Source organism: Marmota monax, unplaced genomic scaffold, assembly GCF_021218885.2.
Source record: "Marmota monax isolate L192 unplaced genomic scaffold, Marmota_monax_Labrador192_F-V1.1 WCK01_AAM20220418_F8-fsc00015, whole genome shotgun sequence".
In the NCBI taxonomy this organism is placed as follows: Eukaryota; Metazoa; Chordata; class Mammalia; order Rodentia; family Sciuridae; genus Marmota; species Marmota monax.
Genome location: NW_026692194.1, coordinates 22,202,032 through 22,346,210, shown reverse-complemented (window position 1 = coordinate 22,346,210; position 144,179 = coordinate 22,202,032). Strand labels below are relative to the sequence as shown.

Genomic DNA, 144,179 nt, shown 5'->3' with positions numbered 1-144,179 from the left:
GATATCCCATCTGCTTCCCTAGACTCCCACCTCTGTTAGAGGCTAGAGCCTTGACCAGTCCTTTCTAGTCTGCATTCCCAGGATGCTGTGGGCATAGCAAGTGTCCCATCTGGTCTCAGACTGGGTCTCAGAAGCACTTACGGAGATGGTGGAGTCACAAGAGATAAGCCTAAGAGTCCTGAATAACTAAATGGAGGAGAGTGTCACCAACCCTCCATAGACTGAGGAAGAAATAAAGTTTGGCTGTGTTAAGTCAGTATATTGTTTTACTAGGGCTGTCAAACAAAATAACACAAACTGGGTGGCTTAAACAATGAAATATATCTTCTTACTAGAAGAGAAGTCCAGGGGCTAGGGACATAGCTCAGCTGGTAGAGTGCCTGCCTCACATGAACAAGGCTCTGGGTTCAATCCCCAGTACCACAGGGAAAAAAAAAAGAAGTAGAAGAGAAGTCCAAGATCAAGGTGTCTGGCAGATCTGGTTTCTCTTCAGGCTTCTCTCTGACTTTCACAACCTTCTTTGCTGGGTTTAATTCACCCCCCAGCCCCCATCACCCCATCACCCCATCCTGTACTGGGGATTGAATCAAGGGGATAGTGAGCTATGTTCCTGTCCCTTTTTATTTGAGATAGGGTTTTGCTACGTTGCCCAGGCTGATTTGAATGCGCAATCTTCCTGCCTCAACCTCCCACCTAGCTGAGATGACAGGCGTGCACCAGGTACCCGCCTTGCTTGCTCTCACATTGCCTTTTCTCTGCATCTACAATCCTGTAGTCCCCTTCTCTTTTTAGAAACACCAGTCATATTGGATGAGGGGCCACCCTACTGACCTCATTTTAAATTATGTATCCTTTCAAAAAGGTTATCTTCTAATTCAGGTGCATTCTGAGGTACTGGAGTTTGGGAATTACACATGGGAATTTAAGAGATGGAGATATAATTCAGTCTATGACAGTCACTGAAACTTTGGGATTTATTTTGTTACCACAGCATGGCATGTTTATTTCATCATACAATTTTCATGGGAACAGAAATCAAGATATGTTTGTTTTAAATATATAAATTGTGTTTATATGTATGGGTGTATTTCTGTATGTGTGCATACATGTACACATGTGTGAAAAAAACACATGTCAGAATATTACTCCCTGTGAATGAGTTGCAAAATGCCAGGCTGTTGTTCTACTTGGGACAGGTGGATAGGACCTGGATGATGAGAGCTGTCAGTCTATTTAATCCAAGTGATGAACATCACCCCCATTCACCCATTGTTCTATATAATGGTTATTTTCTATGTATGCAATGGTTTAAAATGTTAAGACTTTTATTCACTGTGAATATTTTTATCATACATATTATATATGTGTATATATAATATATATACATATATATGAATTTCCTCTATTTTATAGAATGAAGGGAAAAGTCAATAAGTACTGAAGTGCCAAGCACTGTTATAAATATGTAAAACTCCAAGTTACATGTGTTAAACTCCCCCCCCCCCTTTTTTTTTTTAGTACTGGGGATTAAACTCAAGGGTGCTCTACTACTACATCCCCAGCCCTTTTCTTTCATTTTTTGTTTTATTTTTTGGTATTGGTGATTGAACCCAGGAATGCTTTTACAATGAGCCACACCTCCAGCCCCCACGCCATCCCTTTTTTTTAAAATAATCTTTTAGTTGTAGGTGGACACAATACCTTTATTTTATTTATTTATTTTTATGCAGTGCTGAGGATCAAACCTAGTGCTCACACATGCTAGACAAGCATTCTACCACTGAGCCACAACCCCAGCCCCTCCTGCCCTTTTATTTCTTATTTTGACACAGGGTCTCACTAAGTTGCTTAGGGCCTCACTAAATTGCTGAGACTGGCCTTGAACTTGAGATCCTCTTGTCTCAGCCTCTTGTCACTGGATTTAAAAGCGTGTGCCACTACACATGGCCCTCCCAGCCCTTTTATAATAATTTTAGTTTGAGACAGAGTTAAAACATTATGCTGAGGGAAGCCAGTCACAAAAGGCCACATACTGTACAATATCCCTCATAGGAAAGTCCAGAATAGGGAACACTATAAAGATAGAAAGTGGCCAGGTATGGTGGTGCACACCTCCAATCCCAGAGACACCAAAGGCACAGGAGGATCACATGTTCAAGACCAGCCTCGGCCACTGAGCAAGACCCTGTCTCAAAATTGAAAAATATAAGAAAGACTAGGAATGCGGCTCGGTGGTAGAGTGCTTGATTAGTGTGTGCAAGTACTGAGGGGGGGAATAAAGTAGTTTAAACTTACTTAGGGATGAGCCCCAAAGGGAAAAGGGAGGGATAGCTAAGGGTTAAGAAATTTCTTTTTCTTTCTGTTTTTGTTTGTTCATTTGGTTCTAGTGTTATGAATTAAACCCAGGGCCTACACACACATGCTAAGCAAATACTCTACCACTGAGCTACATCTCCAGAACCCAGGAATTTCTTTTTGAGATAATTAAAATGTTCTAAAATTGACAGTGGTGACAGCTGTACATATCTGAGAAAAATATTTTAAAACTTTGACTTGTATACTTTAAACAGGTAAATTTATGGTTATGTGACTTAAGTCCGTATACAGCTGTCAAAATGAATGCCATTATAAAAAAGATTTACGTTACAATTTTTTTAAATAATTTACATTATAAAAAAGATTAATCATGAAATATTTTGAGGTCTGGGATGATTTTGAGAAATCATTTTATAGATGGTGAGACTAACACCCCAGAGAGACAAGGGGACTGTCTTAAAATCACACAAAGCTGGGACAGAAACCCAGGCTTCTGGTTCCTGCAGTAGAGTTCATTTCATCCCCCAGAAAGGTAATACAATGTCCCTTTCACTTGGGAGGAGAAAATTCCAATGATCATACCAAATGCATTCAAACTGGAGTCATCCTAGAAGGTGAAAAGAAAGTATCTAAAAGAGAAGTACTCTATCTACAATTCTCCTCTGAACAATGTCACTCTTTGTGGGAAGAAATGGGAAACTACAGAAAAGCTGAGCAGAGAGGAGAAATAAGACTTTACCTTCTTGCTTTAAACACTACACCGTTTATGGGCAGGCTTGTAAATGTTGTCACGCCAGTTACACAGGCTTTTGCCAACTCCTTTTAAAATAGCTATTCATAAAAATAGTAGACAAAATACAGCACAAACCTTTTGTTAGGTCTACAAGGCTAGTCAGTATCCTACTCAATCATGGTCAAACATATAGGAGTGCTCAGGATGCTGCTTTTCTCACAAATGCTTTGGTGCCAATGCTGGTCAGTGCCAGACAGAACTATAGTAATACCCTTGATTTACGTCATACATTGAGTGCCAACCTGCTTTTACGTAGTGTCACGTCGGACACTCAAAACATCCCTGTGAAATCAATAGGGCAGGTATTATTAGCCCCATTTTGCAGATCGGAAACTATTTTTAGGGAAGTAGAACAAGGTATTATTACCATCCTCGTTTTATGAATGAGGAGACTTATTTTACACAAGCAGTGTGATATAAATAGACAGAGGAGAGAACTTAAGCCTCTAGCTGATGTATGAAATTTTGGAAACTATTTAAATCAGAAGAACAAGAGAATAGAATGTGCCACTGTGATGTTCATGGAAATAACAGGTTTTTTGCGGCATTATATTTATCACACTTTTTATAAACTGCTTTTAGGGAGAACAAACTCTGGATCTCCAAACCTTAGTATGCTAGAGAATGATTGGCAGGGTTGTCCCTTGCACAACCCCAGACAACGCCATTCACATGGTGGTGACGCCATCCCCCTAGCATTCTTTATGAGTGGCAGGTGTTCCTTGGAGTTGACAAAGCAATCTTGACTCTAAATCAGAGAAGCGAAGTAGATATCACAGACATGAATCAGACCAATCTCAAGACCCATCTCAAGTTGCATATTTTCCATGTAATCGTCTCCCTTTCTCCCGTTTCAATAGTTCTTTCTCTGCATCATATATTTTGGTATTTGTTTATATCCCATTTTAACTGTAATTTATCTTTTCACTTTATTCGTCTTTGCTTCACTTTTGTCTTTTGATGTATAGAAGTTTTGTCTCCTTGTTAACTCTTTGAGATACCATATTACTTCTTTATGCTTTGAACTTTCTTTTTCTTTTTCTTCTTTTTTTTTTAAGACTTTTTAGTTGTCAATGGACCTTTATTTTACTTATTTATATGTGGTGCTGAGAATCGAACCCAGTGCCTCATGCATGCTAGGCAAATGCTCTACCACTTAGCTACAACCCCAGGCCTGCTTTGAACTTTCTTATGCATAATTGTAGGTACAGCAGTTAAAATTTAATTAGTCAGTTTGCTTTCAACAACTCAAATCATTTGGTATAATTACAGTAAAAAAAAGTAAATCTAGAAATATATCAGTTATTCCATGAATAATATTTCCCTTTGAATTTACTTATTTACTTGTACTTCATGTATATAGCTTTCTAATTGTTCAGATTATTGCTTGAATCTTTGTGCCCTTATTTGATGAAGCACATGGACAAACCAATTTGAATTCTGTTTACTAAGGTTATTAAGTATCACGAGGCAACTACTGGCAGAACAAATATCCAATAATTCAAAGCAGTACCCTGATTGCATTTTCTTTTCTTTTTTAAAAACTTTTATTGATTTTATTTTTATTTTTTAAATACATGACAACAGTGGAATGCATTATAATTCTTATTACACATACAGAGCACAATTTTTCGTATCTCTGTATATAAAGTATGTTCACGCCAATTTATGCCATTATACATGTACTTTTTTTTGCATTACAATTCTTAATACACATACCACAATTTTTCATATCTCTGTTTGTATATAAGGTATGTTGACACCCAATTCTTCATACATGTACTTTGTATAATGATGAGCATCACATTCCACCATCCTTGCTAATCCCCTTTCCCCTCCCTTCCCCTCCCACCCCTCTTCCCTATCTAGAATTATCTAACCCTCCCAAGCTCTCCCTCCCTACCCCACTATGAGTCACCCCCCTTATATCAGAGAAAACATTCAGCATTTGTTTTTTTGAGATTGGCTAACTTCATTTAGCATTATCTTCTCCAATGCCATCCATTTATCTGTAAATGCCATGATTTTGTTCTTTTTTAATGTTGAGTAAAATTCCATTGTGTATATATGCCACATTTTTTTTTATCCATTCATCCACTGAAGAACTACCTAGGTTGGCTCCACAGTTTAGCTATTGTGAATTGTGCTGCTATAAACATTTATGTGACTGTGTCCCTGTAGTATGCTGTTTTTAAGTCTTTTGGGTATAGTCCGAAAAGAGGAATAGCTGGGTCAAATGGTGGTTCCATTCCCAGATTTCCAAGGAATCTCCATACTGCTTTCCAAATTGGCTGCACCAATTTGCAGTCCCACCAGCAATGTATGAGTGTACCTTTTCCCCCACATCCTCACCAACACTTGTTGTTGCTTGTCTTCATAATTGCTGCCATTCTGACTGGAGTGAGATGATATCTTAGAGTAGTTTTGATTTGCATTTCTCTGATTACTAGAGATGAGGAACATTTTTTCATATATTTGTTGATTGATTGTATATTCTCTTCTGAGAAGTGTCTGTTCAGGACCTTGGCCCATTCATTGATTTTTGTTGTTGTTGTTGTTCTTTATATACCCTAGAGTGATGTGTGAGGGGTAAAAATTTGTTCCCAGGATGTAGGCTCTCTGTTCACCTCACAGATTGTTTCTTTTGCTGAGAAAAAAACTTTTTAGTTTGAATCCATCCAATTTATTGATTCTTGGTTTTAATTCTTGTACTATAGGAGTCTTATTAAGGAAGTTGGGGACTACTGGATTGCATTTTCTAAGGGAGAAGGGATTAAATAGTTTATAGTTCCCAATAGTTTATCTAAAAATCAGGACTTAAAGGGAAAATCCAAGTTCATTTAAAACAAACAACTATTTTTTAAAGAGTGTATCGGAGGCAGTGGAGAATGATTTTTTTTTTTTTAATATTTATTTATTTATTTTTAGTTTTCGGCGGACACAACATCTTTGTTTGTATGTGGTGCTGAGGATCGAACCCGGGCCGCACGCATGCCAGGCGAGCGCGCTACCGCTTGAGCCACATCCCAGCCCGAGAATGATTTTAATTCCAGAGATTTGGTGGGGCTAAGGCAGAAAGATCCCAAGTTCAAGGCCAGCCTCAGCAATTTAGTGAGGCCCTCAGCAATTTAGCAAGACTCTGTTTCAAAATAAAAAAATTAAAAGGGCTGGGGGTGGCTGGGGATGTAGCTCCTCTGGACACTTCTTTCAATAGACTTCCACTTACATTTTAAATGCCACAACTGGATTACATAGTCACCCTTGGCTGCAAAGGTGACCAAGCAAGTGAGTGTTTTTAATTGGGTACTCTGACACTCTGAGCAAATCGTGTTTCCATCAAGAAAAAGAGAAGAGTAGACATGGAGTAGGCAAATATCCACAGAGAGAGGAAATGTAATTTTCAACATTGATTTTGAATTTCATGTTGACCACACAAATGTGCACTGTGAATCTAGAAGGCAAAAGAAACCCAAAGATAGAATTCTACATCCTTATAGGTAGTCTTGACTCCCTCGGGGCCCTCTAACTTCCTGAGAAATGATTGGCTTTAGTTTTAAGAATATCATAGATCCTAGAAAGTTTGTAGGGAAACTCTAAAGATTTTGGTGATAATTATGACGGGGAAGTGGAAATGAGGTCTCTAGTACCATAATCCAAAGGTTGTTGCCAAGAGGTTTCTGTTAGATCAAAGATGCATGATTGCATGATTCTTAATTTTCTGAAGTCTGTAAATTCATCTAAAATATGAATTAGTTTGAATCTAATCTTCCATAGCCCAAATCTCATAGATCTGATAAAACAAAAGTCTATATATAAATGTATAGTATGGTTTTGTCCCTGATCTAAAAGTGTTGTGTATGATTTTCTTACCAAGAAACAACTAACAGAGGACATCAGCCACCTCTGTCAAGGCTTCAAACAATTAGCATCAAATTATTTCTTTTCTTTGGAAAATTAAAAAGGAAATCACTAGCAAATGGTGTCCAATTACAGGATTTTTCTTTTTTTTTTTCATTTAATAGTGGTTTTACAAACACTACCGGTTCTTCTTTTCTGGTTAAACCAGCAGGAGTTTCACAATTTTAATTTCAATGGGAGATTTTCCAGCAAAAACAAAACCATTTGTTCATCTAATTTGACATTATCAAATCAGTGTCATGTGGTAACCTTAGCCTGTTTCATTTTTCTGTACTGAAAAAGAACTATGTATAAAATAAGAGCATGGTTTTCACCACGAATAATGAATACATTTACAGTATTATTGCTATAAAGACAAATACTCAAAAGAAAATTAGAAATTCAGTTTTAAAGGAGGTTTTCTTCATGTTGTTTTGTTTTTATTGTTTGGTTACCTTGTCTTTATTAATGTAATACTTATTTGATCTTGAGTTAAAATAAAAGTAGTATATCTAACTGAATAAATAAAAGTGTTATATCTAATTGTTAGAGTAATAAATGCAAACATTTCCTCCATTTTCTGGAGGGGTGTAGTTTTTATAAGCTCTGCAGAAGAGATCATTCAGATAAGGTCGCACCAAATAGAAGTTTCCCTCATTGGATTAAAAATAGATCAGCTCCGTGACTCAGCACGCAGCTTACTGCAGTTTGCCCACAGAGAACATCCTAATTCTTCCTCGTGCTGCATCACAGCGGAGTACTCATGTGGCTTTATGGGGATTAGCTTATTTAGCTATTAGAAATAAGATCACAGTATATCTAGGACATTCTGTGAGATACAACGACACAGAGTATTATGGGTCAAAGTCTAGTTAAGTATAGGTGAGCATGTATTCAACATACCCATTTAAGTTCCTTGTACTGAGAATATTACAGGTCAAATTCTGGCTAAGTATAAGTAAACCACATTCAAAATAATGACTTAAGTTTCTTCTAATAAATTTACAATAATATTATGGTTAAACTGAAAGTGAATGGTGGAATTAGGTTACAGAGATTTCTAGAGCAACCTGCTTTATTATTCCTACCTGACACTCCCTTCTATATGGGAAAGCTCATTGGAAGAGGGAGGCTTTAAAATCTCTTTTTTTCAAAACCAATGAAAGGGGTCAGACTGTGCTACCCCCAAATATGTCACTTTGGAGTGACATATTAAGGACTATTTTGAATTCAACCCAATTGAGAAACAACAAAAACAGGAGGAGCTCTTGGACCTGCCTAAAAATAGGACATAGGGGCTGGGGTTGTGGCTCAGTGGTAGAGCACTTGTCTGGCACATGTGAGGCACTGGGTTCCGTCCTCAGCACCACATAAAAATAAATAAATAAAATAAAGATATTGTGTCCATCTACAATAAAAAAAAAAAGATTTGAAAAACAAAATGGGACATACGTTTCTTTTGGGAGGGAAGGGGGTTATTTGGGATTGAACCCAGGAGCACTTATCACTGAGCTACATCCACAGACCTTTTTTTTTTTTTAATTTTTAATTGTGAGACAAGGTCTCACTAAATTGATAAAGCTGGCCTGGAACTTGAGATCCTCCTGACTAAGCCTCCTAAGTAACTGAGATTATAGGCAAGCACCACCCATGCCTAGCATGACATAACTTTCCATTTGTAAAAGTTTCCCGCTCCTCAATACCAGAAAAAAAGAGAATGACTACAGGTAACTCTTACCAAAAACAATTTGAGATGCATAAGAAAAGTTCCTGAACAACCTATCTACCATACTTTTCCTAGTGGCCTTCCCACAATTTACCTATAATTCTTACCACATTTTCCTTTGTCTAGTCACTGCTCTCCAATTTATCACCCTTTGTTAAAGTGGTATATAAGTCTCGGGTCTAATCACTTCTTTGGCTTTTGGCCTCTTTTGTTTTGCTTTTTGTCTTTGTTTTTGGAAGATAGAACCCAGGGACACTTTGCCACTAAGCTATACCCCCATCCTTTTAAATTTATTATTACTATTATTTTATTTTTTGGCACTGGGCATTGAATCCAAAGGCACTCAACCACTGAGCCACATCTCTAGCCCTTTTTATTTTTTATTTTGAGACAGAGTCTTGCTAAGTTGCTTAGGGCCTGGCTAAGTTGCTGAGGCTGGCCTTAAACCCTTGCAGTCCTCTTGCCTAGCCTCCCAAATTGGTGGGATTTCAGGTGTTTGCCACTGCACCCAGCTTGACTTATTTTCTGTGAAGCCTTTGCTCATAAAATAAAATATGTATGCTTTTTCTCTTTTTAATCTGTCTTTTATCAATTTAATTTGAATGAGAACTAAAAGAATTTTCTTCTCTACATTCACATCAGGTAATGACCAAGAAAAGTCATCTGTAGCTCCAGAACGATCAGGAATGATCTTACTCATAAATGGAATTTATAATTTTACTTAAAGGAGACATGAGGAATAGAAGGTGTTGTGGCTTGAATGCATCCCCCACAGGTCATGTATTGGAAACTTAATCCTCCATTCAACAGTATTTGGAGGTAGGGACTAATGAGATGGTCAGGTCATAAGGGATATGCCTTCACCAGTGGTTAATGTCATTATCATAGGAATATTTGTACCATTGTGAAAGTGGATTTATTAGAAAAGTAAGTTTGGCATGTCAAAATCTCTGCGACACTATGAAGGCAGTTCTAAGAGGAAAGTTCATTGTACTGAGCTCATTTATTAAAATAATAGAAAAGAGCAAAATAAATAACCTAACATTATGTCTCAAAGCCCTAGAAAAAGATGAACAGATCAATACCAAAAGCAGTAGAAGACAGGAAATAATTCAACTCAGAGCTGAAATCAATGAAATTGAAACAAAAGAACAATTCAAAAAATTAATAAAACAAAAAGAAGCTGGTTCTTTGAAAAAAATAAACAAAATTGATAAACCCTAAATGAAAAGAGAGAAAATTCAAATTACTAAAATTTGTGATGAAAAAGGAAATATCATGATGGACACTACTAAATTCAGACAATAATCAGAAACTATTTTGAAAATTTATACTCCAATAAAATACAAAATCTTGAAGATATTAATAAATTTCTAGAGACATAGGACCTACCTAAACTGAATCAGGAAGACATGCACAATTTAAACAGATCAATGTCAAGCACTGAAATAGACAACATCAAAAGCATTTCAACAACAACAACAAAAAAGCCCAGGACCAAAGGGATTCTCAGTCACATTCTACATGACCTTCAAAGAAGAATTAACACCAATATTCCTCAAATTATTTCATGAAATAGAAAAGAATGGAACCCTTCCAAATTCATTCTATGAAGCTAACATCACACTGAAACCAAAATCAAAGACACATCAAGGAAAGAAAACTTCAGACCAATATCCATGATGAACATAGATACAAAAATTCTCAATAAAATTCTGGCAAATCACATATAAAACATATTAAAAAGGCAGTGCACCACACTCAAATGAGGTTCATTCCAGGGATACAAGTTTGGTTCAACATACAGAAACCAATAATTGTAATTTATCACATCAACACTTAAAGACAAGACTCATATGATTATCTCAATATATGCAGAAAAAGAATTTGACAAAATACAACATTTCTCCATGTTCAAAACACTAAAAAAAAACTAGGGATAGTAAAAAATATACCTCAATATTATAAAAGCCATATATGCTAAACCAAAGGCCAACATCATTTTAAATGGAGAAAAAGTGAAAGCACTCCCTGTAAAAACAGGGACAAGAATGCCCTCTTCCACCACTTCTATTCCACATAGTCCTTGAAATTCTAGCCAGACAGAAGAAAGAAGCTTATGCAGTTCATGGTCCAAGAGCATCAAGCTAGCATTTTGTAAGGGTCTTTGTGCTGCATCATTCCAAACCAACTTTAAAAAAAATCATTTTCATTTGTTCTAATTAGTTATACATGATAATAGAAATGTACTTTGACATATTATACATATAAGGGGTATAATTTCTCATCCTTCTGGTTGTACATGATATAGAATTGCATTGGTCGACAAGGCATAGTTGAAAGAGCTCATCAAACTATTAAAATGTACTTATTAAAGCAAAAAGAGGGAATTGGGAAGGGGTATATATATTCCCCAAAGATAAACTTAAAATAACCCTTTTTACTCTAAACTTTTAAAATTTGGATTCATCAGGGCTTAGTGCTGCAGAAAGGCATATGTGTCCAAAAAATGTACAAAAGCCCAAGGTACTTTGGAAGGATATTCTAACAGGACAATGGAAAAGTCCTGACCCAGTGATTGTCTGGAGTCGGGGGTCTGTTTGTGTGTTTCCACAGGGAGAACAGCAGCCGATTTGGATTCCAGAGAGATTAACTAAAGCGATTTCTACAGACCAATAAGAAGATGATTTGGCTCAAATCCATAACAGCTGATATCCAAAACTCCAGTTTGACTATCCTTACATCTGCGACAGAACCAGGATGCTTTTTTCAATATCTATTTTATTATTATTACCTAGGTTAATGTTTTGCTGATCAGTTCTATTTTTTGACTATAGAGTTTTTAAACATTGCAATGGAGATTTCACCTGTAGAAAGTTATAAGGCCTTTACTATTATGTTATGTGTTGTATGTATTATGTGTGCACACTTGTGTTTTATGTTGTATGTTTGTATGTACGTATGTCCATATATCATATATGATGAGCGCTCATGAAAAAATGGATCCAAAATGTATATATTTTTTATTCACGTGATTTAAATGGTTTAATTTAAATTGAGTAAACAGCTGTTGAGGATTGTTTTAAAATGTGAACAAAAAAGGAGGTTAACAGATCTGTTTGTTTACTTTCACCTTTCCTTTTCATTATATTTAATAATTCTGTTCAAGATAATGTAAATTGTTAAGAAAATTGTTTTCTTTTAGTGCCTTCTGGAATGTTACATAATTTTTTCTTTAGCCATTATTGCCAGAATTCCTATCTTCATGCCAGTGCTGGTGAAGACAAAGATAATACCAATCTACAGCTTTTGCAATAGCCATCACTGAACTGCTTGCAGAACTTCCCTAGACTATGTATCACTTGTATGCATTGTGAACTCACTTTTATGCATTGTGAACTATCTGTTGGTGCAGCGACTTGTGGTAGTGTTGGGGTATTTTTGCTGATGGTGTCATCGGTGGTACAATTTTTCCAAAAGGAGCCGTCAATTGGCTTGGTGTATCTTCCTCCCTTCTGCTTGTCATGGTCGTTTAGCTAAAATTTGGGGGCCAACAGAGGTGAGGCAAAGAACCTCACCCCCTGCTGGTACAAAGACCTATCCACAGGTGTGGCTGTATGCTGAACCGGTAGTCAATAACGGGTAAGATCCAATTGCAATGGTACCAACCTAAGACAGGAGGCTGATGCCTTGAGGTCAGCTCATCCGATTACGGGTAAGGACCATATGTACTATTGGACAACCTAAGGCAGGCACGGTCCCTAAGCCATATGCTTGTTGTTTAAACAGAGAGGGGGAGATGTTGAGAGCCACAGCGGAAGGGGCCCCAGCAAACTTCCAGCTGCCAGCTGATGATTGGCTCACAGCGGCCCCAGCAAACTTCTAGCTGCCAACTGATTGGCTCCTCTGCGGTGATGCTCATTGGGCTGTTTCCCCGCCCTTTCAGACCACGGAGCTGCTCATTGGGGGACTTTTTTGGCTCCGCCCATGCGACCCAGCCAATCGGCCTCAAGAGCAGGAGGAGTGGGGGAGGTGGAGAGGCTTGTGGGAAGCCCGTGGTGGCAGTTGGGCTCTGAAGGTTTTCCTGAAGAGCTGTGTGGTTTGGTGTGTGTGGTTTTAAAAATAAAGTTCGTTTCTTTTGACAAGTGGCTCCTGAATTGTGCCCAGCCAGACTGCGGCATTAAATGTAATTCTATATCATGTACAACCAGAAGGATGAGAAGTTATACCCCTTATATGTATAATATGTCAAAGTACATTTCTATTATCATGTATAACTAATTAGAACAAATGAAAATAACTTTTTTTTTTAAGTTGGTTTGGCTCTTTTGCTTACTCTACCTTGCCCCTTCTACCTTCCATCATGGAATGATGCAGCACAAATACCCTTACAAAGTGCCAGCTTGATGCTCTTGGACCATGAACTGCATAAGCTTCTTTTCTTTATAAATTACCCAGTTGTGGTATTATGTTACTACAACACAAAACAGACTTAAGACGGAAGCCTATCTTCTCTCCAAAGCATCTCCCTCCAAATTTTTGGTTATCAATAGGGAAATGCTTTAAGCTTACTATCTTCTAGGAACACCTTACTATAACAATATATACTTAAAAAATCACTCTTTTATGGCCACCATATGTTAGGTGCTGAAGATACAAAGATGAATGAAACTGGGTGGCTTAATAAAAGTTTCATTTAGCTCCTGACTCATCAGATCCCAGTGGTGCTGTGAGGAAAAGGGTAAGTAGGAGGTTGAGGAGGTGGGAGGAGGCAGGTCCTCTATGGCCCTATAAGGCAGAGTCAGCTCTGGTCAGCCAGGGAGCAGGCCTGGGAGAAGGAGCAACTTGAAGGAGAAGAGCTCTGCAGGCTTTGAAGAGAGGGACTCTGAGAGTTGGGGCTCTGAGAGTTGCAGAAAATATCTTCATTCTCACAAAATGTGGCCGAGGGCCCCCTTGGAAGTGCTGCCTCTTACTTTGGGTCTTTAACAAAACAGAAATCTGGGCATAGTGGTGCACACTTGTGATCCCAGCAACTCTGGAGGCTAAGGCAGGAGGATGGCAAGGTCAAGGTCAACCTGGGCAACTTAGTGAACCCTGTCTCAATATAAAAAATAAAAGGGGTTGGGGATGTAGCTCAGTGGTAGAGCACAAGGACCAAGGTTTTGGTAACAGGAGGACCAAGTGAACAAAAGAGAGGCAGCTGAAATTTGTCTTGGGCAGGTAGTCTCTGTTTTCCTTTAAGGTGATTCTATTTCCTTCAGAATTGCTGGATTTACTTCAAGTTCCCCTACTTCTTGTCATATGTGGACTCTTCATCCCTGCTAATGTTTTTAGTTGATAGCAAAAAGTTAAGGAAGACCTCATAGATAAGTGCTTAAAGTGAATTCTCAGCTAGTAATATTTGCATTTTGACACAGGACGCTGGGAAGCTCTTAAAATTGCTCAAATGCTAAAATCTCACATTCTCAAACCAGCTTCTGTGTAGAAGATACAATACAGTGGCAGAGTGCTTGCCTGTTATACACAAGGCCCTGGGTTTCATCCCCATTACCACAAGAAAAGAAAAATAGGCTCAAACCAACCTCTGAGGGTAATGTATGAGATTATTCTTACTATCTCAAGTCTCCATCCTAGACCTCTGCTAAGGTTTGAATTTGTCTCCCACGGGGTTCATGCATTAGAGTTTGGTCCTCAGTAATAATGTTTGAAAGTGGTGAGACCTTTGAGAAGTGGGACCACGTACAGAGCCCTCATGACCTAGTTTCACCTTTTAAAGGCTCCTTCCAACATTGCATTGGGGTTGAACTTCCAAAACATTTGAAATATATATATATATATATATATATATATATATATATATATATATATATATTCTGTGTGTGTGTGTGTGTGTGTGTATGAATGCATATGTACCTGGAATGAAACCCAGGGCCTTGAACACACCAGGCAAGCATTCTACCACTGAGCTTCATCCCTAGAATTAACATTAAATATAAATAAATGGAGGGGGAAATAATGTACAAAATAGTTCTGAGACTATTGGCTGATATTTAATGCTAGAATAGTGGTAAGGGTAAAGAAAGACTTTCTCCCTATTGAAAATAAGGGAAGAAACTTTCCATTTCTGCCCCATTTCCTTCAGGGTTTCTTTCTCTGTCCTTTTCAAAAGGATATAAATCTTTTTAATGCATAAATAAACCTCTGGTCAGTCTCACAACTCAGGAATGTTTCCCCAAGGACCCGGGAGCCATCTATTTGAAATGTAATCATTAAGAAAGATAAAACTTCACCCTGCCCCACCCTTCTCTCCCTTTGCCTGGGAGTTGATGGGGCCTGTCTGCTTTGTCACCTGACTCCAAATTGCAAAACCTAGTTCAGTTTGCTTGGTTGTAGCCACGTAGCTATAAAAAAGGTCAGATTCTTTTCTGTCTTTGCAAACCCTTTATTGGGTCATCTATATTGTGCATCACATTCTGATTTCATGCTTATTCAATTAAAGAATTGTATTCCCTCTCCTACCTATGTGGAGAAGTTTTCTGGGTTGGAAGGAGATTTTGTTTTCTTTTCTTAGGTTGATAGTGAGATTGAACTCAGGGATGCTCTATCACTGAGCTATATCCCCAGCCTTTTTTATTATATTTTGAGACTGGGTCTTGCTAAATTGCCCAAGCTGGCCTTGAACTTGTGATCCATCTGCCTCAGCCTCCCAAATTGCTGGGATTATAGACGTGCACCACTGTGCCATGTTTCTTTGATTCTTTTTGTGTAAAAATATTTTCATATGTTTTTGGGATGTTTGTACTTATTCATGATATGCCTTTGTCTTCTGCTTTCCTCTCCTCTGTGATTTATTTATCTATTTCTTATTCATTTGTAGGATTCTTTTCTTTCTTTTTTTTTAGAGAGAGAGAGGGAGAGAGAGAATTTTTATTATTTATTTTTTATTTTTGGCGGACACAACATCTTTATTTGTATGTGGTGCTGAGGATTGAATCCAGGCCGCAAGCATGCCAGGCGAGCACACTACCACTTGAGCCACATCTCCAGCCCTCATTTGTAGGATTCTTGATATAGAACATCACTGTTGTATGCTCTGTGCTTTAGCTCTGTTTATGAGAATCATTAGTGCCCGAGTTTGTACTTGCTCTCATCTCCATAACTTTGCAATCTGCTTCTGTTTTCTATTCAGCTCTGTCCTCCAGTCTGGTTTTCTGACCTTCCTTAGGACTATCTGGGGCACTCCTTATGTGAATTTCTACTTTGTTGTTGTTGTTAGTGCTGGTGATTAAAGTCAGGGGTGCTCTACCTCTGAGCTACATCATCAGCCCTTTTATTTTTTTATTTTGAGACAAAGTCTCAAACTGGGAAACTTGCCAAGTTTCCCAGGCTGGCCTCAAATTGCCTCAGCCTCCAAAATTGCTGGGATTATAGGCTTGCACAACTGCATCCAGTATACCTTTTTTTTTTTTAAACCTAGGACCTCCAACTAGAACTCTACCTCTGAACTATACCACCCCCACCTGCCAAGACAAATAAAAATCTTTTTATTTTCAATTTGTTCATTTTAGTTATACATGATAGTAGAATGTGTTATATTCAAAATCAGGACCCCTAAAAGACCACCAGAGACCAAGATCATGTAAGCAGCAAAGAGGTGTTTATTGTGAGCTAGCTCGGTCCTCTGCATGCACACAGCACCTGGTGACACTGAAAGGCCCCGAGCCCAGGGTTTGCAGCAGTTTTATACATTCTTTGGGGAAGGCAGGGACTTCACATACATCATAGCATCTCTTAGCAAATCATCACACACCGAGGGGAAAATCATAAAACAACTCTAAAACATGATTAGCACATTCACTGGCGGGAACAAGTTGGGTAGGGGTGATTGATTAGTACAAGAGGGGGATTCGTTTGAACTGATTGGTTTAGGCCATGAGGGGAGTACATGCTGAACCACATGGTTTCCCAACATGTTATCAACCACCATAAACTCCTGGGAGGGTCATCTGGCATCCCAGGTATTTTCCCTGTCTCATGCTGATTGGTGGTTGCTAGGGGGTTGTGATGGGTCCTCACCTAGCCTGACTGAGTCAGGGACACCTGGCTTCTCAGATCTCTCCTGTTATTTGTAGATAAACAACTCAGCAGGGTGGGTATGTGCCTAGGAGTACTCTGTGGGTCTTTCCAAGGACAAGGGTCACGCCCCCTTCCTTGGACAGGCTTTGCTCTGAGGTAGAGGCTGGTTTCTCAAATGCATTTTTTAAAAAATGTGTATTTATTTATTTTTTTAGTTTTAAGTGGACACAATATCTTTATTTTATTTTTATGTGGTGCTGAGGATCGAACCCAGTGCCTCACGCATACCAGGCAAGCATGCCACCACTTGAGCCACACCCCGAGCCCCTCAAATGCATTTTGACATCTTATACATACATGGAATATAACTTCCCATCCTTGTCACTATGACAGCCTTTTTTTCCAGTTTTTAAAATTTGTTCTAATTATACATGACAGTAGAATGCACTTTGATACATCATACATAAAATGAGGTATAATTTCTCATTTTTTTGGTTGTACATGAAATTAGAATCATACTCATTGTATAGACATATAGGTGAATAAAAATATTAACTGAAAAATACCACAACAGAGTGCTAGCCTAAGAAGATTAGAGAAATGTGGAAAAGCCATTCATTTATTAATTTGACAAATATGAATTGAGACTCAGCTCAAAAAAGATGCTGAGGAGTTAAGAAACTACTTTCTCAGCTCCAGAATCATACCTCAACAATAATCTGGGGAACTGAGATCCAGAAACTGATGATCCCACAAACACAGCGTCTATGATTTAGAGCATCAGAAAGCTGCCTTCAGAGCCTGAAATAGATTCTGGGTCCATATTCAATGAATAAAATAGATGAAGATCTTATGAAACTTAATTTGTAATGAAGGAGCAAGACAGACACTAAACAGAAAAGAAAAAGTTTGTACTCGTTTGCTAGGCCCGCCATTATAATGTACTATGAACTGGATAGCTTAAACAGAAACGTCTCGCAATTTTTGCAGGGTACAATCCAAAATCAAGGTTATAACAGGGCTGGTTCCTTCTGAGGAGTGTGAGGGAAGGATCCGGTTTAGGCTGTCTCCTTGACTTTTAGATACTGTCTTCTCCCTTTACCCTTGAGCTACATCCCTAGTCCATTTTTTACTTTTTATTTTTTGAGACAGGGTCTTGCTAAGTGGCTGAGATACCTACTAAATTGCTGAGATGACCTCTAATTTGGAATCCTTCTTCCTTGGCCACTGAAGTCACCTTGATTATAAGCACAAACTACCACACCCAGAAAATTTCTCCTCTTTTTTTTTTTCTTTTTTTGGTACTGGTGATCGAACCCAGGGGCACTTAACCACTGAGCTACAACCCCCAGCCCTTTTAAAAATATTTTTATTAGAGACAGGGCCTCTCTAAATTGCTGAGGCTGGCTTTGAACTTGTGATTCTTCTGCCTCAGCCTCCTGAACCACTGGGATTACAGGAGTGTACCACCACTGCCTGCAAATTTCCCCTTCTTATAAGGCACCATCGTATTGGAATTGGGCATGAAGTTGTTTTAACTTAACTACCTCTGTAAAGATTCTATCTCAAAATAAGATCATATTCTGAGGTATATGGAATATAGGGAGTAACAGAAGGAAGTATGACTGATATGTGGGTTAGGGCCCTGTAGTGGGAAGACTTAAATGCTACATGGAGGGATTTGTGCATGGCTCTATAATGAACCACTAAAAGTTTATGATATATGCAAGTAACATGATCAGAAAAAAAAATTCAAGAAGATTAAATCAATAGAATGTCTGGATTGGTTGTAGGACCCCTTATAGACAAAAAGCTCTTTCTAAAAGAAAGCCATTTAGCTGAGGGTGTAGCTCAGTGGTAGAGCACTTGACTACCGGCGCAAGGCCCTGGGTTCTATCCCAGGACAACAAACTGTGGTAATCATTTGAGTTAGAGCTGTAGTTCTCAACTGGGGATCATTTTGCTTCTCAGGGGACATTTGGTAATGTCTGGAGACATACTTGATTTTCACAACAGTGGAGGATGCCACTAAAAAGTAGGTATGGGACAGGGATGCTGCTCAAAATCATCCAGTGCACAGGACACAGCCCCACTCCCAAAGGACTATGCTGCCCAAAATGTAGCTTACTTTAGCAATCCTGGGTTAGAGATAATTAGAATAAATAATAAACCGGACAGGTGGTGCATACCTATAATCCCAGCAGCTCAGGATGCTAAGGCAGGAAGATCTCAAAGCCAGCCTCAGCAACTCAGGGAGGCCCTAAGCAACTTAGCGAGACCCTGTCTCTAAATAAAATATAGAAGGGCTGGGGATGTGGTTCAGTGAACCCAGCACCCCTGGGTTCAATCCCTGGTACAAAAAAAAAAAAGGAGAAGAGGAAGAACAAGAAGAAATAACAAGAAGGGAAAAAAATCATCAGACCTGAGCTCCACTGTGAAAGTAGAACACATGGAATTGTGAAAACATATAGGCAAAGGAGAACTCAGGAGTCCAACAGAGCCATTAGGAGGGGGAGAGCAGATGCTGGAGAAGATGGTGGTGTCAATGAATTCATTCTGAATGTGAGATGTCAATTGGATCCCTCAGTGCAGTTCCAGAGGCAGCTGGAAAAAAATGTGTTTGTGGAAACTCACAAGAGAAATACCCCAGAAGCATTTCATCGGTTAAAAAAGGGGGAGCAGAAGAGAGTGCAGTAAGAGCAGAGAGGGAAGAAGAAGTTTGAGAGTCTGGGAGAGAAATGCAAAGGTCTACTTAGAAAAACATATATTATTATTTTTCAGAATATTTCTCCAATTTAGCAATCCACCAATTAATTAGACTACCTGGAAGTGAGTCTTTTCTAAACTCTAATTAAATCCATGTCAATGAGCCTCTTGTTGTTTTTAAATCATTGTTTTATTCAATCCTCAAATCCTCTTACAAATCTCCAACACATTCTGAAGCTTCCTTAGCACAGTGTTTGTAAACATTCTTTTTCTCTCATTCTGTGCTGTCTTCAGCATTTAAGAACTATCTAGAAATTGTTGTCAAGGTCAGCCCTCTGCAAAATCAGGAAGTAGGTTATTTTATTTCAGAGCATCTTAAGCCTGCGGCATTTCTCCTCTCCACAGAGGAAAGGAGGGTGTGCAAGGGAGTTTTGATCTTGGCTCTATCACTACTAAGCTGTGTGACCTTCGGTAATTTTCTTTCCCTTGTTTTTAAAACTTTTTATTGGATTTGGGCTGAGTGTTTAGCTCAGTGATAGAGTGCTTGCCTTAAATGTGTAAGGCACTGGGTTCCATCTCTAGCAGCACACACACAAACTGTATTATGCCACACCTACAAGAACTATAGTCAGAGACTAAATAAACATTTAACATGCTATTTAACATTTAATAGGTCTGTGCTTGCCCACGAATAATTCGTAATTGCAGAATAATTCATAATCCACAAATGCAGTATAAATTCCTAGGCACAATTCAGAAGCATTACAGATTAAAAAAAAAAATTCTGAAGTTTCTTTTTCTTTAGTTCTTTGGTTTGTTGGTGTTTGTTTGTGGTACTGTAGATGAACTCAGGGCTTGTGCATGCCAGACAAATGCTCTATAACTCAGTTACATCCCCAGGCTCATTATTTCCTAAAATCTTTATTTTGAAAGATATAAAACCTTATACAAATTTGGGGAAAAAGAATAATACAATGAACCACATACCCTTCACCTAGACTTACCTGTTGATTTAAATAGCTTTTTCACTGCTGTGACTAAAACACCTAACAAGAACAATTTTAAGGAGGAAAAGTTTGTTTGGGGGCTCATGGTTTCAGAGGTCTCAGTCCATAGACAGCCAGCTCCATTCCTCAGGGATCGAGGTGAGGCAGAACATCATGAAGGAAGAGTGTAGCAGAGAGAAGCAGCTCATAGGCTGATCAGACAGCAGAGAGACTAAGCTCAGCTCACCAAATACATACCCCAAAGCACACCTGCCAATGCCCACCTTCTCCAGCCACACTCTACCTGCCTTCAGTTACCACTCCGTTCATTTGTATCAGTGGATTAATGCACTGATTAGGATCAGGTTTCATAACACAGTCATTGCTCCTCTAAACCTTCTTGCATTGTTTCACACATGAGCTTTTTTGGGGACACTTACATTCAAATCATAACACTTGTTGTTAGTTCTACAACTTTTTGTTTCCTGTCTGCATTTATCTTTTCTCTTTTACTAAATTACTTAAAATGTCAATTATAGGTATCACCAATGTTATCTTTAAATATTTGAATGTATCTCCTAAGGAACAAAGACATTCCACTATATAACCAAATATTAACATCTCACACAAGAAATTTAAAATTGAGAAAGTAGTATTATCTAGTATGTTTTTTTTTTGTATTATACCTCAAATGACCTTTAAAACTGTTTCCCGTGCCTCAGTCTAGGTTTTAATCAAAGTTTGTGTCTTTCTAATCTTTCATTTAGAAATGCCCCCCCCCCTTGTTTTTTGTTTTTGACAACACTAATATTTTGGAAGCTTACATTATATTGTAGAATGTCCCACTACCTAGATTTGTCTGATTGTTTCTCTCTGATTACTTTCAGGTTAAATACTTACATATACTAAACAGATACAAAATCTTGAAGGAGGTTTTTATGAGCCAGGCTGAAAGTCCTGCCTGTCACTTAGGCCCACATTCCACATGTCAGAACCACCCCTTATCTGTAGGCAGGCTAGGAAATAAGGCCTGGGAACAACATGACACAGCTTTTGCCGAGTAGCCAATCATTCTCTCCCACAGAGGCTGTAAGAGGGTTGATAAAGCCCATTTGGGGCCACCTGTTTATACCCTGAGTGCCCTGAGTGACTAGATGGTAGCGAAGCTGCGGTCTCTCAACACCCCCAGCCTAAGGTTCTCTGTTGTCTTTGGCTGTGTTGGTTCCACTCTGTAAACATTCACTCATACTGAGTGTATGTTGAGGAGTGCTACAGTTCACAGTGACCCACACACCTCTGCAGGATTACTTCAATAACTTAGAAGTGTTCTTGGCAGCTTGAGGTGCGGTTCAGCAGTAGAACCCTTGCCTAGCATGTGCGACAACCAGGGTTTGATTCCCAACACTCCCAAAATAAATAAATAAATAAACAAACAAACAAATAAATAATAATGAAAAAAAAAAAAAGAAGAAAGAAAAAAAGAAGCATCCCCATATTCCCACTACTTTTTTTAATGCTCCTTTTCAAATGTTACAGCTTGTTGAAGAAGATGAGCTCAGCAATGTGCAAGTATGAAAGTAACCTTATTCATCATCATCAGCAGTTTCAGGTAAACCTCCCTGTTCATGTGAAAACTCAGACCTTATATCCAGTTACTCCCAGATAACCAAAAGTCCCCTGGATTCTTTCAAATAAGAAGGGCTCTAGTCCAGATTTCCTGAAACAAATGAACCTCGGAGGAAAGTGATAAAGGTTTGATGAGTAGCCAAAAAGTTGCAAGAGGTCTAGTAAACTCTCACTTGGGGTTTCACCTGCCATGTTTTCTGTTTTCGTTTCGGAGCTGGGGCTTCAACCCTGGGCATCACACGTTAGGCAAGTGCTCTTCCAGTGAACTATACCCCCAGCCCCTTCATATTCAAGGTTATAAAAAAAAAAGTTTTGAAATGTCTTACTGACTGGTATGTTCCAAGGAAAACTACTGAGGTCTAAAATGAAGTGAAAACAGGACTCCTGAGAGGTAAAATGAGCACCAGAGATGGCTTAGCCCTAAGATTTCTGAAGATCTCTTAGCAACATTGATTTTCCACTTCAGTGGTTACAGAGTTTGGGGAACAGGAAACAATACATAGGGCCTACCCAAGCAGAAAGTGTACTAGAGGAGCCCTATAAAGTTGGAACCTCCCCCTCCACTGCCAAAGATCCAAAGAGAAATAAACTTATCACTCAGAATTGGACAGCAGGAAATCTTTCTGTTTTGAACTTGAAACTGAGTAAGGAGAATAAAATGGAAAAATCTCCCCGGAGCATTTGTTACTACAAACTAGCCTCCAGGTTGATATTTGTTCCAAAAGCATGCTCCTTGTGAGATTTGAAGCCTCAAATGATCACATAATTCAAAGTAGTCCCAAGTTGGTAGTTCCCCTAGGCAAAACAGGCAAGAGGACTGCAGTTTCAACCTGGATCTCAAAGAAACCCCACAGATAAAATGCCAAAGCCAATGATTCAGCTCACAGTATTAAAAAAAAAAAAAATCTAACAACACATGGAAATAAGGCACTCAGGGCAAGAACTAGCAGAAACAAAACAATGGAATCAGATCTTCAAAGATTTTAGATATTGCAATTGTCAGACCCAACTATAAAATTACTTTGTTTAGGGCTAGAGATGTAGCTCAGCAGTACAGCTACATGCTAGCATATGCAGAACCCTTGGTTTGATCTCCAACACCTCAAAAACAAACAAAAAATTCCAAACTGTGTATCTATACTCTGTGTGCACATGTGTATGGACATTATTGGGAATTGAACCAGATCCCCATGTTTGTTAAGCAAGCATTCTACCAAGGAGCTATAACCACAACTTTTCTTTTCTTTTTTCTTTTAATTTTGAGACAGAATCTTACTCAATTGCCCAGGTTGGTCGGGAACTTGCTGTCCTCCTGCCTCAGCCTCCTGAGTAGCTGGGATTACAGGTGTGTGTCACTGCAATTCTGTATATTTAATATACTTAGAGAAATTAAAAACAGGTTTGAAAATGTGAGCAATGAATGAAAGACTATAAAGAAGGTTTAAAATATAACAAAGAGCCAAACATTATTTCTAGAGATTAAAAAACAATTTTAATGATTAGAATTGAAAACTCAATAGATGGATCAAGCATCATAACAGAACAGCAGAGGAGAGAATTTGTAGAGGGGTCCAGTCCAGGCTTATAATCACATTACTCCAGTCTTGTAGAAATTCCAAATGCGTGCAAAGCTAAGCCTTCTCTCTTCCCAGCCCAGGCCTGCTTCAGGCCTTGGAGCCTGAGCTGGGGGAGGCATCCTCCTCCTGCACACTCCTCCCCCAGGCCTCCCACTAGGCCTCCCACTAGGCCTCCCACTAGGCCTTCCCCTAGGCCTCCCGCTTGCTGATAGCTGTTTCCGACCTCTCCACCCGGTGCCAGGGGGAAAGAGAAACTGTCTTGTATGCCTGGTACAGCGTCATCTGGCATCGGTGCCCTCTGGGTATGGAGAACGTCCAAAGCTGTTTTTTTTTTTCTCCCTAGATTTTTTTTTCCTGAGTTTTCCTTCTCCTTTATACCCTTACTGCAGCTCCCCATATAGACAACACTTATGCTTGTCAGCTTTTTATGATTCTTATCCCAGCTTCTGGTGGTTCTTTTCAGATAATCTTAGGCTAGTACTTTGTGTGGACTCCCCTTTGTTCCCTGGGACATAGTCTCCTTTGCCCACTGTAAGTGAAAGTTCATTTGATTCCAAGATGACTGACTTCTACACCAGAAACTTCTGCCATATACACTTGGAGAGAATCAGAACTTAGTCCTTCCTAATTCAGCTCTAGGGGTCAAATTTGGGGGGGGGGCGGGTACTGGCTTTCCTTCCCCCATGTGAATGTTAGGGGGAGAAAAAAAAGCACTTTCCAGAGAAATCTTCAGTCTCTCAGTCTTTTCTGCTGCAACATCCTTTTACTTTCAAGGTCAATGTTGGTTTTTTTTTTTTTTTAGTGCTGGGCATTGAACCCAGGGCTTTGGACATGCTAGGCAAGCACTCTAGCATAGAGCTATATCCCCAGTCCCAATTTGGGGTTCTTGAAAGCCAAAAGTGTTTACATGCTCTTAGCAGGTCTGGAATGATTGGGAATACCTATTGTATTGTATTGGTTTCAGATATTTATTTATTTATTTATTTATTGGTACCAGGGACCAAACCCAGGGGCACTTTACCACTGAGTCACATCCCCAGCCTTTTAAAATTTTTATTTTGAGATAGGGTCTTGCTAAATTACTGAGGTTGGTCTTGAAAGTGTGATCTTCAGCCCCCCAGAGTTACTGGGATCACAGACATGTGCCTCTGCATCCAAGTTGGTTTCAGTTTTTGAGGTCAAAACAGACTAGTGCCATCTGAGTATCTTGTTTCATTGATTTTATCCTAAATAATTGAAATAACTGTCTTTAAAAGAAGCAGAAAGAACCAACATGGTGGTGCACACCTGTAATCCCAGCGACTGGAGAGGCTGAGGCAGTTGAATCACAAGTTTGAGGCCTGCCCCAGCAATTTACCGACACCCTTAGCAATTTAGCAGACCTTGATTCAAAAGAAAAAATAAATAGAGCTGGGGATATTGCTCTGTAGTTAAGTGCTCCTGGGTTCAATTTCCGGTACAAAAAAAAAAAAAAGAAGAAGCAGTAGCAGCAGTAGCAGAAAGTCCAGGGGAATGGCATATGCTTATAATCCCAGCCACTTTGGAGGCTGAGGCAAATTCCAGGTCAGCCTGGGCAGCTTAGTGAGACCTTCAGCGACTTAGCAAGATCCTGTCTCAAAAATAAAAGTAAATTAAAAGAACTGGGGGGCTGGGGTTGTAGCTTAGTGGCACAATACTTGTCTAGCATGTGTGAGGCACTGGGTTCAATCCTTAGCACCACATTAAAACAAATAAAATAAAGGCATTCTGTACATCTACAACTACAAAAAAAAAAAAAAGAAGTGGGAATGCAGCTTAGATGTAGAACGTCCCTAGGTTTGATCCCTAGTACCCAGCCCTCCCCCAAAAATAAAAGAAGCAGAAAAATGCAAACAAGTTATTACCGTTTCTTTCATGTCAAAAATTCAAGGCTTAAAATGGAAAATGTAAACCACAAAGGGGAAGAAGATACAATGCATATTATGAAGGGCTTATGTTTGGGCTGAGGCTGTAGTTCAATGGTAGAGCACTTGCTCTGCACATGTTAGGCACTGGGTTTGATCCTCAGCACCACATAAAAATAAATAAATAAATATATTGTGTCCATTTAAAAAATAAAGAAGAAATAAATAAGTAAAGGGCTTATGTTCAGAATACATGGGAATTCCTACAAACCAACAGAAAAATGGCCAAAATCTTGAACAGGCTTCTCATAAAAGAAGAAAAATTATAATTGGGCTGGGGTTGTAGCTCAATGATAGAGCACTTGCCTAACATGTGCAAGGCCCTGGGTTCTACTGCCAGCCCCCCAGCACCACAAAAAAATAAAATAAAATAGTGTTCAGTTGAAGCTCATTAGGTATCAGGGAAAAGCAAATTAAAACCACAATACGATATTTATTACATACTCACCAGAATAGCTAAAATTATAAACAGAAAGCACCAAATGCTGATGGAATTATGGAGCAGCTGGAGTTTTCTATATCAATGGGGTAACCATGTTGGAAAACTGCCTAGCAGTGGCCATTAAATTTGATCTTTTGAGCTGGGAGCATATGTCAGTGGCAGAACACTTGCTTAGCACGTGCAAGACTCTGGGTTCCATCCCCAGAACTGCAAAAGCAACAAACATACAACAAAACAAAACAAAAATCCCCTGAACTTTTGACCCAGCAGTTTCATTCCTGGGGTATTTATTCAGTAGAATGTATCTGTGGTACACTAAAAGATATATTCATGAATGCACATAGAAATATCATTCATTGTAGCCCCAAACAGAAAATAATCCAAATATCTATACATAATAGCCTGGAGACACAAATTATGGTATATTCATAAAAAGGAACGGTGTGTATAAGAGATATGAATATACTACTGTTATACACAACAATGGGGAGGAATCTTATATGAATAAAAGAATTTGAACACGACATGTCCACATTGTTTGATTCTAATCATAAAGTTTGAAAATAGAGAACTGGGGATGTAATTCAGTGGTAAAGCACTTGCCCAGCATGTGAGAGGCCCTGGGTTCAATTTCCAGCACTGAGGTAAAAAAAAAAAAAGTTTGATAACAGGCAAATCTATGGTATTAAACATTTAAAAAGTACTTTCCTTTGGATAAGAGTTAGGGAATGACACTAAATAAATCACTGGATCTCTTTGAGCCTCAGTTTCTTCATCTATGAAACAGAAATGATGTTGCAATACTTCCTTAGAGAATTATTATGAAGGTCATATGAAAGAATATGTATAAACATGCTTTGAAAAGAGTAACAAACATCCATTATAATAAATAAATATATTAAATGGCAAAAAATTCCAAAGCCAAATTTCTTTTATGAAATTATTGTCTTTCAAGAAATTATCCACCTTCCAACTGAGAGGCAGGAAATGGAGGACTCTCATACTATTTAATGCTAGTGAGTCATCAACAGATGTACTATATAGTCACATAGACATGAGTCTACAAGACAAATTTAGAAATTTTCATGGCAATGAAATATTGGCATCTTAATGTGACTTGTTTCAATGGGCAAGTATAGGAAGGCTCTCTTACTTTTAATCTGCCCGTCTCAGTTACAACTATTTTGGTTACAAATAGAAACCAACTCCAGTTAATTTAAGCAAAAAAGAATGTGGAGATATCTCACAGAACTCAAGGGCAGTAAATTGCTGGGCTTCTGGAACCAGAAACTACTCAGTGGTCAAGAACCAGAGTGTGCTTTCTTTTTATTCTTGCTCCTCTCAGAATTTCTGCTTCATTCTTCTCTCACAACAGATTGGCTCTCTCTCCTTCCCTGGGCACAGCATGGGGAACCTGGCTCTGAGACAGTTCTGAGTTTTGACAGTCTTTTCTCTCTAAAGACCAGTCCAGCCTGCTGGGCATTTTCTTGGCCTAAAATCAAATTTCCCAGTTTGGCCTCACTTGGGAAGAATGACCACCCTGGCCCTGTAAAATGTTAAGAAGAACAGTGTCATTTATTACCAATGTCTGTTGGAGGCACATCCCACTCGGTAAGCAGCAAATTTCTTAGAGAAAGTGGTTTCTGAGTTGAGAAAACATCCATATAAGCTTATATTAAAATTTTCTAGATTTAAATATCATTGTTTTTACTTGTTTGCTGTTTTGTTTTGGTTTGTTGTTGTTGTTGTTGTTTTAAATGGGTCTTTGTTGCCCAGGTTGACCTTGAACTCCTAGGCTTAAGCCATTCTCCTGCCTCAGCCTCCGGAGTAGTTGGGACTTCAGGGGATGTGATGCCTCGCCTGGCTTATTTCTGTAGGTTTTTTTTGTTTGTTTTTTTTCCTGGCGATGGTGCTGGGGATGGAACCAGGGCTTCATGCAAGGCAAGTACTCTACCACTGAGACATATCCCCAGCCCTTCCTATAGATTTTTAACTGTATCATTGCACCAATCAAGTTGCTTTTGCCTTCTGTGTCTTTTCTTTGAGAGTTGTTCACACAACTGTGTTCAGAATCTATGTCAAACCACATGATCCTTGATGTCCAGATGACAACTGATTGGGCCAGGGATCAATACCTAATCCATTAGAGTTCTATCATGTTTCTTCTGCCAGAAATTTGGAAATGGGATGTGAAGGCTGGGTCAAGTACCTGTGGAGTCCTAGGCCATGGAAGGGTGATGCTAGAGTAGCTTCACACAGACAAGAGAAACTTCCCTACATCAGCACAGTGAGATAGAAGCAGCTGAACAGAGAAATGGAGAAAAGAGAGACCATGACAGCTTTTAGAAAAAGAGAGAGTGGACTGGTTTCTGACTTTCCAATTCCCAGTTTCATTCCCACGCAGTCTTAATCACCAACCGTATTTGGATTCCATGAAATCCTCCTGTTTGCCTATTATAGATGCCTAATTAGCTAAACCTGCTTAAGTAGATTTATGTTCACTGTGACCTGATGATCAGAACAAACTTCAAAACAGCAGTGCCCACTGAGAGTCCTTTCTACTCCATATAGTCACGAAGTCATTTGCTTTGAGTTCTGACCACAGTTGTGCAAAATCAGTTGCTTTTTTTGAACATTGTTGTAAATAAGCAACAAGATCTGACAGTGCGTACAATGTTTAGCAGAAAAGCAATAAAGAAATATGACATACAATTCTAACCTCTAGGATTACAATCTAGTTGAGTAGAGAATACATAACATGCCTAAAACAAGTAGATGTTAGCATAAAACAGTGTAAAATTAAGCGTTAAATTGCTCAGCACGGAAATCACGCTGTAGTTTGGGAAAGAGAGCAACCTCCTTGAGGCTGCAAAGGGCCCTTTCACCAGAGGAAGGGGATTCCACATTGAGCAATCCAGCAGTTGGAGAAAAAGATTTGGGTTCCTAATTAGTAGGCAGTTTGCTTCAAAATGGTTCTCTTATTTCTGATTACTGTTCTAGTTGGTATTGAGTTCTGTTGTAATGTTGGGAAATAATAAAAGCACACTGCTTTAATTGAAGTTATTCTGTATAATCTAATAGCATTTTCAGTGCAGTCTGCTTTCACTGAGGTCAGCTTGATATTGGGGGATTCGGGTTCCCTGGAGCCAATCAGCTACTTGTTCTACTTAAAGTATTTTGAAACAAACATTAATAATCATGTCTAATATCTCATGTTGGTTATTCTACATTGCCCTGCATAATGGTGATTAATAATACAGTTGTGCAAATATGGACAAACATGCATATTTGCAAAGCAATTGAAATTCACAAAAGTGCTTAACTTTATGATATAATCACCTTATTCTAAATAAATAAAAACAATGCTATAAAGTTACAGCAAAAGAAAACTATTAGTGTAATTGTATATAATCTTCTAAAACACACAAAACTATAGCTAGGAGAAAGAAACAAAATAAATCCATACTTTTTTATGACTTAGTATTATGAAGTTATTATAATTCAAGAATTGACCTATGTAATTATGAACAATGACCTTTATTTAGTGTTATCTTGCCACAGAATATATGAATTTAGTGCTAACAAAAATCACCAAAATGACTATGCTTTGTGGATGTATGACTTGGATGATATAATTTGAAAGTTATTTTATTACTGATAAGCAATTATATAACAAAATAATACAATGAAAAGTCTACTTTAAAAGATAGCTATCCCCCCAGGGTGGGGATGTGGCTCAAGCGGTAGCGCACGCTCACAAGGCATGCGTGCAGCCCGGGTTCGATCCTCAGCACCACATACAAAACAAAGATGTCGTGTCTTCCGAAAACTAAAAAATAAATATTAAAATTCTCTCTCTCTCTCTCTCTCTCTCTCTCTCTCTCTCTTTAAAAAAAAAATTAAAAAAAAAGATAGCTATCCTCCCCACACACACACTCTGTAGTTATTTACTATGTCAAATTTAACCTTAAAGTTTAGTGATGAATAAAAGAGAAATCTAAGCAGAGAATTTTCACAACCCATCTAATCCATTTTGCATGCTTTTTAAAATGATGTTCTGGAAAGGATAATTTTCTTTTAATCTTTAGTGTCTTATTTGATCTTTTCACTTCAGAGATAATCAATTAGCTTTTAATTATTTTTTCAGAAAATTAGAATGTTATGTATATGTATCTCTTTAATTTCTTTTTAGAATTAATACACATCAAAGACTTATTTATTCATTAACAAGAGAACGAGCAAGACAGTACAGCTTGTCCAAAGTGCATCTCTTTAATTTTTAAAAGTAGTTTCATTAGGGCTGGGGATGTAGCTTAGGGATAAAGCAATGTGTGAAGCCATAGGTTTGATCCTCAGCACCATAAGGGGGAAAAAAAAAAAGCAGTTCTATTAGAACTAACCATACTTTTATTCTTTTTTAAATGCCATATTTTGAAGACTTAATACTAAATGTGCTTTGTATGCACAAGGTCCTGGGTTTAATTCCTATTTAAAAAAATTAATACTGGCAGAAATGTAATCACAGAAAACCTGAAATATTTAGATTGAATTAATTAAACTCTTTTTTTTGGTACTGGGGATTAAAACCAAGGGTGCTTAATTATTGAGCCACATCCCCAGCCCTTTTAATTTTATTTTTATTTTGAGACAGGTTTTGCTAAGTTGTTTAGGTCCTAGACAAGTTGCTGAGGCTGGCATTAAATTTGCAATCCTCCTGCCTCAGCCTTTTAAATCTCTGGGATTACAGGTGTGTATCTCTGCACCTGGCTTTTTTTTTTTTTTTTTTTTTAAGGTTGTTAGGGATTGAACCCAGGGGTTCACACACGAGTAGAGAGTAAGTTCCCCTCTTGTCAATTAACATGCTAGATTGTACCACTGAGCTATAAGCCCCCCAGCCTTTAAATTATTTTTAGAAGTGCTTTTCTGAAGTCATTTTAACGTAATACACTCAAACTGAAAATACACAGAAACTACTTTTAAAACACAACTTCAAAGCAAAGCAAGATAAAAAGTAATGTGGAACTGCAGTGTGGATTTTATCATGTTTCATAATTGAGTAAAAGACAACAAAATATTCAAAGAAAGCATCAAATTTGGAGAGTTTACCAGTCTTTCCTAGACAAAAGAAAATTGGGACCTAGGGGAAAGAAACCAGCATTTATTAGTTTTCTACTTTATGTAAGGCATTCATATATGACTGTTTCCAAGTTATCCTACTTACTCCACAAAGTATGTAAGGTCTCTCTACAATGTAGCAGAAAATAGCCTCATTGCAGCCAAATAACTTGCCTAGGGAATTGTAGCTAGTGAGCTTTGGGACCCACTTATTATCCTATAAATTCAAATTTCTCTTTCTACTCTTCAGTGAGGATTTTATTTGGAATCATATCATCTGATGATTAGGCTGAATTTCAATATCTCATAGAATCTCAGAACAAGAACTTCTTTCTGGGTGAAAAGGCAAATTGAAAAGCGTCTTTCCAATAGAGCTATTTAATAACGCCATTAAAACTGCTTCTACAGTCAGGCATAGTGGCACATGCCTTTAATCCCAGCTTTTCTGGAGACTGAGGCAGGAGGATTGCAAGTTCAAGTCCAGCCTGGGCAATTTAGCAAGACCCAAACTGAAAAAAAAAAAAAAAAAAGTCTGGGATGTAGCCCTGTGATAGAATATTCACTTAGCACGTATAAGAACCTGGGTTTAACCCCCAGTTACCGCAAAACGAAACAAAAACTTGGTTCTGCAATTTTCTGTTTCTTTATGATTATTTATTTAATTTGCAGAGCTGGGGATCAAATCCACAGCCTCAAAGTACATTAGATAAGCATTCTACAACTGAGCTAAACTCATGAGTGTACCCCTGCTTAAAAAAAAAAATACTAGCTGGGCTCAGTGGCAGTGATCTATGCCTGTAATTCAACCACTTGGGATGCTGAAGCAGGAGGATTGCAAATTTGAAGATAGCTTAAGCAATTTAGGGAGGCCTTCAGGTATTTAGCGAGACTCTGTCTCGAAAAATAAAAAGGGCTAGGGATGCAGCTCAATGGTAAAGTACCCCTGGTTCAATTCCCAGACCACCCCTCCCCTTTCCAAATATTGGAGGAGATAAGGAGTGTAGCTCAATGGTATATAAGTGGATATAGATACACACAATGGAATACTAGTTAGCCACCTCCCCCAGGCATGCTAAGCACACAGTCTATCACTGAGCTACACACACATGCACACCCTGTCTCTTGAATTTTTTTTTTTTTTTAATATTCACTTGTTTCACCGATTCACTTCCTGGCCTCTATAGGTAAATGAGTGTGGGATTTCTGAGATACTTACAGAGGCCCTGGCACAATTATGGAATGTTATATCCTGTATCATCATGTACAATCATTGTCACGCCACAGTCCTATAGAAAGGAAGGAAAGATAGAACAAGTTTCAGAACACTGCCCCTATGTTTTAAAGAAATTCCAACTAAGGTGATTTCTGTTCAAGTATAATTTCATTTGTTAAGTAATGGCATCATGCTCATTTAAAGATACATTGCTTTAGTGTTTCCCCAGCTATCCTCTGGAGTAGGATACTCATCCTCTACAGAGATGAGTAGAGAGTAAGTTCCCCTCTTGTCAATTAAACTTGTGTGGCATTGAACACCAGAGCCCCCTCCCTGCTTTTCTTTAATGTAGAGGACTGAACCCAGGGCCTCACCCATACTAATCAAGTGCTCACTCCGAGTCCTCTGATTTTTTTTTTCTTTTTTTGGTGGTGGTGCTGGGAATTGAACCCTTATGTATGCCAGGCAAGCACTCTACCAGTGAGGTACATACCCAGCCCCCTGATTCTTAACACATAGAAGCATACTGAAGGTTCTGAAAAGTCCTGAATAAACAGTTCAATGGTTCATCAAATAGGACAACTACATGGTAGAAGAAGATTTCTTTCTCTGAAAAGTTTTTCTCTGAAAAATCATTTGGAAAATGCCTCATCCTTCCATCCATACATTCATTTAACAAATTTGTTCTGAATGCCCACTATGTGCTAGGCTCTGTGAAAGAAGAAGAGGTGGCCATGATCAATATTTTCAAGTTATATGAACCCCTCATGTCTCATGTGGACAATTTCAGGGTATTGACTACACTGTTATTGTTTAGCCAGCAGTGGTAATTTTATTAATAGAAAGAAAAAATTAGAAGGAAACATTGGTAAAACTGACTGAAGAAAGGAAATATAGAGGAGGCTAAATAGGGACATTGCAATGTCTTGACAGAGGCAATAAACTTGAGTAACCTTTGAGGAGAAGAACTTTGGTTTGCGTCATGTGTTTCAATTTGGATGCTTTTGGGGTTGCAAGAAATTGAAAATTCGGGCTGGGGATGTGGCTCAAGCGGTAGCGCGCTCGCCTGGCATGCGTGCGGCCCGGGTTCGATCCTCAGCACCACATACAAACAAAGATGTTGTGTCCGCCGAAAACAAAAATAAATATTAAAAATTCTCTCTCTCTCTCTCTCTCCCTCCCTCTCTCACTCTATCTTTAAAAAAAAAAAAAAAAAAAAGAAATTGAAAATTCAACCAAAGAGACACAAAATCTGGGGCTGGATTTGTGGCTCAGTGGTAGAGCGCTTGCCTATGAGGCACTGGGTTCGATCCTCAGCATCACATAAAAATAAATAAATAAATAAATAAATAAATAAATAAATAAATAAAGGTATTGTGTCCATCTGCACAGAAGAAAATTATTATTTCACTTAATGGGAAATTCAGGAGGAGGGCAGTTCCTGAGTTGTTTAAATCAACAGCTTGATAACATGTGATTAAGGTCTTTTCCATATTTCCACTCTGTTATGAATAGTAACTTTGTCTTTGACCTCAAAGCTCATCTTTTCGTGGTCACTAGATGGCTGCCATAGCTACAATCATCACATCTTTACACAATAGTAATATTGACAGCTAAAAACTTGCATAGCACTTCTTTTTAAAGTTATAGTTGGACACAATACCTTTTTTAATTTTTATTTATTTTTATATGGTGTTGAGGATCGAACTCAGGGCCTCACATGTGCTAGGCACCCGCTCTACCACTGAGCCACAATCCCAGCACTTGCATAGCACTTCTGTTATACCAAACACTATTTTAAGCATTTTATTTTATTTTATTTTATTTTTTTCCACACTTTGATTCAAGTGGGTTATGAACTCCCACCTTCACCCCATACACAGATTGCAGATTCACATCAGTTAAGCATTTTACGTATGTTAATCTCTTTGGACCTTGTAGCAATCCTATAAGTTGATTAAATTATCCCCATTTTATGGATGAGGAAACTGAGGTACAGAGAATTTAGGTAACTTGTCCAGAGTCACTGACTAGTAAGTGGCATAACTGACATACCACTTCAGGAATCTGGCTTCAAGAGTGGAAACCTTTTACCTGTTCCTTTTTTTTTTTTTAATATTTTTTTATTTTTAGTTTTCAGCAGACACAACATCTTTGTTTGTATGTGGTGCTGAGGATCGAACCCGGGCCGCACGCATGCCAGGCGAGCACACTACCTCTTGAGCCACATCCGTAGCCCCTACCTGTTCCTTTTTTTTAAGAGCAAGGAAAATTTGTCAGAATCCTTCACTTGCAGCATATTTCCTATCAAGTGTAATTAGTCTGACTTGCATCACCTGCATATTCCCAAAGCAATTATCCAAAAGGGGGATGAAATGATCAGGGATAGATTAGGCTAATCAAGATTATCTCTGGGACTAGGGAGCAGCTCAGTTTACCCCAAAGCATATGCCCTTCCATATCTAGATTTATAGCCAGTCACGGTGATGCACACCTGTAATCCCAGAGGCTCAGAGGCTGAGGCAGGAGGATCTTGAATTCAAAACCAGTCCCAACAACTTAGTGAGGCCCTGAGCAACTCAGCAAGATCCTGTCTCTAAATAAGATAATTAAAAGGGCTGGGGATGTGGCTCAGTGGTTAAGCGCCTTTGGGTTCAATTTTCAGTAAAAAACAAACAAACAAAAAAAAACATACCTTGATTTAACTGATGTTCTATAATAAGACAGAAACTAAAGGTAGAGAAGCTTCCAAGGAGGTAACCAATGATGTATGCTATAGAATGAAATGCCATAGAATATTAAGATGGACAAATCCAGGAGGCAGCTGAGGACACACCAAGAAGATGGGGCTGGTGCTGCATGCATGAGCCACAGATGGACTGAGGCAGTAGTTGGAGTCGTGAGTAGGGAGAGCACATTTCCAAGAAAGATGACTTAGGAAAAAAAAAGAAAAAAGAAAGATGACTTAGAAATCAGAGGGCTAAAAGTGGAACCTAAGGAGCAGTGGCACATGCCTGTAATCCCAGCTGCTGGAAAGCCTGAAGGAGCCTCAGAAGTTCAAGGCCAACCTATGCATTTAAAGAGTCCCTGTCTCAAAATAAAAAATAAAAGGGCCTGGGGTAGAGTGGTGGAGTGCTTGGCTATCCTCAGTGAGGTCCTGGGTTCAATCCCTATTACCGCAAAGAAAAAAAAAAAAATTGGTGAGTGTTGATTGAACCATCATCAATCATTATGGTCCTTTCCACACTTCTCCTCAATCTCGAATAGTAACTTGGTCTTTGTCCTTGAGTTTATCTCTTCATGGTGACAAGATGGCTGTCATAGCTACAAGCATCACTATATATTTGTATGTTCCAAAAAAAAAGGTTGAGAATTGTTTAAAGTCTGTGATGGGTTTCTTACACAATTTCATTTTTTGAGTATTTGAAACTTTTCCTAATTAAAGTTTGAGCTGGATGTAGTAGTGCAAGCCTGTGATTCCATCTACTTGGGAGGCTGAGGCAGGAGGGCCATTTGAGTCCAGGAATTTGAGTCCAGCCTGGGCAACATAGCAAGACACTCCCCTCCCTGCACCCCCCCCCCCAAAAAAAAAATGTTTGAAACAAAACAAAAACAAAAACCAACCCTGGAGTCTTTAGAAACTCTCACTATCCAGGAGCTCACTCTCTTTGGTCTCTAACCCCTATGTAGCCTTGAAACTTAATTCTTATGTAAAGTTTGAATCCACACCCATACTTTGACAAGTGCTGGTTTCAGATAGGGAGGATGTGGGAAGCCCAAGCAACTCCCTCTCATTTTCTAGCCTTTCTTTCTTTCTAAGTGCATTTAATTAGCAGTTCACCCTAGCAGTAGTGTGTGTGTGTGTGTGTGTGTGTGTGTGTATGGAGGGCTGGTTCTGGGGACTGAACCCAGGTTTTTGTGCATGCTAGGCAAGCCCTCTGTCACTGAGCTACATCCCCAACCTTTTTCAGCCTTTCTGCTACTGGTATTATTTGGCTGATCTGCTGGTTTCTCAGGTTTCTGTCCCCATCACCATTTCTGCTTGGCCTCAAAGCCTGAATTTTTCAACGTAATCGCCAGTATTCCAGTGGCCAGAGCCTAAGAAGATTCCTGCCTCCAGACCAGTGATCTAACTGCTGAATCTCCAGTATTTGCCAGAAAACTTAGGCATTTAACTAAAGGACATTGACTGTGGACCTAATAATGAAACCCTTTTAAACTAATAGCACTCAAGTCCTGCATTTCCCTTTCACCATAAATTTTTCATTTGTTACTTTTCTTACAACCACTTTCCTGTATGCTTGTTTTTAGAAATAATCAAACTGTGATTTTTCTTCTGTGTTCATCTCCTTGATGTCTGCTCCATTCTTGAAGGGTGCTTAGATTCTTAAGATGAGTGCTCAAGCCCAGCTTCAATGGCAGAAGAAAAAGAGCTTTTAGACAAGTAAACAGGAAAAGAGTGCTTGCATATGTGGAAGGAAAATAAGGGGAAAATAATAAAATGTTTCTTTTAGGTTTTTGAAGCTTGAGCAAACCACCATATTGCAAGAGCAAGTAGCAGTGCTAAGAAGCAAAGGATGAAGACTTGGCTGAAATGTATGGTTTATTGTAAAAGGGAAACGGCACAAAACAAAGTGAGTGAATAATGTAAATGAACTTGGGCACAAATGTTAGATTGTTTACATAAATGGCTGTTGTTAGAGTTTTCCACTGCCAAGCATATTTAAACATTTTGTAGTTTGCAGCATTTAGAGTTGGGCCCATGTGAATAGTTTTTTTGATACCACCCATGGTGTTGTAATCATAATCTCAATCATCTCATGTGTATGACACTCACTTGTAAAAACACATAGGAATATCTGGCTCCAGGGCAGAAGTTTTGGGCTCCCTGGGTGTGTGGATTGCATGAGGATGGTAATAAATTGATCAACTTCCTGTCTTAGGAGGAAGTGGGGTTGGGAGGCAGGCCCAGCCTTTGGTGGTGGCACAGAGGAAAGGGAAAACATTCAACAGACTGTTTGAAATCCTCCAAATGAAATTCACTAAATACATATTGCGCATTTATTGTGTACCATACACCACTATGCCCAGCACAGAATTATGTTTTTAAATACGTAAAATAAAATCCTAAAATTACAAAGGAAACCAACTACTATTTAAATAGTTATCAAACCATTAAGCAAACAAGCTTGTGATACAGTAATATATACGCTTCTTTATTAATGCCTTAAGTAACAAGATCTAGTGGTGGATCTAATAAATCCCATAATTTCAAAATAGTGATAAGTTTAAGTGATAGTTCTAAATATCTATAACAACTCTGACATAATATGAAAATATCAGTAATTTCTCTTGGCAATAATGTCACAGGTACTGCTAGTGCTGATATGATTTGTTGTCTATATTGATAATTGAAAGAAAGGCTAAATGACAATTAAAGGTTAATAAAAATAAATATGCAATTTTCTTTACCATCCAAGTCTCAAAACCCTGAGTCCATTTCATAGATCTCTTTGAACTCTGAATCTCAGTGCACATGTGTGTGTTCAGGTGTGTGTATGCACGTGTGCTCATACATGTGCCAATCAAAGAAGCTTGGGGCAATAAAGTTACCTACTATTTAATATATGATGGGGCTGAGGGTGTAGCTCAGGGGTAAAGCACTTGCCTAGCATTCTAAAGGCTCTGGGTTGGATCTCAAGCCCTGCATAAATAAATAAATAAATAAATAAACAAGATGTAGCATAGGATAAAGGTTCTAGGAATGGAACAATAAAGTACTTACAGGAATTCAAGGAGGGCAAGGAGAGGAAATCAGAAAAAGAAATTAAAATGAGGTAAAGAGGAAGAAAACAGATTAGGGATAGGAAAGGAAGGCATCATACCTATAGGAAATTCTTTCCCACCTGCCATCCCTCTTTCTGCCTTGTTAAACTGACTAAAAAGCTGGCTTACCTTTGGAGTTAGTCTTGTGTGGTGTATAATTTTGAAAAGTTCTCAGTTTGCTATCTGAATCTCTTTGCTACTGGGATGACTCAGGGCCTCATGTGTGCTAGGCAAGTGCTCTATCACTAAGCTACATATACCCCAGACCTCCTTTCACATCTTACACTTTACTGAAGAAGTCATGGAGATTTTGTTTATGTGGATTATATTTATAAATATTTATTGTATTAAAATTAAGAAATACTTATTAGTTCATAATAATAACAATAATAAATCTATGAGGGTCCACGTAAACACTTTTTTTTTTTTTTTTGGTGAAACATACTGTTACAGTTAAAGCTTCGTCTCAGGGTTTCATAAACTGACTTCCAGACTACTCACGTATAATCGAATCAAGCCTTTATTGAAGCACACTGGTGGCGGCTGACTAGAACATAAAGCTATTCCCCTGAACAACCCCGAACAATTGCAAGGGCACTCCTTATAAGCCTGAAAACCGCAAAAGGGATGTTCGGGGGTCTAGCCAATGCAAGCAAGCCAGGTTACAGAAGCGGGACAGTGTAGTCAAGCGGAGGGAAGCCTAACCAATCGCAGCCCAGTCACCCCAGTTACAGAAACAGAGCCCCATTAGGTAGTTCCGTGTTCTTAAAGGTTTCTATAGCAAAAGGAAAAGAACATCTTGCCCCAGTCATGACCCTTCTACTTGGCAGGGTTGTTTTACAGGATGAAGTCATAAAACAAAATGGAGTCACATTTGCTCCTACTATCACAATACAAATATTTAAAGAATAAATGGTGAGAAAAAATACATTGTTTTCAGTTTTTGCAAATCTCCTTGATATTTGGCATAACAGTTATGGACACTTGGATTCTCATATCTGCTTTTGCATTCCTTATGTTTCACTAATGTGTTAGCTGCATTCCACACTGTACTTGTGAGAGAGTGAGAGTGAAACAGTTAAATATTATTTTAGTATTATTATTAGGTTTTGAGCTTCTGGAACCTCAGAGGTCCCCAGACAATATTTTGGGAACTATTGATTTAAGGTTTCCTTGTAAACATTTGTCTCCTTTGCTGTTAACATTTGACTTTTTTAAATACAGAAAAGACCAATTCTATAGGCTTAAAATTCAAACATGTATGTATTGAATACCTCTTGTCCCTACCAATATCCAGCTGCCCTTCCATCTTTCTTCATCTCACTCTGTGACCTACCCGTATTCGACTATCAGGAGGTTCCTCGGTCTTCTGAATCATTCCTTGATTCTGAGAAGCCCCGTCTAGAATTGGAGGTTCTAGAATTGGAGGTTCTAGAATTGGAGTATGATTTGGTCTCACACAGTACCAGTATAATATTTTTCACATAAATAACAAGAATGAAAATAGAATTCCTCTTCCTTGTATTAGGTACTATTGTGCATTATATTCCATTAAATCTTTGAATTAATTGTGTGGAGTTGGTAGCACTGGATTTCCTGTGGTCAGGTAAGGTCTTGGGACCAGCAAAAGTGGTTGGGGAAAGTAGTTAATCTCTGATGTCTTATTTTAAAAACAGCTATACTGTAGACAATATGGGAAAAATCAGAACCTTTTTCTACATTTAGTTTTATTTCAATTTTAGATTATATCTGGGTAGTGCTTTGCTTACTATAAGCATCTAAATCTCTTAATCTGGCTCTAGAGAAAGATGTTATGATTCCCATTTTACAGAACAATCCAGGGCTCAGAGAACTTAGTTACTAGCTCAGGTCACAAAGCTAGTTAGTTGCAAAGCTCATTATGATGGTACTCAATGTATATGACACATAAATATTTTTGATATATATCAGTTTCCCTTTTAAAGTTGTAAGTCTTGGGTTTTCTTTGATAGTGTACGGTCTTAATTTCAAATAAAGCATACAACAAAGTTAACCTAACAATGTTTTGGTGTCTGTTGTATTCTTAGTATCTAAAACAGTATTCAATACTTTTAAAAAAGTGATTGAAAATTTAATGAGATGCATCAGCCCAATTTAGTGATTGGACTTTAAATTAGTTTTGAGGTTAACCAGGAGAAAACTGAGAAGAAATCCAGGGCAAGATAACTGTTTTGGTGCCTAGATTCTCACAATACGGATCTACAGGTTTGGAAGCTGAGATCGCAGACTCCCTTCCCTTTATAAAAGATGTGTCAAGCAAAGGAATGCGATTTAAGGAAATATATTATAAGTCATTAAATAATACTTTTTGAGAGCTGGATGATCCTATACTGACGATAAAGAGGACAAAGGAAAGGTGAGATTTAAATGAGCATATGTCCTCTTCTTTATGCTGCCCCCTCCTCCAACTTGCAGAAATGGGAAAAGGGAATTTTAGTTTATGGCTGTTTCCATTACAGCGATTGGCAAATAGCATTAACTATGGAATGAACGAGTGAATGTCAGAGCTTAGGCCGGGAGTTTTAAAATACAATACCGACTGAAAAACAAAACACGGAAACGCCAAAGGCGGAATGCCCGGCACTGGGGGCAAAGAAAGAATAAAAATAATCCCCAACAGCACAGAACTCTCCTGAAGGGAGAACTTGTTCCATTTTCTGAACTCGTTTTCCCGCCTTTCCGGAAACCCGAATTTCTCGCCCACTCTCTCCCCTAGCGGAGACAGGTCAGGCAGGTATCCCTGCTCAGCGGCTCTGATTGGCCCGTGATGATTTCATTGTTAGGGAACATCCGGGCCTTTCCCCTCCCAGCAACACCTCCCCAGAGTCCTGTACGCCCAGGTTCCTACTCCCGCGTGCGCCCCACCCTTGGCTGAAGCAAAACAACCGCCTTTCCCCAGCCCGCTTCTTGTCCTTGTCCGCGCTATCCCTTCGCGTCTCTACGCCAGAGAGAGGCGTGTATTTTCTCTAATGAGTGCGTAGGGGGGACTTTGCTAGCCAATCAGTAGCCAATCCCCTGCAATTCCGGGTGGGACTAGGCCTCCACACCTATAACTGGACAGCCTGTTGGTTCCTTTATGGCGCTTGTTTTACGCGAGGCTTAGGGGTCAACAGTAAGGGAGTACGGTCCTCGTTGAACGGGAAGGATCAGCACAAATTTTCTGGGTTTGACCGTTTTTGAAGACTAGCCAGTCGCTTTTCGGATACTTCCCCGCTTTTTGCGCGTTCATTTAAAAAGAGCCGGTGTGACGGATTTGGAAATTGGTTCAGTGACGGACACGTAGAGAAAGCCAATGACAGAGGGTTCACACCACCATTTGGACCAATAAGACAAGGGAATCGCTGGAATCGCCTCTGCGAGGCGGAGCACAGGTGGGAGTAATTTGACTGACGGAGGTCTCTACTTATGGTTGGTTGCAGGGCTGGTCCCTGACGTCCGGGAGGTAGTGCCCTGCAGAGGCGGGACTCAATGAAGTAAATGGTAATGAAGGGTTGGGTCTCACTCAGTAGGAGGTGTTTGACGGATAGTTGACCTTGCCAATTGAAGGTGGTCACTGATGCCCAATGGGAAATTAGGAACTCAGAGGCGGGGTCGGGTGGGCGGGGAAAAGTAAGTACGGAGGCGCCAGGGGAGCCGAGCTGGGAGGGAGAAAAGAGATTGACAGGCGTACCAGCAAATAGGGGACCGCAAAAGGACGCGCGGCGTCCCAATGGGTGGGATGTGGGGGCGGGGCTCGACAAGGGGCGGGGAAAGACGGGGTGCGGGAGGGGGTTGCAGAAGGAGCCCAGCGGCTGCTGCTCAATGGCGGAAAAGCCGCCGGTGTTCTGACCGCCTGGTCCCCCTTACAGTTGTGGGGGAGTTTCCTGCCGGCGCGGCTGGAGTCTCTGTTTCTCAGGGTTCGGTGGCTGGAAGATGCTCCAGAGAGACGAGGCTGCGGCGGAGGAGGTGGCGGCGGCCGAATCGGCAGCGGCTGTAGGGTGGAGAGAAGGTGGTGGCGGCGGCGTGAGGGGCCGGGCGGTGTAAACAGCCCCCGAGGCAGCGGAGGCGGTGGCCGAGACCCGAGGGCAAAGCGGCGGCTGAGGCAGGGTCGCGCCTCCGGTGGAAGCCTGGGCTGAGTGCAGCGGGGGCTCTGCGGCGGGCGCCAGAGAGACGCCCTAGACCTCGCCTCCCTCGCCCCAGGTAAGGCCGCTGGGCGTCCGTCGGAGGGGAAAGGATCGGCTGTACCGCCGAGGCACCCGGACCGTTTTAGGGTTCCGCCAGGCTTCGGCCGAGGCCTCCGCCGCGGAGGTTGGGGAGCGGAACGCCAGGCCCGGCTTCTGGGTAGGCCCCTTCCCCGGCCGCCGCCTCCGCTCGCGGCTGAGGCTGGAAGAGGTGCGGTGAGGGAAGAGTTTGCTCCAACGCCTGGAAGTCAGCTGCTTTCCCTTCTGTGCTTCTGTCTACTAGCATCTCTCACGAGCGCACTAGGGCTTCCCGGGACTGGCTCTTCCCTTCTTAGTGCATGCCTTATTTGAAAACACTACCTTTCCCTATTTGTTTCCTCTTAAGCTTTTGCCCTGCTCTGCGCTCTGCTTCACTTCCTCCCTAAATCATTTTTTAACAGTGGAGTTCTTAATTGAAATTGCTATTGTCAGTACCCCGAATCAACCGAAGGCTCATTAAGAGTAGACCGACCAGCTTTATATGGTAGAACAGTTTTTTTTTTTAAATACTAAGTCTAACTTCCTTAAGAAAAGGATTGTATCATTAAGCGTAGAGTGTGAAAAATAGCACGAAAATAATTTTTTTAAATGAAGGGCTTAGTGAATGTTGGAAAATAGTTTTTTTCTTTCTTCCTTTTTTTAAGTTGCATGACCTCTAATGTCAGTTTTAGCAGATCTAGGACGTTTGCCCATCATATTTGGCAAAAATACTTCTTAAGCATTTGATAGCAGCCCAAATTCGTCAGTATTCAAGCCCTTCTGAAACAACTTGGAAATTAAAAAAAGAAAGACATGAACAACTAGGAAGCTGTTTTGATAAAGTCATAGTTAAAGAGCTTTTAAAATAGGCTCCACATGTTTAATGTATCAAAATAAAGTTGGCAGGAGTTTTGTAAAAGGATTATTTAGGAATTTGAGTAGTCATAGTGTTATGTAGCTATTTTGGGAAAAACATTCTTTTTCTGTTAACAAACGCTTACAACTACTGTGATGTGAGAATTACTGAGGTTTATTGTGGGATTAACACAGGAACTCTCTTTATTTGAGCTACTGCATGGATGGAGAAATGGTAAATTGTTCAGGAAAGACACTGTAAGTCACAGTATGTTCTAGGAGATGGGAGAGACATGCCATCAACACTGAATGTTATTAGATGTTATTTCATTTATTTTTTCTATTGTGCAATAGCATAGTTCCTATTGTTGGCCTACTTTTAAATAGAGCATTTCTAAATAGTTATTATTATAATAGGCTTTTCCAAGTGTATAGGCATATATATTCATATTCATATACATATACATAAATATGCACACACACATAAAGTTGAAGTAATAGTAACATGATAATTTTTAAAAAAATGTTTTGGGCGGCCTCCCAAATGGACAGTATGTTGTTACAGCAGAACTTTTAAAATTTAGTATTTAGGATAGATTTTTCTTTAAAGGAATAATTTTTGTTTTAAGCTTCTTTTTCTCACTGCCTTGTCTTTTTTCCCCCACCTCCGTTTTTTCTTTTGCACCCAGAAAGTCTTATAACTGTTTCTGCAGTAATTCTTATGTTGTGTTAGCATGGAGTAGTATCTTTTTATTTGTGCTATACCCATTAATATTTCTCCATTTTCTTGTACATTATCCTTTGGATTTGTCAATGTGGTGAATATTCTCTTAGAATTGACCAGCAGCGCTTTCAGCATCCGTATTCTTATACTGGGTGTCTGATTTCTACAAAGACACTAGAAATAGGTGAGAAAGCTTTTTCAGTTTGTCTGATAGTCATGTCAGTAAATACTGATGTAAGTAAGCCACTTATTAAAATTACTACATCCCTTAAGATTACATCATCTGAAGGAATGGTGTAGTGTCTAAATAGCTGTGCTTCTAAGAATGTTGATCGAAAAGTTGGTAAGATCAGAAAAAGTGCCTCTTATTGAAAGTTACAACATTTTCCTATAAGGTACATTTTTTTACGGAGTCTTTTGAATTAGACTGTGATGCTGATTGACAGTTTCTCCTCAGTCTTCAAAGAACAGAATTTGCCACGGTATTACTTGGTGATTATGGAAATTTATTAAAAACTGGCTGAGCTGATATGGAAGATTGCAAACATGCCCTTGTATATGGGTTGGTAAACATTTTTTTTTTTTTCTTCAGAGCTGAGCATTAAACCCAGGGCTTCAAACATTCTGGGTAGTCTTTGTACCACTGAACTCCCATCCCCAGCCCTAAACATGTTAATAAAAGATACTGGGAGTGAATGATACTTTTTTCCCACCCTAATTGGTGTTAGTTACACATATAATCTGTATTTTATGGATATTTGTATATTAGATGTATTTATTTTAAAGTATTATTTAACAAGGAAAGTAGTAAAATAATATTCTAACACCACTCCTTCATCAAATTCACTTCATAATAAAGTGGAAAAAAATTACCTTCTTAAAATGCAGCACATAATATTTTACATTTTCTGTAAAGTATACCTTTCATAATTCACTGATTTTTAAGGGAAATTAGTTGACAAACAACTGATTGTATCAGGGTAATAAAAATTTTTCTTTCTGTCTAGCATGGTGGTACACACCTGTGACCACACCTATGGATTACAAGTTCAAAGCCAGTGTGGGAAACTTAGTGAGACCTTGTCTCAAAATAAAAAATGACTGGGGCTGTAGTTCAGTGATAGAGCCTTTCCCAAGCATGCATGGGGCTGTGAGTTTGATCTACAGTACCAGGCACAGACACGCAAAAAGGAATTGGAGGCCAAAAAAAAAAAAAAAACCAAAGAAAAAGATTTTTTCAGTACAGGAAATGGAACCCAAGCTTCACACATGCTAGGCAGGTGCTCTACCACTGAACTATGACCCCAGCCCTTTTTATTTTATTTCTAGACTGAGTTTCCTTAAATTGCCCAGGCTGGCCTTGAACTTGTAATCCTCCTTGCCTTAGCCTCCCAAGTAGCTGAGATTCAGGTGTGCTTTATTGTGCCTGGCTTCCTTTATTAATTTCTTTTCTTTTTTTTTTTAAAGAGAGAGAAAGAGAGAATTTTAATATTTATTTTTTAGTTTTCAGTGTACACAACATCTTTGTATGTGGTGCTGAGGATTGAACCCGGGCCGCACGCATGCCAGGCGCTACCGCTTGAGCCACATCCCCAGCCCCCTTTATTAATTTCTTGATAATGTTATGACATTTTCTAAAAGTGTAATCTATATACTACACACAAACACACACATGCACACACACTACTTCTTTTTCAGACTAAAGATTTATTTTCTCATTTTGGGGATCAAACCTAGGACCACTTGCATACTGAACAAGTGTTCTACCACTGAGCTACAGCCACAGCCCCCCCCCCCCCCCCCCTTTTTTTTTTTTTTGGACTGGGATTGAACCCAGGGCCTGCCTCTTCATGTGTTTTACCACTGAATCATATCTCTCACCCCTTGGGACACTTTATTTTTCCTTTCAGTTTAATTATTGATAGACATAAATAAACACTTTGCTTCTAAATGATGATACAGAAGAATTCTCAAGTAAATATTTTTCTTTTACTACATCTAGTGTGGGACCACATCTGCAGTACCTTGTTATTGCTTGGCATGGTATATACTTTTTCTAATATATTCTTTGTGATAACTTATATAACTTCAAGAACTTAGTAGCTAAATCACCTGTAGTATTTTAGTGTGTTAGTTCCTATATTAGATCAACATTTAATACTTTTGTATTGTGTTGCTGGGGATCCAGCTCTTGGCCTTGCCCCCATGTGCTTTACCGCTGAGCTACATCCCCAGCCCCAACATGTCAAATAGTTAATATTAACTTGCTGAAAATAAGATGGGTTCAAAGTTTTCTTTTGGAGTGTATTGAAATATCAAGATTATATTTATTGACACCTTAATTCTTAAAAATTTAAATTTTGAAGTTGAGAAATACCACTACTTGGAAACTTAGTTTTACATCTTTGTAATGAAAGAAGATCCTGCCAAATATGCTTAGAGGAGAGAACATTGGAAGCTATCTATTGATTATAAGGAACTTATAGAGAAGGGACCAATTTTAGTGCTATTCAGGGAGAATAACATTTGTCTTTAGGATTATGTCATTTTTGTCTGCATAGAGTGTCCATTTCAGAATAGTTTGAAAGGTACATTGTATGATAGAAATAAGGAAAACTTTTTCTTTCATGGAAAACTATTAAAATGTGGTTAGGTAATCAGGTAAAATCAAATTTGTGGTATAAAATAAAACAAGTATATCAGTTGTGTTTGATAGGTGGTACATACCTGAGATGAAGCAGGTTTGGCAAAGGATATGTAGATTAATTAAGGGTCTGACAGATTTCAAAGCACTTTTTAAGTTTAAGAGTATTGTCATTGTTTTTTAAATCTAATTGCCTTATTTTCTTGATGGAGATATCAGGACCATTTCAAACACTTGAAAAGGGTGGTTAATAGATTTTTTTTTTTTTTTTTTTTAATATGGGTGATTGAATCCAGAGGTGCTTAACCACTGAGCCACATCCCCAGCCTTTTTATTTTTTTATTTTGAGACAAGGTCTCCCTATGTTATGTAGGGCCTAGCTAAATTGCTGAGACTGGCAATCTTCCTATTTTAGCCTCCCAAGTCACTGGGATTATAGGCATGTGTCACTGCACCCTGTAGATGTTCTTAATAGATGTTCTCATGCCAGGTGAAGTGCTACACACCTGTAATCCTAGCTCCTTTGGAGGATGAGGCAGGAGGGTTGCAAGTTCAAGGTCACCCTGGGCAACTTAGTGAGACCTTATTTTAAAATAGAAAGGGCTGAGGGTGTGTAGCTCAGTGGTAGAGTGAGGCTGGGTTCAATCCCTAGTACCAGGGGAAGGGGGAGTAGGTTCTTATGAGTAGGAGAATCTAGGAGTGTCGGTATTACTCATGGGTGCTTATCCTGGCAGTGTTTTCCCCCTCTTTTCTGACTAAAGCATTCACCTCTGAGGTAAAGAACTGGTATTATCTCTTAAACACAAGTGGCTCTTTGTAGTTCACTCAAAAGAGGAAATAGTTTAATTCAAAACAACTCCAAATGACAGAATATATAGATCAAGTTTAGATTTGGGAGGTTTTTTGTAACTCTTGTTTACTCCAAGCTTCAACCTACTGAGAAGTAAGAAATTCAGAACAGTCTAATAGTATTTATCCCCCAACTCCCCTTACTGTTGCATTCACTGTCTGTCTTTGGTATGCAAGGCACTATTTCAGGCTGAAATCTGAACAAAAGAGACAAAGTACTGTCCTCAAAGATCTTAAATTTTGGTTACCAACACTTCCCCAGTTTACATTACAGCTGAGTTCCCTTTGTGACTGGTTTAAAACGTTGAGTGGGAGTAGGTACATTTTGGAATGTATGTTTTCTACACTACATTTAAAGCTGTGATTCCTCCCCAGTAACTGGGACTCAGGTATGCCCTGCCACACCTTGCTGAACTTTACTCCTTTTAACAAAAGAAAAGGAAGAGGAATTTTTCTGTAATTGGGCAGGGGGTGAGGTGGGGGCACAAAGAAAAATCTAGAATATGTTAGGAAGAAAGGGTAAAATACTAATATATTTAAAGAAAGATATTTATTTCACATTAAAAGGGAGCCAAAATAGAGAAAAGCAGGCATGAGGCATTTGGAGGCTTCACATGTTTCTGTTGGTTTGTTTGGGGGGGGGGTTCCAGCACCTACTCCCATACCCTTAACTTAAGAACATTTCTTCCTTTATCAAGGAAGGTTGTCCTCTTCCACTGAATGTGTGGCTTCAGGAGGGACTCACATGGAGCTGTGAGGGAGGAAGGGGACACCCACCGAGAGAGCCAAATCAACCCTGGCAATCAGTGGGGTGACAGATGTTGCAGCCAATTGACCCTCACATCCTCTATCCAATCCTTGATAGATGAATATCTGGAAATGAGCATGAGATAAAAGGTGGGATAATGGGAGAAAGATGTAAAGAACTTACAGTAGATCTGGTTTAAATAACTTGGTGAGGAGGGTTGGGGTGTAGCTCAGTGGTAGAGAGTGTGAGGCCCTGAGTTCAAGCTCAAAACCAAAATAAGTAATGGTCTGGGATGTAAAATATATGTTGTCATTTGTGTTTGAAAAGATCCTGTTGTTTCTGTGAAATATTCTGTGAAAATAACTGAGAGATTAGTGATTGACCAATAGTATCTGGTAATACTGCTACTGACTTGTGACTGCTACTTTTGTTCTCCTGTTGTCAATTCTGATAAATGATGGTTGATCGAATCAATTTGTTTCTTGGTTTACTGTGCTCAGATTGTATATTTTTCACTGCTTCTCTGAATTCTAGAGCTGTGGTATATTACTCGAGGTTATGACTTTGATTTTCCTGTAAGTTTTTGCATGAGATAGTCTTGATGAACTTATTTTTGAAGCTAGTGCTTAGTTTCAGCTTTCTGAATGATAGTTTGGTAAAGATGTTTCTTTGAGTTTACACTAACACTGCACACTTAAATAAGCGTGAAGTCTTTGACCTTTTTTTTTTTTTTTAAAGGTGGTACTCAGATTGAACTCAGAGGCGCCTGAGCCACATCCCCAGCCCTTTTTATTTTTTACTTTGAGACAGGGTTTCCCCAAGTTGCTTAGGACCTCATTAAGTTGCTGAGGCTGGCTTTGAACTTGAAGTAGTCCTGCCTCAGCCTCCTGAACTGCTAGGATTACAAGTGCCTACCACTGTGTCCCGCTGATCTTTGTTTTAATTCTTGATAATCTTTTGCTTTCATTTGTTGAGAGTTTTATGTAATTCGATTGCTGCAGTGAATCAATTGGATTTTTTATTTTAAAGCAAATTGTTTTGTATTCATTGTAGTGCTCCAATATAAAAACTAACCTAAGTTCTAGTCATGATCTAAGAGTTTTCATTTATTGCCCAATAAGCCTTCCGATTACTAGTTACATTTTTTTATTTTTATTTTTGGTGCTGAGGATTGAACCAAGACCTTCCAGCATACTAAATGTGTACTGTAAGACTGAGCTACTCCCCTAACCCCATATAATTGATTTGGTTAATAGAATTTTGAAATTTTATTACAGTTTTGGTGTTTGATGATTCTACACTTGAGAAAACTAAGTTTATTTTTTTCTGTTCATCTATTCTGGAGTAGTTTGAATAAAAATATAAAAATGAAACAAATTTTGTAGCTTAATATGTAAATTTTCAGTTATAGTCTCTCCTTTTTTAGATTTTTGTTTTATTAACTAGTTTGTAAAGACAATATAGGTTTGGAAGATCAGAGATGATTTAGATTACATAATTCTGCTTACCATATATCTTGAATCTTTTTCTTAGAGACAGAGTTATGTTTTTGTTCTGGTTATTCTCTTGAGTTTTTGCTTTCTGTTGACTTTTCTGCCTCTGGCTTTGCTTACTTGATTTTTATTTAAGTACAGGGTTGTCATCAAATTTGGAAACAGATGGATACACAATAAATTGGTTATTGGTCTTATTATAGGATATATTAAAATAATACCTATGTTTTCAGATTTTATGATCAGCCTATTGAGGGTGAGTTTGTGTAGTTGGGTCTTTGTGTTTTTTTGTCCAATTTATAGTTCGTGGCCAAATGACCAAGTCAAGTACAAAGCATATTTTGAATACAAAGGAGTAAGAGATAAGTGGTTCTAGAGAGTGGCCTGGAATCACATTAACCCCAGATTTTTAAGGCAGATGAAAATGATCTAATAAGGTAAAAATAAATGTGATATTTAATTGGTTGTCAGGTGGACTGGCTAAAAAGTTTGGGAAATGCTGGATAATATTAGCTTCAGGAGTATACTTGAAAGATATTAAGAGGGGTTATTGTCTCATGAAGAATGTGCAATGAAGTATCTTAACAGATACTGGTAAAGTTTTCTTTATTTTGATAGTGGGGATTGAACCACTGCCTTATGTCCCAGTTCTATTTGTTGGGTCTCTTTCAAATTTTAATAGCTAATTAAAAAAAATCTTTCTTTTGGTAGAGATACATTATCTTTTAAAATGTTCTCTATTAAGAATTTTGTTTGTTTGAGATTTTGTTTAAAACTTACTCTGTAGGGCCAGGGATATGGCTCAGTGGTAGAGTCCTTTATGTAGCGAGCATGAGACCCTGGGTTCAATTTTCAGTACTGCAAAAAGAAAGAAAGAAAACTTAGTCTTTGCCTTCTGTAAACTGTTAAGATAATGTAATGACTATTAAATTCATGTTAAACTTTTTGGCTGCATATTTCATAGGTGGTGCTGCTTCATATTCCATTGCTGCAGGAAGCACAAAATACCTGACTTTGGCACTGTTAGCAGTGCTAAGTTTTGATCATTGGTTTACTTGTGGTGACTGCTGAATGTCTCCATTGAGAAGGAACATTTTCCCTTGTGATTACCAGGTAATCTGAGGCATATTTTGTTTCTATGTGAATCCATTCTCCCTTCAGACTTTGATTTAATGAATTACTGATTTCTTTCTGCAAATGGGTCTTGACAGGGGTCATCAAACTACATGCAACCCATTGGTTAAATTCAGCCTGTGCCTTCATGTACCTCTTCAGAACAGGGGATCAAATCCAGGGCCCTGTTCATGCTAGGCAAGCATTCTACTACCGAGCTACATCTCCTTCCTGGGTTTGTTTTGGTTTTTTTAAGATGTGGATAGACCTTTATTTATTTATTTATTTAGTTGGCAGTGGACTTTTAATTAATTAATTAATGTATTTATATGTGGTTCTGAGGATTGAACCCAATACCTTATACATGCTAGGCAAAGTACTCTGCCACTGAGCCACAACCCCAGCCCCCTCCTTCCTGATTTTTGATACTAGAATTATAGCCAGGAGTGCTTGACTCTGAGCTTTTTATTTTCTTTTGAGACAGTGTCTCATTAAGTTGCTCACTCCCACCCATTGCCTCACCAGTCAGTGGTGAAAATGGTATTTCATTTTGACCTAACTTTGCATTTTCCTATTACTTGTGAGGGCCAGTAACATTCTCTTATTGGTCACTTAAATTTCTCTTTCTGGATGTTTGTCATTGTTGTTTGCCTTATTTTCTTTTTTTTTTTTTATTTTTTAAAATTTTTATTGGTTGTTCAAAACATTACAAAAAAGCTCTTGACATATCATATTTCATATATTAGATTCAAGTGGGTTATGAACTCCCATTTTTAACCCAAATACAGATTGCAGAATCACATCGGTTACACATCCACATTTTTACATAATGCCCTATTAGTAACTGTTGTATTCTGCTACCTTTCCTATCCTCTACTATCCCCCCTTCCCTCCCCTCCCCTCCCATCTTCTCCCTCTACCCCACCTACTGTAATTCATTATGTTTGCCTTATTTTCAAACTTTTTTTTTTTTTTTTTTTAAAGATAGAGGAGAGAGAGAGAGACAGAATTTTTTTAATATTTATTTTTTAGTTTTCGGTGGACACAACATCTTTGTTTGTATGTGGTGCTGAGGATCGAACCCGGGCCGCACGCATGCCAGGCAAGCGCGCTACCGCTTGAGTCACATCCCCAGCCCTGCCTTATTTTCTATTTTCCTGATTTTTAAAAAATGACCAAATCTTACAGGCATAAATGTGAAATTACTTAGCCATTAGGTTGTATCCCTTCCTTCCTTCCTCCCTCCTTTTTTTCTTCCTCCTTTCATCTCTTTTTGTGTTACTGGGGATAGAACTCAGGGCCTGTAATTGGAGTAGGCCAACACTCTACCACTGAGTTATATCCATAGCCTTTTTTATTGTCTTGAGATAGGATCTTGCTAAATTGCCCAGATTGGCACTCAAAGTTCAGATTATTTGGCCTCAATCTCCTAAGTAGCTGAGACTAAAGGCTTGTGCCACCACACTCATGTATTTGTTCTTATTAATTGTGTTTATGAGTTTTTAGGAATTAGATTGTGTATCTATAAAGGTATGATACTAATTAAAGATTTTAACCTAAAGGCAATTCTAATCCCAAAATATTTACATTAAAGTGAATGTTTGAAAGGATAGTACCTGGATGGTAATATTTAGGGCTATGTGTGATTATGTTATATTTAAAAAATTCTTTGTGTTTATTTCTTTTCCTTTATAACTTCTTTAGTTTTTTCTGCTTAATCTTGCTGATCTTTTGTTCACTCCACGCCTCAATACTCCTGGGAAGAGCCAAGGCTGCATGAATTCTGGTCTAGAGTCATAGATGTTCTCAAAAAATGTTTCAGGGGTAGGCTAAGGGCATAAGAACTGCTTTATAATTAAGAAACAAATGGAGTGAAATAAATTCATTAGTGTGCCCTCTGTCTGCTCTAAATGGGTGTAGTTGGCTGGGTGCTTTAAATGTGAATCACTAAATGTAAAATTGCTGGAAATCAAGTACTTTTTGTATTTATTAAATGTTACAGTATATGATAGAGGTTAATCAGTGTTGCAATAGATCCTTAGATCTCTGCCAATTTATTATTTCTGGGAATGTTGGAATAGCTGACTAGGATATCCTTTTTTTTCGGGGGAGGAGTACCAGGGATTGAACCAGGGGGTACTGGACCACTGAGCCACATCCCAGCCCTATTTTGTATTTTATTTAGAGACAGGGTCTCACTGAGCTGCTTAGTGGCTTGCTGTTGCTGAGGTTGGCTTTGAACTCATGATCCTCCTGCCTCAGCCTCCTGAGCTGCTGGGATTACAGGTGTCTGCCACCTTGCCCAGCAGGGTATCCTTTCCTGAAGAAGTATCTTTTAAGTTAGCATGTATTATTCAGTACTTGCTAGGTGCCAAGGTCACAAGTTGGGGTTGGAGGGCATGAATGTTAAAAAGAATGTAAGTGATTGAATAGGAGCGGTGAAATGGTGAGATGAAGGGTTGGGAATTGTATGAAGGAGAAAGAAGTGTTTCATAGGCACCTTGAAAAATTGGGTCAGCTAAATTAAGACAAATTGACTATGAGGGTAGGAATGAGCATGATTTACTTGAACGAGGCAGGGCCTAGGTATTGCAGATGAGAGAGGAAGTTTCCTAATAAGTAAATACAGAGTAGATATTTTATATTTACTGTTTTGCAGGGATTGAAAAAGCCATTACATCTTGTTGGAACAGTGTGTTTTGGGGCAGTCAAGCTGGGGATAATCAGCAGGGTGAATTAGAGGAAGGAGAGATTAGTCAGGGAGACTAACTTGGTGGCAGGTAGATAATCAGTACATTAGGTGATGATGCTCGAAACTAGGAGGGTAGGATGAAACACTTTCAAGCAAGATTGATGGAACATGTTGACTTAATAAAGTGTTGGATTTATATCAGAAGAATTATGGTTTCTGCTCCAGATTACATGAATTGGAATGCTGTTAATACAAATTAGGGGTATTGGGATATGAAGATGGTTTGGATGCAAAGTTGAGATTTTTGGTTACATTATATTTGAAGAGATGTAGCATAACCAAACAATGTTTAGAATCTAGGCTAAAATTCATCCAAGAATTAATTATAAAAGTGATAGCTGAGGAAGTGATTGCAGAAGGCAGATAATATGTTTCAGGTTAAAGGTTAATTATTATATTATTTGGGGTCCGTGACCATCTTTAGAAAGAATCTGAAGGAAAAATGAACACAAATGATTGCAAATGTTATGAAAGTCAGCATGAGTAAAGAAAATTTCCTGAAGGGAGAGTTATTAATAGTTACAAATTATCTTATTTTGAGAAGTCTCCTTGTTTAAGACCATATTGATGTATGGGCTAATTGTACCAAGCAAGAGATCTGTGTTGTGTGTTTTGAGTTGTTGTCCCAGGAGATGCTACGTCTACATCAAGAGATGCTACATCTCTTCAAATACAATGTAACCAAAAATTGCAACTCTGCTCCCAAACCATCTTCATATCCCAATCCACCTAATTTTTATTAACATCATTCCAATTCATGTAATCTGGAGCAGAAACCATAATTCTTCTGATATTATTCTGTCCCAGGAATACTGGTGACTTGGGAACTGAAATGTCTATATAATTATGAGAACCATTCTTTTATGAAATATTCTAGACACATTTGACAACCATATTCCAGGACAAATTCTCTCCTGTGCATATTAGGACTGGGATATACATTAAGTCATATTCTGTTACATTCCATGAAATGCTTAAAAATAACAGCACTAAAATGGTTGGACAGTCAAGCCTATAAATAAAATTTCCTCTAGGAGCTTCTTAACCTTTGCTGACTGATTTTTCTTTTTCTTTCCCTTCCTAATTGACCTATTTGCAATCTAGGTCTGTTTATCTGGTGGGAGAAGAGGACAAAGAACATCTAGAAGTAAAACATGTAGCCCTGAACTTTTTCATTTTCATTCATAATTGAAAAACTACTGGGATAGGAAGAGCAGTTGTTTATTCCTGGGCTGCTTTGCTGACGTTAAAAAGGTGATTTCTCTCTGTGTTTGAAATCAATCTTGTAGAAAAATGACCAAGCATAAAATCATGATAAAGTCCCAGATATTTGTTTTATTATTCAGGTAGATAAATTGGAAACATGAACTCTCTCTGGTCTCAGCAACATTAGCTGAAAAAAATTTAGTGTTCTGGGCAAGGGCAGGAATTCTTTTACCTTATTAAACCTTTAATAGACATATGCTAGTAGCTGATGTGGTCTGTAGGCCTAAAACTACTTTCTTGAGGCTTTGTCCAAATCTATTAGACCCCAAAGTTTTAAAAAGCCATGAAAGCAATTAAAAAAAACCCAAAACCCTAATGATAAACACAACATGGATGGATGTCAAACATTATGCTAAGTGAAAGAAATCAGGCATAAAGGAGTATAATTATGATTTCATTTACATGAAGTTCTAGAAAAGGCAAAACTCCACTGGTAAGCAGAACAGTGATTGCCCTTAATCTAGAAGGGATAGGGAGGTTGACTTCAGATGTATAGGAATAGACTTTAGGAGTGAGGGAAATGTTCTGTATATTTGGTGATTACACAAGGTATATTTGTGAGAACTCAAATCATATACATAAAATGGACTGTGTAACGTTCAAAAAGCAAAACCAAACCCCAGGTATCTTCAAAAAATAGGGAGAAATTGGACAGCAAAATGGAGCTTTATGGATTATTCACATCCAGCAATCTGAGATTTTCATAGTGAACCTTTTTCTGAAAGTAAAACTGTCTAATGCTGATGAAACCCGTTTTATGTCTCTGACAGGGAGTATATATCAGAGAAGGTAATTCAGATAAATGCACTGATTTTACTAAATTTTAAATATAAGCAATCACATACCTGTGTGTGTGTGTGTGTGTGTGTAAAATCTGATCTAAATGTTTTGATAAAACCTAGTTAAGGGCTGGGGATGTGGCTGAAGCGGTAGCGCGCTCGCCTGGCATGCGTGCGGCCCGGGTTCAATCCTCACCACCACATACAAACAAAGATGTTGTGTCTGCCGAGAACTAAAATAAATAAATAAATAAATATTTAAAAAAAAAAAACCTAGTTAAGAGCTCGATGCTGGTGTACATCTGTAATTGAGAGCCTGAGATAGGAGGATATCAAGTTAGAGGTCAACCTCAGCCACTTAAGAAGACCCTCAGCAATTTATTGAGATCCTGTCTAAAAACAAAAACAAAACCTAGTTAGGTTTTTTTTCTCCCCTAATTTGATTTCAGAAATTAAAAGGATTTCAGAAATGAAAAAAAAAGTTTTTTTAAAAGAATATTTAAAAATGTTGAGCCTAATTGGAAAATCTTAACGGTTCAAGATGTTATTATTCATAGGATAATCTTTCTAAACATCAGATAATTTCTCATTCATGAATATATTTTGTTGTTTTACTTTTTTTGTGCTGGGGGTTAAACCCAAGCGCACTTTTACAATTGAGTTACACCCACAATTCTTTTTTTTTTTTTTTTTTTACTTTGAGACAGGATCTCACTATGTTGCCCTGGCTGATCTTGAACTTTCAGATCACCTGTGTCAACCTCCCAAATAGCTGGGATAAAGGTGTGTGCCACCTAGTCTGTGCCTGATGAAATTATTGGACTTTAAAAGAAGTAAAAAAGCAGGGTTTGGTGGTGCACACCTCTAATCCCAGCTACTTGGGCGAACGAGGCAGGAGGATTTCAAGTTCAAGGCAAGCCTGAGCAAAACCTGTCTTCAAATTTTAAAAATATACAAAAAGATCAGGAAATGTAGTTCAGTACCACATGTGTAAATAAATAAAGTCCAATTATTTACTTAGTATTGTCCTTTCTGGGTGAGTTTTTCCTCAATATATGATATGTCTGTTAATATATAGTTTCTGGTTTATTTCAGGGACATTTTCTTGTAGTGTTCAGTATTTGTTCTGTTACCTTGCTTTGCTTTTTTTTTTTTTTGTGAACTTTTATTGAATCTTTTCTCTTTTCTTTTTTTTTTTATACTGTGGATCGAACCTAGGGCCCTGTGCATGCTAGCTAAAAGCTCTACCACTGAGTTACACCCCAGTCCTTTTTATTTGATTTTGAGCTAGAGCTGTCCTTGAACTTTGAATCCTCCTGTCCCAGCCTCCTGAATAGCTACCATTATAGGCATGTGTGCTACTATGCCTGACTCTTTTTTTTTTTTTATTAGTTGCTCAAGACAATACAATGATCTTGACGTATCATACATTTGATTCAAATAGGGTATGAATTCTCATTTTTCCATGTGTACAAATTGCAGGATCACATTGGTTATACATCCATGTGTATACATACAGCAATCCTAGTGTCAGTTATATTATGCTGCCCTCCCCTCCCCTCCCCTCCCTTCCCCATTCTCTACTCATTCTATAAATTAACTATAAATTAACCCGACTCTTATTTTGATGTTTAACATTTGTTTTCTCTTTCTCATTAAACATTATCAGTTTATTTGCTATTTCTTGCATTCTCTTATTTTGTCTTTGTTTATGAAATCATTTAAGAATTTTTCTTTCCTAAGTTTTTTCCACTCAATTTTTCTTTATTGCCTACTTTTTAAAAGTTTTCTAATTTTGATGTTTTTATTTTATAACTTTTTTCATTTATTTTAGTATGTGTGTGTGTGTGTATATATATATATATGTATATATATGTGTGTATATATATATATATATATATATAATATTTATTTTTTAGTTTTTTTAGATGGACACTATATCTTTATTTTACATTTTTTTTATGTTGTGCTAAGGATCGAACCCAGTACCTCAAGCATGGTAGGCGAGCACTCTACCACTGATCCACAATCCCAGCCCCCTCTTTTACGATATTTTAACTGCTTTTTTTTTTCTTCCAGTGCTGGCGATCAAACCCAGGGCCTTGTGGATTCTAGTCAAGTGCTAACACTAAGCTATAAGTCCCCTCCCTTTTTAAAAAAATAATTGATTATAGCCAGACACAGTTGCACATGCCTGTAATCCCAGCAGTTTGGGAGGCTGAAGCAGGAGGATCATGAGTTCAAACCAGCCTCAGCAACTTAGTGAGGCCCCAAGCAACTTAGTATGGGACCTTGTCTCAAAATAAAATAAGGACATGACTTAGTGGTTAAGTGCCCCTGGGTTCATTCCCCCTGGTACCAAAATAAATAAATATCTGAAGTGTGTGTGTGTGTGTGTGTGTGTGTGTGTGTGTGTGTATATGGGGGGATGAGAAAGAGAATTTCTTATGATTGTATAGAACTGTATTATTATTATTATTATTATTATTATTATTATTATTATTTTAAATACTGGGGATTGAATCTAGGAATGCTTTGCCACAGAGCTTAATCCTCCAGCCCTTTTTATATATATATTTTTTAAATTTTGAGACAGGGTCTCACTAAGTTGTTTAGGGCCTTGCTGAGTTGCTGAGGTTGGCCTCAAATTTGCGATCCTGCCTCAGCCTCCCAAATCTCTGGAATTACAGGTGTGTACCACTTCGTGTGGTGGTAGACTGTAATAGATTTTGTCACTCATTTTTATGGAAAAATTTCTTGAACTTTTAGGAGGATAAAATAGGAATAATGTTTTGCAACTTGGATTCTTTTCTAGAGTTTCTCTTTCTGTGAAGGTTTGCTAACCACGGGAACTTTGTTTTTAGAGTTTATAGGACCCATATTACTTCAGACTTATTGTATTGTGGTCTTCTTATACTGTCTTACCTCTTGGGTCTTGCAGAATTCCCTCTCAGTTTTGGTTTGTTACTAGATTTTCATTAGTGTGTTGGAGTTTGTCTCATCTTGGGATCTTCAGAAACTTATTTGATTTCCTTCTGCTTCTCTAGCACAAATATTTAGACCACTCTTGTGTTAACAGAAGTTGATGGCTTATGGGGGGGAGTAATGGCTTTGTCACCTAGTTGTGGTAAATATTGTACATGGTTTGTCTGTTTAGGGGGGAGGATATTTTAAAATTATGCAATTGCTAACACTACCTTCTTAGAATTCTTACCTACTCCACTATACTTCCTGACAGAGAATATGAAATATGGCCATTTCAGTGAAGAATATCCACATTCTACCCATGAGTATTTTTCACATGTTGTTTTGGAAGCCATTACCTGCATAGGATAGGATAAGTAAAACAATAGTATTGGAGATTTGGCCTCCAGGTCAATTGCAGCTGGATATTGGGGTTATGTTTTACATAAGTTAGGTAGACCTCAGTGACCTAGAGCCTAAAGAAGGCAGAAGGTTTCTATACCACCATCCACTTAAGCCCCCAAAGCTTCTGCTTCACTTAAATACTATGAAGGGCATACTTGCCAGCCCAGGAGAAAGAGAATTATCTGGAGAGCTTTCAACTCAAGTATGAGAGTCAGAGGATGGTGGTTAAAAGATCTAACTTTGGAATTGGACTGCATGAGTTGATGTCCTAGTTTTGTGACTTTGGCGAGTTTCTTGACCTCTCTGTTTCCCCATTTGTAATGGGACTATAATAGTCCCTTTCTCATAGGATTGTTGTAAAAATTAAATGAGTTAATGCTTTTAAATATGTTAGAACAATGCCCAGCACACAGTAAAAATACAATAATTGTCTATTGCTCTAAGTTGTTCCATGGTGGTTCTATCTGATAGGATGCAGAACTATTAGCATTTGACACAGTTGACCACTTCCTCCTCTGAAAACACATTTTTCTTTTCAGGAGTTACTGTTCTCTTGGTTTTCCTCCCACAGCCCTGGTTTCTGATTCTCAGTAACCTTTAAAATTTCATCCTTTTCATCTCTTGACCTTTAAATATTGCAGAGCTCTAGACTTAATTCTTTAATTTCTAAATTCTCCTCCCCCCCCTCTCCCTCCCTCCCTCCCTCCCTCTCTCTCTCTCTCTCTCTCTCTCTCTCTTTCTCTCTCTCTCTCTCTCTCTCTCTCTCTCTCTCTCCAGTACTAGAGATTGACAAACCCATGGTTACTGAGCTACTCCCTTTCTCATCCCCAGTCTCTTGTTGAGGGTTTGTAGTGCTGGGAATAGAACCCAGGGCTTCATGCATGCTAGGCAAGAATTCTACCACTGAGCCACATCCCCAGTTCCCCCAGTTCTTTTTATATTGATTTTTATTTTGAGATAGCCTTGCCAGGTTGCTCAGTACTTCTGCCTTAGCCTGCAAGTCACTGGGATTACAGGTGTGCACCACCATGCCCAGGTAGTTTCTTTTTAATTCACACATTTTTTTTTTGTTCTCAGGAGCTTAATTATCATCTAAATGCACCCAGATATATATCTTCAGCCCTGATCCCACTCCTGAGCATCATATTCCTAAATCCAGCTGCCTAGAGTAACTCCACTTGGATATGTAATAGTCATTTCTAATGGAATGTGTTCAAAACTGACCACCTGATATATATGATGCCTCCCACTTAATCTTAAATTGCTCTAGTCAGATTAAATCTGGGCTTCTTAGGCCAGAGTTAGTTTCTTAAGCTTTCAAAGGCAGATAATATTTTCATTTTCATTAGTCTCCACTTAAAATTTAGTGTTTTCTTCAGTTACCAGTGTGACTAAATCACAGTAGTGTAGCAACACTTTTTGACTTTTCTTCATCATTATAGTTGTTGCAGGAATCTCAGAAGTACTGTTAAACTCATCACCTCTTCTGAGTTATGGTACTTTATTAGACCTGCCACTGAATGTTGTTGTTATGTTAATGAAGAAGACATACTTTGTTTGGGTTTCATAGTAATCCTAATTATTGTATGCGTTTTATGCTTTCCTGACTTCTAACCCCACGTTAGTTTTTATATTCTATTTAAATGGAATCGCACAGTATGTACTTCTCATGTCTAGTTTCTTTTCAGTATTTTTGAGATTCACCTATATTCCTGTCTACAGTTGTATCCTTGTGGTTTTATAATTATATGCTCATAATAAAAAGGATGTAGAGTTCAAAAAAGCACCACAGGTGACATTAAATCAGTTCCTCTTTTATATACTACCTTTCCTTATGTTGAAGTGTGCTAATTTGAAACTTATTAAATGGACATTTCATGTTTTTGTTACAGCCTGAATAACAGGCTATAACAGTTCAGAACTGCGTGTAGTCTGATTTTTAGAACACACTATTGGTATCCAAAGTGACAGATTTCCTTTTTTCCCAGATAAAAGCAAAAGCATAATACCACTGTCAGAGAGCTATGTTTTATTTTATTACTGATCTTTTTCCCTTATTGAAGGCTTGGAGAGGGAATCAGAATTGGTGCTATTTCCTGGCACAATGGCACATGCCTAATTCCAGGTATTTGGGAGACTGAGCTAGGAGGATCACAGGTTCAAGGCCAGCTTGGACAAATTAGTGAAACTCTCAAAATAAAAAGGGCTGGGAATGTAGTTCAGAGGTAGAGTGCCCCTGAGTTCATTTCCTAGTACTGTGCATGTGAGCGCGCGCACACATACCACACACACACACACACACACACACACACTATGTGTGCGCATGCCCCTTAATTTTGAAATTTCTGGACCAGTGGAAAAGCTCAGAGGTGGTAGCACTTGCCTGGCAGGCATGTGTTTCTAGGTCTGAACCCCAGCACTGGGAAAGAAAAAAAAAATTTCTAAGTATGTTTTTGAGTTAGGGGAAAAAAATCTAAAACTTACTCTCATACCTAATATCTCTTACATATAGATCAATTTCTCAAAATCCGTGATTTACTTAATTGATTTGTTTTCATAATCTCTCTCTCTCTCTCTCTTTTTCTTTTTAATATCAGGTATTGAACCCAGGGACACATAACCATTAGCCATATCCCCATCCCTTTTCATTTTTTATTTTGAGACAGGGCCTTGATAACTTCCTGAGGCTGGCTTTGAACTTGCTATTCTCCTGCCTCAGCCTCCCAAACCACTGGGATTAAAAGTATATGCCACCACGCCCAGCTCCATAATCTCATTTTTGAGGGATTCTGAAAACTTCCCAGCCTATTTATTCCTGTGAATAGCATTATTTTGCTATCAGAGTTGGGTGTCAGCAGTGCCTGAAAATCCAGCATCATAATGAAAATGGTAAAATATCAGTTTAACAATTATTTAACAACTATTCAGAACCTTTTGAACTTTTCATATCAATGATTATTTCAAAGATCTTAAACAAATGCCATTGATATTTGGAAGAATAGAGAACTTTTGATTCAGTTTTGAAAGCATTAAGTTTTGGAGAGGACTGTGGGGTACAGCTCAGTTGTTGAGTTCTTTCCTAGCATAAGCAAGGTCCTGGGATGAATCCCCAGCACTGCAACCCCCCAAAAAGTAAAGGATGAGAGCCAGATGTTCTGTTTCTGTGCTTATTAATGCTGGGGTAATGGGTGCTTTTTCTGTTCATTCAAGTAGGTATTTATAAATAAATAAATATCTGGTTTGCTCTTTGTAGTTTGTGATTTTTTTAAGCATCTCTTTGAGCTGATTTTATTACTACCATAATTTATTTAGCAATATTTTAATAATACAAACTTAATTTAGGCTCTGTCTTGCAGAGGCTGGGAGTGAAAAGTACTTGGCGAGATGAAAGAAACATTTTTTTATTTTTTATTTTTTTCAGTATTGAGGATTGAATCCCCAGGGATACTTTACCACTGAGCTATATCCCCAGTCCTTTTTTTGTTTATTTTGAGACAGGGTCTTGCTAAGTTGCCCAGGCTTGACCTCGAATTTGTAATACTCTTGCCTCAGCCTCTGAAATTGCTGGGATTACAAGTGTGTGACAACATTCCTAGCTACAAGCATTTCTTGATAACCCTTGGGGGATATGCGGCCTCAGTTAAATTTTTTAAATAGAAGCACTATTTTAAGTATTTCTTGTGTATGAGTTTTTAAATTCTCATGATTCTCTGAGAGTAGGTATTATTCCCCTTATTCTATAAAACAGTGAAGCATAGGAAAGACTGACTTGACTAATGTCACCTACCGTGTAGCTGGTATATCTAAATCCAAGATTCAAATCCAGACAGCTTGCCTCTAGAGTCCTTGCTTTTAAATGCAGATAAATAGAGTAGAATACATTGGGGAGATAAATTAAGAGATATTGGCTGAGAATCTTCCAGTCTTGAAACCTGGGTCATCTACCTCAGGAAGATCATTGAGTCTCAACCTCAAAATGTTTTAAAGTTTAAGGCATTTAACTAGGGATCTAGGGCTCGATGCTACTACATAAAATTAATCAAATTTTTTATGCTGTTTCTGCTGTCAAATTATATATATATTTTAAAATATCTATTTATTTTTATGTGGTGCTGAGGATTGAACCCAGTGCCTCACTTGTGCTAGGCAAGCTCTCTACCACTGAACCACAGCCCCTCTCCTCAAATTATATATTTTTGATATTCTGGTTAGTTTGAACATTGCATATCAATATTACCATTTTGAATTCCATAATTACTATCTGTTATTGCATGCATGCTTCCTTTAAATTTATTTTGTGTTAGCTTTCTAAGTGCCATTTTATTACCATTAGACTTTTTTTTTTTTTTTAATTGATAGGGCTAAGCACATGCTAAGCACACACTGTACCTCTGAGCTATGTCCCCAGTCCTGTTAACCATTTTAAGTGTATAATTAGTTTGCTACTGTTAAATATATTCACCATGTTGTGCAACGGAACTCCAGAACTTTCATTTTGCAAAATTGTCCTCTTTGTCCATTCAAATAATCCCAGCCAGGTATAGTGCTTGGAATTACAGTGACTCAAGAGACTGAGAGCAGGAGGATCTCAAGTTCAAGGCCAGCCTCAGCAATGTAGTGAGACCTGTCTCAAAATTTAAAAAATTTTAAAAAGAATTGGGGATATAGCTCAGTGGTAAAGTTCCCCTAGGTTCCATCCCTAGTATCCCTCTCCACCTGCTCCCCCTCCATTTTCAGATGCTGAATTTGCTTGGAAAGGACTTTAGTGCAGGGCCAACTTTGTGCTATCAATCTTCTTAGGACACTTAGGGTCTGCCTATGCCAGGCAGATTGATTGATGGCAAATTTGCCATCATTCTCAAGGAACTCATGTGTTGACTGAATGTTTATGTACATGGCTTTCTCAGTGGGCTGAGGATGTAGCTTAGTGGTAAAGCACCCCTGAATTAATATATAAACTCCCTTTCTCCCAATCCCCTGATAACTATCATTCTCCTTTCTGTTTTGATGAATTTAACTACTTCACATATCTCATGTACATGGAATAATGTAGTTTGTCCCTTTGTTACTGGCTTATTTCACTTAGCAGAGTCTTCAAGGTTAATCTTTATTGTAGCATGTGACAGGATTTTATTCCTTTTTTTTCTTTTTCTTTTGGTACTAGGGATTAAACCCAAGAGCAGTCTACCACTGAGCTACATTTCTAGTCCTTCACATTTTTTATTTTGAGCCAGGGTCTCACTAAATTGCTGAGGCTGGCTTCAAACTTGCAGTCCTCCTGTTTCAGCATTTCAAGAGCTGGGATTATAGTCCCTGCCTCTGGCGATTTTCTTTCTGTTTAAGGCTGAGTAATATCCCTCCATATATATATATATATATATATATTTTCATATATATATATATATATATATATATTTTTTTTTTTTTTTTCATTCATCCCTCATTGGACATTTGGGCTGTTTGTATCTCTTGGCTGTTATGAATAATGCTGCTGTAAATGTGGGTATGCCAATATAAATGTCTCTTGGAGGCCCTACTTTCAGTTCCTTTGGATATATGCTCAGAAGTATGACTGCTGAATCATGGTAGTTCTTTTTAATTTTTTTTTAGGAACCGCCATATTATTCCCCCAGAGTTCTTTTAATTTTGGGTCATCTGAAAGTTCACAATGATAATGTCTAGTTCACTTCTCCCCAAGTAGTGGACTTTGATTGTATTTCTATCTTTCCTTAGCTCTGAGAAATTGTTGTATTTGTTTCTTTGATTTTTTTTTTTTTTTCCGTTTTGTTTCTAGAATACTACTTTTTTAAATTTTTTGGTACTGGGGGTTGAACCTAGCTGCACTTTACCACTGAGCCACACCCCCAGCCCCTTTTATTTTTTATTTTGAGACAGTGTCTCCTAAGTTGCTTAGGGCCTTACTAAACTGCCAAGGTTGTCTCAAACTTGAAGTCATCCTATTTCAGCCTCCCAGATTGCTGGGGTTATAGGCATGCACCACTGTACTTGGCTGTTTCTAGAACACTTGTTTGGTTCATTGTTGAAATTCTTATATTGAACCTCTATGATGTTCACTATTTTCTTTTTAAATATAGATTGGGAGATTGCTTTGACTTACTTAAACTTTCAAAAACCATCTAAGGAGACTGAGTTTGAGGCTTTGTTTTTTTAAGGAGAGATAAGTTGAGGCACTCACGCCTAAATCTGCATAGCTATTTTTCATCTTCTGTTCTATTTTCATAGCATCCTTTTCTTGTTTTATGGAAGCAAGATGAGATGTCTTTCAGTCTTTGAGGATTCTGATTTTTTTTTTTAAACATTGTCTTTCATTTTCAATTTTGTTTTCAATTTTCCTTCTACCTCTGCTTTTATCTTTCTGCCTTTTAGCAAGAAGAAGGACACGCTTTACGTCTGGTTATTTTTGTCTATTCATACTTTTAAAAAAATATGGTAGGCAAATGCTCCATCACAAATCTGAACTCCTAGTCCTTTATTCTTAGATATGAATAGAAAATTCACCTTGAATTTCTTGGGAAAATAGCACTTATGATTTGTCTGTATGAGGAAATCTGAAGTTGATGGCTTTTTGTAGCTTTTAGTTGCTCTCTCTGTTTTTGTTCTATGCATGATCTCATTTTTACTGTGTATGAGTTCTTAACCTTGCATAGAATTTCCTCCACAGTTCTAATTTGTTGAACTACTGATCACTCCATTCTGTTTCATTGATTGCTATGCTCCCATCCACATTACATTTACCAAAAATTTTAAATATTTTTACCTTTTAGTGGAATATTTCTTGTCTCCCTTGTCTTGTTCCTACCTTCTCATTGTTATGTGTTTTATACCTTTAAAATTTTCCTTTATTATGAAGTATTAGGAGGGATTCAAAACAAATGGTTATGTCCATCTATCTTGAACTAGAAACTTGTTTATCACATTGTTTAAATATTTCACAATCGATTAAGCTACATAAGGGCATTTGTATACAGATTATTTGATAAAAGTATAAATTTGGATACTTTTGATTTTGAGAAAATATTTGAAACTTAAAATCCTATTTCTTATTCCCTGTGTCACTTTTTAAAAATTTTCTTTATTCTAATTTGTTATATATGACAGCAGAATGCGATTCAATTCATTACACACAAGGAGCACAATTTTTCATGTCTCTGGTTGTACACAAAGTAGAGTCACCATTTGTGTCTTCATACATGTGCTTAGGGTAATGATGTCCATCTCACTCCACCTTCTTTCCTACCCCATGCCCCCTCCCCTTTTCTTCCCTCCCCTTTGCCCTATCTAAAGTTCATCTAATCCTCCCATGCTCCCCCCCATCCCCATTATGAATCAGCCTCCTTATATCAGAGAAAACATTCGGCATTTGTTTTTTTTGGGATTGGCTTACTTCACTTAGCATGATATTCTTCAGCTCCATCCATTTACCTGCAGATGCATGATTTTATTCTCTTTTAATGCTGAGTGATATTCCATTGTGTATAATACCACATTTTCTTTACCCAATTATATACTGAAGGGCATCTAGGTTGGTTCCACAATTTAGCTATTGTGAATTGTGCTGCTGTAAACATTGATGTGGCTGCGTCCCTGAAGTATGTTGTTTTTAAGTCCTTTGGTATAAATCGAGGAGTGGCATAGCTGGGTCAAATGGTGGTTTCATTCCCAGTTTTCCAAGGAATCTTCATCCTGCTTTCCATATTGGCTGCACCAATTTGCAGTCCCACCAGCAATGTATGAGTGTGCCTTTTCCCCTACATCTCATCAACACTTATTATTGTTTTTATTCTCGATAGCTGCCATTCTGACTGGAGTGAGATGAAATCCTAGAGTAGTTTTGATTTGCATTTCTCTAATTGCTAGAGATGTTGAACATTTTTCATATATTTGTTGATTGATTTTATATCATCTTCTGAGAAGTGTCTGTTCAGATCCTTGGCCCATTTATTGATTGGGTTATTTGTGGTTTTGATGTTAAGTTTTTTTTAAATTTAATTATTTATTTATTTGGCGGACACAACATCTTTGTTTGTATGTGGTGCTGAGGATCGAACCCGGGCCACACGCATGCCAGGCAAGCGCGCTACCGCTTGAGCCACATCCCCAGCTCCTTGATGTTAATATTTTTGAGTTCTTTATATATCATGGAGATTAGTGCTGTATCTGATGTGCTTGTGGTAAAAATTGTGTAGGCTCTCTACTCATCTCACTGATTGTTTATTTTGCTGAGAAGAAACTTTTTAGTTTGAATCTATCCCATTTATTGGTTCTTGATGTTAATTCTTGAGCTAAGGAGTCTTATTAAGGAAGTCGGGATCTAATCCGACATGATGGATTAGGTGTGCACCACTGGGCCTACTTTCTCTTTTATTAGGTGCAGGGTCTCTGGTTTAATTCCTAGGTCCTTGTCCTGAGTCACTTTTGAATTCCCTCGCTTGTACTTAGTTTTGAAACATTTTTTCCCACTTCTTTGAAAGTATATTTAAAGAATTCTTTTTTTATAGTATTTTTTTTTTTTTTTAGAGAGAGAGAGAATTTTTACTTTTTAGTCTTCGCAGACACAACGTCTTTGTTGGTATGTGGTGCTGAGGATCGAACCTGGGACGCACGCATGCCAGGCGAGCGCACTACGGCTTGAGCCACATCCCCAGCCCTTAAAGAATTCTTTAAAAATTTAGTAAGTAGATAAAATTTAAATGACTTTGATCTTTTATTTGTAAGTGTTAGACAAGGCATCTGTTAAAACAGAAGTGACATTTATTTTGGCTAAACAGTTTCTGTTCTACATATGTGTTTACATAGCATTTTCACATTACATAATTGAACAGAACAAGTACCTTTTTTGGAGGGGAAGTGGACTAAGTTTTACTGTTACTTAGACATGCATCTTTTTAAATAGTTTTGCAACATAAAAATTTAAGTTGATTCTTAAGGGTCCCCTGTGACATCATCAAGATTTTATAGACATTGACATTTTGCTGTTTGCTTCAAATTTCTCTCAAAGGGGAAGAAAATATTACCAACTTTATCAAAATGTTATCACTCTACCATTTGTCTTAAAGTAACTACTATCAAGATACTATTCAAACATGTTTTTAGTATTTTTTGCTACATATTCATGCATCTAATCTATTGTAAATTTCACAACTTTACATAAATGGCATCATGGTCTGTGTATCCCTTTCTACCTCTCTTTGTTTTTGAGTTTTATTCATGGTGATAACATGTAAGTATCATCCATACTTTTAACTTCTGTAGAGTATTACATTGCATTAGAATCATTGCATGCTTTTCCTTGGGTGTATATGAGAATTTCCATAGTTCCACAGGAAAATGTTCATGTTTGCTTTCCCAGATATTATTCTGGAGATTTCTTATGTAGTTTTGGTTTCTCTAATGTAACTTATTTTTTTCCCTTTGGGAATTTTTTGGGTTTTATTTTCATCACCAGTATTTAAAATTTTCAGATACATTTTTGTTGCGGTGGTTCTTTTTTCAGTGTTTATATTTATATTCATGTTGTTTAGCTCTGGGAAACTTTTCTTCTTTTTTGTACTGGGGATTGAACCCAGGGGCGTTTGGGCACTTTACCACTGAGCTTAATACCCAGCCCTTTTTATTTTTTATTTTGAGATGGACTTGCTAAGATGCCAGTGCTGATCTTGAATTCGTGATCCTCCTGCTTTAGCCTCCTGTGTAGCTGGGATTACAGGTGTGCACCACTGTTCCTGGCTCTAGGAAACTTTTCTGAATAATTTCTTATAGTGTTTCTCCTTCCTTTTCTTTCTATAATATCAACTAGTTGCATGTTGTACCCTAGACTGGACCTACAACTTTCTTAAGTTTTGTTCTCCCATATTTTGAGTCTCTTTGTTGGTTGGTTGGTTGTTTGGTTTGAGGGGAAAAAGGGAATGTGAGAAATTCAATTTTGGGATGGTGTTATTTTCCAACTTGATTTTTTTTTTTTTTTAAATTTTGTTGTTGTGGATGGACATAATACCTTTATTTATTTACTCTTATGTGGTGCTGAGGATTGAACCCAGTGCCTCACATGTGCTAGGCAAATGCTGTACCACTGAGCCACAACCCCAGCCCTCTAACTTGATTTTAATTGACAAATTATAGTTGTATATATTTATAAGGTACAAGGTGATATATATATATATATATATGATTAATTAAGCTAATTAGCATATCCATTACCTTAAGTATTGATTACACCTATATAATTTTAACTTTGTATCCCTCGGCCAACTCTCTCCATTATTCTCCCTTCTTATATCCTCTGAATCATCATTCTCTCAGTTTCTGTGAGTTTTGTTGTTTTAGATTTCCTCTCACAATAAGCCCTCCATATTTGTGGATTATATATCTCTGAATTTAACCAATTTTGGATTGAAAATATTCAGGATAAAAATTCTAGGAAGCTTCAAACAGCGAAACTTGAATTTGCTGTGCACCAAGCACTATGCCAAATCTATGTGAATGCAGTGATGTGTACGTATACCATGTAGTAGCCTTCGTCTCTTTCCCATACAGATCCTGTTCTCTCTAGCACTCAGTGTTGGAGTGTTCTTGTTTGTAAGTAGTCTATAACTACATTATTTGGGAGTATTGAAAAGAGTTAAATGTTTGTGAAGCATTTAAAACAGATCCTGCCAAAGAGTAAGCACTTTAGAAGTTTTTGCTTATTCCTTAGTGCCTCAGATAAGATAAAAGCATATTATAACTACATGTTATAATGAGCCATTGGTGCAAAATTGTATGAAATAAGAGGTAGGAGGACCATTAGTCCTCTCAGATGAGTCTCCTGGTTGTCCCTATAGAGGCTTGGTTTCAGGCCAGACCTTCCTCTGTGCAGCATGTCCCATCATTTTGTTTACCAGATGAAGAGTCTTTGGGCATGGGGCTGGTAAAAGTGGTAGTAATGTCTGGTATTTGTAATTATTAGGGAATAAAGGGATAATGAAATTAAGGCAATTTTTTTTTTTTTCTCTACACGTCCTTCAATTTGAATTCCTGGGATCAAAAAGTATCCAAGTATGGCCCTGGCGTAATGGCGCACATGCCTGCAATCCCAGTTGCTTGAGAGGTTGAAGCATGAGAATTGCAACTTTGAGGCCAGTCTCAGCAACTTAAATGAGACCTTGTCTCAAAAACAAACAAACAAACAAAAAGTTGGGCATGGTAGTGTACCTGTAATCCCAGTGGCCCAGGCTGAGGCAGGAGGATCACAATTCAAAGTCAGCCTCAGCAATTTAGTGAGGCCCTAAGCAACTTAGCAAAACCCTGTCTTGGGCTGGGGATGTGGCTCAAGCGGTAGCGCGCTCGCCTGGCATGCGTGCGGTCCGGGTTCGATCCTCAGCACCACATACCAACAAAGATGTTGTGTCTGCCGAAAACTAAAATAAATGTTAAAATTCTCTCTCTCTCTCTCTCTCTCTCTCTCTCTCTCTCTAAAAAACAAAAAACCCTGTCTTAAAATAAAACATAAAAAGGTCTGGGGATGTGACTTACTGGTGAAATACTCCTGGGTTCAATCCCTGGAACCAAAAAGAACTGGAAATGCAGCTCAGAGGTAAAACACCCCTGGGTTCAATCCCCACTACCTACCCTTCCCCCACCCCCACCCCACCCCTTCGCAGAAAAAAAAAAGTATCCAAGTGTGGTTATTCAGGAAAATGTGGTCCTAATTTTGGTAGAACCTAGAGGGACAGCATTAAGTTAGCTTTGAAAAATTATTATCTGGAGAATTTGATACACATAAAGATAGAAATAATAGTTTATATTGAATTCCTATTACCTGTAACCCAACTTCAACAATTATTGACAGAGCCAGTTAAAGATAGATTTGAGTCTGTATAAACTCCCATAACCTCATCAGTCTCATAGCAACCATATATATATTTTTAAAAATTTATTTATTTTTGTTTCTTTTTTCTATTTGGTGCTGGTGATTGAATCAGGGTCTTGCATTTGCTGGACAAGTATTCTGTCTCTGAGCTGTATCCCCAGTTGTCCATATGTATTTTTTATATGTACAACTTTTACATTTTACAGTAAGAATACAAGTGTTTTTGTTTATTTGTGTTACCATTTTTTTTTTAAGTAGTATTTGAGGTTATCCATCATTTTAAGTGGAAGGTGACATTTTGTAATTTATATTTCTCAATCCCCCTCTTTGTTAACTTGTTTTTCTTTCCATATTCTATTCTGACTTCATCTTGGTAAGGGTACTGATACATATTTTTTTAAGTTATAGATGGACACAGTATCTTTATTTTATTTATTTGTTTATTTTATGTGGTGCTGAGAATCAAACCCAGTGCCACACATGTGCTGCACAAGCTTTCTACCACTGAGCCACAACCCCAGCTGAGGTACTGTTATCTTTATGTTGCAGAAGACAACAAAGTGATGCATATTGATTTTTGTGTATTTAAATAGACATTATGTAGAGGAGTTACAGGTAGGGTTTTTAACTTTTGTTTTTTGTTAGTGGTGCTGGGGCTTGAATTCTAGGTGCTCTGTCTGCCATTGAGCTATATCTCCCAGATGTTTTTGAAAAGATGTCTTATGGTTGGGTATTTGGGTATGTAGGTCAGTGGTAGAGTGCTTGCCTAAAGCACGTACTAGTGCCCGGGGTTCCATCCTCAGCACTGTGGAACAAAAAGAAGTCTTAATGTTAACCAGACCCTGCCTTTTATCCATTGATCCTGAATCTGCTTTCTGGAATAAATTAATAAGTCTTTTCTTCTTTTACAAGAATTCAGTGTTCACCGTCAGTTCTTTTAGGACTTAATACCTCTCTTTTCTAAGCAGTCCCAACTTTTTTTTTTTTTTAATGTCTTTTCTGATATTCTTACTTTTCTTATTAGTTTCATCAGTGTCCCTGTTAAATTATGGTTCTCAGAACTAATGCCATGCTTTATGTGTTTAGCACCAAACTTACTCTGTTGTATTTATATTTTATAATTTTGTTGAGGTTGAGTCAGTAACTTTGGGTCCCCATTTTCAGTTCCAGTAGGGCTCCAATAATGTAAGCATTATCAGATACATATTTTATATAGCAGTCTACTTGATTTAGTGTTCACTTGCTCATTCATTTATTGATTTCACATAAATGAGATCAATTTCTATGCCATGATTGTTTTATTAGTTTTGGAAATGAATAAGACAGATGGAGTTCATCTTTTCATGGAGCTTACATTCTAGTTAGGGTAAAAAAGTAAACAATTTAATGAAAACAGTTTCAAAAAAAACCAGGGACATGAGATATAATGGAGAACGTGTACGAGAATACCTAAGATTGGAAGTTTCTCTGAGTTGACATTTGGGCTGAGATCTAAATGTCAAGAAGAGATTAGCTCTATAGCTATGGGTAGTTGGGATGAGGGTGATTTTTAGAAGCAAAAACAAGTAAAAAGAAGGTTAAAAGATGGAGAACAATCTTGACTTATTAAGGGAATGGAAAGAAGGCCATTGTGGCCAGAGACTGAAAGTGATGATCAAAGAGTTACAGGAAGGTAAGGTTCAAGAAGTAAACAGGGATCAGGTTATAAAGAATTGTCATACATTTGGATTTTCTTCTAAATTCAATTGGAGGTTTTGAGAGACATAATTCCATTACATTTAAGAAAGTTCAGTCTAGAAAATGAATTATAGGAAGGCAAAGGAGAAGCAGGGCTAAGCGCTAGTTAAGAGGCTGTCATAAAAGATAACTTTAGTTGGTCCATTGGAATAGTGGAAGCTACTAATGTAGAGAAGTGTACTGATTTGGTCCATCTTTCAAGGAGAACTGATGGAATTTGCTAATGAAAGTGTGTGAAAGAAAGCAGAATAAGGCTAATGTCAGCATTTTTGTTTGTTTGTTTGTTTGTTTAGCATGGTGATGGGGAGCACTCTGTAGAACCCAGGGCGTTTTACTCCTGAGCTGTATTCCCAGGCTTCCTTTTTTAAAATTTTGAAACAGGGTGTTACAAAGTTGCCAAGTCTGGCCTTGAACTTGGGATCCTCCTGCATCTGCCTCCCAAATTGCTGGGATTATAGTCAAGAGCTTGTATGCCTGGGAATGGAGATATTTTTCTCAAGTGAAGAAATAAATTTGTCTCAACATAACTCTGGAGAAAAAAAATTTTTTTTTTTCCTTCTCCTGGGTATTAAACTTACACTGAACCATAGGGTCTCACTAAAATTACTCAGGCTGGCCTTGAACTTTCGATCCTCCCAAGTTGCTGAGATAACTGGCATACACCACTGTACCTGGCAAAAATTAGCATACTTTTAATATCTACTAAAGCGTGTATTGGTGGTAGTTAAGAGCATGAACTCTGGGGCTACATAGCCTGGGTTAGAACAACTCAGCTACCTACTTGGTCAAGTTTTTAGTCTTTCTGTGACTTGGTGCCTTCATCTACAAAATGAAAACAGTTATGTGCTTTATAAGATTGTTGCAAAATCAAATGTTTGAGTTAATGTAGATGAAGTTAATTTAGGCTCCAGTGCCCAATCATATTATAGAGACTGTAAATGTTAACTTTTATATCTAGGGTTTTTGCCAGGATAATTTTGAGTCTACATATTAGTCACATGGAAAAGTTGTTTTGTTTTACGATAGTTTTTTGTTGCTAACTAAAATCTCCATCAGTATTGCTTTTATTATATCAAGTCTGTGAAAGTGTACTTACACTACAGTATCTTAGACTAAAAATATATCTTGCAACATTTATCAGAAATATTCGATTTTTGCTAACATCCTTAATAATGTAGCATTTATATCAATGCCTGGGGAACTACTTGCTAATCTTATTTCTATCAAATTATAAAAGGCACTGCAAGGATTTTGTTCAGTCTATTATGGAATTGGAATTCAGTTAGGTAGAATTTGATACTTAGAGTGTAGCCAGCACTACATATTAAGTCAGTAGTGCAAAATAGGCTAAATTCCTTTTAGAAAGGAAGTTTTCATTCTGTTATTGTGATGTATATATATTCATGAATTTATGATACACTGTAGTGTAGTTTGATGCTTAGAAAGGCCTCATTCTGAATTGAATGTAGAATTCATGATTTTATTTATTATTATTTTTGATAGTAAGGTTCACCAGTGAGTTTACTTCTTCAAGGAAAGGACAGTGTAATTTTAAGAGATGTATCTGCTTGTTCTGAACGGCCCACTCTCTATCAATGTGGGTAATTGTAACTTTGCAGAGAAAACTTTTTGAGTATCGATATTGATATTTATAATATCAATATTGTTCTCCAGACTTTTATAGGTTATGGCTTCTGATTGCTAAAAGAGGATTCACTTGCTGGGTTCAGTGGTGTGTGACTTTAATCCCAGCCACTTGCTAGACTGGGGCTAGAGAATCTCAAGTTTAAGGCCAGCCTGGGCAATTTAGTGAGACCCATCTCCAAAAAAAAGAAAGAAAGAAAAAGAAAAAAGGTTACACTCAAAAGAATTTTCCTAGTTGAAATAATATCATCAAATGGTATTAAATTTTAAGTGATTTTATTTTTATTATGTTCACATGGTTAAAATGGAAAAGGTGTACAATGTCTCTCCTGTCTCCCAGCCACTTGATATCTCTTTCCCCAAGTTTCTAGTTCTGGTATACCTCCTGAAAATGAAACACACATACACACAATCACATACACACAGTATGACTGTATATATTTTAAAAATTGTAGTGTATTATATCATTAAATATTTATTCACAACCACCTGTTAAAAAAAATAGATCCCAACTGATACAAATAGTTTCATGTCTTTTTTTTTTTTTTTTTTTTTTTTTTGCAGTACTGGGGATTGACCCCAAGTCCTGGCTGATGCTAACCAAGCACTCTATTACTGAATTATATCTCCCCCACCTCCCTTTTTTATACCAAGGATTGAACTCAGGGGCATTTAACCACTGAGGCACATCCCCAGTCCTTTTTTGTATTTTATTTAGAGAGAGGGTCTCACTGAGTTGCTTAGGGTCTCACTAAATTGCTGAGGCTGGCTTTGAACTTGTGATCCTCCTGCCTCAGCCTCCAGAACTGCTGGGATTACAGGTATGTGCCAAACAGCCCAGCCTGCAGCCCTTTTTTAAACCTGTATTTTGATACAGGGTTGCAGCCCTTTTTTGAAACTATTTTGATACAGGGTCTCACTAAGTTACTAAGGCTGGTCTGGAATTTGTGATCCTTCTGACTCAGCCTCCCAAATTGCTGGGATTATAGGTCTGCACCACCACACCACAGTCATGTTTTACTAACAGTGATACAGTGTATAAGCATTTTATGAGTAAACTGTAGATGAATTTTTAGAATTCGATTAAAGGTATATGCAAAGGTAATTTTTAAAAGTTATATTAAGTTTCCTATGAGATTGTATACCAGCAATGTGGGTATTTTTCTGAATAGTCTCTTCAAGTCAATGATTACAAAGCCTTTGATCTTTGTCAGTCCAATACATGAGGAAAAAATACTTTAGTGTAGTCTTAATTTTAATTTTTCTTCCTATAATGTTGAACATAGTTAAGAATCCATTTGCGGGGCCGGGTTGTAGCTCAGTGATAGAGCGCTTGCCTAGCATGTGTGAGGTTTGATCCTCAGCACCACATAAAAAATAAACAAAGTTATTTTAAAAATCCATTTGTGGGTTTTGGGTCCATTTTTTCATTGTGTTCTTTTTCTTACCGATAGGTAGGACCAAGAGAAATTTAGCTTGTGATATGAAGTTCCTTGTTATTGTGTAGTGTGCTGTCTTATTTTGTATAGAAAGTTGGTAGTGTTTTCAAATTAAATTATATTTTTATATACTTTAAAGAACCAAGTGATTTTATAAGCCTTGGTACTTCCTGCCTTCCTCTTCTTGGAGAAGTTTGCCTTGAAGCAACCAGTGAGAATTCAACAGCTGATTCCTTTACAAGTTGATCTTTTCATCTCTGAACAAAGTGCTTCTATTGCCACTTTTTGATTTTTCTGTTGTAGGAATTATCTATTGGCTTTCCCTTAAAGAAGATGAGATTTTAGCTTTTTCAGTTCTTTGCCCTCATTAATCTTTCCTTCATTTCATGAGAGGTCTTTCTTTTTAATCTGTATCTCTTACTCCTGTTTTTGTTTGTTTTGTTTCACTCTTCAACCCTCTGGACCAATTCTCTTGTAGTTTACCATCTCTGTCGGAAGTTCTGATTTCTTTGGGTTTTCTTCAACTTTTCTCAGCTTTTTTTTTTTTTTAAACATTGTTTTTACTTTTCAGGGGGTCTTTTCTTCCTCTGAATGCTCTTATTTTTCTTTTAATATAATGTTCTGTTATGGATTCAAAATGATTACCTTTCTAAAAGGAGTTTTTTTTTTTTTTTTGTGTGTGTGTGTGTGTGTGTTTTGGTCATTTCCTTTCTCCCATCTTTCTGTACTTTTCTCTTTCCAGTGAAGCTCTTTTCTTTTCCAATATTTCATTTTCTGCCTGTTTTGATCTCAGATTCTTATTAGGAAAATTCTTTTATGTTGGGCCATGAATGGTCTTATATTTTAAAGTGAGCACTGATTGGAAGCTCTGTGCCTGTTTATGAGGTTTGTTTGCTGTGGGGTTGGCTGAATGGTGATTGGATAACCTCCACTGTTATTGTCTTTAGATCTTCCTTTAAAGACTCTTCTCATCTTTTGTTTAAAGAATGTAAATTGGTGCCAGTATTTTGGGAGCCAGTCTGAAAAATGTTCGTAAATCAAATAAGAAGTGTAAAAACTTTCACTTAATTTTAAAAATCTGGTTCCTCTCTTAATCTGTTTGGTATTCTTCAATTCAGAAAATTTCATTCATGGTACCTCTTTTTTTTTTTTTTTTGAATGGGGATTGAACCCAGGGATACTTAATCCCCAGCCCTTATTTCTGTTTTATTTAGAGCAGGGTTTCACTAAGTTTTTTGAGGGCCTCATCCTCCTGAGTTGCTGGAATTATGGGCTTGCACCACTGCACTTGGCTTCATGGTACCGTCTTAAGAAATAAACCTCCATCTCCTTTGGAGGTGAGGGATCAGCATCTATTTATTATAACCATATACTGAATGGAGTGGAATTGAAATGGGGAGTGCAACTTGTTCACCCATTAAGTCCAAGATTTCAATTCTATGATTATTTCAGAGAAAATGGCACTAAAATTGGTTGGAAATCATAATGTAGAACTTATCTTTTTTTATAGGTAGAAACTTCATTTTTACTTATATCTTTTATTATTATGAATGAAAATACATTTTCCTATAGTTAGGATACGTGGACAATATAGTATATTATATAAACAAGCTGTCCTTTAAATAGGACATTGAGCAAATACGCTATCCTGTCATACTATACACTGTACACATAAGTGGTTTGTTTTTGTTTTCTCTCCTTTAAGACAGTCTTTAAGTTGCCGAAGCGGACCTCAAATTTTGCAATCCTCCTGCCTCAGCCTCCTGAATTGCTGGGATTATAGATGTGTGCCACCACACCGCACTGAAGTGACTTTCATGACCTGTTCAACAATTATTTTTGTTGGAAAGGAGCAAAAACACTTCAAACAAAAACACTTCAAACAAAACACTACATTTTTGGCTTTTTTTTTTTTTCATGTATTGGATTGAACCCAGGGGCACTTAACCTGAGCCACATCTGCAGCCCTTTTATTTTTTTAGTTTTTACTTTTTAAATTTTTTTATTCTAATGAGTTATATATGACAGCAGAGTGTATTACAATTCATATTACATATATAGAGCACAATTTTTCATCTCTCTGCTTGTATACGAAGTATATTCATACCAGTTATGTCTTCTTCATACATGTACTTAGGGTAGTGATGTCCATCTTATTCCACCATCTTTTTTTACCCCTTGCCTCGTCCCTCCCCCTCCCTCCCCTTTGCCCTATCTACATTTTATCTAATCTTCCCATGCTCCCTCTCTCAACCCCACTACAGTCAGCCTCCTTTTATCAGAGAAAACATTCCGAATTTGTTTTTTTGGGATTGGCTTACTTCAGTTAGCATTATATTCTCCAGCTTTATCCATTTACTCGCAAATACCATAATTTCATTCTTCTTTAAGGCTGAGTGATATTCCATTGTGTCTATATAACACATTTTCTTTATTCATTCGTTTGTTGAAAGACATCTAGGTTGATTCCAAAGTTTAGCTATTGTTTAGTCTTTTTTTCTCATGGCACCTATAAACTTGGAATTCAATATTTCAGAGGTATACCAAGTCATAACCAGTGACTGGCTTTTCAAAAAAAAAAATATTGTGTGATTGTGGATTCTCTACCACTTCAAGCATTTGTAGAACTATTCACCAGTAAAAGATCATCACTGGGGCCTCCTTGAGTATTTTTCCACAGGACAAATCAAAGTTATAACAATATTCTGATACTCTGTATAATGCCCAGAATTTATAACCAGATTGTGGAGATTATCTCTTATAAACAGTTTCAGTACATTGTGTTCATAATGTCTGATAATTGTTGCTTTTGGTTGTCAAACATTCCAAATTCCTGTCACCAAATTTCATTCGTGACTTTTTTTTTTTTTTTTTTGTGGTGCTAGGAATGAACCCAGTGACTTTACTCCATTGAACTAAATGCCCATCCCTTTTTACTTATTTTTTGAATCAGGATCTTGCTAAATTGGTGAAGCTAGCCTTGAACTTGCAGTCCTTCTGCCTCAATCCTCTTTGAGTAGCTGGTATTACAGTATAGGTGTATGACTCACACCTGGCCTCACACATGACTTTTGATTCATATTTATTAGAGGACAAATTTTAAAAGCTTTATTTCCAATATTCTCTTGCCATTTGTTATTTTTGCAGAAAATGTTATGATACTTGTGTGTGTGTGTGTGTGTGTGTGTTTCTGGAAATCAAACTCAGGGCCTTGTATATAATATGCAAGCACCCAATCTACCACTGAGCTCTACCCCAGGCCTATGTTGCATTTTGTAAATGATAAATATACCCCAGTTTTTATCATTTAACCAGTTTCTTATGGATAGTAGTTTATGATAACCTGAAAACATACAGATTCCTAAAAACGTGGGGATTTTTTGTTTTTTCCTACAGTACTGAGCATTGGACCCAGGAGCACTTCACCACTGAGCCATGTCCCTAGCCGTTTTGTTTTTTATTTGGAGACAGGGTCTCACTAAGTTTCTAAGTCTGTCCTCGAATTTACTGTCCTCCTACTTCAGCTTCCCAAGTCGCTGGAATGACTTGCACGTACCACCATGCCCAGCCAGATGATAGTTTTGATGGGAGTGGTGTGTAACATTTCATACATACTTGGTTTGAAAAGTTTTGTTTTCTTGTTTATTTTAAGTTGGAGAAAAGTTGTTGTTGCCATTGTTTTGTGTTCCGTGGGCAACTGCCTACATAACTGTTATAACTTATATCCAGAAATAAGGTATCTGGTTATAAACTTTAAAAGCTTTAAAGAAAAATCAGGTAGTCTGTAGTCTTTATGAAATGCCAACATATCTAGTTGAATTGTGTATCCTTTGTAAGCCGAATTCTTGTTGTATACAATTATAGCTGTCGGCAGCAGTTGATAATTGGGTTACTAATCAGATCCTAAAAACAATTTCACAATAGGCAGAGACATTCTTTTTCTTGAAAAACAAACACTTGGTGTAGAGTAAGAGATAAAATTGTGCAGCCTTTTCCTTATTTCCTATATAGTTCACTGTCTAGATTTATTGTTTGTATTTGGGTGAAAGTTTGCATTTATTTAGTTATTTTTTTAGATGGTCAGCCTCTCAAGTAGCTGGGACTATAGGCAAGCAACATCTTGAGAATGAATTTATATGCTTTTATTTATTATAAGAAATTTATTTTTTAAGCACTATAGGTTTCTTGGTTCTTTTGGGATCATTTTGTTTAATTTTATTAAAGTCCAGATCTTTGTGTATATTCAAACATATAGTTTGCTTTCTGGACTTCCTGTTATGAAATGTTCCAAGGTCATTTCAAAATAATGGCTGCTGGTCTGAGAGTTGTTTCTGCAATTCATATGAATAAATTTTCATGGCCAAACCTTATAAATGATCCTATAAAATCTGACTGTTAGTTAAAATGCTTTCTGACTATAATATGTGAGTAAACTATTACTTCCTTTAAAAAAAAAAAAAAATCCAAGCCAGAAACGGTGCTGCATATCTTTAGTACCAGTTACTTGGGAGCCTGAGGCAGGAAGACCTCCAGTTTAAGACCAGCCTGGGCAACATAATGAGACTCCTTCTCAAATAAATCAATAAAATTAATTAAAAAAAAATTATATAGGAGTCCAGACTCTGTCAGGTCTCTTCTGCCAAGATTTATCTCCATTATGGGGACCCTACCCCTTACACTATTTGTACTCATATTGAATTAAGGGAGACATTATTCATTTTACCTTCAGTGTCCTTTCCAGAATACAGGCATGAGTCTTTTTCACCTTAATTTAACTAAAGATAATTAAGATAAATTCAGATATTTAAACATTATTAAAGGGTAGAGAATATCCAAAGGGAAATAAATCTAGAGCATAAAAGCCAAATACATTATCTAGTCCATGCTTGTCTTCTGGGTTGCATGACTTTGTATAGTACAGCTCCTTGATTGCCATCATGTGGTGGATGACATTTTAGCAACCTTACTCCATATCCCATTCCTGGGTGCTGTACCCCCCATCCCCAGCCCAAAAGTCTTTATCTGAAAGAACCAGGCTTTTTCTAATACTTAGGTTGGTATTTAGTTTTGTTTTTGTCTGAGGCCATTATCTTTCTTGTTTTAATACAGGTATTGCCTTTTTCCAGGGAGTCCACTCTGGCTCCATGGAGAAGTGTGGCTATAAAAGATTTATCACATTTATTGGAAGTTGAAGTGTTGATTGGTCAAACCACTTTCTTCAGGCTATTTTTTTTTAAAAATCGTCTTCTCGCATTTATTCACTATTTATTTTGGCAGAGGAAAAAAAAAGAAATGTTACTATTGTGGGAGATTGAGGTACACACAGAAGGGTTATTAAATATGCAAAGTAGAAAGTGCTAAGTGTTGATGTTAATGAAGTGTTAATGAAGTTTAGTAGAGCAACTTGGGGAAAGAATTTCTAGAAGATTGGATACCTTGCTTTTCAGGAAGGAGATATGACTTTGCAGAGTTGGGGGGTAGTTAAAGGACAAGGACATGGTTTTAAAAAATAATTAGGACCTGAGGATGTAGCTCAGTAATAGAGTGCTTGCCTGGCATTTGTGAGGCTCTAGGTTCCATCCCCAGCACTGGGGGAAAAAAATAGATTTCCTAATATGGTAAACAAAAATAGTCCTCTTTACATGAGTTACATTAGAATCAGTTACTACAAATGTTGAGTGCAATATACTCTTTCCCTTTTACTTTTATATTTATGTCACCTGGTGTTTGAAGATTAACTGTGTTCTTTGATACCCTATTATTTTCTACTATGCTGTCAATTTTGTTTGTTTTTGAATGTGAAGTAACATTGGGCTTGACTGTAAACTGAGGGCTAACTTGAGATTTGTTCCACTTAATATAGTGTAATTAGCGAGAACAGTATGCCACCAACCTGCCAACAAAGGCAGGTTGAAAAACTTGAAATTTGATTTTTAAAAAAGCAACTCTTGGGCTGGGGATGTGGCTCAAGTGGTAGCGTGCTCGCCTGGCATACGTGTGGCCCGGTTTCGATCCTCAGCACCACATACAAACAAAAATGTTGTGTCCGCCGATAACTAAAAAATAAATATTAAAATTCTCTCTCTCTTTAAAAAAAAAAAAAACAACTCTTGAGATTAGTTTTCTTGTTCTTTGTCAGAAAGTTTATCATCAAAATTAATTATTAGCCAGGCGTGGTGGCCCATGCCTTTAATCCCAGCAGCTCGGGAGGCTAAGGCAGGAGGATCAAGAGTTCAAAGCCAGCATCAGCAAAAACAAGGTACTAAGCAACTCTGTGAGATCCTGTCTCTAAATAAAAATACAAAATATGGCTCAGTATGTGGCTCAGTGGTTGAGTGCCCCTGAGTTCTATCCCTGGTACCAAAAATAATAAGTATATTTAATATTTTTAGGAGTGGTAGGAAATTTTATCTTTTAATTCTTATGTTGTTTGTTTTATATAGTTGGAGATTAGTTTGTTTCGTTTTTAATTTTTCCCTCTAACAACTGTGAATCCAGTTCTTTATATTAAGTAATTGAAGACAGAATACCATACCACAGGGCAGTACTTGTGTGTGATTTTTGTTGGGGGGTGGGTATAATCACTATTAATTGTCAAAGTTTAGACTTTAAACCCTTTGCACTTTAGGTGCTTATTGTAGGGAAACTTATTTATACAACAAGATTTTTCAAAACAGCATTGTTTACAATAAAAAGAAAAAAACCAAGAAACTCAAAATGTTAACTTGTATTGAAATAGATAAATAAGTTGTACAGACATGTAATGCAGTGTAGTGAATGAATTATAATTCTGTGTCAGTGTAAACACTCAGAAATACAATGCTGAACAAGAAAAAAATGTGCTGTATATCAGTGTAGAGTGCTAACCATGTAAAACTAAACAACCTCACATGAATATGGAACTACAAGAAATTCTAATTAGAAAATTTAAGATAGTGCCCAACTGGATGGGAAGAGAGGTCCAGAGGTTTTAGTGGTGTTGATAAACTGTGGTGAGTGCATGGTTGTTGAGTTTATTACTCTTCAGCTATATATACACATTTTATAAACTCATGTGTGATGTTTCATAACGTTTTTAAAATTATGGTGGGAAAAAATCCCAACTTGAAAATGAGGTCATTTTGGAACTTTCTAAAAAATTACCAGTTTGCAAAAGAATGTGATTTCTGATACAGCCAAAAGATGTTCTTCGTTATCTAACCTCTGTCAATTAGATGCTAATTCCCGAACATTGAATCTAGAGCAAGTGACTTTCAGAGCGAAAATATGGAACTGTTCTTGGTGGAATCTTCAGTGTTTTACAGCCCAGCCTTGGGAAATGTTTAGTTTATATATATATAAATAATTTGTAGATGAACACAATATCTGTCTGTCTGTCTGTCTGTCTATCTATCTATCTATCTATCTATTGTGATACTGAGGAGCAAGCCTAGGGCCTCACACGTGTGAGGCAAACGTTCTACATCTGAGCTACAGCCCCAGCCCAGGAGATGTTTAGTTTTATGATTGTTTTCCAAGCTGGCCTTCCAGGTTCACTTTGATTCTTAGCATCCATATAGCTTTCTGTCAAAGATCATTCCTTAAATTAAAACCAAACTTGGCAAAAATTTTAAACTTTAAAAAAAAATTGTAAATGAGGAGTTCTTGTGGATTTTGAACCTATTTGTTAAAACGTGAAACAGCAGTAACTTAATTGCAAGAACATCAGAGAAGATGGAAGCTGTGATGAAATCTTTTTTCCCCATAATTGGTAGATGGGATTGAAAAGTGGTTTATTAAGTATATATAAATAAATATAAAAATAGTCAATATCAATATAATATAGCCAACAATTCAATTTCATTTGCACTTATATATCTTTACAAGTTGTCCCTTTTTTTTTTTTTAAGAAGAAATACCCTTCAATAATAGAAGAATCTAAGTAAAAGTACTTAGAACTAGGTTTTCAAATCATTGTGTCATAGAATATTAAAACAGCATGTTCTAAAATAAAGCACTGGACCAGGGATGTAGCTCAGTGGTAAAGTGCTTGCCTACGATGTGCAAGGTGCTGGGCTCAATTCCCCAGTACCTCAAAAAAAAAGGGGGGGGGGGCTGGGGCTGGGGCTCAGTGGTAGAGTGCTTGCTTAGTGTGCATGAGGCACTGGGTTCAATTGTCAGCACCACATAAAGATATTGTGTCCACCTAAAACTAAAATAACAAATATTTTTTTAAAAAGTGAAAAAAACCACATTACATTAGTAAATAAGAAATAATCTTTAATTTTTATACCTTCAAGATTCCTTTTTGTAAATACATGTGTAATTTATTAATACATTTATTTACAAATTGATAGACACACAAGTTGTAAATTTAATATCTAATTTATAAATGCATATGTATTCATATATATTGAATGGTTTTCAGATTTTTAAAATTTTTTAATTAAAATGGTTTTAATTTTTTCTATAATGCATAGCTGAAAAAAGTTAAAAAGAAGTCTAGACCCAAATGGGAGTCAACTGATCTAGATTAGTATTTCTTTGTTTGTTTTTTTGTTGTTGTTATTTATTTTATTTTATTTTATTTTTTTGGTACTGAGAATGTAACTCAGGGACACTTAACCACTGAGCCACATCCCCAGCCCTATTTTTTATTTTATTTAGAGGCAGGATCTCACTGGCATGATTCTTTTTAAAGAATGTTTTATTTGCTGAGCTCAGTGGCGCATGCCTGTAATCCCAGCATCTCGGGAGGCTGGGACAGGAAATCACAAGTTCAAAGCTAGCCTCAGCAAAAGCCAGGATTAAGGATAAGGGATGTGGCTAAGTACCCCTGAGTTCAATCCTTGGTACCCTCCCGCCCCAACAAGTGATTTATTTATTTATTGGTACTAGGGTTTGAACCCAGGGACATTTTACCACTGTGCTATATCCCAGCCCTTTACTTTTTATTTTGAGACAAGGTTCTCATTAAGTTGCTTAGGGCCTTGCCAGATTGCTGAGATTGGCCTCCAACTTGAGATCCTCCTGCCTAAGCCTCCAGAGTTGCTTGGAATACAAGTGTATACCATCATACCTAGCTCAAAGAGTGATTTTTTTTAATATTTATTTTTTAGTTCTAGGTGGACAGAATATCTTTATTTTATATTTATGTGGTGCTGAGGATCGAACCCTGTGCCTCATGCATGCTAGGCTAGTGCTCTACCTCTGAGCCACAACCCCAGCCCCTCAAAGCATGATTCTTAAATCTCTAGCAAGCTTTATTGAAGGTCACATCCAATATCTATTAAAAAAGGTTTTGGAATTTGCATTTTGAATAGATAGTAAAAGCAATCATTTTATGTTGTTTACTAATGTTTTTATGCACTGTTCTAAGCACTTTACATTAACTCATTCTTCATTGCAACCCTGTAAAGTATACAGTGACTAAGAGATTTGCCCAAAGTCACACAGCTGGAGTGGAGGGCCAGGATTATATGTAGAACAGGGAATTCTTATGCTCAGTTTTGAGAGCCACTGCTCAGTTCAGAAAGCTATATTCTATAATAATAAAGTTGGTCAGGGAGATGTGGGGGATGCACAGCAGTATTTTACAATTCTAAGGTTTTTAAGTCTTTGCCAGCCAACACTAGGTAGCTACTTCATGGATCACAAAGCTTGGCGTGGTATGAAGTATGTGCTTTAGCACCATATTAAATTTATGTTCTTAACGGAATACAAGTGTAACAAATAAAATTGTTTTCGATTTGATGTATGATAAAACCTTATGTAGGAGGCTAGGCAAGTAGTATACACCTGTAGTACTAGATACTCTGGCGGCTGAGGCATGAGGACATAATGAGCCCAGGAGTTCAAAGTCAGCTAGGGCAACATAACAAGACTCTTTAAAACAAAAAAACAAACGAACAAACAAAAATATCAAAATAAAAACCAAATGTTTACAGAATGGAAATTTTTATATTTTAATTGAATTTTAAAAAGGAGTTATATGTAGGATCATTAGGGAAAACATTGATTTTCATACTTGTTTTGTGGAAAGTCTTTCTAAATATATTAGTTTTTCTTTTTTAATTTATTGAACAAGATAACTTATTGTTCCAAATATTCTCATTGTTCAGTCTTTTTTTTTTAAGTTGTTGGACACAACACCTTTATTTTATTTATTTTTATGTGGGGCTGAGGATCAAATTCAGTGCCTCGCACATGCTAGGTGCACACTCTATCGCTGAGTCACAGCTCCAGTCCCATTGTTCAGTCTTTTTGTAGACTTATATATGAAACCCTAGATTTATCTTGTAAACTGAATTTTTTTAAAATACTTCTTAACCAAGTTTTATTTCTTGGTTTTTCTTTCTCCTACAACAGTGTTTCTCAACTTGTCTACATGTTCTGATCACCAGAGCGACTTTAAGAAGTACTGATGTCAAGGTCCCACCTCCAGAAATAGTGATTTAATTTCTTTGATTTTAATGTGCTAAAGTTGAAAACCACTGCTGTAGAAGAAGGATATAGACAGAAATTTCTTGGTTACTTTTTTTTGTTTTTCTAGTAAATTAAGATAATAGTGATAAATATACTTGATAAGAGTCACTTGAGAATAGGTGAAATATTTTAGGAAATTTTCTATCAAATTTAAACATTTAACACCTATCATTTTTTTTTTCTTTCAGATTTCATTACTAAACATGGGTGCATTTTTGGATAAACCCAAAACTGAAAAACATAATGCTCATGGTGCTGGGAATGGTTTACGTTATGGCTTGAGCAGCATGCAAGGATGGAGAGTGGAAATGGAAGATGCACACACAGCTGTCGTAGGTATTCCTCATGGCTTAGAAGACTGGTCATTTTTTGCAGTCTATGATGGTCATGCTGGATCCCGAGTGGCAAATTACTGTTCAACACATTTATTAGAACACATCACTACTAATGAAGACTTCAGGGCAGCTGGCAAATCAGGATCAGCTGTTGCGCCTTCAGTGGAAAATGTCAAAAATGGTATCAGAACTGGCTTTTTGAAAATAGATGAATATATGCGTAACTTTTCAGACCTCAGAAACGGGATGGACAGGAGCGGTTCAACTGCAGTGGGAGTTATGATCTCACCTACACATGTCTACTTTATCAACTGTGGTGATTCACGTGCTGTTCTGTATAGGAATGGACAAGTCTGCTTTTCTACCCAGGATCACAAACCTTGTAATCCAAGGGAAAAGGAGCGAATCCAAAATGCAGGAGGCAGCGTGATGATACAGCGTGTTAACGGTTCATTAGCAGTGTCTCGTGCTCTGGGGGACTATGATTACAAGTGTGTTGATGGCAAAGGCCCTACAGAACAACTTGTTTCTCCAGAGCCCGAGGTTTATGAAATTTTAAGAGCAGAAGAGGATGAATTTATCATCTTGGCTTGTGATGGGATCTGGGATGTTATGAGTAATGAGGAGCTCTGTGAATTTGTTAAATCTAGGCTTGAGGTGTCTGATGACCTGGAAAATGTGTGCAATTGGGTAGTGGACACTTGTTTACATAAGGTATGTAAGCTTCTTTGTTATAATTAAAATGCCGTGTTAATTTTGAAAAGACATGGTAAGTAAATTTAAGCAAACTTAAAAGTTTTAAATATTTGCATTAGGAAAGACTTATATATTTTAAAATAATTGTTTCACCAGTAGTGAAACCACTGAGTTTTTTTGTTCATTTTTTGATTTTTGTTTTCACCACCCCTTCTGCCCCAACTTTCTAATTTGAAAATTAAGCTTAATAAATTTGAGACATTTGTTGTCAATGATGCCTTATTGCATCATTGACATCAAATTTTGTTTTGAGAGATACCTACACAGAATTGTGACTTTTGGTTCAAATTTGTAATGTTGGCAGCAGCCATCTTCAGCATGATTTTGAAGCAACTTTATAAAATGTTTATAGTAGAATTCTGTATTCCATATACTAAAAGGTCAGGAATCACATAATATTAGAAGATATGCCAGAAGTCAAGCCTAATTAAAAATTTAGTTCTGAGCCTTTTAGGAGATAAAACTAAAACTTAGGTATGAGTTGTATATTTCTTATTGTCTAGTGACAGGAGCTTTCTCCTATCAATAAAGTTAAAAAGGAATTTATATATAACTCTACATAAGGTAATATATGACTTGATGGATAGTATCCTACTTTTGTAGATGATACCAAATTCTTTTCATATAAATGTTTTTAATTATCACTAATTAAAAATCAAAGGCTTATATAAAATGTAATCCTGTGAAGAATTCCTGGGGAACATTAATTTTTTATTAATCTTAACTTGATGTATTAGTAAAAGAAACTTTTAGAATAACAGATAATTGGTTGTTCCCCTTGAATATCTTTAAAATATTCAGTTGTTTTAGTAGGTTTTTGATAGCATCTATATATAGAAATCAATTAAATTTTAACTTACCTGGCAAGTTCCTGGGGTGGCAAAGTGTTCTTTGACTAAAAATATATCAAGAAAAAACCAACCTGGGCAACAAAGAGAATTTCCCCCAACATAATTTTTTCTGGAAAGTTCAGCTAGCCAGAAAGTTTTCCAGGAAGAATCTGGATCTGTGGAAATACTCAGATTTTAGTGAACTATATAATTTCTTTTCCATAAAATACTTTTCCAAAATGATTTTAATGATTATACTTCTACCTCCTTGGATTTTTAATTTTAGCACAATATACCCTTCTTATTTCTGAATGTGTTTAGTACTGAAGGAAGATGGTTGTCAATAGTCAAATAATGGCTCTACAAGTTCTTTTCAGACCCTCTGTCGAATAATGGTGATCTACAACTTTTTGAAATGAAAAGCAGGCATATGTTTTTTGATTGAGTACAAGCATCATTTTCCCCAGCTATTAAAAAAAAAAATAGAGTGAACTTGTTACTGGAAAAAAAAAAATCCAGACAATACGGAAAATTCAAAGAAAGCACTCAAATTTTGCCACCCACCTTAAGTTAGCTACTTTCATTGTGCCGTATATTGTGTATCTTTCTAGTCTTTTTGCAAGTATTGAACTGCAAAAGTTTTCATGATTTTATAGCATTCTATTGAACAAATAACATGTGGTTGTATGGGAATATCCAAAAATCTTTTGGGTCTCTAATTTGGATTAAGTTTAGTCCTAGTTTTTGACTGTAACTTTTTAAATGAGATTTAAATGACACTGATGATATATCCTTATAGCGTATCAGCCTACAGTGACTATTGATGTTGAGACAGGTGTTAAAGATTCTGTACAAATTCTAGAGCCTCAGAAATGAGGAATGATATTAATAGACAAGAAGTTGGGTCTGTTTGAAAGTTGACGTTCATAGTTTCTTTGAATGAAATTACATTCAAATTGAAATCAATTTTGAGAAATTTAGTGGGTTTAGGTTGAAATATAACAGGTGTTATCTTTTAAAAGGTACTTAAGTAATTAAACCTCTTGTCTAAACCTCATTTTGTTTTTTTGTTGTTGTGTTGGCACTGAGGATTAAATCCAGGGCACTTTACCACTGAGCTTTATCCCTAGTCCTTTTTAATTTTTTATATTGAGACAGGGTCTCACTAAGTTCCTGAGGCTGGTCTCAGCTAGTCCTCCTGCCTTAGCCTCTGAGTCACTTGAATTACAAGCATCTGTGCCCATGGCCTGGCTCCCTTTCTTTCTTTCTTTTTTTTTTTAACTACATAATTTTTGTCATTACACATATTTGTATTGTAAAACCAAGGGTTAGCGATATTATAAAATTGAATGAGATTATTTGATATTTAGTGTGAAAGATTAGATATTAAGTTTTAAATCCATAGGAAGCACCTAATGATTGCTCAGTAGGTGTTGCATACTTCAAGAGGATAGAAAAAGAAGATCCACTTAAGTAGTTGTTTCTCTAAGAGATTTAAATGAAATCTTCTAACACAACACTTATTATGCTTTAATAGTTTATAGGTGCATTTGTATGTTAACTCATGAAGTCTTGGAAAGTTGTGATAATCATCGTAATCAAAATCACCATAGTATCTATAAGTTATTGCTTTTTATGGGCCAAATACTATTTTAAGTACTTTAATACACACTTTAACTCATTTTAATTTTTACAACCATATTGAATGAGGTACCATTTTGTTAATGATAATCATTTTTCTGGGTTACCATTTCACAAGCTTAGAGTATAAGTGTTGAATGACTTTGGTCAGGTATTATCCTACTTAAATAAGATACATAATGCTAGAGGAGAATAGTCTTTAACAAAACAGTCTCCCTGTTTTATTGCCAGTGCCAGGATTCATTGTGTCTAATTTCAGAATTCATAACACGTGTAACTGCAATTTGCATAACCTTTTATAACTTAAAAAATCATATTTTTAAATCTTTATAGTAATCTTCTGAGGTAAACAAAATAAAGATTTGTATTTACTTCTTTTTTTTTTTTTCTGGAGGTGGGGTTTACCAGGGATTGAACCCAGTGGTGTTTAATCACTGAGCCATATACCTTTGTATTTTTATTTTGAACAGGGTCTTGCTAAATTTTTGAGGCTGGCTTTGAACTTGTGATCCTCCTGCCTCACCTCCTATGTCACTGGGATTGAAGGCTTGTGTCACTGTGCCAGCTTAAAAATTTTATTGCTAATTTTCATGTAAGGAAATGGTGGTTGTTTGACATTAAAAGTTAGTTGTGAGCTGGGGCTATAGCTCAGTGGCAGAGTGCTTGCCTAGCATGCTGAGACACTGGGTTTGATTCTTAGCACCACATAAAAATAAACAAATAAAATAAAGGCATTCTGTCTGCAATTACAAAAAACGTTTATTACAAAAAAAGTTAGTTATAAGTTATACTTGATGAATGATGAAGCTGAGATTAGAATTAAGTTTAGTATTTTTTGTTAGCAGTATTTCCCAGAATTTTCTGGTAATGAATTGTGTATGTGAGTGTGTTTTTTGGGTTTGTTTGGTCTAAAAAATTGTTCAACAAAAACTTTAAAAACTTTCCTTTGATGTTTGTTTGGGTTTTTTTTTTCCCCCTGTACCAGAGATTGATCCCAGGGGTGTGCTCAACCACTGAGCCACATCCCCAACCCTTTTTATATTGAGATAGAGTCTCACTAAGTTGCTGAGGCTGGCTTTGAACTCATGATCCTCCTGCCTGAGCCTCTTGAGTAGCTGGGATTATAGTTGTGCACCACTATACCCATTTCCCTTTGATTTCCCCCTCCCCCATTTTTAGAAAATTGATAATTTAAAAACTTTTTTTTTCTTTTTAGTTTTCAATGGGCCTTTATTGAATTTATTTACATGAGGTGTTGAGAATCAAACTCAGTGCCTCGTACATGCTTGGCAGGCACTCTACTACTGAGCCACCACCCCAGCCCAGAAAATGGATAATTTTTTTTTTTTTTTGTAACAAATACAAAGATGTTTTGAAGTTATTCAAATTTTTGTTTCTCCTTTCCAGTCTTATCCCATGTAGGTAACAACTGTTTACAGTTTACTATATATCCTTTCAAGTGGTTCTCTGTTTATTGATACAAAAAGGAAAAGCATAAAAATAGGGCTTTCTTTTACCATTTTACAGAAATGGATCATGTTATGTATGTGACTTTGCTACCTGCTTTGTTTTTCCTTACATCCTTTAAGTTGTTTTTTTAAAATACTACTTGATTTTCCTAAATTCAAGTTATATACCACTTGTCAGAATCTTATTTACTTTAAAACATGAGACAAAATTTTATAGTTGGATAAAATTGAGGGAGATATTTTCCAAGGGCAGTATCATTTTAGATTATTCATATAGATGGAAAATATATTTCTGTATCTCTCAGAATAATTGTTACTTCTAAACTCAGTGCCTTTTTCATTGTCGTTTGCAAAAAATATAATCATAATGCAGAAGTAGACATAGATTAGAGTAGAGTGTGTTTATATTTTCTGAGATGTGGAGTAGAGAAGGAAAAGGACAGTATATATGAGGGCAGTGTAATTTAGTGTAGAAATTTACATGCTTCCTTGATTCATATTGCCCCAGTGTCTGAGTAATTTAAGATTTTTTTATTTCATTCTTTAAAAAAAAACAAATTATTTTTCATTTTTGCAGTACTGTGGATTAAGCCTAGGACTTTGGACATGCTGTGCAAGCACTTCTACCACTAAGCTACGTTACCAACCCTCTTTGTCTATTGCCCAGTTACTTACTAATGAGTTCTTGTTTGACACTGCACAACTTCTCAAACTTTGGAAATCACTGAACACTGCCACCTTCATTTCCTTTTCTGAGAACTTGCATTTTAATAGGAACATCCCAAATCCTAGCTCTGCAAAACTAGGATATTGTTGGAAAGAATGTAGCACCATCTAATGTTGAAACTGAACCTTCAGCTAGTTTATGCAATGTCTGTAGATGTTAAGTATCATTATTTCCTTCTCATTTCAAATACTGCTAGTGAGCACACTATGGCAGTTTGGGTTCCTTGGCACACTATTTGGGAAACATAAGTTTAGCAAAAAGAACAGTTTTTGAGCTGGTTGAGGTGGCACACACTTGTAACCCCAGCAACTCAGGAGGCTAAGGTTGGGGAATCACAAGTTCAATGCCAGCCTCAGCAACTTAGCAAGGCCCTGTCTCTAAAAGACCAAAAAGGGATGGGGATGTAGCTCAGTGGTTCAGCGCCCTGGGTTTAATCCCTGGTTTTAAAAAAAGTCTTTGGAGCCAGCTAGCTGGATTTAAGTTATTATCTTTGGGCAAAGCCTCTATTCTTTCATCTTCATGAAAGAAATACAGTATCTTCCTCGTGTGTCATTGAAAGTAAAGCTCTTAGCAAGTGAGTGAACTGTATTTGGTTTATAAACCTTAACAAATTTTATTTCCTTTGATGATGGTTATGAAATAGAGGTACATTTTTGGAGAAGAAAAATTAGTTTTAAGAATGAGGTGATGATGGAAGCAACAAATATTCTTCAAAGGACTTAGGCATAGGATTTATCATTTTGTGTATAGGTGAAAGTTCGGTCTGTTTCTTCAGTTTGGCTGGGGTGAGAACTATAATAAATGAGATCATTACAGTGAGTTCCAGGTTACATAAGTAAATATTGCCAAGTGCGGTGGTTCACCCAGCAGCTCGGGAGGCTGAGACAGGAATATCACATGTTCAAAGGCAAGTTGCTAAGCAACTCAGTGAGACCCTGAGGATGTATCTCGATGGTTGAGTGCTCCTGAGTTCAATCCCCAATAACCCACTACCACCAAAAAAAAGTAAATATCAGTGATTAAATTCTCAGGTATTTATTTACTATCCTTGACAATGAGAGATTCTCTTCACAACTTATTTCATGTGCTATGTTCCTGGATACTTCTTTATAATATTGGAACATTCAGCATTACAACTAACAGCATCAGATCATTTTCTGCTTAAGTTTAGATCCTTATTTATGACAGGGACACTGGTTTCCTTGACTTATTACTATCTGTTGATTATTAGTGTAAGTTCTTTAAGAGTGTTACTGCTATGTGAGTAAAAGAAGAAAATAATAATTGAGTTTTAAATAGTTAACTAAATGCTTTTGTTACCCAGGCTGGATCCTATTTTAAAAACATGTTTCTAGATTTAATGAAAAATTTATGCTGACTACCCAATGATGATTTGTCTCTAGAAAATGGACGAGTCATAAAGGAAAAAGGACCTTTTTCAGTTGCTATATAAAAACTACTGAAACAAACCTTGTAGTATGTGTTTAGGGGAAAGTCATCTTTACATAAAAAGAGAAGCAGCATCTTTGCAATCACACATGCCTGAAGTATCAATGTAAATTATGTCCTTTTAATGTCTTTAAAGAACCATAAACTTCTTGAGGCAAACTTTCAATTATTTTTCCAAATGATTGAATTTATATTTTATAATTTATAAAAATGTGATAGAACTTGTGCAGCTTTTTTTTTTTTTTTCTTAAAGTGGTATTGGGGATTAAACCCAAGGCCTTATGCATACTGGGCAAGCACTCTACCATCGAGGCGCATATGTAGCCCCATATACAGCATATTGATTAGGAAATATTAAACAATGGTTTTGCTATTATCACCAAAATATGGGAAGGTTAGAAGAGAAACTAGATTTCTAAAAATGTTAGGGGTTCACTCCATTTATTCATAAAACATATAGTTGTTTTTATTATTTTTATTTTTGGTACGAGAGATTGATTGAACCCAGGGGGACTTAACCACTAAGTCACATCCCTAGGCCTTTTTATTTTTTTGTTTTGAGGCGGGTTCTCACTAGGTTTCTTATAGCCTGGCTAAATTGCTGAGGCTGGCTTTGAACCTGCAATCCTCCTGTCTCAGCTTCCTGAGCCATAAAGTTGCTTTTAAAAGCATCCTTAAGGGGCTGGGGTTGTGGCTCAGCGATATAGTGCTTGCCTAGCCTGCGTGAGGCACTGGGTTTGATCCCCAGCACCAACTAAAAAAACAAACAACAACAACAAAACTAAACAAAATGAAGGTCTTATGTTCATCTACAACTAAAAAAAAGGAAAAAAGCATCCTTAAGGGCTGGAGCTGTGGCTCAGTAGAGCACTCCTCTAGCAAGGGTGAGGCACTGGGTTATATCCTCAGAACCACATAAAGATAAATAAATAAAGGTATTGTGTCCATCTATAATTGAAAAATATTTTTTTAAAAAAGCGTCCTTAATATCATAATAAATGTTACAGTGATGCCTGATTGTTTAATATCTACAGTATATTTTAAAATATTTTAGATTTTAAATTTTTTATTGACCTACACTCATGATATATGTATATTCAAACAATCAAATAAGTATTTCTAAATATTAAGTCATAGATGTTCTGCTGAGTTTCATAAAAGAATGAAATCACTTGGCCAGTGTGTTAAGTCTTCCAAAGACCTGACTTTCACTGCCTTCAAGCTTTGTTCTCAGTAACTTAGAAGGTGGAAGCAGAAGTTCCTTAAGGCCTTTCTTTTGGGCCATGTCAGGTAAACTCTGGAAAGGTGGCAACCTGAGCCAAGCAATGTCACCTAGCTGTTGGCCATAATGACTGAAAAGACTATAGAGTAGGTTTGACCTTGATTTCTTTTGCTTGGGTTGGCAAGCCCACTATCAGACAACATGGCTTACTGCATAGGTTCATTAACTTAGTTTTTTGCAGTGATCAAGGTTGGGAGAATAAAAATAATTGTTATCTTAACATCTTCTTCTGGTCTACAAAAGTCAGTTAAAGTAGCAGGATGAGATGCTGGGTGTGGTGATACGCACCAGTAATCCCAGCCACTTGGGAGACTGAGGGAGGAGGAATTCAAGTTTGAGTCCAGTTGCAGGAATCCACTGACACCCAGTCTAAAAATAAAAAGGGCTGGGAAGTAACTCAGTGCTAGTAGAGTGCCCTGGGTTCAATCTCCAGTACGAAACAGTAACAAAGAGAATTTTAATGTATTGTTTATAATATGGTACTAGGATATTGTATATTCTGTTTCCTTTTTAGTATAACTAAAGTCTGCTACTATAGTCTTTTCAGTCAGTAGAGCCAGTAGCTAAACTGACATTGCTTGGCTTCAGCTTGCCACCTTTCCAGAGTTTACCTGACATGGCCCAAAAGAAGATATACTAAAAAGGAAACAGAGTATACACTATTCTGTGTATACCAAAAGTGTGATTAAAAGGCAGCAGTAAAATTCATCCTTAAATTAGCCATTTTAGTGTTTTCTAAAGACCTTGAAATTATTTGTGATTTTTGTTCAAGCATTTGCTATATCTCTTTAAAAGTTGTCCGTATGCCAGGCATGGTGCCAACTGCTTGTAATCCCAACGGTTTGGAAGATTGAGATAGAAGATCTTGAGTTCAAAGCCAGCCAGCAAGATGCTAATAAGCAACTCATTGAGATCTGTCTCTAAATAAAAAACAAAAAAGGTTTGGGTTTGGGAATGTGGCTCAGTGGCTGAGTACCTCCACTACCATCAAGAAAAGTTGTTCATATGACTATAGTTGAATCTCAGAACAGTTTCAAACTTAAATCATTTTTTTTCTTCTCTTATAGTCATTCATTGTAATAGTTTCTTGACTGTCCTACAGATCAATAATTTTCAGCTATGTTAACTTCAGTGGAGTTGTGCTTGTATTGCTCTACTTAGGTTAATTAGCTAGAAAAATTTGTAGATGCTTAAAAGGACACATTTTAGATTTAAGCTACGATTGAGAATATTTGATAGGTAAGAGGATATACTTCTCAGGCTGTGAAATGTTGGTAAGAATAGTTACAGAGAATTAAAATTCAAACATAATTACAGATATACTCATATCTAAACACCTTATTTCTTCAGCTTATATTTTAAATAGTTCTTTGGAATAAATGATGTGTTAAATATGTACATTTTGTATGATTAATTGCTTAAGGTAACTATTTTAAAGGAAATAATAGAAACTTAGTAGAATGCAGTAATGTATTTTTTTTCTTTCTTTAACATACAGGGAAGTCGAGATAACATGAGTATTGTATTAGTTTGCTTTTCAAATGCCCCCAAGGTCTCAGAGGAAGCAGTGAAAAAAGATTCAGAGTTGGATAAGCACTTGGAATCACGTGTTGAAGGTAAGAAAGACTTTTTTTTTCTTTATTTAGAAGAAAAAAAAAAGTATTCTTATCAGATAATTCTTTAAAAATTTTCTTAGAAAACATAGTTATTTCAAGTCAAGCCTTTTAAAAACAAACATCTACCTTAAGATTTACTATCTTGGATCTGTGTATGTAAGTTTGAGAAGGGATTAATCTTTTCTAGGTTTATAACTGTCTAGATATATACCCTCAACAGTATGTTTAAAGTGTTTTTGTCTGTAATTTCTTTTTTTTAATTTATTTTTTAGTTCTAGTTGGATGCAATACTTTTTTGTTTTGTTTATTTATTTTTATGTTGTGCTGAGGATCAAACCCAGGGCCTCACATGTGCTAGGAGAGCGCTTGCTCTGCCGCTGAGCCACAGCCCCAGCTGTCTATAATTTCTTTAACTCTAAATGATTCTTGCCTATAGGTCTCTATGAGTTCTGCTTTTTTGGGTGATGGAAAGATGAGAAACTCACATGAACCACATCAGAAGCACTCATTTCTTTTGATAATATCATAATTATTAAGAGAAGCTATTTATGGGTGATAGATTTCTAGCAGGCTATAGTTTATCAGAAGGCAGGAGGAATGTTTAGTGTCCTGTTTCCTTATTCATAAAGAGAACAAGCATTTCCTCCTCTCTTTTTTTTTGGTGCTTGGGATTGAACCAGGCCCTTGCACATGCTAGGCAACTGGTCTGCCACTGAACCACATCCCCAAGATTGTTCGATGGATGGATGGATCGATCTATCTATCTATCTATCTATCTATCTTTCTTTCTAATTGCTATTTATTTGACAGATAACTTCTGAATTAATATAAAGAAATGATAATGACTCATATACACTAATTCAAAACATTTTCAGTAGGTATCAAGTAGAACAGTTGCTGATCTTTTCACCAAAAACACCTTTATCATTGAAAGATTGCCTCAAACAGTTAATTTAGGTGTTTTTTAATTTTTTAATTTTTTTAACTTATAAGATGGACACAGTATGTTTATTTTATTCATTTATTTTTATGTGGGTGCTAAGGATTAAACCCAGTGCCTCATGCATGCTAGGCAAGTGCTGTACCACTGAGCCACAACCCCAGCCCAACTTTTTAAGTTTTGACCTATATATTCCAACCAAGGGGATCTGCTGGCATCTGGCTGGTCATCATAGGTCACAGGTCCTTAAGCCAAATACCATCCTTATAGCACACAAACAAAATGAGTAATTGTATGTACAAAGTAATATAAAGTATCATATAAAAATACATGTTGGGTTCAATTCTCAGCACACACATAAATAAAATAAAGGTCCAATGACAACTAAAAAAATGTACATATATAAAAAGTACATGTTTATGTATATTCAAGGGGAGTAATGCCTATTTCCCATGAGCATACAATGCAGCAAGGGGCACAGAAACTAACCCACATTCACAAACCCACAAAACAGTAGAAGGAATAAAAGTCCTGTGCTCTAGAGTGGTGTGGAGGCTTCATGGACCAGATGGCATCTAAACCACACCAGGAACATTAGTGGATACCAAGGCAAGTGGGGAGGGATCTTCAGGGCTAGAGGATGAAATGAACCAAGCACACGTGCCACATACCTACTGACTGTTCAGAAGACAAGTGGAGTGTTTGTACTGGCTGAAAGGATGTAATCTAAGAGATGCATAAAACAGAACAGCAAACCTCCTCTGACAAGAGGGCAAAATACCTTCCCCCACAGAGGAACTGCATGCTCTCTATGGAGGTGAAATAGTAGAGGATCACTCTGTAGGTCGCCCTCCACCACAAGGCCCTAGTCCTTGGAATCAAATCCATGAGCAAGAATCTTCCTTCAGGGGGCTGGGGATGTGGCTCAAGCGGTAGCGCGCTCGCCTGGCATGCGTGCGGCCCGGGTTCGATCCTCAGTACCACATACAAACAAAGATGTTGTGTCCGCCAAATACTAAAAAATAAATATTAAAATTAAAAAAAAAAAAAGAATCTTCCTTCACATAAACTGCCTTTTCTCCCATAAGTAAAACAACACAAGCAAACAACATAAAACTCAAAAGAAAACAAATCAGACCAAGCGTTGACCCCTCATATTTCAATTGTGTCCCAGCTGTCAGGCTAAGGAGACTGGATCTGCTCTGTAACTCACACTGGTTCATTACTGCAAGGTATCTAGCACATCATGCTCTAGTACAGCTCTCAAAGCAATAACACCACACAAAACATAAACTTACCCAAATAAAAGGCAGCATCAACTTAAGGATCTACTGTAATATTACTCCACTAATCTAGCAAATTTTAACCCTTTTTCTAACCCATTTACAAAATATCTGCACTATATTGTTCTGGAAGCATTACAAACATTGCATTAGATTCCTCTTGAGGTAGTTCAGAGTCTTGAGACAGCAAATTTACATATTTTTCTCCACTACCATGGATGGGTAGTTACTGTAAAAGGCCTAAAATCAAACTCCTTCCCCCCCCACCCCCATTCTCGGGAGTATTATAATTTTCCCCCTCCGATCATAAGCTAACAACTGGAAAAATACAAAATCATACAAAAATTTTAAAAATAAGCAAAAAACTAAGAATCTGTGTTATCAAACTAATAATCTAAACTTTGCTACAAACAAATAAAACAAAACCTCACTTCATTTACCAAGCTATAGGCATTTTATAAAGTACTCAAGTAATTAACAGTTCATAAAAATCGGGGGAAATTTTTAGGTAGAAACAAAATTAATACAACTCATTCTCAAATAGTTCTTCTAAAAGGCCATGTCCACACAGAGGTTTAGTGAAACTGTCTGCAGGGGGCTACCTTGTAGTTCAGACCCCTCTCAGGTCTGCTTCAGAGGTGCAGGGATATTGGCAGACATCTGCTCCAGGTAAGCCAAGGAGTCCTGAGGAACTTTGCCTGTCTTTCTGTGCTGCACATTGATGTCCTCCAACATCAGCTGCTAATGTGTCTCAACATTGTTGCTTCTGCACCAATGCATCTTATTGCTGCAATTCGTTTCTTAATTCTGAGACGTCCTCTTTAATGACTTGCTCTGGTTTCTGGGCAGACAACTGCAATCTTTTCTGTAGGGAAAAAACAACTCTGTCTTGCAATATCCAGAAGTTTCTGGATACACTGCTCAACACCAGTTCGAATTTCTTCCTGATCCATGTCATTGACATAATCCTGACTCACAAGAGAAGCAAAGCAAGCCTTGAATGACAGTTCCACCAAGTTGCTCTACAAGTTCTTGGTGTGATAGGTGCTGCCTGAAGAATCGAGGCCTGGCTCTGGAGTCTGGCTGGGGTGGTGGGGATCCTGGCTGCTGCCCAGAGAATATACCACCCAGCGGAGCCACCCTGTATGAGATGGTGGGCCCATTGCACCTGTGTGGAATAGCCAAGATTTTTGTTTGTTTATTATAAACCACAGAAAAGAAACACCAACTTTAGAGTTTGTTTTAAACACCAACTTTAGAGTTTGTTAATTTCTTTTAATAAAGAAATCTATCTTATTCAGATAAGATAGCAAGACAGACTTTATCTAGTGGGTCTATAATGATAAGTACAGGGACCCCTGCACTGGTGGGGTGGGGACACATTGCACTCAATTTAGATTTCATCTAGGGCAAGTGGGAGTTTATTACTAATGAGCAGTGTGGTGGCTAGTGGGTGGAAAATTACTAGGAAGAAACAAAAAGGTCAAGGGTTTGTGTCTAAACTGACTTAATAGGATTATTGCTGAGAGTGGGCCAGACAAGTGGTGATAATAGTGATAAGATAATGTGGAAGGTTGGATAGGGAGTGTGGGGGAATTTCCCTAAAATCTTCTTAGTATGATTCTTGCTTACTATGTATTCTTTAAGGACAAGACAAAGTTCACAAAGGTGGTTCTAGTCAGAACTCAAGAACCTAGTCAAAGGAAAGAGCTTTGTCAAAATAAATTAGCTATCTAAACACACAGAACCATACCTGAAAGTCCTCAGCAAACTAATTTCTCAAGCTATGATCAATTCTGTTCAACATGGATTGTTAACATTTAATATTACTTATTTCTTTTTTTAAATATTATTTCTTGTGTGGTTTATAACTTTTAAAGTATGTCTTATATGGCAGAAATGGAAAATACATAGTATCATAATTCCTGAGTCCATGTCAAGTACTTGATTATAATCATGCAGTCAAAAGTTAAAAAAAAAAAAAGGCTTTTAAAATCCCTGGAAAGGCAGCCACTACAAATCAGTAACTTAATTTTTATAAGGCATCATTTTTTAAGAGCATTGTATTTCTATTGGAATTTTAAGTCATGTAATCTGACATTAAATTTTCCAGCTGAAAGCATTGATATATTGGGTAAGGCTGTATGCATATTTTGTTTGTTTTGTGGTGCTCTGGATAGAACAAAAAAAAAATTGGTCCTAAATGTCAGTAGTGCAAGGTTGAGAAATCCTGTGCTATAGCAGTACAAGTCTCAGGTAGAAAAAATTATATAGTCTTTTCATAAAGCTAACAGCTTAGAAACACGGAACATCAATATATATGGATGGATAGAGTAATATACCTACTGTAGGTGTGGGTCAGAGAAGGATTGGACAAAGTCATGTATGAAGTTGAAGCTGAAGAATGAATCATACAAAGGGATTGACTGGATTGGCATGAAAAATGTTCCAAACCAAAGCAAGAGGACATACTTGTGAAGATCTAGAAACAGAGAAAGTCGGGCAGAGTTGAGAGAAAGTAAAATGGTGAAATCTTAAAAGCAAAGCCCAGAGTCTTTTTGAGGGTTGATAAAAGGTTTGGATTTTACCTCTCTTTCTTTTTCCCCTCTCTCAAAAATAAATTGCCATTGTTTGATTTTTGAGAAGTTATGTCTTTCCAATGTCCAAATAATCAAATTTTCCCATAAATTGTGTAATAGAAATGGAAAATGTAAATCTTTGTTTTAAGCATTAGCATGCTGTATTTTCCTTCTGTATATTACTAATGTATCTTTGTATGTGTGTACTGGGATTGACCCAGCGGCACTCTGCCTCTGAGCTACATCCCCAGGCGCCCCTCTTTAGAGACAGAGTCTCACTAAATTGCTGGGATTAAAGGTATGTGCCATTGCGTCTGGCCTTCTTCTTTATTTTAAATAAGTTATAGAACATTACTTATTTAGGTAACAAAAAATGATTTTTTTAATAATATTTTTAGTTGTAGGTGGACACAATACCTTAATTTTTATTTATTTATGTAGTGCTGAGGACTGAACCCAGTGCCCCCCATATGCCAGGCAAGTGTTCTACCACTGAGCTATAACCCCAGCCCACAAAAATGATTTTTAATTTTCCTTTTTTTCATTATAGTCGTTATCCAGCTATTACTTTAGTTTTCCTGTAATTCTGGCATTAACAACATTATTTTTACTTAAAATTAGAGCTTAAGTATTTATTCTATAGCTGTTACTTTGTTCATTTTTAGTAATTGTTAAACCATTTCACTCATTTTCTTATGTGTCCTCTTATTACTGGAACTTTAGTGCTAGCTTGTGCTTTTATGAATAATACTGGCATGGATCTGTGTATGCATATAACTATTACCTCTTTTTGTTCCTTCCTAGAGGTAGTACTGTTTTTTATATTTTAAAATAGTACTTCTTATTTTAATTTTTTGTGAATACTGGATTATCTATCAACATTAATTAAGGAACTTTTTTTTTTTTTTTTTAATAAACCTGCAGAAATTATGGAAAAGTCTGGTGAGGAAGGGATGCCTGATCTTGCCCATGTCATGCGCATTTTGTCGGCCGAAAATATCCCAAATTTACCTCCTGGAGGAGGTCTTGCTGGCAAGTAAGTAGAACAAAAAAGTTAATTTTAGTAGTTTCATTTAGTAATTATATAATTTTAGATAAGAAAAACAAATCAGAAGCACATTAGTTATCTAAGGAAATGAGTTGATGTTTCTCAAATTAGAGAAGAACTTTAAAACTTCATCCAAAAAAGATTTTTAAAAATAAATTGTCATACTCTTTGAGGATGAAAATCTTTCTTGTTAATTGAGAACAAATGGATTGTGCAAGATCAAATTCTCAGTGAAATATAGAAACTGTGTTCTTGGCAAGTATTTAGTGTGATAGTTTTTTAGTGTGGTCAAGAATGAAGTATTTGAAATACAAGCTTAAAAACTAAAGCTTTTTGTTTTTTTTAAGGCGCAATATTATTGAAGCTGTTTATAGTAGACTGAATCCACATAGAGAAAGTGATGGGGTAAGTTTTGTTTTATTTCCTAAGCATTTGAAATAATATACAATATAAATACGATATATGAATACATTCATATAATTAATTCTATAGTAAATTATCTTTTTTTCATTTTTAAGGAACAATTAAAGTTTTAGAAAATGGAAAAAATAAATAAAATTATGTGTTGAAAATAGCTTTGTTATTTTCTGGACATCAGATGGTCTTTTTGTTTGAGCTATCCTTGTTTCTTTCCTGTATGTCTGCATTTTCTTCTCCCTTATAACTTAATTTTGAGGCAAGAATGTGCTTTTCGATATCTCAATTTCTTTGTAGGCTGCTACCAAAAATTAGTTGTTATTTTAACAACCAGTTCTTTCCCTGTGCCCTGTTGTTCCGACCTGAAGATAATTTCTTTCTAATACTGATGTATTATGGTTATGTGAATGTTGATTGAGATGACGGTTTCTGTTGTACTCTGCTGTGTGTCATCAGAGCAAAATTCTTTATTTCTTTGCCTTTTGATGCCAAACCTAGAGGCACCGATGAGCCACCAGCTGCTGGTATACATAGTACTCATACCAGAAGACAAAACAGTGTCATTTTTAAAGTCACACTCAATTTCAGAGTTAGCAATTCAAATATGAGCATATTTTCTCCAGTTGTTCATGTTTTGGGGCATCTAACAATATATGACTTAATTTTTAATATATATGCTGCAAAGTTTTAAGGGAGCCAAATTTAGCGAATAAAACTCCTTGAGAAATATAGACTAAACCTCCAAGTCTCCGTTCAGCACCTCTTGACAGGTCTTAAGATAGAAAATAGCTATTAGGTAGACATTATTCGTCTCAATTGCATTATTTATTTTCCAGGATTTATTATTGTACAGCAATAATACAATTTCTTTTTCTTAACAATAAAAGTGTCCTGGTAAAAGGAAAGTTTTACAGTTAGTACAGTTAATGAGTACTATGTATTGCTAATGATAAAGTTTATTTACATCTTAGTTCTAGAGCAGTGATTCTGATACTTTTGTGTCAGAAGCTGTGAACATTAATTTAAAAATAAATATATATGTCATGTGGTACATTCAGATGAATCTCAAACAAATAAGATCTTGACAATTAAAAAGGTGGTGGGGGGCTGGGAATACAGCTCAGTTGGTAGAGTGCTTGCCTTGCATGCACAAGGCCCTGAGTTCGATCCCCAGCTCCACCAAAAAAAAAAAAAAAAGTGATGGTATTTTTAAGAGGTAAGGAGAAGAGAATCTTAATTCTTGGGCTAGATTATAGATTCCTTAATGGCATCCACTACCTTGGTTAGCCAGAATAAACTTCTAAGAAGATAGCTGTTGGGTTCATTGTTAGCCATAAATATGCTCCCATTTCTTCAGGTGTTTCAGAATGTGACTCTAGTGGATAATCTTGAAAAATACACATATATTATATCTTGCTGAATTTCTTGGTCCCTCAAAATGTTTAAGACAGTTTCATTGGTGCACACTTGTAATCCCAGGGACTTGGTAGGTTGAGGCGGCAGGATTACAGGTTTGAAGCCAGCCTTGGCAGTTTAGCAAGACTATCAGTGACTTAGCAAGACCCTATCTCAAAAAAAAAAAAAAAAGGGTTGGGGATGTAGCTCAGTGGTAAAGTGCTGGTAGATGCGGAGGCTGGGGCTGTAGCTCAGTGGCAGAGCCTAGCATGTGTGAGGCATTGGGTTCGATCCTCAGTACCACATAAAAATAAAATAAAGGTATTCTGTCCATCTACAACTACAAAAAAAAAAAAAAAAAGAAAAGAAGAAAAGAAAACAGAAAAAAAGTGCTGGTGGGTGCAATCCTCAGAATCAAAAAAAATGTTTTTTTTTAATAACCCTACATTTCTTCTTAACATATACCAAGGATCCCCCCCCCCCCCCGTTTTTTTAAGGTCTGGAGATTGCACCTGGGGCACCAGGATACTTTACCACATCCTAATCTTTTACTACATCCCTAACCCTTTTTATTTTGAGATAGGGTTTCATTAAATTGCCCAGACTGGCCTTAAAATAGTGATCCTCCTTACCCGGGCTCCAGAGTAGCTGGGATTCTAGACATGTGTCATCATACCTGGCTGACTTTGGAATTTTTATAAAAGAAAACTATACATGGTAGCTACCTAATGGTGAACAAATAGAAAACAGAACCATGAAACTAAGGTTTATGCCTAAGATATAAAACTTGCAAAAAAATAAGATTTTATAAAACTTGATTTAAGTAAGATTAGTATATGGCTATGTAAATTTAGGATTACATACTTAATTATATTTATATATATTAGTTTTCCAATAACCACTGGAAATCTACATTGTAGTGAATTGATGAAGGAGACTAAAACATAAGACATTGTTCCATCCATATGATCGTGATGTTTACAATGTATTTAAAAACACAGAAGTTTCATAAATATTTCATGTAATTTAGTAAAGAATGACAAAGAATGTGACTGGATGTAGCTGTCATTCAGTGGTAGAGTACTTGCCCAGCATGTGGGAAGCCCTGGGTTCAATCCCTACTACAAAAGGGGGTAAAGTGTGTGTGTGTGTGTGTGTGTGTGTGTGTGTAATTGTCATATAAATGTGTGTGGTGGCTGCTATGAAAGTTCACCTAAGGTGAGAGAAAGTCAGATTCTTAAAGCAAAGATAGGATTTAAAGAGTGATTTGAGTGGCAGAAATGAGATGAAGATGGCATTTCAAGTGAGATAGAAAGGCAAGAACAAAAGAAAGGTCACCTTTTTGGCTACAGTAGTGAATTGCTCTGGTGAAAATTTAAAGAATTTAGGTTGTTTAGCTATTGACAGAGACACTAGCTTTTTGAAATTAATTTTAGAGTACAGAACCACACCATATGTTTGGGGCTTAGAAATTATAGACTCAAAGGAATATCCATGGCATACTTATGTGTTGGAAACATTTGTAGTATTAGAGATGCTGGAAGTCATGTAGTTTTGAAATAATTGCAGAGATCAAATAATTAATTTAAGTCCATTGTTGGTAAGTAGATATGGGTAATAGAAACTTTTCCATTTACTATAAAAACTAACTTGGAGCCAGAATAATAACAACCCTTTCAGAATATTCACTGCCTTAGAAAAATGTACTAAAAATACTAAAGAAGTAGAAAGAATGAAGAAAATACAGACCTTTAGTTAAATCCCCAGATCTTAACTTGATCCATTTTAGTAACCAATTAGGCACCATTGTGCTCCATAAATCCTTCTTGACTTTGATCTCCCTGAGTATGGGAAATGTTACCAGGAAGCACAGTGACAGGGGCTTGTGTTTAACTTGCAAATGTGAGGTAGAAGTACTGAAAAACAAAGCAAAACAAGGAAAGACTGTGGTAGAATGTAAGTATGTACCCAGAAATCCTCATCTTTATTTTTATTTAATTAAACTCCCCTTAGGTTCTGTCTTATAATAATTTAAAATCAAGCAATTTCCCCAGTAACCTGGCTGAAAGAGTACAAATGAGTGCCATGGGTGGAGTAGGGTCATAAGAAAAAAAAAAAAAGAAATACTGAAGAGGAGAAAGTTGGAAGGTGCTATAAAAATTAAGCTTATATTTATAAAATAACAAAAATAAATTTTACTTTAGATATTTTAAAATGCTAGTCACCTAAATCTGAGATTGTTTTAGACTCTTAAAATGTCTGCTTTCTGTCAGAATTGTTCTTGCTATAGTGTTTATAAGTAGTACCATTAGAAATAAGGGTTCATTCATTTTTCTTATATTAAAAACAAATTTTTATGGATAATAAGTATATTTCAAAAAGCTAGGTTCAATATAAGCCAGAAATCAAATAATTTTAAATATGTTCAGAAGCTAGGGAAGGATTTAGGGGAATTTTTTACTTACTAGCCTTGTTTTGTACTTTTAGTTCTACTCTTTAGAATACATTGTCTTGTTTAATACAAGCAATATTGATATGCTCCTGACTTTTAAAATGAAACTGTGGGAAAGTCTAGTAAGAATTTTTAACCCAGGAGTTCATTACCCCATCCACCAATTTTTCAAAATGTTTATGGGTAGCAATATTGACCAAATTATATTGTAATATTGTGTGTATGCATGAGTATGTAACAACAAATTCCATCATTATATACAACTACAGAACACCCATTAAAATTGTCAAAGAAGAGGGGCTGGAGTTATACTCAGTTGGTAGAGTGCTTGCCTCGCATGCCCAAGGTTCAATCCCCAGTGCACCAAAAAAAAAAAAAAAAGTGAAAGAAAATAGTTTGCGTATGTGTATACACATTCCTTATTGATAAATTCACCTATAGTTTTCATCCGTTCTCAAAGGAGTCTGTGACTTCCCCCACCCTGCCATAATGACCCCTCCATCCACCATAAAATTTGTGAAAAAAAGCTGTTCTTGTATTAGGACTCTGAGAAGGACAACCCTTTCCTCATTACAAAATGCTAGTTGTTTTTTAACTAGAATATAAATTTTGTGAGTTCTGGCACTTTGTCTCAGTTATCTATACTTGTAGTCCCAGGACCTTCCACAATCCTGGCATATGTTGAGAGGTCATTTCTAGTAGTTGGCTTAATTTAAAAAGAATAATTTAAGTTGCTAATTGGTATGGAAGTCTGTATTTTTAAGAGCTTTCTGTTTTCCATAAAAAAATGTTAAATTTAAGTTCTTTCCTTACAGAACTTAATTAACTTACCATTGATAAAGCTATGTAAGTTGATGATTTTCCAAGGGTAAAGGTTAGTAAACTTGTATTTACCCAACTCTTACTTATGCCAGGGTGTGTGTATTGTACATAGTCTTCTTGGCACCCTTTTACATGACACCGAGATTCAGAGATGAGTGGAGCTGACTCCAAAACTATTCTTACATATTCCACTCTGCATCTTTTTTAGGTGTAGAAGGACACGGTACCTTTATGTTGTTATTTATGTTTATGTGGTGCTCAGGATGGAACCCAGTGCTTTACACGTGCTAGGCAAGCGCTCTACTACTGAGCTACAACCCCAGCCCTCCACACTCCATCTTGAGAGATTACAGATGTGTGCACCCCACTTCTCTTCCATTCAAGAAAAATAATTTTTCATTCTATGTAACTCTTGTGTTTCAACTTTATAAAATATTCCTCATTATAAAGAAATATCAATTAAGATATTTCTTTATGGGCTGGGGATGTGGCTCAAGCGGTAGCGCGCTCGCCTGGCATGCGTGCGGCCTGGGTTTGATCCTTGGCACCACATACAAATAAAGATGTTGTGTCCGCCGAAAACTAAAAAATAAATATTAAAATTCTCTCTCTCTCTCTCTCTCTCTCTCTCTCTCTTTTTTAAAAGAAAGATATCTCTTTATAATGAGGAATATTTTATAAAGTTGTTGAAACTTAAGCATTTAAGCCAGTTCCTTATCAGTTATTTTTTATTTGAATACATTTTTATTGATGCTAATCCAAAAACTTTTTTAAAGGAATTTAGATTTTTGAGAAAGACAGAATAAACAGGACAGATTGGGCTTCTTTTAATCCCAAAGGATCTCTATATTCTGTTCTCACATAATTAAATTTTATATGGAATCTTTTCTGTTTTACTTACATAGTTAAGAATTTTTAGTTATAAAATTTTGTTTTTTAGCTAACAAGCAGGGCATTGGACTTTACAAAAACAATTTTTACTCTTTTACCTGATCATTAGAAGAATTTTGCTTATGGCAACTGTTTAAAAAATATGCATTGCTGCAAATAAATACTAAGTAAATTTTAAATTTTACTAGGGCTTGGATTTCCCTCCTCCCATTTACTTCTTGTACTGGGGATTGAATTTAGGGGCACTCGACCACTGGGCCACATCCCCATCCCCTTTTTTATTTAGAGACAGGGTCTCGCTGAGTTGGTGAATATCTCACCATTGCTGAGGCTGGCTTTGAAATCGCCATCCTCCTGCCTCAGCCTCCTAAATCGCTGGGATTACAGGCATACGCCACCGCGACTGGCTGTTAACCATATTCTTATGCTTTATTTGGTAAGGCCATATATTCATAATTAGGTTGGTTCTTTAACTCTGTTAACCCTGCTGATGGACTCTTAAAAGCTGGAGGAAAAAGGACTAAATTGTCATATTACTTACTGCTTTATGTTTGTTTTACAGAATAATCTAAAACATCCCATTTAATACAGATTATTTAAAAATAGCATAGTTTTCTGTAATTTTATTAATCTTTACTGAATCAAGAAGCTACTGCAAGATTTCAATATGTAATAAACCAATGTAGTTCTACAATAATTATCACGAGTATTTATTAAGTATCTAGTTATATGGGGCAGTTCTATGCAAAAACTGCACTCACCATTATGTATTCAATGGAACATTAAGGTGCATATTAATGTTAGTTAAACTGGCACACAAATCTGAGCTCTGCCACTTATTAACTGTTGAATTTCTCTGAATCTTTCTTCACTTAAAAAATGATGGTTGCAGTTCTTGATTTATAGAGTACCTGCAAGGATTAATATAAAGTTCATAGCACAAACATTAATTTTCCTTCCATAGGTGATGGGAGGATATAGAAAGAAATAAGAAATTATCCAGGAGAATTCATAATCTAGTTAGGAAGACTTGTGAACAGTTAGTTGCAAGGTGTAGAGTTCATTGCTATAATGTATAAAAATAGATGTGTAGCTTTATGAATTCAGGTAAAGAACGTGCAAGAACCTAGATAATAGGTTCCCCTTCTGATATTAGTGAAAGCCCATGAGAGTGTTATGTAATAGTTTTTTTCCCTTTTTTTTTTTTTTTTTTGGCAGTACTGGGGATTGACCCCAGGGCCTCACATGCTAGGCAAGAGTTACACCCCCAGCCCATTTTTAAAAAGAAACTTCTCTTCTTCCCTAACTACCACTAATGATAGCAATTTACAGAAACAGAGATGATTGTTTTATGGTTGAAGGTGTCACTTGGAGAATGAGAGAAGTGCTTTATTTGTTGAGCCCACCAAAGTGAACTCAAATATGACAATCTTTGAATCCGGCCTTATCAATAATTATAACTCCAAGTAGATTTAGTCCATATCTGTGATTATCAACCATGGCTACATATCATATTTACTCTTTCAGGCTTTGAAAAACAACCCGTATCTGCTTAACCTATGTATTTTGAACTGGAACTTTGGAATCTATATAGTTTTTTTTAAAAACTCACACATTGATTCTAATGTGAAACCAACTTGACACTGATTTCTTCATGTAAGTTAACTGCTCATTTGAAGCAGATTTTGTTTTGAGGTCCAACATTTTTTTAAAAAAGCTAAAAGGAGCTGTTTGTTGATCAAGGTGGAGGGCAAATTGGACCCTATGTTATAGTCATTGTAGTATACCATAAAGCAGAACATTTCTTTTTTTGGAAGACCTGATTAAGACTGACTTGGTTTCTAGTTAGAATGTACTTTTTTTTTTTTTTTTAAACTGGGGATTGAGTCTAGGGGCACTTTACCAGTGAGCTACATCCCAGTCCATTTTATTTTTTATTTTGAGACAGGGTCTCCCAAAGTTGTTGAGAATGGCCTGGAACTTGCAGTCCTCCTGCCTCAGCTTCCTGAGTTGTGGGGATTATAGGCATTGCACCACTGCGCCCAGTTTAGAATGCACTTATTTCATTGCTGAATAAATTCAAATAAGAAACTTTATTTAGTGAAACATATTATTTTACTGTACGGGGAAAGGTAAGGGAAAGAAAAATAAGAAAAGCTTCAATAAACACACATTGTGTTCACTGCACATAATAAATTTTGCAAAAATTAAAGTTAATTTGACAGGTAATATACTTGTAGAAATTTTGAAAATTGAAAGAAAATAAAGGATCTATAACTCATTAGCCATAGTCATTATCATTACATGGGTGTATTTCTTTTTTTTCTAGGCATTTTACATATCCTAAAATGAATAAATACATCTACATACTCAAAACACACAGGCTATATACAGAATCGTCTTTCACTTTTTGCCATAAGACATTTTTAAAAAATTAAATGCTCCCCTTTTTCTATTAAACATTACAATTTATTATGTGTTTTTATTACTGCTCTTTTTGCAGAATCATAGAATAATAGTTTCTAAGGATGGTTAAGAGTTTGTTTTTAGTTTCTCAACATTTTATGATGAAAACTTCCAAATATATTAAAAAATTGACCCATCTCTAAGCCTTCTACCAAAATTCAATAATTGCTCATATTTTGCCATAGTTGCTTTATCTCTTTGCATAGGTACAGGTATGTACATTATTTTTTATCTTTTTTTTTTTGGCTAAACCCTCTGAAGGCAAATTCTAGAGAGCATAATATTTTACTTGTAAACATTTCAGAATACAGATTTTAAGAATAGGGCATTTTTCTACATAGCCATAATTATATCTAGGAAACTCAATAATAAATTTTACAAGTCAGGTAATTTTCCCCAGTTGTTCTTAAAATGACTTTATTTTGAAACATGGTCTAGCAGGTTAGGTCATCAGTATAGCACATTGAACAAGATTTTAATCCAGACCCCCTTCTCTCCCACCTGCCCTTTTTGTCCTTACACTGACTTTAAAAAATGTGAGCCAGTTTTGTATAGAATGGCCTACTTTCTAGATTTGTATGATTGTTTTCCCATGGTATCCTTTAACCTGATCTTCTGTTTCCTGATTTCCTATAAAGGGGAAATTACTTTATTAGATCCATATTAAACATTTTGGGCAAGAATGTGGGATGTGATTCTGTATTTCATAATACCTTACCTCAGGAAGCACATAATGTAAAGTTGTCTTTATTTTAGTTTATCAACTTAATTATGATCAGCTTAGATGAATAAAGTTTGTTCTGCTAACAAAATTAAGCATATATTTTTGTAGAAACCTGTAGACTTTCCAAAATTTAACAAAATATGAAAAGATTAAGTAATTTATAACCATGTCTTATAATATTTAAAATAATTTATGTGCTTTTATCCAGAGATGTTTTTTATTCAAATACTGCATTAAAAGGCAAAAATAAATAAAAATTTTCTCCAAGAAAGCTTTAAAATTCTCCAAAACTCCAACTTAAATTTATGTAGTTTTGCAGTTTGTATCTTCTCTTCTACCTATCATTTAGCAGAAATGAAGAAACTAACATGTCCTGCTTTCCTCTCCTTCTCCTCGCTTTATAGACTAATTTCCTTTTGTATGAAATCATATAGCAATGATTTTTTTTTCCCCAAATAAGTCGCTTTTAGGAAATGCTTGTGTTGCTGTTGAATTCTAAAAGCAGAGTAAATTTCAGATAGCAGTTGAAATAAGACAAGGTAGTTAATGGTCATTTGCTAAAAATAACTTGGGCTTTTACAAGTTTTTATTAATTTTCCCAGGTAAGAATTGATATTTATTTAATTGTTTTCATGCATAGAATATATTGCTCATGGTAGAAAAATTAGTATTTTGTGTAATATGTTATGAAATACATGTGATATCCTAGTTTGTCTACTGACACTGGGGTCTTAAATCTTAAAAAAAGGCCTCCGATGAAGCAGAGGAAAGTGGATCACAGGGAAAATTGGTGGAAGCTCTCAGGCAAATGAGAATTAATCATAGGGGAAACTACCGACAACTTCTGGAGGAGATGCTGACTAGTTACAGGCTAGCTAAAGTAGAGGGAGAAGAAAGCCCTGCTGAACCAGCTGCTGCAGCTACTTCTTCGAACAGTGATGCTGGAAACCCAGTGACAATGCAGGAAAGCCATACTGAATCAGAAAGTGGTGAATTAGACAGCTGTAATGAAGATGCAGGGACAAAGATGAGTGGTGGAAAAATATGACATTTTTGGTAATATTTTTGTGATCTTTGATTTGGTTTTTACTTAGGAAGTATAATGTGTGCATTTATATAACCATTTTGTTATTTGATTCTTGGAAAACTAGTTTATTATATTCAAATAGCCTTGTTTTTTAAAAAGGCCTTTGCATACATCTTTGATGAAATAGTTTAAAATGAACTTTTATAGTTATTTCGAATTCAATGAAATTATATGTCACCTTGTCTGTAGGCTACCATTAATTAAAGCCAGTAGTAAAATTCATACCTGAAAGGATTAGAAATGACTGATTAGAGAGATTACTGTATGTTATGGAAAAACTTGTTAATGTAGAATTATACTGCTTATTTTATATATTAGTACACTCACAGTTAGCTTTGTAATTTGTGTTTTCTTTAATAATTTTAGTTCTTCAAAGAGTGGCTGATGCTGGCCTGTAATTTTTCTTTCAAGGTTGATGATTTGTGTGTTGTTTGATTTGTTTATATTTAATATCTCTGTAGTTTTTATTTTTAGAAGTTGTGAGATACTGGATGTGTGGTTATTTTTTCTTTCTCTGTATTCTTTATGAAGCATAAGTTTTGAAAAAACCTATGTATTATTCAAACGGCTTTGGTTTGTATATTCTGTATAGCCTAACTACACACATCAAAATGTATGTCAACCAAGTGTTTAGAATAAAATTATAAGTGTTTAAGCCCAAATAAAGCATGTGATGTGGAATAATCTATGCATGTTGTACTTATTTTTTTAATTATTTTTTTTAACAACCATGTTTGGGATATTGGAAAACTATTCATTAGAAATCCATTTGTATTTATATTAAATTTAATACACTTTTGACTTAGTTTTTTCATATCAGAAAGAAAAATTTGTAATATGAGATATATAAGTCTTACTCAAAATAAGTCAATTTTATTATTCCCTTTTTGGGTACAAAATATTCAACTATGACAACATGAACACATGTAGACATGTGAAAACATTGTCACATTAGGAACATGGTCAGTTTTATTACCAAGTATGCATCAGATATTAATAAATGCAAGAATTGTGGGCTGTTTTAAAAATATGTGTTTTGTTTTTGTTAAAACAGGTTTTTAAATTACAGATAGCTATTAGTTACATGGGGAAATTTTGACTATAGAACATTAACTTTTCTTCTTCCTGTTCATATTTTATATCATGTCTTTAAAGTTACTAAAGGTAGTATAATTTGAAACTTTGGAATCTTCAGATGTTGTAGCTGATGTTTTGATCTATTTTTCCAATGCCAGAATATTTTAAGTGTTTTGAGAAAGAGGAAGGCATTTGGTGGAGAGGGGAGAAAAAAACCCAACCAGTTATCTATCTATAATAGATAGATACATGTGTATGTACACATTATACAATACACACATCTTTCTGTATAAGTACCTTTTCAGACAAAGAAAGGAAGGTAATTTGTTCATCTAATTTTGTTTTCTTTTGAAATTCAACCCAACCTGGAAGTTGGTATAGGTAAATAATAATATTCTTCCTTTTCTCTTCCTGTAGGGTGCTGGAGATCTAGAAGACTCATGGTAGCCTTATAAACCTTCTAAAATGCTTTTGATTCTGAAAATTGGGGGAAAAAAACATTTTAATCACAATTTTCTTCAATACAAGGGGAAAATATTCTTGTGGATTCCCAACGTTTTGTGATATGAGCAGAAAATCATAAGCATTTCCCATCATTTGTTCTTATTTGTGTTTTCTGATATTTGCCACTCGTAGCATTGCCTGTACTACAGTATTTTTTGCCAGCCTCGGGCATACTGGTCACATCTGTATTGAACTTTTGGCCCTAGAAACCAATGGAATTATTTTACCACAGCAAACAAATGTGCCTGAGGTGCATGAGAATATAGTTAGCTGTACTCAGAAGATACATTATGTTTTATTTTAAACAAAACACACAACATACAAGCATGTAAGAGTAAAGAATTGTATGAGATGTTCCTTTTTTAGTTAACCAAGTTGGAAAGCCTTTTTGGAGTTCTATGGCTTGGAATTTTATTTGAGTAATTTACTATAGGATATGTATTTATTATTAATTGTTATTTAATTTTTTCCAATTTTACCTGTATTACCAAACTGGATTCTCCAATAATGTCCAAATTCTAATGTTGCCTTGCTTCAAGATAAAGTATATTTGGCAATAATATTATAAACCCTTACAAATTTTATGCATGTATCCTACTACCTACTTCAGCTCTTTACTAGAAAATCTTTTGAAACCAAATGGATTAATTTATGGCTATTTATAATTTGCTTTGACATCTCACTGCTGCAAATTCTTTTAAATGATGAGATTTGCCTTTATAATGTAAATTGTGATTTTTGTTTTACATGTGGGTTTCTATAGTTTTAATTTTTTCAGCTTTTAAGATTCAAGTTTTGTGTAATTTGGTATAATTTTTAACTGTTTATGTTATTTTAAAAGCTCAGAATATCACATTGAAATTACTATAAATACATTTAAAATTATCTATTTTAGATCTAAGGAAATATTACAGAGATATTTTCATGGGTTCAGTAACCTTTCATTTTATAACATTGGGCACGGTACAGAGTGGCTATCACAAGGTACTTGAAGATTAGTTTAATTCTATTTTTACAATAACCTTGAATTCTTTGAGTTTTGCATGTATTAAATCTAATTAATGCTGAACATGAAGAGTAAAGTATTTATCTAAAAGAAGTTACTGGGGTAGGAGAAGTAATGAATGTATCCATGTGTACATGGTTTACATGTTGTGGATGCTTTGTAAACATTTTTCTATATGTTTAAATTGTGTTTCAGCAGGTTGTAATTGCCCTTGTGTGTAGTTAAAATGAGTCATCATCTGGTCCTGTGTGAAATGGAATTCATGGTATTTTCTGTAACATTTTCCTGAAGCTGTTTTTGGAGAGCCACACACATTTGAATACAGACAGCTTTCCTGATCACTTGAGTTATTGTGCACCTGATTTTTGGTCTAAAAGGAATTACTGCCACAATATATTTTATTTATTCTTTAGATATTAGCCTTGTAAGTTAAAGTGCTTTACATGATGGTGTTAAAAGCTCTTTGTCCCTTTACTGGGTTTGGGGGGTTGTTAAAAGATAGGGAATGAAGAATGCAAAATGGTTTATTGTTCAGTCTACTCTGATCCAACCCTGTACTGATAGTACCTTTCCAGTATGATATTGTGACGTTTCATACAATGCAGTGAACATAACCAACTTGTTACCTAAATAAAGAATTGATTTTAAAAAAAAAATGTGTGATATATTACTATTTGGTGTGATTTTCAAAAATAAAAAGGGCAGTTTTGAATGTTATTTAGTTAGCATATTGTGAAAATTTCCATACAAAACCATGTAGATGAATTCTAACTCCACAGGGGAATTAAACTATATAGGACAACATCCTTTCTTCACTCCAAAATCATTTTTATAGTACTTGGTGAGGAGGCCATTGGCCCTTTACATACCAGTAACTTATGACTTAGCAAAAGAAAAACCCATGTTTAGTGTTCATGAAACTAAATTCTCTTGTCTGTCTCTTCTCAAACATTAGACTCAGGACCCATTTATCCTCGTAAAAATTGGATGTCCCCAAGAAGTTTTGCTTTTTGGATTTTATCTGTTGATATTTACTATATTAGAAATCCAATATAATAACAACACTACATATTAGCATAGATAACATTGTTTTATGAAAAAATAGTCTAACAAGTCTAAAAAATTTAGGGTACAATGTGCCACCGGTTTTCATTTTTCTAAACCTTTTATGGTAGGCTGGATTCTCATACTTGCTTTTACATTCAGTCTGTAGCAGTGTGGCACATTTGTTGAACTATTTGAAGAAATCTGGCCTCACAGGGTGTTGGAAAAGAGTGTTTTAGTAACTGCAGGTAATTGTGGCTATCAAAAATTGACAATTGGTAGTCTATTCAAAATTAGTGAAATCTGAAAGCTAAATCAAAGGTCTTTTTGTCCCCTGTTACATTAAAATCCATTGGGTCTATCTTGCATTTGGATTGGATAACTGTGCATAGTTTTATAATACCTTGAGTTGGTCATTTGGAAAATGCTGGCTTACTGAATTATGCAGTTCTTCTGAATATTGACATTTTAAATTGATTTTTTAAAAATAAATGACAGTGGAAAGCAGTACAATTCATATTACAACATTGAATTCATATTACAATTCATATACAACACAATTTTTCATATCCCTGGTTGTATGCAAAGTATGTTCACACCAATTCATGTCTTCATACATGTACTTTGGATAATGATGACCATCACATTCTACCAGCCTTGCTAGTCCCCTGCCCCTCCCACTCCTCTGCCTTATCTAGAGTTCATCTATTCCTCCCATGCTCCCCCTTCCTACCCCACTATGAATCAGCCTCCTTATATCAGAGAAAACATTCGGCATTTTATTTTTTGGGGATTGTCTAACTTCACTTAGCATTATCTTCTCCAACGCCTTCCATTTACCTGCAAATGCTATGATTTTATTCTCTTTTATTGCTGAGTAATATTCCATTGTGTATATATGCCACATTTTTTTTAATCCGTTCATCTACTGAAGGGCATCTAGGTTGGTTCTACAGTTTAGCTATTGTGAATTGTGCTGCTATAAACATTGATGTGGCTGTGTCCCTGTAGCATGCTATTTTTAATTCCTTGAATAGAGACCGAGGAGAGGGATAGCTGGGTCAAATGATGGTTCTATTCCCAATTTTCTAAGGAATCTCCATACTGCTTTCCATATGGGCTGCACCAATTTGCAGTCTCACCAGCAATGTATGAGTGTGCCCTTTCCCGCACACCCTCACCAGCACTTATTAATGTTTGTCTTCATAATAGCTGCCATTCTGATTGGAGTGAGATGATATTTTAGAGTAGTTTTGATTTGCATTTCTCTAATTGCTAGAGATGATGAACATTTTTCATATATTTGCTGATTGTATATCCTCTTCTGAGAAGTATCTGTTCAGGTCCTTGGCCCATTTATTGATTGGGTTATTTGTTTTTTTGGTGCTTAACTTTTTGAGTTCTTTATATATCCTAGAGATTAGTGCTCTGATGTGTGAGGGGTAAAGATTTGCTCCCAAGATATAGACTCTCTATTCACCTCACGAATTGTTTATTTTGCTGAGAAGAAACTTTTTAGTTTGAATCCATCCCATTTATTGATTCTTGATTTTAATTCTTGTGCTATAGGGGTTTTATTAAGGAAGTTGGGGTCTAATCCCACATGATGAAGATTAGGACTTACTTTTTCTTCTATTAGACACAGAGTCTCCCGTTTAATTCCTAGGTCCTTGATCCACTTTGAGTTGAGTTTTGTGCATGGTGAGAGGGGTTTAATTTCATTTTGTTGCATATGGATTTCCAGTTTTCCCAGCACCATTTGTTGAAGAGGCTATATTTTCTCTAGTGCATGTTTTTGGCACCTTTGTCTAATATAAGATAATTGTAATTTTGTGGGTTAGTGTCTGTGTCCTCTACTCTGTACCATTGATCTACCAGTCTGTTTTGGCGCCAATACCATGCTGTTTTTGTTACTGTTGCTCTGTAGTATAGTTTAAGTTCTGGTATAGTGATGCCACCTGCTTCACTCTTCCTGCTAAGGATTGCTTTAACTATTCTGGATCTCTTATTTTTCCAGATGAATTTCATGATTGTTTTTTCTATTTCTATGAGGAATGTCATTGGGATTTTCATCAGAATTGCATTAAATCTGTATAATGCTTTTGGTAGTAAGGCCATTTTGATAATATTAATTCTGCCTATCCAAGAACAAGGTAGATCTTTCAATATTCTAAGGTCTTCTTTGATTTCTTTCTTTAGGGTTCTGTAGTCTTCATTGTATAGATCTTTCACCTCTCTCGTTAACTTAATTCCCAAGTATTTTATTTTTTTGAGGCTATTGTAAATGGGGTAGTTTTCCTCATTTCCCTCTCAGAGTATTTGTCACTGATATACAGAAATGCCTCTGATTTATGGATGTTGATTTTATATCCTGCTACTTTGCTGAATTCATTTACTAGTTCCAGAAGTTTTCTGGTGGCGCTTTTTGGGTATTCTAGGTATAGAATCATATCGTCAGCAAATAATGCTAATTTAAGTCCTTCTTTTTCTATACGTATCTCTTTAATTTCTTTAGTCTATCTAATAGCTCTGGCCAGTATTTTAAGAATTATGTTAAATAGAAGTGGTGAAAGAGGGCATCCCTGTCCAGTTTTTAGAGGGAATGCCTTCAATTTTTCTCCATTTAGAATGATGTTGGCCTGGTGCTTAGCATTGATAGCCTTTATGATGTTGAGATATGTTCCTGTTATCCTTAGTTTTTCTAGTGTTTTGAACATGAAGGGGTACTGTATTTTGTAAAATGCTTTTTCTGCATCTATTGATGATCATATGATTCTTATCTTTGAGTCTATTGATGTGATGAATTACATTTATTGATTTCCGTATGTTGAACCAACCTTGCATCCCTGGGATGAATCTCACTTGGTTGTGGTGCATTATTTTTTTGATATGTTTTGTATTTGATTTGCCAGAGAATCAAAAAAATTGAGAATTTTTGCATCTATGTTCACTAGAGATGTTGGTCTAAAGTTTCCTTTTTTGATGTGTCTTTGCCTGGTTTTGGAATCAGGGTAATATTGGCCTCATAGAATGAGTTTGGAAGTGCTGCCTCTTTTTTCTATTTCCTGAAATAAATTGAAGAGTATTGGTATTAGTTCTTCTTTAAAGGTCTTGTAGAACTCGGCTGTGTATCCATCAGGTCCTGGGCTTTTCTTGATTGGTAGGCTTCTGATGGCGTCTTCTATTTCATCACTTGATATTGGTCTGTGTAAATTGTGTATATCTTCCTGGTACAATCTGGGCAAATCATATGACTTAAGACATTTGTTGAAGCCTTCAATGTCTTCTATTTTATTGGAGTAAAAGTTTTCAAAATAATTTCTAAATTCTCTGTATTTCTGTAGTGTCTGTGATATTACTTTTTTTCATCATGAATGCTGGTGATTTGAATTTTCTCTCCTCTTCATTAGCATAGCTAAAGGTCTGTCAATTTTATTTATTTTTTCAAAGAACTAACTTTTTATTTTGTCAATTTTTTCTGTTGTTTCTTTTGTTTTGATTTTATTGATTTCAGCTCTAATTTTAATTATTTCTTGCCTTATACTTCTTTTGCTGTTTATTTGTTGTTCTTTTTCTAGGGCTTTGAGATGTAATGTGAGGTCATTTATTTGTTGCCTTTTTCTTCTTTTAAGGAATGAACTCCATGCAATAAACTTTCCTCTTTATACTGCTTTCATAATGTCCCAGAGATTTCAATATGTTGTTTCTATGTTCTCATTTACCTCTAAAAATTTTTTAATCTCCTCCTTGATTTCTTCTGTAGCATATTGTTTAGTCTCCAGGTGTTGGAGTAATTTTTGTTTTTTATTTTGTCATTGATTTCCAGTTTCCAAATCGTATAACTTTAAGAAATTTGTAGAATGTTGACATTATTATACATTGATTAAAATTTCTTAATATCATCTGGTCTCGTATAAAAAAATCTGTAGTATTGGGAAGCTGTCAAAGCTCAAGATGATGGAAAAGTATTTTTCAATTCAAAAGAAAATTTTAATTTTCTTTTGAATTGAAAGGTGAAATTTTATCATAGGCAACAGATGTTTTCAGTTGTTTCCCTAAGTGACAACTTGTTTCATTTATTTTAGAGGAAATGTGTCCTGAATAACCGTAGTCTGTCATTCTTTCAAGTTAACAGTGGTGTTCCATTACAAGTGGCTAGTTCAGTGCACAGCTCAAAGAACAGCACAGGAGTCAACCATCCCACTTGGATATGTTTTAGAACCAGGACTAAACTAACCATTAATAGAGTATTAAAAAGAGGTGTGTCTAAGGATAGAGGTTTAATAAAATTAAGTTTCTACTGGTATTATTGTGGCTGGGTGTGTAGATCTGTGTTAGAGCAGTTGTCCAGCATGGGTGAGGCCCTGGGTTCAATTCCCAGCACCACCAGAAAGAAAAAGAGGTATTAACTGAAAATGGGGTTTACCCCCCTCTCCTTATACAGTGTGTGGCAGTGAAAATACAATCATAAGTACTTATCATACTTGATGGTACTATCTTGATTTGCATTAAGGTGCCTGTAATTTTACCCATTGTTTCTTTTGCATAATTAATGCAAATGTCAATGTGGAAAAAAACCTTGCAGTATTTGATTTCATGGAACTCCTTGAAAGGTTCTTTTGGACTCCTAGAGTTTCACAGTTGTTGCCATAGTTTTTGGATAACTTCATGGTGCCTTTGATTATGCCTAATAATAATGTAATTAGTAAATGAGTCTTAAGACATGTAGGTCTGATAAAAAAAATTTACCACAGGTGGCTGGATGGTCATCATAACACTGGAATTCTGAAAGCAAGATAAACAAGGTAGAATGTTTCATGTTGTATGAAAGATGAAAATTTTCAGAAAAATTCTATGATCTATTTAAATTTGGGAAATTCATGATTTAAGATGAAACAATAGTTTAATTTTCATATGACATTCAGATTATTTTTAATCTTTGAACAAGAACCATGTATTGGTCTCAGGATTTGTGTTATTTGTTTGGAAAGGTCTCATTCTATATTGAATCTAGATTCATTTACCATGACTGAGATGTCACAGTGGGAGGCCAGTAAAAGTTAGGACTTTTTAATTTTAATTTTTTTTAATGACAGTGAAGAAAGACCAGAATTTGGGGCGGTGGGGGGTACTGAGGATTGAACTCAGGTACACCACTGAGCTACATCTCCAGCTCTATTTTATATTTAGAGACAGGGTCTCCCGAGTTGCTAATAAGCACCTCACTGTTGCTAAAGCTGGCTTTGAACTCTGGATCCTCCTGACTCAGCCTTAAGCCACTGGGTTTACAGGAATGCACCACCATGCCTGGCAAGATCAGACCTTAATGCTAATTTTTTAGGGGCCTGGAATCAAAGGGGATGATGGTTAGGTATTTCAGTTTTCTGAATGAAATTCATCAGGGTTGAGGAAAGGTGCCATGGAGATGTAAGTTTTTTTTAAAACCAAGTTTACTCATGATTTCTGTTACACATAGACGTTTATTGCCCAATATGTCTGTGTTGTTATAATATTTACCTAAGATCCTTTACTTCCTCTTTTTCTGTTCAACTCTGGGACTAACACTGTGAACCCTAAAAACAAAACAAAAATGCTAAACAGCTGTTTTTGTTTGGTTATGCATTAAACCTAGGGTTGTGAGCATGCTGTGCAAGCACTCAACCACTGAGCTACAACCCCGACCCAATGCTTTAACCTTTGTTTTGGTGGTTCACATATATTTACATTGTGATACAGAAGTGAAAAATGTCCTTACTAATGGAGAGTAAACTAATTTTTCAGGCAACATTACCACTTCTGGCTGGCTTTCCAGGCTGTGATATCTTCTCAACTTTATTCTACTTGGCAATCACGACTGCTAACCAGGACCACGTTTCATGATCAGGTGTAACTGGTAGATATGCTCTTCTAGTTCAGGAGTAAGGGATTCTAGGAGGTGATTTTGTCTTGAGTATCTGCAACTCTGGTGGGATACCAAAGAGCCTTACCTTTAAACAGGCAGAATCAAAGCTTTGGGATTACTTTTTTTTTTTCCTCCTGACTTTTGAAAAACCCTTGTTGGTAATATTGGAGACAGGAATTTCTTTAGAAATTAAATCTGTACAACATGGGTATTAATTGTCTCCATAGAATATTCGCCTATCATGGAAATACTTGAGTATGCATTTTAGATGAGGAAGAATAGTACAATTCAAGAGTCATCCTAATACGTGTGTCTGATTCTCTTTCCTAAATTGTTCACTTATTTTTACTTCTGTGCTCATTATGAAGAGAGATTTTTGTTTCTTCATTCCTAACTCGAAGGCATGAAGTATAATTTACTTTGGTGGGATTCCACAGTAACATGCTTTAGAGGACTCTGGATTTCGTTTTCATAAAATTTTGCCTATGAATAAATGTCTGGCTTATAAATTGATATAAAGTTTATTTTAAATATTTCTGTTTAACATTTGCTATTGTAAGTGATTCATCTTTATTCTATGGGGCCAATATGTTTGCATGCTGGGGAACATGTACTAGTATTTCTGTAGAGTGATATTTTTTAGAAGTAGAACTGGTAGGCTATTGGGTGTACATGTCTTCACATTATTATTACAAAAACATTATATTGAAAATATAGATTTACATGTCTACCAGAAAATACTAGATTCCTATTCCTCCATTCAGCCCCATCCTCAGTAATACTTGATATTGTCAGACTTTGAATTTGCCAGTCAGATGAGTATGCAATAGTATCTCATACAACTTGCATTTCAGATTATTTGTGAGAATCTTTTTCTATGTTTATTGGCCTTTTGAGTTTTCTCTGAATTGAATCCTCATATCATTTGCCCTTGTTTCTTTGGAGTTTGTTTCTATTTGTTTTTACTTTTACTTGTGAATGGAATGTTTTGGTTTTTGTTAGTCTTTCCTTTATGATTTTTGCTATTTTTCTTAAGAAATCTTTCTTGCTGGGCATATCCACACACTCCTATAATCCCAGCGACTCAGGAGGCTGAGGCAGAAGGATCAAAAGTTCAAGGCCAGCCACTCATTAACTCAGCAAGGTCCTAAGCGGCTCAGTGAGATCCTGTCTCAAAATAAAAAATAATAATTAAAAAAAAAAAGGACTGGGGATGCTGCTCAGTAGGTAAGCGCCCCTGGGTTAAATCCCCATTACAAAAAGAAAAAAGTCATTCTCATGTTTCTTGCAGTAGCTTTTGTTTGGTTTGGGTTTACCTTTTCAAAAGTGTAGTCAGATAAGAGAGGTAGGGAATATTTTTAATGTTTTTCTTATAAAATCAAAGTTTAGGTTCTTTGGAGTAAAATAGGCTCTTTGCTGTTTACAAGATTATTTCTGAATTGCAAAAATTCTCTCCACTATTCTTCTAATCAATCTAGGCTGCCACAATCAGGAAGTGCAAAGACACTGCATCTATAGAGAAAAACCTTAGCAGCAGATAGTAACCGTTCCCAGTCTGTCAAATAGACGCATCCTTCAGTAGTTCCAAAGTCTTCCCATCCCCCAAACATACATATTATGTTTTTATACTGCCATATAAAATATGAAGTAAGGAATCTTTAATTTTTTTTGTCACACAGCTAGCTAGCTGTGCCAATGCCAAACTTACCCCATCAAATGACCAATACATGATCCACTTAATCCTAGCTTCTGTTCTGTTATCTTTTTGTCTAACTTGTGCAGCTATCATGTCATATTCATTACTTCATCCTTGTAAATGCTGATTTCTGGCAGGTAGTATTTGGACACAATACCTTTATTTTATTTATTTATTTTCATGTGCTGAGGATCGATCCAGGGCCTCACATGCTAGGTGAGTGCTCTAGCACTGAGCCACCACCCCACCCCCAGTGTCTTCATCTTATTTAAATCTAGTTCCTTTTAATACAAATGTAATAATCTGTACTTTGATTCTTAACAGCTTGCATCCATTTTGGTATCTGATATTGAAAATTCCTCCGCTCCCTTGTATATTTAAATTTTAAATTGTAGTGTGGTACCACATTGCTTACTCGTTCTAATCTACCATGACTATGCTTCTTCCCCTTGCCAAGCTATGAGGAAGCCTAAGGCAAAAGTAAAATTCAGAGTTATGACTCTACTTAAAATTTGGATATTTATCATGATATTTTGATATTTATGATATTTATCATGATATTTATCATGATATTTTAAAACGTTGCATTAAAATACTTCTTTTGGCTGGATGCAGCACTGCACACCATATAAGCCCAGGTTTACAAGCTGGAGGCCAGCCTCAGCAATTTATTGAGACCTGGACTCAAAATTTAAAAAAGGGCTGGGAACATAGTTCAGTTGTAGAGTGCCCCTGGGTTCAATCCCCAGTACCCACCCCTCCAAAAAAAAACAAAAAGTGACATTTTTTCTCCAAGGCAAAAATGTTTGAATCTAGTCCCAGCTGGAAAGTGTGAATTCCTGAGCTTTTGAAGTGACTGTCTCTAGACTCTTTCTGATGTAAGGCAGGTGTTCCTGCCCCTTAGCCTACTAGCATCCTTTAACATAGAACAGTTTTTTTCTGGGCAGCTTGGTGAAATGGAGGAAGGGTCAGGTTAATGCACCCTGAACCCTGGCAGCAGGAATTTGCTATAGCTTTGCTTCTGGAGGCAGTGGATATGTTTTAATACTTTGAAAACATAAGACAGAGAAATGGGTTATAAAAAGTTGTCATTTATGTAAAAATCTAAATTCCCCAATTACTATTTTTTTAACAAGACATTTTAATATCTTTGAAATTGTGAACCATCCTAAGATCAGTGGCATCTTTCCACTGTCATGGGCTAGGTAGCTATCATGGCATAGTTGCATTAACTTGGTCATACCTATTCACATTTTGGTTCATAATTCTGTACTCTGTTGGGACTATGTTAAGTTTAAATGTGATTTTAAATGTCTTCAAAATGACCACACTGATTTAACATATAACAGATATAGCATTACTAAGATTTAAAAAAGATCTAAGCCTTAAAAACCTGTTGTAATAACTATAAAATAATCATAAGTTTTGATAATGTATTTTTGTAGTTTAATTGACAGCATTTTTATGATGCATATTTTCAATTGATACTTATTTTGTTGATTTGTGAGAGCTCCTAATGTTTAGAAAATTAACCATTCTGTTAAATACAACAAATTATTTTCTTCAGCTTACTACTTGCCTTTCAATATTGTAATATTATTTATGAGTTTGTGGGTATTGTTTTAATGAAAGGTTTTGAGGGATGAGACCAAGAACAAAGGGCACCTATCAATATGGAAAGACTGAATTCCTGAAAAACCAAACCACAAGCTCAACATCATAGTTCCCCCCCTAAATCTTAACATTGTGTTGTTTCTGTGCATTTTCTTACCCTAACCTTTTTGTGTTTGTGTTAGCATTTCTTACAGGCAGAATAAGGTCTTTTAACTCATTGTGATGGAAGAGGGCTAAGATGCTCAGACCTAGAGGGTACTGGATATGTGTGCTTGGTCAGAAACCTTCCCTTTTGCTCTCCATATGCACTTTTTTTTTTTTTTTTAGAGAGAATTTTTTAATATTTATTTTTTAGTTTTCGGCGGACACAACATCTTTGTATGTGGTGCTGAGGATCGAACCCGGGCCACAAGCATGCCAGGCAAGCGTGCTACCGCTTGAGCCACATCCCCAGCCCTCCATATGCTCTTTAAATCAAATATGGTGGCATTTGTTTTGCTTTATTTAAAAAAAAAAAAAGTAGTAGTAGTAGTAATAAAATTTATATCCAGAAAACTGGAAAGAACTTAGGTGTTAAATTTGATGAGTTTTGAGAAGTGTCATTTTAACATCCAAAAGTTTTAGAATTTTATCATTTTCTTTGACAGTTTCATCAACCTTCAGATGTATACACTGACATTTTTTTCACATTGTGAGTAAGTAATTATTTTTTCTTTTATGACTTTGGCCTTTTAAATAAATGTTTGTTCATAAATATTTAATACTGGTACTTATAGATCAAAAATCTGATATTTTTTTCCATAACTTTTTCATCATTGCCTTACACTAACTATTGCATAAGTCAATCTTTTCTCATTCTTTGGAAATGATCTTAATTCTTATATATGCTTCTATTTTTACGGGCATTTTATTGCTTCGTATTCTGCATGAATAACATACCATTTTAATTATCATAATTTTACTAGACATTTTTATTATCTTATATGAAGAGTACCCTTTATTATACCTAATTTTATAAAAATATGAATATATCTACGCCAGTTGAGCTTTTGAGTAATGTGGCCAATATTTGCCTGCCAAATAAAACTCCTATTAATATGTTGATTATATTGTTGTATATATGAATTTGAAGACCATTGATATCTTAAGCAGAGATGAGTTCCATTCCAGGAACATGCTACATCTTTCTATTTATACAAGTGTTTATAATGCCCCCAGTATAGTTTTTCAGGTTTTTTTTTTTTTTTTTTTTTCATGTGGTCCACATCTTTCTTAAATTGATTCCTAGCTGGACCTGATGGTGCATGCCTGTAATCCCAGTGATTTGGGAGGCTGAGGCAAGAGGATCTCAAGTTTGAGGCCATCCTCAGCAACTTAGTGAGACCTTATCTTAAAATAAAGAATAAAAAGGGCTGGAGATGTGGCTCATTGGTAGAGTGCCCTTAGGTTCAATCTCCAGTGTCAAAAAAATTCGATACCTTGTTTTATATTTCTTCTTTTTAAATGTTTTAATTATTTATACATGACAGTAGACCTGTTTTATATATCTTAATGCTATAACAAGCTACCTCCTCACCCCTCAGTATTGTTTGTATCTTTTAGTAGGCAACTGGCTTTATTTTTGAAAAATTTAAAAAAAAAAAAAATCATTTCAATTTCTATCATTTCCACCAGATGGCAGTCTTGGGCATGTCAATTGGTAAACCTGCTGAGAACTCTGGTGACAAGGCAGTGAGTGACTGGCCAACCTACCAAGAGCCCAGAAGTTCAAGGAAAAAAAAGTTCTTTTTTGTTTGTTTTTGTAAACCTGAAAGAAAAATGAGCTCAACAGCACATAGTTATAATATTTATACTTGTATTAAACTATTAATCTTTTAACTATTTATTGGAGGCAAAGAGCTATCACCATGCCCTTCAAATTCATGTTTTCCCTGTTCATACAATAAACACCTGTGGCTTCTTGGTAGTACTTGTGGTTTTATTTCAGGATTCTTCGTGAGTAAAAGCCAGCTTTAATCTTTCATTATTGTTTCAGTTATCCTAAAAGTACCACTTAGATCAGCAGTTTCTGGATTTCTGAATTTATGTCTAAGAGCATCTCATGACTGTTTTTTACCATTCCTACATATCTTCTGAAATTAGTTAGTGTTTATACTTCATGTGAAAGGAAGTATGGTTATAACCTGCCTGTTCTACAGGAACATGAACCTAACAGCCCCCTATAATGAAGCCCTTTTTGGCTTAATTTAGGTGATTTCCAAGACCTACATTGAGGAACATAGAAAATAGTTAATCACTTGTTCAGGCCATGCTTTGTCTCAAGTATTTTCTAATAGATACCCTTCCAAGTGGCAAAAAAAAAATAGTACTTTGGGACACAGTACATTGCCTAGGCAACCTCTCCTCTTGTACCACTTATTATGATTCCATTTGTTAGTCAACGTGCTTTTATAATCAGGGAGTGGTAAGTGACTATCCGTAGAGTAACTAAGTACATTTTCTTTCTGAGAGATGATATTCCCACAGTGAAATTGAAAGGTGCAAGAATATGTGGTAGGAAAAAGGAAACAAAATATTTGATTCTTAAGCACAAAGGTATGCCAAGGTTAATGCTTGCCTTTCCGAATAAAATTGAAATAAGTCTTTCAGGAAATGACGTAGCAAACATTTTGAAGGATAATAAATAATCTCTTTTAGCGAAAATCATAAAAAAAAAATTCCTCTCCATTTTGGGTCCCTGGATAATTCTATTTTATATTATGTGGAATATCAAACTCTTTTAGTTTTATCTATTTAATCTGAGAATGAACGTTGAGTAGACTTATTGGGATTTCACCATTAACTCAAGCAAGCTTGTAGTGTACTAAGACTTCTACAAGTAAAGAACAAATTGGAGTTCGTTAGAATTAGGTACTTTCCACTTGTTTCAGAATAGTTAGGGATAAACTTCAATCATATAAATAGATTGAATAGGTGATATAAATCACCTAAATTCTAGAAGGTTGGCTGTGTAAAAGTACCTTTGAAGCCATAACTTTTTTTTTTCCTGTACTGGGAAGTGAATCCCAGAGCCTGTACATGCCAGACAAGCAGTTTATCACTAAGTTATATCCTCAACCCTTATAAAATTATCTTTGAAAATAAATTCCTTTCTAATAATTTATGTGTTTAGTTATTGTAGCATGCATGCATACACACATATATAAATGTATACATACATATGTCTACACAAATGTATACATACACACTTGTGTGTTTATTTTTAGGGCTTGTGGTTTCTTCAGGATTGGCCATACATGAATCTTACAGTTAAGACAATGTTCAGCTGGGCGTGGTGGTACACACCTGTAATCCCAGTGGCTTGGAAGCTGAGGCAGTAGGATCCCAAGTTCAAAGCCAGCCTCAGCAAAAGCGAGGCCCTAAGCAACTCAGTGAGAACCTGTCTCTAAACAAAATACAAAACAGGATTGGAGATATGGCTCAGTGGTCGAGGGCCCCGCCCCTGAGTTCTATCCCTAGTACCAAAAAAAAAAAAAAAAAAAGACATAATGTTCATATGATAGTATAACAGCATGCTATGCCATGCTAGTAAAATGTCTTCCACCATCAGAAACATATACATCAATGCCAGTTGCTTTAATATCAGAAAAAATGGGCCAATGTAAACTATATATTTTTTTAATTTTAAAAAATAATAATAATCCTGCTGGGTGTGGTGGCACATGCCTGTAATCCCAGCAGTTTGGGAGGCTGAGGCAGGAGGATTGTGAGTTCAAAGCCAGCCTCAGCAACGGCGAGGCACTAAGCAACTCAGTGAGACTCTGTCTCTAAATTAAATACAAAAAATAGGGCTGGAGATGTGGCTCAGTGGTTGAGTGCCACTGAGTGACACAATTCCTGGTGCCAAAAAAAAATAATAATAATAATAATCCTGATGCATTAAAAGAAAATCAAAGCTACCACTTGGTATGCAATTTGAGGGTCAAATACAGCAACTTATAGGTTGTACAGGATAGAACAGTGCCTCATCCAAGAGGATGCCACTCACATCACAGACATGGGGACTTACATGTAACAGCAACTCTTAAGTAACTAGAATAACTGCAACAAATATCTGACAAATTGTACTGTATGCGTGTGGAGAGGAAGTTAGGTGCATATAGGCAAATCCTAAAGGAACAGCTTTGACTTTTTAGCCTTTGAGTTCAGCCAGTGACTGGTTCAGGATGCCCTTTTAACTCTTGTTTTCTAGACTTCCTAAGTTACCAAGGCTCAAAAAATAACAATTGGGAAAAAGGGGTGGAAAAGAGAGATGCCCCAGATATAGACAGTTTTGTATATTTCTGCTAATACATGTAGTGTTTGTAATGTAAATATAGATGCTATATAGTTCAATTAAAATTTAAAGAAAGAATCTTGGCTGGTACAATAATCCTCAGATATGTTTGTTTATATAGCTTCTTTATAGTTCAAGAACATATGAAAATAGTTGAGTAGATGTAATGGGCATACTTTGGAGAATAGAAAAGAATCATTGCAGATGCACCTTTGAGAGCTAGGCAGTAGGTTAAGGTAAGCTAACCTGCTGTAACAATCAAAACCGTATTGGTTCAAAGTTTACTTCTTGGTCATGCGTGGTCCCAGCTGGGTGTTCCTGGTCAGTGGCTTATATTTTCCATTTGATTTCTCAGCTCTGAGCTTTGTCCATCATGTGGCTTTTGTCATCTGTATCCGACCAGCAGAAGAGGGAGGAGGAGAAGGAGGAGACACAGCAGCTTCTTCAAACCTCAACTTGAGGATGGCATATTTTGTTTCTGTTGAAGAGAACTAGCTACGTGGCCACACTTAATGAAAGTGCGAGGCATGAGGCTAAGAAATTGCTATCCCTGGCTGGGTTTACCAGCTACAGTTCACTTCTATGGAAGATGGGAGCACACATTTAAGGCACCTGGCTATTTCTAAGCAGTCTTCTCTTCTCCCCGCCCCTCCAACCTCTTTCTCTTCCTGAATTTTGAAATATAACCAATCGTTTGAGAAATATGTTCTTTTTGAGAAATATGTTCTTTAGTAAAAGAAAAAAAATAGGAAACATTTCTTTTGGACCCAATGAGCTAATTCTTAAAAAAAATTTAATTATACATTATAATTACATATAACACTGAGGTTGATTTTGACATAATCATAGACATGGATTAGAGTTTGATCCAATTCAGTTCCAACCTCTTCCCCTTTTCTCCTCCTTCCCTGGTACCCTTTCCTCTACTTTACTGATCTTCTATTTATTTAGAGTTTTTTTTAAATTATTGCTTTATAGATACATATAAAAGGGAAATTCACTGTACATATATGAATATGCATAGGATAGTCTGGACAATTTCATTCCACCCTTTCTCCTTTGTTCCACCCTTCCTACCTCTTCCCTCCCCACAGGTAGCCACTCTTCAGAGCAGTAAAAACGGATTTCACTGTTAGGAGGAGATGCATACTCTTTAAGGCACTGTGAACAGAGAAAAGTAGTAATGATTTAGGCACAGCGTCAAACACGAGAATGTCCCAGCCAGAATTACTGAGATTAACAAAACTGAGTAGGGTGTTGTGGTGCACCCCTAAGTTCCAGCAGCTGGGGAGGCTGAGGCAAGTTGCTTAGGATGGCTTTGAACTTGTGATCCTCCTGCCTCAACCTACAGAGCCACTGTGATTATAGGAATGTGCCCCAGACATTTTTATTTCTATTTTAAGATAAGATCTTGCTAAATTGCTGAGGCTGGCTTTTGAACTTCCTCAGCCTCCCAAATTGCTGGTATTATAGGAATGTGTCACTGCCCTTGATGTCAAAGCTGGCTTTGAGTAAAACCTATTTTCCTACCAAAAAAAAGAGAGGTACTATTTAAAAAAATAGAAAGGCAAATCAAGAGATACTATAAAGAAAATAGAAGTCTTCTAAGTCCCTGGACTTCTGGGACCAACATTTTCCTGGTTTCAAGGGAAAGAGTACACCTAAATTCAGTCTGTTGCCCTATTAATGGGATATTCAATAGTATGGATGAATCTCCAAGCGTCTTGCTAAATCAAGGAAGACAGACACAAAGACCATATACCATATGAATCTATCTGAAATTCTAGAAAAGGCAAAATTATAGTGATAGAAAGCAGATCAGATGTGGCTTAGTGGTTGAGTGCCCCTGAGTCAATCATGGTACCCAAAAAATAAGTAAGTAAGTAAATAAAACAGATCAGATGTTGCCCAGGTCTTGGATAGGAAGGTGGTTTGGGCTGAATCTTTGTTAAGGTGATGAAACTATTATGTATCCTGGTTGTGGTGGTAATTATACTTAACTGTGTACCTGTGTCAAATCTCATCAGATACACATCTCAAAAGGTGAGTATGCATTTTATACTTAATAGTTTTAAATAGTTTTATACTTCATAGTTTTAAAAAAGAAGAAAGTGTACTAATATAGATGTTGGGTTTATAAGTATTCATTGCAAAATTATTTCAAATCTGCTTTATGTTTGATAATTTTCATTTTTAAATAACCCCCCAAAAGGAACTTTGAAGTCACAAAAGAGTACTCTGAATGTTATTGCCCTGAGATACTTTTTGTTTTTATAATTAAAAAGAAAAATGTATTTACTTAGAAGCATTCAGCTGCAACTTTTTTTTTGTAATTACAGAGCAGTATTCAGTTAACAGAAAAACAGTATTTTGTATAAACTGTGTGAGAAACAACTGAAGATGAAAAACTGCTGTCTCCAAATATAACTAATTTGTGCTGTGCACCAGCAAGAACCTGCTTTAAATTTCCATGCCAATTTACAACCCTCACACTGTACCATGCAAGGTCAGTGGCTATTGAAAATACCACCAGGACAGGGCTGTCTAAAGACACATTTGGTAGTGCATTAACTATACAATTAAAAAAAAAAAAAAGACTCAGTACAGTTTAAAAACAAATCTTACACATCAGCCTTACATTTCAATTTTTTTCTTTAAAAGGAGTGAGTTGTGGACAGAGGATTAAATGCTTTATAGACAAGAAAAAAAAACTGCGCTAGAACCAACTCATCATCATAATCTTTCTCCTCCTCATCCTGTTCATCTTCCTTTTTCTTGCTTTTTTTCAGCTTTGACAGCTCCCTTGTTTGCTGCATCGGGTTTTCCTTTAGCTCAGCAGGCAGCAATATCCTTTTTGTATTTTTCCTTCAGCTCAGCAGCTTTCTTTTCATAAGGCTGCTTGTCATCTGCAGCAGTGTGATTCCACATCTCTCCCAGTTTCTTTGCAGTATGACCAGTGGATAGGCCAGGATGCTCTCCTTTGATTTTTGGGCGATACTCAGAACAGAACAGGGAGGCTGACGGAGGCCTCTTGGGTGCATTGGGATCCTTGAAATTTGTTTTTGTTTCCCCTTTAGGAGGGATATAGGTTCTTATTCCTCTTTCATAAGGGGCTTTGTCCGCCTCTGCAATGTCTTCAAGTATTCTCTTGAGCAGACATGGTCTTCCACTTCTCTAAGCACTTAGAAAACTCTAAGAAGTTGACTGAAGCATCTGGGTGCTGCTGCTTGTGCTCTTCCTGGAAAGTTTGCACAAATAATGCATATGATGACATTTTGCCTCTCGGCTTCTTAGGATCTCCTTTGCCCATCTTTAGTTTATGTATTTATTTGTAGTTACGTGTATGTGTGTACATGAATATATTTGCTATCTGAGTAATTTAGTGATTTTCTTGAGCAACTGATAGAGTAATGATAGAGTTGAAGTGAGGGGCAAAGTTAGTATAAAATGCTTTGCCAATTAAGTCATTTATATGGAATGAATTATATGATATGATATGAAATCCATCAAGACTGCTTTATTTCATAAGCCCATCTGCTGCCAGGCATGGTGGCACATGCCTGTAATCCCTTCCACTAGAAAAGCTGAAGTAGGAGGATCACAAGTTTGAGGCCAGCCTCAGCAATTTAGCAAGGTCCTAAGCAACTTAGCAAGACTGTCATTAACATGGACCAAACATGTTTGTGTCTTTCCACAATGTCAGAATTTATTGGATAACAAAAAGTTCATAGGCTATACCTCTTTCATTAGTGGCACTGAATACTTATAGACTACCTCGTAATCATAAAACTGGGCAATCGCAGGTTCTTTTATTCCGAACTTAATTTCTTATATCTGTAACACTCAAGTCACACATCACACTTAACACAATTACATACATATGTATCCATATATGTATTTATATGTGTGTGTGTATATAATTATATATATTTACATAAATATATATAATTACAGAAAGTTGAAAAAGCATTAAACAGAACAGACACGGGTTCAGAAGGCTGAACTGAGAACAAAGGCAGAAAGCAGATTTGAATGCAGAGTCCCTGTACCTGTAGGTGGTCAGATAAGACTACAAACTAACCAAAGACCTTCAGGGGACAGAGCTGTCAAAGCTCAGGAACTTATTCCAGGACAAGATTGGATGGATTAACAGATAAACAGAGGGCTGTTTCACAGTATAGGTTTGGAGTTTCAGCTCGAGATGGCAGCTTGGAGTGGAACTTTTGTGAACGTCATGAGCAAGAGAAACTCTGCTAAAGCCCCAGGACAGAGATTCAGAGGTTCCTTGCTATGACAATTTTCCTGGGCAAGACTTGTGACCATCTTACAGGGTCAGGGTCCAACCATGTTCTGTCTCAGCATGTTTCGCCTTTTATGGGTCTTGAATGAGGGGGTTGTTTCATTTGGTGGTCTGATGTGTTTACTGATGTGTTTAATAAGCTCATGGACCCGTTTTTTCTGATAGGAGTTTGATACACCGATGTATACCTGTGCTTCTGATTAATTTGGTAAGTTCACAAGTGGTCATTCTTATTATCACAATTAATTTGTCAGTTTTATGCCTTGAGGTTGTGCCAGGCAGATGGTGGTCATTTACTTGTACAAATAAGGTAGAGTCACTCCACCTTGGCTCTTATATTCAAAATGGAGTAGATTATGGCAAACAACTGCTTTACAAAATGGAGTGAAAAAGGTTTAGGCACAGCCTGAAAACTGCTTTTCTAAACATCATGGAATAACTGAAGAGTGGGGCAGAGCCTGCTCTCCACAGAGACATTGTCTCAAAAAATTAAAAGGACAGTGGATATAGCTTAATGGTAAAGCCACCCTGAGTTCAATTCCCAGTACAAAAAAAAAAAAAAAAAAAAAAATCCAATGTGCTATCCTCAGCCAATAATCAGGAAGATCTACTTATTAAAATCTGTCTTTTAAAATGTGGAGTGGTAAGGCAGGCAGTAATCCCTGAGTTGGCTCTGGTGGCTGAGAAAGGAGGATTGCAAGTTAAAAGCCAGCCTTAGCAATTTAGGGAGGCCCTGTAACTTAATGATAAAAAGGACTGGGGATGTGGCTCAGTGGTTAGTCCCTGGATTCACTCCCCAGTACCAAACAAACAAACAAACGAACAACAACAACAAAAACCTACCATATGATACAGTAATCCCACTGCTGGTTATATATCCAAAGAATTGAAAGCATGGTCTCAAAAAGATATTTTCATATTGATATTCATGGCAGTATTTTTCACAATGACCAAAAGATGGAAGCAAACCAAATATCTGATAGATGAATTGATAAACAAAACATGCAAGGAAAATTTATTTAGTCTTAAAAGGGAAGGAAATCCTGTCATATAACATGGTTGAAACTTGAGGACATTATGTTAGTCTCAAAAAAACAAATATGGCTGGGTGCAATCGTGCATGCCTGTAATCTCAGCCACTCGAGAGTCTGAGGCAGGAGGATCACAACTCAGCAATCTTTTGAGGCCCTAAGCAACTTACTGTCTCAAAATTTAAAAATTAAAAATAAAAAGGCTGGGGATATAGTTCAGTAGTAAATCTTGGACTCAATTCCTAGTACCAAAAAAAAAAAAAAAAAAGAAAGAGAATTACTATATGATACTGTATGAATCCTACTCATATAAGATATTTACTTACAATACACTCATAGAAAGAGAAAGTGGTTACCAGGAGCTAGGGATGGAGGGAAAGGAGACTTGTTTGATGGATATACTGTTTCAGATCTGCAAGATAAAAAGTTCTGAAGGTAAGTTTCATAACAGTGTGAATGAACTTAACACTAATGAACTAACTGTACACTTTAAAATGGCTAATATGGTAAAGTGTGTGTGTGTGTGTGTGTGTTTGCTTGCCACAATAAAAATAGTTAAGGTGGGGCTGGGATTGTAGCTTAGTGGTTGAGCACTTGCCTTGCATGCGTGAGGCATTGGGTTTGATCCTCAGCACCACATAAAAAAAAAAATAAATACAAAACAAAGATATGTGTCCATTGACAACTGAAAAATTTTTTTAAAAAAATAAGTTAAGGTGCAAGATAGATTATTTACATTAGTAGCCCAATTAAAAACCTTGTATCCTTGTTTTTTGCTCTTTCTTAATCTCATCACACTCTGACTCTGGACATGGCACATAAAGTTCAGTCAAAAACATGATATATGACTCTAAGACTAGGTCACACATTAAACATACAGTTTCTCCTTCACTTTCTCTCTAAATTGGGATACTCACACTTGGGAACAAGCTACATGCTAGTAGGCAGCCCAAAGTCGTCAATATGGAGATACCACACTTCAGAGATCCATGCAGAGCACTAAATGCTGACTCCCAGCATCAGCTTCACCTAGCAAGAGAGATAGATGGCAAATAAGCACATAAAATGATAGCCAGTGTCATCAGTCATCAGGGAAGTACAAACTAAAGAGATACCATTATCCACTTACTGGAATCACTAAATAATCAAACTGAACACAGAAAATGCTGTGAAAGATGCATAAGAATGTGTGTGCTCACCACTAGTCATGGTTTGGATATGAGGTGTCCCCCAAAGTGCCTGTTAATGCAAGAATATTCAGAAGTGAAAGGATTAGATTATAAGACCTGTAACCTAATTGGCCCATTGAGAAAAATATGGTCAGCCATCTCTGAAACCATGAGCCCCAAATAAACTTTCCCTCCTCTAAGTTGTTGTTCTCAGGTATTTTGGTCACAACAACAAAAAGCTGACTAAAACAGAAATTGGTATGAGAGTGGGGTTGTTGCTTTCTGTAAGCTGACCATGTGGTTTAGAAACCTTAGAACTGGGTTTGTGGGAAAAACTATGAAAAGTTAGAGATGTAGGCTGGAAGAGCTTTAGGATGTTGTAAGCAGAGCTTCATGGGTGATTCTGGTGGCAGCTCAGAAGACCAGAATGCCAGTAAGAATTCTGTGCTTGTGAGGTTTCAGAGGAAAATAATGATTTTATTGGGAATTGGACTAGAGGCCTCTTGTGTTATGTTCTGGGGGGAAAAAAAAATCTAGGTTGTAGCTCAGTGGCAGAGCGCTTGCCTAGCATCTGTGAGACACTGGGTTCAAGTCTCAGCACCACATATAAATAAGTAAGGGTCCATTGACAACTAAGAAACAATGTCTATATTTTATCCACGTTCTGAGACTGTGTGAGTCCGAATTTAAAGGTGATGGACTAATTAATCTGATGGAAGGAAGATATTTCAAGGCAACATAGCATTTGGTAAGTGGCATGGATATTGCTGATAACTTTTAGCCAGATTTACTGTGAGAATCGACAGCAGAAAACAAAGCTAAATGATTTTTAAAACTGCAGTTTGGTCAGAACAGAAAAGTATAATAGAGCTTGGGCCAAGGAAGATGTTGTGTTGAAGCTATTATTGCCCCTCAGGAGATGCTAAGTGCTTTGCCCAGAGTCAACAAGAAAGACGGCGTGGGGGCGTTATGTAGAATTTCTTGAACATTTGGTAGGTATAGTACACAAAATAGTATAAGGAACTGCCATGTCCCCAGTCCAAAGCTCGGACCACCAATGTTACTTTGAAGCAGATCTCAAGCATCAGGTTATTTCTTCTGGGGATATTTCATAATGTATCTCTCCAGGATAAGGGCTCTTTTAAACATAATTACAAAACTTCACCCCCCTCCAAAAAAAATTACCAGTAATTTCTAAATGTCATTAAATGTTTAATTAAAAAAAAGACAGTAGGACTCCTAGAGATATAACTAAATGCATTTCACATTGTCAGATGGACAAGAGCTTTGGGGGTTGGTGTGAAATGTTATAGTTTGGATGTGAGTTGTCCTCTAAAAGCCCCTGTTAACATAGTAATATTCAGAGGTGAAATCATTCAATTATGAGAGTTGTAACCTAATCATCTTAGTTTGAATGGATGAGTGCTAACTGTAGGCAGGTGGGGAGTAGTGGGAAGAAGTGAGTCAATGGGGCATTTCCTAGAAGGATGCATCTTCCCTCTGGCCCTTCCATCACCACCTGCTTCCTGACCCCACCATGAGCTTAGCAATTTTCCTCCACCGGGCTCCTTCCCCATTATGTTCTGCCTCACCTTGGGCCCAGAACAATGCAGCCAGCCATCTATGCACTAAATTCTGAACCCCAATTAACTTTCCCTCTAAGTTTTTCTTTTTGGATATTTTTATTATAATGATGAAAAGCTGCAAACCTAAAATTGCTCTAAAAAAGTTTATTAGCTACTTTATATATTTTTTTAAAAAGGACTATGAATACATCCAATTTGATGAATATACTTAAATAATTGTGCTAGAGAAAAAAGTCACCATAAAAGAACATACACAATTGTGTAATTCCATTTATATAAAATTCTAGAAAATGCAAACTAATCTATATTGATAAAAAGCAGATTAGTGCCTGGGGGGTGGGGAGGTAAGTGGTTCGGAGAAGTCGGAGGGATAGATTACAAAGGGACAGGAGGAAACTTTTGCAGGGGATGTACATGTTCATTATCTTGACTATAGTGACGGTTTCATGGGTATATACACATGTTGAAACTTAATCAACTTGTAGCCAGGTGCAGTGGCACACACCTCTAATCCCAGCTACTCAGGAGGCTGAGGCAAGAGGATCACAAGCTGGAGGTCAGCATGGGCAATTTAGTGATACCCTAAGGAGTGGGTGGCGGGTTAGAGACATAAACTCTATGACAGAGTGCTTGCCTAGCATGTGTGAGCCCCTGAATACCATCCCCACCAAACCCATTTATCACCTTGTGTATTTTATGTGTACAATTTATTATTTGTCAGTTATCTTTCAACAAAGCTGTTTCTGAAATGCCAAAATAAATGGTAACTCCCACATTTATTCATTTTCATTACACAATGGCAGTTGATTAGGCAGTTTTGCTGATGTGAGCTGGGTTGCTTGTCCATCTGCCATCAGCTAGCAGTCAGGATGGGGCTAACAGAGCAGTGAGGCTGGAAGACTCAACACTGGTCCCACATCTCTGTATCCCTCCCACGTCTCCAGCAGGCTTATGGTTATGGTGAGGGCAGGGGTCCTAAAGAGGGGCAGAAAGGCACAGCACTTTTTTTTTTTTTCTTGTGGTGCTCGGGATTAAACCCAGGGCTTTGTGCATGCCAGGTAAGCACTCTACCTACTGAGCTATATCCCCAGCCCTGTGCTTTTTAAGTCTATTTTGATGTCAAGTCCCATTGGTTAAAGCAAGTCACATGGTCAATCTCAGAGACAGTTTGTGAAGTTTTGGGAGAAAGGCATGGATGCAGGGAAGCCATTAATGCAATTAATATATTGTATACCTTAACAATGTTTTGATTTTTATTTCTTTAATTCTACCTTGAAGGTATTTTTGTGCAGTGACTTTATTGTACATTACTTATAATTCGACAACCTATCTCATTGAATGTAATTTGGCTGTTGATTTGTTTGCATTAATTCCTTGTATGTTAGGAATAGTAAGGTTTTATAGTGACATTTATCACATTTTCATGTCCTATTTATATTTCTTTGGCTATTTATTCTGGTTGCCAAAATGTATTTAAAGAGTTTAAACAGTATTCTTTCATCTTGTAGCTATATTGGTTTAGCTCCCCTGTTTAGGCCAAACTATTTTATTTCTGTTTTCTTCTGATTAGAACAGTTTTTAAACAACACTTTTTTCTAGACTATATTTATAATGCTAAGCCTGGGACCAATTAAATTTGACAGTTGAGAGCTGGGGATGTGGGTCAGTGACAGAGCACTAGCCCAGCATGTGTGAGGCTCTAGATTCTATCCCCACCCAGTACCACAACCAATTAATTAAATAAATAAATATTTGACAACTGAGCTAATAGAAACTTAGAGAAGCTGGCAGAATTGTTTCAGATCACTCAGTGAGCAGATGGTAGAGGTGAGGCTTGAATCTCCCTTCCTCTGATTTAAAGTTTCACTTATTAAACTGTACCATGTCAACACATGGTGGCATGTACAGACAGTATAATGAATACCATCATTATGTATAATTATAATGCACCAATAAACAAAAAGAACACATGGTTAACAGAAGTGATAAAAATCTACATTTTTGTGCAGAATGTACTTTCTGCTTCCACTCTTCTTTCACCCATTCTTCTTCTAAAGCATAGATTTAGGTCCAGCAATTTTGAAATAACTATTCTTCATTCAGGCAATAATGTACCAGGCACTGAATTAAATGCTGTGAACTTAAAGATCACCATGTGACATATCCTACTCTCAGCTCATAGCCTCTGTGAATGAGTTTGGTAAACAGGTAAGTGAAATATGGCAACTCCTTCTATTTTAGCCATTTTCAAATCAGATAAGTTATATGCTACATGTCCTCTGCTGGGTTTGTTGCTGAGTGGAAGTCTTTATGATGTGATGGTTTTGTAATTTATTATATATTGATTTTCATTGAGTATTCCTTTCTGTATGTTTGATTCTTTGTTGAATTACAGGATATTTGTGGACTCTGTGACATTCTCATCTGCTTTCTAGATATTTCATTCTTTATTATACTATCATGATTGTTTAACTGACTTGAATGTACTAACTGGTTTGTCTTCATTATCTCTGATTCTTTCTTTTTGATTATTGGAATTTTTGTCCTTTCTTCATATTTACAAGTGTTATCTTCCATTTTCTAACAATCAGCATTCCTTTAAATCTCTTTGGAAGTGATATTGATACCTTTGTACTTGCTTGAAATTCTTAGCTTTGTGGCTATTTTCTCCAGATTACTACCGACTTTGTTTTCTCTTCTGCTGTTTCAATACTGGCTAATTGAATCTGTGTTTTATCTCTGCTTTTTTCCTTTAGTTTTGGTATCAGTATGGGCTTTTGTGAATGGGGTGGCTACTGCTAATAAGAATCTCACTGCATTCTACCATCTGCCTCTGAAATCCTGGGTAAACTCCCAACTCAGGATTCTCTAACTTATTTTTCCCCCAGTAAAAGAATAATATACATTAATTATAAAAAAAATTTAGAAAAATACAAAAAAGATTAAAGAACAAAATGAGTGTTATAATCTTAAAACCCAGAGATCAGCACTCTAAACATGTTTTCTAAGAGAACATTAAAAATATTGTAGCTGGGTGTGGGGGCACATGCCTGTAATCCCAGTGGTTCGGGAGGTTGAGGCAGGAGGATCTCAAGTTCAAAGCCAGCCTCAGCAAAAACGAGGTGCTAAGCAACTCAGCAAGACCATCTCTCTAAATGGTCAAGTACCCCTGAGTTCAATCCCTAGTACAAAAAAAAATCTCTGAAAATATGTTTAATGACTAATATTCTATCACATGGATATGTGATAATTTACTTAGTCTTGTGCCATTGAGTGTTTGGGCATTTCCAATGTTTGCTATTGTGAAGTAACATTGTAACTAATGTCTTTTTAGGCACATATTTTTGCCCCCATCTTTAATTACTTCCTTAATATAGATTTTTGGTAAGTAGAATCATTGAATTAAAACATATAGGCATTCCCCTTGCTTCTCTTTATTTCAAAAATTCAGTCAGAGTAAAGTGAAAAATCACTTGATTTTGAGTGAAACTTGCATTTTATGTTTGTTACCACTTTTTCTCTGTGTGTGTGTGTGTGAGAGAGAGAGAGAGAGAGATGGTGATAGGGATTGAACCCAGGGCCTTGTGCATGGAAGGCCAGCACTCTACCAACTGAGCTATATCTCCAGCCTTCCACCTGTACTTTTTCCTTCTCAACTGCCTGTTTATATTCTTTGTCCCTTTTTATATATTTTCATGCTAATTTTTTTTTTTTTGTACCAGGGATTGAACTCAGGGGCACTCAACCACTGAGCCACATCCCCAGCCCTATTTCTATATTTTATTTTGAGACAGGGTCTCACTGAGTTGCTTAGTGCCTCGCTTTTGCTGAGGCTGGCTTTGAACTTGTGATCCTCCTGTCTGAGGCTCCTGACCTGCTGGGATTACAGGCATGTGCCACTGTACCCAGCTTCATGTTAATTTTTAAAGTAGATTTCTATATTATGGAAATTAGCTTGTCAGGTATGTTATAGATATTTTCCTCTGGTTTGTCATTTACATTTTGGTGGATTTGTCTGTTCCTTTTTAATTTCTAGAATAAAAATTGTTAAACTTCTTTAAAGAGTCTGGGTTTTATTCTTTATATATTTAGAAAAGCTTTCTAACTATTATTATTATTATTATTATTATTATTAAAATGTTTTTAGTTGTAGATGAACACAATACCTTTATTTATGGTGCTGAGGATTGAACCCAGTGCCTCACACATACTAGGCAAGTTCTCTACCACTGAGCTACAACTCCAGCCCCTCCCATATTATTTTTTAAAACACAGAAATTTCTGTCTAGGACTTTGACAGTTTTATTTTTATTTATTTATTTTTATTTTTTTTGGAACTAAGGATTGAACCCAGGGGTGCTTAACCATTGAGTCACATCCCCAACCATTTTATTTTTTATTTTGAGACATGGTCTCACTAAGTTGCTGAGACAGGCAATTAGACTGAAAGTGCTTCCTTCTCTGATATTAGTGAACTGTTTTGAGTGAAATGTCTTTTATATTTTCCCAAATTTTCTATGAACATTCATATTTTCAAATTGATATTATGACATTATATATATAATATCTATGTATATATAGGTATTAATATATAAATAATATCTATGTATATTATATCTAATATCTAATAATATATATGTACCTTTAATGTTAAAGACAAGTTCTCATTTATTACAGTTATGTTTCCCAATTTGTCATATGCTTTTAAATTAATATGCTTTGCGATATAATTCAAATATTTTATTCAATCAAGTCAAGAAATCTTGATTGTAATTTATTTCATTATTAAAAAAAAAATCCTCCCTGCAGAGACCAGATTCAAGTTATTTTATTTTTTGGTAGTGGAGATTGAATCCAGGGGCGCTGTACCACTAAGCTACATCTCCTGCTCTTTTTATTTTGAGAAAAGGTTTTGCTAATTTGCTTAGGGTCTTGCCAAGTTGCTGAGATTGGCCTCAAATTTACAATCCTCCTGCCTCAGCCTGTGGAATTACTAGTATTATAGGCTTGTGCTTCTATGCACAGCTTTCAAGTTATCTTTTTAAAAAAGCTTCCAGTTTGCATGCTCTAGAAGTTAAAATATTATTGTTTTTTAAGTTAAAATGTAAAGAAGATGGAATGTTTCTGTCATGAATTCCCTTTTTTGTTTTTTGTAGATGGTCACAATACTTTTATTTTAATTATTTATTTTTAGTGGTGCTGAGGATAGATCACAGTGCCTCCATATTACACAAGTACTCTACCATTGAGCTATAACCCCAGCTCCAGATGAAGTGCTTTTAGATGGCGTTTCCTCTGTATTTCTATGATTATACATTAAGAATATAAAATTTTATATTAAAAGTGTTTTTGAGCTGGGTGCAGTGGCACATGCTTGTAATCAATCCCAGCTGCTTGGGAGGCTGAGACAGGAGGATCACAAATTCAAAGCCAGCCTCAGCAAAAGCAAAGTGCTTAGCAACTCAATGAGACCCTGTCTCTAAATAAAATACAAAACAGGGCTGGGATGTGGCTCAGTGGCTGAGTGCTCCTGAGTTCAATCCCTGGTACCCTCCTCCTCCCCCAAAAAAGTGGTTTTCTAGTTTAAAGTTATTTTAATCTATGGGTATTTTTGCACATTGTTTTTTCCCCCAAATAGTAACTGAATTTCAATAATTCTGCTGTAAAAAATTACCAGTGTGTGTTTGAGAGATGAAGCTATGTGAAGACAGAAAAATTAAATTGCTTTGCTATTTAAAAATATTCAACATGCATAAGTAAAAGGGATGAGAGATACCACTTATTGGATACATTGAGACAGGTATTGAGATTTACTCATTTTTAAAAATCATTTAAGATCAAGTTGTTCCTTTCTCTACACCATTTACTGCTTCTAAGTCACTCTACAAAAAATTTAGTAAGTTTAGGGATTCAGGTAACTTTGCTCATTTAAAAGTAAAACAAGCTCTCTTTATCTAATCAAATGACTCAAAGCTATATCAAGTATCACTGATTAAATGGAAATCATCAATCATTACATTCCTTTAAGTCTTGCGGAATCTTCTAGGAAAGCATTTCCCAACTTAATGCAGTTTCCTCAGCTTTGCAAATGTTCTATTTTAGGCTTGTCAATAATTAAACAACTAGTTAGTACTAGTAATAGGACTATTTACCTTTAATGAAGCACGTGAACTTGCTGGAGGTGGAATCTTTTTCTCCCCTACCTCCTAGAAGTGCTTCTTCTTTTTTTTTTTTTTTAGAGAGAGAGAGAGAGATTTTTTTTAATATTTAATTTTTAGTTTTCGGTGGACACAACATCTTTGTTTGTATGTGGTGCTGAGGATAAATACCTGGCGTGGAGCTGAACATGGTAGTGTCAGCCTGAACCAGCATAAAATAAAATTAACTGTAGTAACAAAGTTTTGTGGTTCTTTGCCTCCAGATCCTTTTCTGCATGGACTTGTATTTTGAGAGGAGGCCTTCAAAACAAACAAAAAATTTAAAAAGGCTGTTTCTCTTTGC

At 36.5% G+C, this 144,179-nt stretch overlaps 1 protein-coding gene and 1 pseudogene across 8 annotated transcripts; one reads left to right on the top strand and one right to left on the bottom strand.

Annotated features, from left to right (window-relative positions):
• Nucleotides 1–42,043: 42,043 nt before the first annotated feature.
• Ppm1b (protein phosphatase, Mg2+/Mn2+ dependent 1B) lies at nt 42,044–127,222 on the top strand. 8 transcript variants are annotated; one of them, XM_046425011.1, is made up of 8 exons: nt 42,044–42,460; nt 50,737–50,885; nt 86,393–87,253; nt 96,192–96,309; nt 102,036–102,147; nt 102,507–102,564; nt 125,904–125,947; nt 126,931–127,222. In XM_046425011.1, exons 2-8 carry the CDS (start codon nt 50,844–50,846, stop codon nt 126,989–126,991), a joined length of 1,296 nt encoding a protein of 431 aa, XP_046280967.1. In that variant the 5' UTR covers nt 42,044–42,460; nt 50,737–50,843; the 3' UTR covers nt 126,992–127,222. The 8 variants fall into 8 exon arrangements, with proteins under 8 accessions (XP_046280967.1, XP_046280974.1, XP_046280982.1 ...); XM_046425018.1 differs by having other exon boundaries at nt 125,904–125,951; XM_046425026.1 differs by lacking the exons at nt 125,904–125,947; nt 126,931–127,222 and adding an exon at nt 113,908–115,346.
• A 5,142-nt stretch (nt 127,223–132,364) lies between these two features.
• On the bottom strand, nt 132,365–132,902 carry LOC124077783 (high mobility group protein B1-like; annotated as a pseudogene).
• Between the last annotated feature and the right edge of the window lie 11,277 nt (nt 132,903–144,179).

Bases quoted from the DNA above. Each gene is read 5' to 3' on its own strand.
- Ppm1b (XM_046424983.1), top strand. From the start codon at position 50,844: ATGTCTCCATTGAGAAGGAACATTTTCCCTTGTGATTACCAG. The intron at 50,886-86,392 runs GTAATCTGAGGC...TTTTTCTTTCAG, and splicing joins TTTTCCCTTGTGATTACCAG to ATTTCATTACTAAACATGGG. The intron at 96,310-102,035 runs GTAAGAAAGACT...ATAAACCTGCAG, and splicing joins CTTGGAATCACGTGTTGAAG to AAATTATGGAAAAGTCTGGT.